Below are 144,179 nucleotides of genomic sequence, written 5' to 3'. Positions count from 1 at the left end.
ACTGAAAGGCAATGTCATGGCACACTTAGACCGCACGGTTGTGTAATATTCCGATTTCAGTCAATAACTGTTTCTGATGTCGACGGTGCAGGGCTGACACTGAAAGGCAATGTCATGGCACACTTAGACCGCACGGTTGTGTAATATTCCGATTTCAGTCAATAACTGTTTCTGATGTCGACGGTGCAGGGCTGACTGAAGCAACGGAAGATCACGCTTTGATTCACGAAAGAGCGTTTATTTTCGGCATCAGCTTTGCTCAGTGGTGTAAAGGGCGCAACGAATGGCCGTAAGCGCTATAGCTGTGGAAGTGCTGGGGTTAGCAATCTTGAATTTCACAAACAGATATATTCGGAGTAAAACAGCCGCTCCGGCCGAAGCAGATGTTATTATCGGGCCATAGGTGTAAATATGGATGCAGTCCTTGAATTCCTTGTTAAGTTAAATCAAACATAGCTGTCCTAGAGCGATATAGGGATATCACGTTTCTTCTGACAACTAATATGCCAAGGTACACTTGGGGCTGCACCATACACCGAAAAAAGCAAAAAACGAGGGTTCCTGAGCACAGCGCATGACGTAGGATTAGCGAAGGTTATAGTGTCCAATTAGCAAACGTATCCTCTCATTATTATCATCCTCCTTTTTCCTTTGGGTCGTTTCCTTCCTTTCTGCTAGGACGAACCGGCACATATCAGCTTTCGCACCATCAAGCAAGGAGAATGTTTAAAGAAAACGTAATTTCCTACTCTCCTAACTTTAATTAACATGCTGAAACTCCTTGTGTAGGCGTCAGTATATGTCTATAACACACGTCTCAAAGTCAAAGGCCACAACGCATTCAGATGGAGTCGGTGCTGTGCTCTTGTTAGAAGGGGGCGCTCGTGTCACACTCCGGAGGTCCCGCGTTTCGAATCCGAGCCAGACGCAGGTTTGTCAATTTTTTTTGTTTAGATCAATTACTTAAGATTGTTTATCCTAGCTTACCCCAGAAGTTCGGCGTCAAGTTCAGGATTATTTGACCTGTTTTTATACTTCGAGCCATCGGCCGTTTGTGTGCGCAGTCTGTGTGCCAGGAGAGCAGAATTTTCGAACTACCGAGTTATCTAATGCCTCTGCATTGAAACTCCTGGTTACCACATAGAAATTAAACGAGTAGAATGAGGCGAGCCATATTTAAACGTGTAGAAATAAGTTAGGTCAACCGCATTTACATAGCGTGAAATTCGTCCCATCAATACGAATGCTTTTATTTAAAGCCTACATAAGAAAAAAAAAAGCAGGCTGTGTTGCCTCAGTGTAAACTCTCCTGCGCCTGCGCGCGTTTACGCGCAGAAAAAGTCAAGACTGGATTTCAGTTATAAAAGAAGGAAGAAAAACGCAGAGTGACGCTAAATTACGCGGATCATTTCGCTCCCGCTGCAATCGGGAAAAGCCGCAGAGATCCGCAAAACTTCGAACCGTTCTGATCACGCGACGCAAGTGCGGTAAAACAGTGCCCGAAAGAAAGCATTGTACCATATATCGACCGGACGACAGGAAGCGGCATTTAACGAAGAAGTGAGATAGAATGTACCTCAGCTGGGCCCGTATACGCTGCCATGTGAGGCAAACATGATGCGATGCGGGGAAACAGCGACCGTAAGCCCAATCCGAGCGAGAACCAACCAGAATGACCCCGGACAAAAGTCTACGCGCATCTAATGCCACGCAGTCAATGGGCTGAGAGCAAAGAGGCTGCAAAAAGAAGAATGCAGCGCTTGATCGTAGAAGCTAAAGCAACGAACGAACGAGAGAGGGAGCAGAGGCGAGCCTAGAAGACCTTCCTCCCGTCCGTTCCAATTCGGCGTCGTGAGAGCGGAAGCTCGTCGTGTCTCGCACCGTAGTAGTACGTGCCACTCCCTCGCTGAAAGTGAAGAAGGCACTGCCTGCACGGTTTATTCCTCACTGCGTGTCCCTCTTCTTTTCCTTCCCAACAGGCAGCGGAAGGAAAGAAACAACTCTTGAGGGCGCGGTCGTCATTTGCTTTAATCTCAACCGGCCCTCTCTTGAAAGTGCAGCGGAAGCTGTTTCTACCAGCTTGCCTTTTCTTTCCCATTCGGCTACCCCAACATTGGGCCTCCTCGATTATCAGTCCCGGATCGTCTGCTGACTGCCCAAGACGCGATCCGGCGCTCGTTTTTCCCATGTAGTCCTATGGGGCTTCCGGTCCGAGGGCAGTCCTCTGACTGCCCGCGGACCGTCCAGGACTGGTAAATCGAGGAGGCCCACTCACTGTTCGAGCGGTTACTGTGGGCCCGAGAGGGGAAAATAATCCCGGACTAGCCAAGTGCCCCGCCGCCTGTGACGAGCCCTTCCCGGCGGATCTTTGTAAACACTAAGGTCGCCCTCAGGCTCGTGCAGCAGCACTGGCCGAAACCCGGACGCTTGAATCCCACACCCCCCCTCTCCTCTCTCCCGGTGACCTCACGCGCCTAATTCCGCCGACACCCGAGGAGTCGGCCAGCACACACGCGCGCGCTCTTTTCGTATGCAGCCCGGCGTGAATAGTGAAAATTTCACCCAATTACTGGAACAAATTCAGGCGAACAGTGGCCGAACATTTCAAGTCCTTGGGAAATCCCTATCACCAGCCTTGCGTCACAAAGGGACTTACAAGATCGGAGACAGCATTGCTGTACCGCATCCGAACGGGCTTAGCGAAGACCACAGCATGGCTATTCAAGGTGGGCCTCGTGCGATCGCCTCTGTGTTCGTCATGTGCAGTGACAGGGGATGTAGTACACCACTACGTAATGTGTCGCCCAGAGCGTGATGTCGAGCGGGCTGCAATGCTCTCGGCGATTCGAAAGCTGGCAGCTCCACGCAGCACTCTGGACGACATCGTCTTTCCAAGGGGACATTGGATGTTGCGCAGAGACGTGTCGCACCTTCTCCTAAGCTTCCTTCAGGACACGGAACTGGCGAACTCATGGTGAAAGGACACTACCATTGGCTAATTAGGAAGAGCTTGGGCGGAGCAATTGCCGGCATATCCAGCCAGGCTATCCCCGCCTGATCCCACACAACAACCACCACCACCACCACCACCACGCCTTGGTCTTGTGCCCCTACTACAGCTTTCATTAGCATCAGTACAGGTGCCGAGGAACTTGTAAGACACTTAAAATGTTGGTGGTGCCCGTGGTACACCTCAAACGAGCTTTAGGCACCACGCAGACTCCCCCGGTGATAGAGCTACGAGAAGAGGATGGCGCCATAACTAGAATAATTAACTTCCCCCAGTGCTTATTAAGAACCTTCCTTTCGAGTTGCCCTCTGGTGCCATACAATCCCCCAAGTTTTTGGAGAGTCCGCGTTTACTCCTACATCCGGGCCCGCTTCTCTTCCTCCTTTAGCTATCACCTAACGATACTTCCCATAATTCTTTCGCGGGCGTCTGTCTCCCTTTCTCTCCCCGGAGCTTGTCTGACCCCTCCCCACCAACGCGCTCCGTGTTGTCAACGTCGTGCTCTCATCTTTCTGCAGACTGGATCAATTTCTTCGGTGCTTTCAAGCGCGCTGCGGCGACGCTGCTGTCCCTTTGTCGTTTCGCGTCCCTCGCTTCTGAGCCGGGCGGGTGGGCGAGCGAATGTGACGCGGGTTTTCTTCCCGTGACCCGAGAGTGCACGAGCCGGTGGCCTCCGCGGCGACGTCTTACGCGCCCGCGCTTCCTGCTCGAGATAGCCTGCCCCGGTACCGGCTCATCGCAGCCCCGTAACAGACTCACAGAGTATAACGGTGATGGCGTTCCCAATTTCCCGAGCGTGTTCTCCTCTTGAGGCTTTTGCTTGCCTCTTGATAAATACGTCCTCCTGAGTCTTTGTGCATTGTGTTTCAGTCGAAACCCTGTTGGGTTTCGATTACTGTTAGAGCTCTGTTTTTTATGCCAGCAACTAAAACTGGTACTGAAATGTGGCCCCGCAACCTTCTGTCGTTGAGAGAGAGAGAGAGAGAAAGCTCTTTATTAGAAGACAGCAGAGAGGTCTGCAGGCATGTATTCGCCTACATGCTACTCTGCGGGGATGGGGTGGAGGAGGTAAGGCCCTAAAGAAAGTAGGGCGAAAGAGAGGGGAAAAAAGAAGAGGTAAAAAAGAAGGCTACATGGAGTGTTCCGTGGGTCACGTAAAAGTCCAGGTGTTCTCACAGGATGACGATGTGGAGTTCTACAGTGTCTCTGCGACGCCGATGTCGTGTAAATAATCAAACAGTGCATCTAACACTTTTCGCTGGGATGATGGAGATGACCATGGTCCAAGAAGAGTCGTTGAATGATTCATGAAAAGGTTTGTGTGGTTGTTTTGTAAACATCGTGAGTGTGCTCAAGAAGAAACAAGCGTAATCACAAACCACCAACTAGACACTCCTGTGTCTTCTGCCCTCACCGTTTAGTTTTGCCCGTATTTCCTTTGATGGTTTTCTTTTCTTTTTTCTCAGATGCGTATGCCTCTTAACCGTTTAGTAACTCGAGCAGACTGGCATTTGTTTAACCCTAACAGGAAGAAAATGCGCCTTCAACCCACAATCAAGTCTCCAACAGAGGCAAATTCCGTGAGGTTTCCTTGCGCGTGGCTGTAAGTGTGATTGATATTAGTATGTCCTTTCACTGTTTCCATTCGCAGCCAAGTTGTCCGGCCCGCCGTACTAAATATATATGAACCCTTATGTAAACCTGAAGTGCGTGAGTACACGCAGAGAATTCTCATCAGCAAAAATGCGTGAACAGGATACTGAAAATATGACCAGTAGACGCAGAATGTTCCCCTGTAGGGATGGTAAAACGAGGTCAAATTTGCCTCTAGGCATTGATCTAGGGTGGTTACTAAGTAGTAAACTAAGGTCAGTGTCTGTTGCCCTCATCGTTCTCTTAAATACGCGCGGTTGTGGCGATCGCTAAAAGCCTAGAGAACAGTCGGAGCTGGGGCGAAGCGGCCAAACGCGTGCATAACTACCACCACAACACAATGGCGTATGCGGTCTCTAGACTACTGTAAGTCCAGCTAGGGCTCTGATTCTCTGCCCGTCAATGCCTAGTTGCTAAGTTGTTGATGGCATGGCAAAGCTGAAAACGTACGTTAGCGGCCGATCCGAAGAAGGGGCACCTTTGTTTTTTGTTTCGGTCGCGCGCGTTTAGGGAGCCGCTTGGGGAAGGGTAACCAGCGCGCGGGAATAATCACATGCTGCGCGCCTCGACGCCCGAGACGCTCAGCGAGCATCCGTCGCTTCGGGGGCTCCCCTACGAGAGAAGTGACCCCGTCCTGGCCCCCGAGGCGACGGGCCTTTCGTTCGATAAGCGCCTAGCGGGTTGATTCCCATGGCTGATTCCCTATTGACTGGTTTATAAACCACGTGGAAGCGGTGGGAACAGAGGCGCTGGTACCAACCCGCGCGAAGGGAGGAACACAAAGCTCCCGAGTCAATTCCCCCTGCCGCTTCATTAACGGAAACGTATGTAAATACGCTCATTATGTGTGGCACTGAACAAATCTCTATGGTTATATACTCTTAAAAAAAATCCGTAATTTGCACATTTGTGAAGAGTTTCCTTGAAAATGTGAACTCGCGCCCCGCCGTGTTTCTAGGAGTAAGCTGCTCATTACGTCTTTTCAGAAAACAGGTTCGCTTTTTTCACAAAATGAAATCAAACAAGCTCGGGCGCAATCCGGGCCCGCTCGGGAGCCTTGCTGTCGTAAAATTGAGATGGACTTCGCCCTAGGCTTCTATTGGCGTAGCGTACATCAATTGAACACTATAAAATCTGGTGAGCAAATGGGCATAGGCGCCGACGCTTGCAGGAGTTACTAATAAGCTGGAGAGCTTCTATGACCCTCGAAGAAGCATTGCGCCCTCCTTCGGCAATTTTTTCTGTCGCATTCATTAACTTCTGACACAGCGAGAAGAGAGAGGGAGAAATAACTTTATTGGGAGAAGCTGGTGATCCTAGGCGTCGTCAAAGAGCCTTTGGGCTATAGCAGCGTCCTCGGCCAGCTGGATAGCCCAGACTGGATTCGATGGTTCGGAGCTGAGAAAGACGGTCTCCCTTTGCTTCGCCTCAGTGATTCAGCGCGCGGCTGTAGCCGTCTCCGGGCAAAGCCATAGCATATATGCATGGTTTGCCCTGTCCTTACGTTTGCGGCATTTGTCAGAATGTTGCCGTGTGTAGCAGTAGGTGTACGTAACCGTGTTTGGATACGAATTCGCCTGAAGAACTTCGTCATGAGACGAATTTCTTCTTATTGAGTTACGGGTCGACAGACAGACAGACAGACAGACAGACAGACAGACAGACAGACAGACAGACAGACAGACAGACAGACAGACAGACAGACAGACAGACAGACAGACAGGCAGGCAGGCAGTTCCCCCGATCACCCGACACAGCGAGAAACGGTGTATTTTTCGAGCACCTGTCCATCCGTCCATCCTTCCGTCCATCCTTCCGTCCATCCTTCCGTCCATCCGTTCACCCATCCATCCGTCCGTCTATCTGTCTGCCTGTCTGTATAGTTTCTGAAGAACGCGGGGCGATTAATACACCTTAATTTAGTGCGCAATATGTACTTCTTCATCTGACATTCCTTGCAATTAGATTTCTCAGAGCAACGTATTGGTTTAATGTAAATTCTCTTAGCATACATTAATCGCCCTTGACAAAGTCTCGCCTTGCACGCTTTTTTATATAAGCGAGGAAAAGTCGGGCACAACAGCTCGACAGTTTCACCATATCCCCAGTACCATTGTAGTTCCATGCCGGTGTATAGTATGGCTCACACACCTTTTTTATCGGAAGAAATGTAAGAGGTGAATCGAGCCTGAATCGAGCGAAAAAAAAAATAGCAGTGGGCTCGGCTAGGCCAGGATATACGTAGCGTGAGCTAAGGTTCAGCTGGTTATTCTTAGCTTTCGTGGTTGTCTAGGATTAGCGTGATTATCATGCTTACTGCTGCTTAAATGACACACACATGGTATACGCGTTATGTGACACATGTATATTTATCAAGCGTCTCCGGCACAGCGTCACCAATCGCCCCAGAGCTAAGCTGGTTACACAGGTGCACGCCGCTGTTGCTGCGACGCACGAGCCACCAGTTCCACACCCGGCCACCCCTCGCATGATCATCATGTGGACAGGGCCGCCACGTGCGCAACGGAGGTCGGCCGAGACGCTGGACGCGTGGGGTGTGTGAGAGACGCTGGGCAGCGAGCAACGTTCTATGCGCCATGTAACGTCACTGCTCCTCACGCATGCGCAGCACGGCTCTGCGGGAGCCACGCGATACAACTGAACCTCGGCCAGTGTAGCTCACGCTACAAAAGAGAAATCGATTTCCAACCCACACCATAGCATGCCAAGTGCCCATAAAGTGCCGCAATGCTCCTCTGTCCTCACACAGATAGCCTGAGCCTAAAGAACATTTTCTAAGGGAAGACAATAATAAAACCATAATGAAATGACAATGGAGTAATAATGAAACGAAACCCCCGCTCATATACCAGCAGTGGGCGAAGTCCCGTCGTCTCATTTGCGGGAAAAAGTAATTTCAAAAATAAAAGCAACTGATCACATCACTTTAAGTAAACTGTCATGTCCCTGTTGCTTCAAGTACTAAACCTACTCTTGAGCCAAACGCAGGCATCAGGCTGACGCTTTACCCCTGCTTAAGGGATTGACCTAGTCATGTATTGGGCGTGATTTTTACGAAATATTGTTTGGACTTCAATGTTTGACGCATCATAAGCAGTAACGCGAAGAAAGTGTTACGAATGCAAGTACTGCCCTCCAACTTTTTTTCTTCCGCACAAACTTCGATCAATGCCGAGACAATCCGGTGAGTGGCTATTGTATAAGACACCATAAAGGACCACTTTAAATCCTGTGGCGAAAAACATGGCTTAATGTTTACCCCCTCACGATCAACTCCACCCACTCAGTGGCTACACGGAGATTCTCGCGCATTACCGGCAAACTCGCCGTCGTCTCCCACCACCACACTGGCGCCTCTCCAGAGAGGACGCTACAACTTGGCGGCGGCTCCAAACGAATACGTATCCACATCCCACCCGCCTCCACCTCATCTTCCCCACCCAACAACCTTCCCTCTGCGCTTACTGTCCCCAGCCTGGCACCCTCTACCACATCATATGGGAGTGCCAACGAACTCCAGACTTGCCCCCCCTTTCCAACCCAACCTTCGAGCAGTGGAGGGCTTCCCTGGCCAGCCCGGACCCGGATATCCAGCTTAAGTTGGTGACCCGAGCACGGACGGCCAGCCGAAGTCAAGGCATCCCGGACTAGGGACGCCTTCCACGGGGCGACGCCCACACATCAGCCTCTGCTGGAGAAATAAAATTTTTTTCTTTCTCTCTCTCTATCCTATTAGCCAACTCTAATGCCGGGCTTAAAAACGAAGTATTGCCGGATGACACTGGATCACTGGCTAACATTCCAATCGCGTTAGCATAGCCCGCTGTGAGAAAAGACTGTCTCAGCTTAAAGTATGATGTAGGGCTGCTTCAAGAACAAACTGTCCCCGCGCGTGCAAAAGTTAGAACGTACGAAAACACGTACATAAACATCGTCAACATAATTATGTGTGATGAGGATTCATGGTGAATGGTGAGAAGTGAAATGATTCTTATATAACAATTCAAAGAGAAGAGTAAAAGGGGGTTTCTTTTCCGCAATAACGAACATGCGTCCCGTTGACTACCCAGGAGAGCGAACAGGTGATTCAGGACGAGTGGGCGTTGGATTGTAGGCATTTGAGTGCGCATGTCCCCTGTGACCCTATTCTAGGTTTTATCCAACTGTCTCAAGACAAAAATTCGAATGCTTTCTAGGTTGATAAAGACGGAGAGTAGTTCTTGATTGGTCTCACAAAACTTCCCCATTGTTTGTGGCAAGTCGAAAGTAGCGAGTGTTTTGGACATTTACGAACGAAATCGAAATCGTTGTACTCCAAAGCGTGAATCTTGTCTGATTCTTAACCCAAGGTTCTTTTACAAATGTGAGCTTTAGAACTGTTACTGTTTCTGACATAGATGTCCCCTTTTTATTTTCACGCATGCCTTATCCAACTTTTATGCACGCAGAGTGTTGCATCATTAATAACCGTATTTTAAAGATACGACCGCCAATAAACTCGCTGTTGTCTTATAATTTGTCCCCTTCGACATCTCGTCTGATCCTGTTTCATTTCCATTTTATTCACTGAAGCGGCAAATTCCGCTCTCTTAATCGTCTGCGTGAGTCCCTGTTTATTTAACTCCTTCGCACTGTTCATTCACTCGTTCTCCACACTAGACAGGTCAGAAAAGGTGTTTAGCCTTCAGCGGATCCTGCAACTTTTCCTTTATTCTAATGGAGGTTTCAACACATCATCATCCACATCTTTGATCTGCTCGACGCGGGTTCCTTGTTGCGGGTCACCCAAAAAATCTTTAGCTTTACCATCCGTGCTGCCCGTTTCGTACAACTTCCCTTTTGCCAATTTCATTGCTTGAACGGGTGTTTAAATTCATCGTTATGTGCGTCAAAGCAGTTTATTTAAAAAAACTTTTTAGATATTGTTCTGGGCACTACATCCTTATAGGTTCTCATGGTGTCCGCAGCTATTTTTTTATAATTTATGCGTATCCTTGGTACTACGAGTTATCGTACGCAGGATCGAGCCATTGAGTGTGGGGTTCATTTGGGCTTTTCGAAACTCCAACTTAACTCGATCTGCTATGTACTCTGTTTTGTGCTTTTCCTCGTCGAAGGCACTCGTCTCCCTATATTGAGAGCCGTAACTTCCAGTCGGAATTGTGGCCCGAAGGACATTAACTGAACGTAACTTCATACTTAACTGCCTTCGTCTAGTTTGCGAAAAGGAACCGACAGACGTGTCTCTCCAAAGGGGGCCTTCGAAGCCGCTTGTTGTCGCGTTTCATTATTTTTACTTTCAAAACTTGGTTATGACTGGCGGAAGGAAGCCTAAGAGTTGTTTGACTGGCAGCAATTTTCCTTGACAAGTCCCTGAAGGACCGAGCCTTCCCAACAACTTTCCAACTTGCCTTTCTTTTTTTTCTGCCTTCAGAATTTCGCGCTCATACACCTCTCCACCCGAACGCCCTTCGCACAGCGACATTTCTAAACTGCCTTTTCGAAAGGCGGTTGCTTTCGTTTGAGTTCGTTCTCAAAAGTTTAAGCAGCGTTCTTTTCTTCGTTCCCTGTTGCTAGCGCACACAGCGGTCGCGTGCAGGCCTTCCGCCTGTCAGTATTGATGCCCAACCACGTGCCTCCGCGTCGAGGGAATGCAGGCTGGGCTGACGCGGAAGGCTCTACTCTGGAACTGCTCAAAAGAGGGCCTTATCTGCGGGCTAAGACGTAATTACAGGCTCTGTGACGGCCCTGCAATGCGGCGCCTCTGCCGGAATATTCGAAGCTTCGAAATTGAAAGTGCATCTTTGGTTCTTCCAGCCTTGTTCTCCGCCGTAGGTGTTGCATTCGAAGCTGTAAAACATGGGAGGGGCTGTGAAATGGCTGTAATTCAGAAATTAAAAAATAATGGATTCTATCTACTTGCTTCGCTGCAACTAAGGCCGGAACACAAAAATGCTGCTGCTATCCTTGCCACGTAACCCCACCTCCTTTCTGACTATCCTTAATGCCCCTCTCCTCTTCTCTCGCCCCATTCCCCTCCTCTCTATCTTTCTTTCATCCTCCCGTCACCACTATTTGTCAATTACACATTTTTCTCCACCTCTTTTCCAGTCCCTCAAAATATACCCCTCTCACACTTCCCCTACTCTTTAACCTCCACTTCTAATTCTCTCCTCTCGCGCTCCAGTCTTTTCCTCCCTCCCTCCAATTCCCTTACCTTTCCAATTCCCTTTCCTACTTCCCCCTTCCCAACTACCCTTTTCATTCCCCTTCTTCCACCTGTATTCTGCCGTTCTCATATTCTCTCCCTTCTTCAATTACCCTCTTCCGTCCCATTTTCGTTGATGCCCTTCTTCGACTCCCCCTCCCCTCATATTTTTATCCCTACTACTCCACTTCCACCCCATCAGTCGTTGTTGCCCAAGACACGCCGCCGTCCTCCTGTAGTCAGTGAGAAGCAGCTTCGAAACGTTCGAATAGTGCACTTAACTGGGCTTATTTTTTCAGCTAGTGGTAACGTTCCTTGAGACGGTAAAGCGTTAACAACGCCTAATTGTCTTCTAATTGTCTGACCACCACAATCACCAAAACGCCGGCGTCTGGGACGGCAAAATGGCTCCTTGAAAAGCGATCCATAGCCCGAGGCGTTCCACAGCGCGACCTCACACTCATGAATAGTGAAAGGTCGCCGTACACGCCAGCGCACCGCAGATGAAGGGAACGAATGAACGTAGCCAATACAGCGAACAGGCAAGCAGCGAAATTTACCCCCGTCGTCAACTCTCTCATCACACAAAGGCAGGAACGAGCACTCGCGCAACGCGTAGGAAGGGACAGATGGAAGCCATTCGCGTGAAGGCGGATCGCGAAGCAAAGCACCTCAAGCGGTAAGATTACGTTTTTTTTAATACGCCAGGTGGAAAGCGTTTCAGGCGTTAAACTGGGCTTCCATGATATGACATGAGCAACTTATAATAAGAAAGTGGCTAGTCGTCCTCCAACTTGTTTTATACATTGCTGCACCATCAGAAGACAAGGAGGGCGGTAGTGGCGATTTGCCTCGCGCACCAGGATCTGCGACCACGACGAAGCTGTGTGGGGCACGTTGCCTGGCCTCCTGGTCAGAGCGGTCGCCTGAGTAATATGGGGACGTTTATGTGGCTGCTGAGATCCGACTCAATTGGACCGTTCCGGGACTCCTCCCTGCTGAACGAGCTGCTCGTTGCTTTCCGTGGTCGGCTGCTCGTCGCCCTCATCGGTGGCCGATGACGTGCCGAAACTAGGCTCCAGCCCTCATCGACCGAGTTCGGGCGGGACTCACCCAACGGCGATGGGTGTGCCACCGCCGAAGAACCATGTGAAGGGACTGTGCCGCCCGAGGATGACGAATAACGAATTCCTCTTCGTAAGGGTTATTGATTCCTAGCAATATTTTGAAGCCAGAACCCAAATTCTCACAGTGAACGTTGGCTAAAACACCACGGCTGTGGGTTCTTATGTGTGGGTTATAGATGCGGGTTATTCCTTGTAAACAGAAAAGGAAACCACCTCGTTTTTCTTGTACAATGCTTCTTAGTAGCCTTATAAATTCACTGGTGGAGAGACACGTTGTAATTACCGCTCCTTCTTCCCGAAAAGGTATTCTCCCTCTTAATCTTTTTCTTCGTAAACATCCAAAATTTCGGTATGATATCATACTTCGAAATAATATTCAAAGCTGGTAGTTATGTTCTATTCGATAGTAGCTCAGTTTAACATATAATTATGGCGGATTTCCTATTTTCAGTGCCCGTAATTGGGAAGTGCAAGCAGTTTACCACATACGTGCCGTAACATGTCGTATAATTTCCGCCTTCTAATTTTGAATAAACAGGAAGAAAAGATAGCTTACTAGCGATATGATTTATGGCTTAGCAGTTGCAGGACGACTTGTCCGTATAACTAATGCGTTAAATGTCACCTGGTGCCGCGAGCCATAAAAAAGACGGCTCATATACGTCGTCATACTTTTCCTGTCCGAACCAGTGATTCAAAATGATTTTGCACGTAAATGCGTTTAAGCCCAAAATGACAGATTACTTTGGATATTACGGAAGGAAAGCACGGCAGATTGAAAAATCATTCGTTCATTTTCCTTTCGGAGCAAGCAGACATCTCCGCTGAGCAACCATACACCACACATTAGAACTTATGTGGGCGCAATAGCAGCTGTCGTGTGCTGTGAAAGAAAGAGGACTCTTTTTTGCACGAAATCAACGGTTTTCATCGCATATCCCGTTCGCCGCAGTTCGCAAACACACAGCATAAAGCTGTGTCAAAGTATTTCAACAAAGCAGCTGGAGCCATAAAAGAAACATATTTTTCACCACCTTTTTTTGACGCGATTTCCAGAGGGCTTTTTGACGACGCTCCAGCTCAGCATTGCAGCCATGGTGAGAGTTGCATTCGACTACATTCGATTGTTTAAGGATAGCCTGGTAGAGGACACAGCGTCTGCCGTAAATGTTCTACCCTAGATTTTTGGAACAAAGTGTGGTGGTTCCGGCCCGGCGCTTGCCTGATAGATTTTCACATTTTTAGTTTCAGTTAAAATTTTTACGGCTTCGGATAGTTTTTGCCGTTTTTAATGATGTGTTTCTGTTCGTTTTCTCAAGTTAGGTTACATAATGCCACGTTAGGAAGAGCGCGGTTGTGCCAAACGCGGCTGTTTTTTTTACGCAACACTGGTGGACGGCGCTTTAGTGGAGTATTTATAGTACCGTTGGACGGAACAGAGACACCATCTTTTATTAATATATGTCGACCTCCACTTCCCAGGACTTTTTGGCATGGCAGCGGCACATTTGTCGTTCTGTTTTTCTTTAAATTTTTCCCTGTACGCAAGTGCTGCAACTCGCTCCAACGAATTGGACAAATGGGGACCACTTCGAACGATTTCTTGATTTGTTGTAATAACGTCATTAAAAATCATGGATATGCGCAAATCTCTTCGCTTAAAAAAGGGGGCTTTTTAGTGCTTAGAATGGAAAATTAGCCTCTTGTTCCGGCGGGTGCATACGTGCGTAAATTTACGACAAAGAGAGAAAGAAAGAGAGCGAGAGAGAGAGAGAGAGAGAGAGAGAGAGAGAGAGAGAGAGAGAGAGAGAGAGAGAGAGAGAGAGAGAGAGAGAGAGAGAGAGAGAGAGAGAGAGAGAGAGAGAGAGAGAGAGAGACCAGCCGGGAAGGAAAGAACGTTGCTGTATCAGGCCATCCGGGAGTGTAGCCTTGTAGCCCTCGTGATGGTCATATCCGCAAGGTATTTTCCAAGGCAGAGCGGCATGGCCTCATGTACGTTCCTTACAAGCGTCGTATAATCAAGAAAAAGTGACGTCAATGGTGGGAGGACGGCCTGAAAGAAGCTCTTCTCTACTTCGAAATTGTTACATTACGATATGGACAAAGAGGAAGGTGCAACGAGATAAGAGTGGGTTGACAAGACGGGGGCCACAAAGCGGGCTCGTCCCTCTGCTAACGAGGCCTCAAGTACGCGTGAACGATCTAGCACCTCCCATGTTTTCGGAAATGTGTTGTAGTCAAGCGCGCACATAGGCATTAACTAGCTGTGTTTAGCTAATAAACTCCACTGAAGTATTTTCTTCCTTCCTAGGTTTTTCCCAGCCGCAGCCGTGTCCGCGTTAAGATGTCGCCTGGTCATTTGCTTCGGCGAATTTACGGCGTCCTTTGGAGTATAGCGAGCAGATATGGGCTGATTTGTCTCTTCAATCAACAATACATACGTCGATACGATAACACATACACACTACTCTGAACTAAAGGATACATACATACATACATACATACATACATACATACATACATACATACATGCATGCATGCATGCATGCATGCATGCATGCATGCATGCATGCATACATACATACATACATACATACATACATACATACATACATACATACATACATACATACATACATACATACATACATACATACATACATACATACATACATACATACATACATACATACATACATACATACATACATACATACATACATACATACATACATACATACATACATACATACATACATACATACATACATACATACATACATACATACATACATACATACATACATACATACATACATACATACATACATACATACATACATACATACATACATACATACATACATACATACATACATACATACATACATACATACATACATACATACATACATACATACATACATACATACATACATACATACATACATACATACATACATACATACATACATACATACATACATACATACATACATACATACATACATACATACATACATACATACATACATACATACATACATACATACATACATACATACATACATACATACATACATACATACATACATACATACATACATACATACATACATACATACATACATACATACATACATACATACATACATACATACATACATACATACATACATACATACATACATACATACATACATACATACATACATACATACATACATACATACATACATACATACATACATACATACATACATACATACATACATACATACATACATACATACATACATACATACATACATACATACATACATACATACATACATACATACATACATACATACATACATACATACATACATACATACATACATACATACATACATACATACATACATACATACATACATACATACATACATACATACATACATACATACATACATACATACATACATACATACATACATACATACATACATACATACATACATACATACATACATACATACATACATACATACATACATACATACATACATACATACATACATACATACATACATACATACATACATACATACATACATACATACATACATACATACATACATACATACATACATACATACATACATACATACATACATACATACATACATACATACATACATACATACATACATACATACATACATACATACATACATACATACATACATACATACATACATACATACATACATACATACATACATACATACATACATACATACATACATACATACATACATACATACATACATACATACATACATACATACATACATACATACATACATACATACATACATACATACATACATACATACATACATACATACATACATACATACATACATACATACATACATACATACATACATACATACATACATACATACATACATACATACATACATACATACATACATACATACATACATACATACATACATACATACATACATACATACATACATACATACATACATACATACATACATACATACATACATACATACATACATACATACATACATACATACATACATACATACATACATACATACATACATACATACATACATACATACATACATACATACATACATACATACATACATACATACATACATACATACATACATACATACATACATACATACATACATACATACATACATACATACATACATACATACATACATACATACATACATACATACATACATACATACATACATACATACATACATACATACATACATACATACATACATACATACATACATACATACATACATACATACATACATACATACATACATACATACATACATACATACATACATACATACATACATACATACATACATACATACATACATACATACATACATACATACATACATACATACATACATACATACATACATACATACATACATACATACATACATACATACATACATACATACATACATACATACATACATACATACATACATACATACATACATACATACATACATACATACATACATACAGTCGGCAAAAGGCTTGTCTATAACACTCGAGCGGCATACTCCGGACTGCGCGGGAGACATCTAGTGATAACGGCTGGTTCGAGACCGGTAGAATGCGAGCATGCGCGACCCGCATCAGCGCGATGGCTGTTTCTTTTGTCGCTGCGCCCATCGCCTTGGCTTCCGTACCTTCTTTCGCCGTGAGAAGCGCTTTCTGCGCTTCCGGGCCGGGAAACAAAAGTGGAGATTAGCGATTGTTAGTACAGCGTTGGCTGCGTTTACGTGCACGGCCGCATAATTTTCGCAGCGCCCTACGGAATTCAGACAAGACGTTTTTTTCCTGTATGCGAGAAAACGAACAACAATTGGCGAAAACGCATCGCTACCGGCGTTCTGGAGTGACTAGATATCGGTCCGTGATCGCTTCCACAGTGCATTAAGTATTGTGGCGTTAGCGCGTCAGCAGTGACGTGCAAAGCCAAGCGCACAAACTGTGTAGTGGTGCACGCGGCATTCATGCAGTGTATTGGCAGAACGATGACGTAATGAACAGCTGTGCGCCAAAGTTAATGCAGCAGCGCGCGCTAGCGCCAGTAATCTCCCCTTTCGTTTCCCGGCCCGGCAGCGCAAGCATGCAGCGCTTATTACGGTCAAAGAAGGTATGGAAGCCAAGGCGACAAGCACAGTGAGGAGGGACACAGCAATCGCGCTGATACGGGCCGCGCACGCTCACATTATACCTATCTCAAACCAGGCGTTATCACTAGGTGTCTCCCGCGCAGTGGGGAGCACGCCGCTCGAGTGCTATAAACAAGCCTTTTGCCGACTACATACATACATACATACATACATACATACATACATACATACATACATACATAGACATACATACACGTATTTATTTTATTCCTTGTACCACTCCGCTTAAAAAGCTCGCTTCAGCCTACGTCGGTTTTCTGGTAGTGGATCAATAATGGCATTCGCTTAATATCGCTTTCAGTTCTAGAATACGTCAAATAAATATTCAAGCGAGCATTATTAACCATTTATTGAGAAGCACACAATGGTGGTGAGTTAAGACGCAAAGGAAACAAATAATGCACGCCAGTCACTGAAGTTTCCGCACAACGCGTGACTCTGGCCAGGGTGCGCATGCACAGTTTTCTGAAAATGCAAGTGGTCGTTGATTTGCCCACCGAAAGATACTTGCAATGCTGTTGTGTGGACGCGTGCAACCGATATACCCAAGGAAGAAACACACGCGGCAAGCATAGGCCCTCCCCGTTCATACTGCTGTCAGGCTTGTAGTAGGAGGTGGCGTCACCAGAAAGTACAGAGACGACTGGGACGCATCGCGTCTCCGTGGCGGCAGTGGAAAGCCCGGTGAAAAGTAGGGTCGTGCGACAGCGCTGCGTCGACGCGCTGCTTGGCGGGGCTCTCCTTGTGCGACAGAAAGTGCCGAAAGTCCTCCTCCTCGTCGTATGCCCGGCACGACGATTCCACGTACGAGACAAAAAACAGCTGCTCCGAAGACCTTTGTGGTGCGGCGGCCAATCGGTAGTCGGGACCGTTGGTCTGCAGCTTCTTCACGCCTTGCCGGAACACGAGGTGCGCCAGGGCCACCGCCGCGTGCTCCAAAACGTCACCTGCAGACGCCGATATGGGCTTCTGCACGGCCACGCCCGTCAGGGGGTCAAGGATGGTCGGAAAGCGCCTCCGGAAGCAGGCCTGCAGACTGCGGTAGTGCCCCTGCGCCGTTGTCTTCCCAGCGGGCAAGTCGTCGCTGATGCGGCCTAGTGCGCGACGAAGCAGTGCCTTCGCGAGCCGCACGCTAAGTCCTGTTTGGCGCATAAGGGCCACATAAGGTGACATTGCCTGTTCACCGAAACTGCGGCTGGCGGAGACGAGTGGAACCCGCAGCAGTCCCTTGGCATCCACTGCAATGTGGCGCGAGAAGATAATACGAGGTTTCCTTGCATCCTTGCCGCCGACGGTAGCCAGTATAGAGGACGTAAACCGGTGTTCCACCATACGCTGGTAGACATCGAGAGCGCTGAAAGACTGTGGAGGCAAGTACCGAATCTTGCCTGGCATTGTGCCACTGGACATAAGCTTGCTAGGGAAGAACAACTCCACTTGAGTAGCGCGAACCTTATCAGCAAGTCTGGTCCTAATTGCTTGGTCCATCCAAGACAGGGAGCGAATGCTTTCAGTTACGCGCTTTTTTATTTCCTTCACCAGAGTCTGCGAGGCCGTAAAGTTCAGGCTCTTCTTATATACCTGGTATCCAATCTCCATTACCTGAGATGGTACCGCCCTTTCTGCCATTTGGAGGCACTGCCTCTCGCGCCACCCGGTTGGAACCATTTCGCCCGCGTTATCTGGCGAAAACGCCCACAAATGCTGCACCGCGTAATAGCCCAAGTAGTTCAGCGTAGTTGACAGTGATCCGTTCGTTACCATCCCGTCCAGTTCGTTGGCACTGTTCGGCGATTCGAACTTTGTCTGAACGTTCCCGCTTGAAATGTTGATGAGGTCGCCGAGTGCAGCGTTCAGGAAGCTTACGAAAGATTCCATCCGCATGACGGCAAGCCCGGTGTTCTTATCAGTGTTCAGGTTCGCTAAGCCCCGCAGGAACTCCAGGACCTCCCTCGCTCTCGCCGCGGTTTCGTTGCTATCCGGTGCAAGGAAACTCATTGTCATCTCAATATTACTTGAGAAAGATGAGATGGTAGTGTTATCCCTGAAGTCACGGAGACCAAGCGGTAAATCTGCGTGCCCAAGCACGATGGTAAGCTTGTGATGGACTCCAGCTTCGGCTCGAACGCTTACCAGTGCGGCAAGGTCAAGAAGTCGCACAAGGTGGCCAGCAGCGCGCCATGGGTGCCGCCCTAAAGGGACAGTTTTGAATGGCCATCCTGTCAAACCAGAGGCGTTGAGAAATCGGAGGAAAGGAGCAGTTCCCATTTGAACAATTGCCTGGGTGTTCATGCAACTTTTCCAGATGGCTACTGCTGCACTCCGCTTGACTTTTGTGTTCGCAATATGCCGCCAGATTCTGTCTTTTATTTCCTGCAGAGCAAGGTCATCAGCATCCCGTGCGGTCATAACTGGACGCCGAGCCTGCCATCGGCGCGAGCAGACGTAGTCGTAGAAGCTGTTGCAGGGTTCCGAACCCAGCACGTGGGTAAGCCGTGTGGCTTCTCTTCTGCAGTCTTCTGCATTGCAGAGCTTGTAACCATGCGCTATCAGTGTCGAAGTATTGTATGAACTGGTGAAAAGCCAAGGTCCTTGCATCATGATCGTTTCTGCTGTGTCCTCGACGGCCTCGCCAGCCGCGTGATGGTGTCCACGGTGGCCAAAGAAAACGATGGCGCATGCTACAATGCCAAAGAGGAGGATAATTGTTAGAGCAGCGTTAAATTCACCCACGTTACTCCGCAGAAAGTTGTACGGTGCCATCCAGGTGCCGCTGTATGACTCGTTGCCGTAGTATCCGGACGAGGACGTCCCATAGGAAGAATCATAACCTGACAGCACGTCGCTGCTACTGCTGCTAGTCAAGGTTACCGTTACCGGTCCACAAGTGGTACTCTGATATGTGCCCAGTTGAGGTGCCGAAGCTGTTTGGGGATGAGGAATCGGAGTTGGCCCCTGGTAGTGCAGACTAAGCGACTGCTGCCTCATCGGAAACGACGACTCGAGGTTCGGCATCATTACGGGTGCTTCAAAGGCCGGTGACTCCATCAACGGAGATGGTGGCATCAAAGGAGGCAGAGATGGTGGCACGACGTTGGTCCTGATCCTTAGAGACAGGGGTGATGTGTCCCTCCGTACCAGTGGTGGCTCTAGGGGCACGTCAGCCGCTAAAGGTGGACCGTTCCCATACTGATAACCCGGAAACATTGGCGGGTATCCCCCTATGGGTGGCGCTATTAAGGACTGGTTGTAGCGCCCAGGCAGCCCCCCGAAGTCGCCGCGTCGGTGGCCCTGCCGTCTGCGTGAGCGTCGCCGTCTTGAACGACGCTCTCTAGGAAAGTCACTGCTCGAATAGTCCCCAGACGTCGACGATCTTGACCGGCGCGAAGAGTGAGACCTCCTGCGATCATTTCGCCTTGAGCGTTTTCGATGCCCTCTGAAATACTCATCGCTGGAGCTGCTTTGCCCTCCAGTTGTAACGGACATTTCAACCATCACAGGACGTCTGCCGGTAGCACTGCACCTTGAACACTCTGATGAAGTCCGCTGTACTCTTTGTGGACCGCGAAGATCAGTTGGAGCGGATAACCTTCTCGGCTCTCCCGCCGGCGGTTCCCAAGCTCTAGGCTCCCGAGCTTCAGTGGTGCCCCGGTCCTCTGTTGACGGGCAGTCTCCTACAAAAACGCGCGTGGTGACGTGGCACCTAGGTGCGTCATAACCATCAAATTCGCTGTCACTGAACGAAGGCTGGCACCCTACATTTTGACTGGGGATGGGAATGCCTGGCTGCATTTCAAAGCTTAAGTCAGTCTGAGCCACGCCAACATCAGCCACGGGCTGACTGACATCAGCTGAGGCTGGGGGTGTGGGCGCAGGCCAAGCGTTTTCGGCCCCCACGTTGTCGCTTGACGAAGAGGTACTCCATGCTGACGGTGTCGCCGCTGTCGAATCAACGGCTTCCGGCTCGGACTGTTCAGTTTTTTTCTTTTTACGTTTCTTCGATTTCTTGGATTTCTTTCCTTTCTTCTTCTTTTTCCCTTTTTTGGATTTTTTTCCAGACTTGCCTTTCTTCGACTTCTTAGATTTCTTCCCTTTTTTCTTTTTCTTCTTTCCGCCTTTCTTTTTCTTCTTCTTTTTCTTTCCACCTTTCTTTTTCTTTTTCTTTTTTTTCTTCGCGTCATCATCTAGAGCATACGCAACAATTATCGTGAAGAACGGATCACCACCGCTAAACATAGCTGCCTTCCCACCAGCCAAATCTTTGGAACCAGTATTTTGAACAAGTCCTTTTTGCGGACCAAGCCGGGAATTCGAATGTAATTTTGCAACGCCTATTCGTTTGGCAGTAGATTCAACACCCGCATTCAAACGTGCTGATGTATGCATCCTGTCAGAATAGATATTTTCAGAGGCACCGGAGTTGACATGATTTACTAATCTATCCGAACGAATAAAATATTCAGAATTTCGAAACTGGGGAGATACTTCAGAATGCCCAAAGCCGAAATTCATGGGACTGTATGACGTTTCCGCCAGAGGCTCATTTGCTATGTTAGTTCTCAGATCTATTTTCGCATGAGAACGGTAGACCTGACTTCGGGTGACGTCGCCCATAACTTGAAAGCAGTCCTCGGCCATCTTTACCACGTTTCTAGCACCAGATCCTCTCGTGTTCTGTGTTGACGTCACTTCTCGTTTCACTGCATCGTTCATAATTTGAAAGCAGTCATCAACCGTATAAGCTACCGCTTCTGCTCCAAGATGTTCTCCGTATTTGGGCAGTTTCGAAGTGTATTTGCCTTCACTCGATTCATCTACGGATACTCGTCGACTGAAAGGATTTTCGGAGTGCGCACAACCTCGTCCGGTCTCATGTTGGTCCCTTTCTTCGTTGATAGTGCGGAAACCGTAAGCTGTTGGAACAAGGACAGTAGACAAGGGAGAACAATAAGAAGCTGGTTGCCTTTGTTGTGCCTGCTCAGGGCATTTAGTTATTTGGGGGCTGATTGGCACCGCTGGGTTTAGGACCACTGTTGCATCCGACATATTACCGTGCCCTAATGTTTTAAACGCATGTCTTTCGCCTTCGTCGACGATTATCACGGCAGATGGCGCCATTGTGTGTCCACGCTTACGTCTCGAGGCTAGCGACATACCATCAGATCTTCCTTGCAAGTCCAGCCCACTGACTTCCTGGACCACGTGACCACTAGGGGACAAGTCCTCCCCCAGAATTATCGTTTTTTCTTTGGTAGTTATTCGCCCTGCAGGGTGAGAAAGTATTGGTATGTCAGGTCTTGCGGTGCTGTTCCGAGTCGGCTGAGCTATACCGGGGTGGCCTACAAATGTTGAAGGCTCCAGCATGGTAGGCGGCTCTTCCAGAAGAAGCTGATCACCCAGGGGTTCACGGGTACCGCTTCCGCGTTGCTTGAAGTTATCTCGAGAGCCCCCCGCAACTACTGCTTGTGGGTTTAAGGTCATCTCTTTCGAATCGCGTTGCTTCTTGCCTTTATTCTGGAGTCTTTCATATACCTTCTGCGCGTACGCGTTTCTACCTTGCTGTACTGCGCTCTCGTATTCAATCTCCAAGGCTGGCTGATACATTTGCCTCTTCCCCAACTCTTCTCTTTTGCAGCGTTCTTTAGGGCGAGTTAGCATCGGTTCGGGTTCATTCCAAAATTTGTCCAGTTGGTGCAGCTCTTCGTCTCCGTGAACACCAGCTTGTTCAACCGCTGTGATGTACGTCTGCTGTCGCACCTGCGTTTCTTTTTCCAATCGTTCACGCTCGCTTTGTAGAGCGGCTTCTCGTTGTTGCAGAGAACTTTTACCAAGTCGCATTTTTTGCTCTACTTCCCGTGCCTTGTGTAATTCTTCAGCTCTCTGGTATTGTTCTCGTTCAATATCTTGTTCTTGCCTGTACGCTTGATCTTTGTGCTGTAAATGTAGTGGCTGCTTTTCTTGTGCCCTCTCCCACAACTGACCTGTGCGTTGATTTCCGTATGCTTGATTATCATCTTGTTTCATACTTCTATATTTTTGACGATACACCTCGTGTTCTGCTACATTTTTTTGCTGTACGCTTTCTTGCGTGACCTCCTCTTCCTCGCACGTGCTCGTTCGCACACCGTGCTGTTCTTTTTCGAATGCCCTCCGATATTCTTGACTTCCTTGGTATCTTTGGTGTTCTCCTTCTGGTTCATGGTAGCACGGGTTTACATCGCGTTCCACTTTATGCTGACTCAGGACAGTTTTCCCTAAGACGTTCATTCTGTGTACCATTTGATGGCCAGCTTCTGACGCCTGCGCTTTCTCCTGCAACACCGTAGTCATTTCCTTTTGCCCTTTGAACTCGTTTCTTTCGCGGATCTGCCGCAACCATGCTGCTTGTTCGATTTCGTATGCCTTCTCCTTAGATAATGGACGGAGACGTTGCCTGCTCCCCCACAGCTCCATTCTTTGCGTGGATTTGGAAATTTCTATCGGAAAAGCACCAGCTCCGATCGTAGCCGCGGCTTCTGAAGCACCGCTGATTTCCGTCCCAGAAGCCGCGATTCCGGGAACTGCTTGCCAGTCGGGAGCAGTTGAATCCGTGTTCCGGTAACCGTATGACGACTGATGTCGTTTTCTGTGGGGTCCGCTCTCGTCGGTGTGCCTAGGGCTCTCCAGCGCAGGCGGCAGAATCTCTGCAGTTGTCAGCTCTGTAGGTTGCATGAGGACCTCCGGTCCAGTGATGATGGCGATGTCCACCGCCCTTTCATTCATTGGTGGGCAGTTCACTTCTTTTTCGGCTATGTCATTTCCCAGGGCTGCGGTGTAAAACGCATTAAGCAATGGATGCTTTGTTGACTCCTGGCTCACGTTTCGTGTCGGTAAACTGCTGAAGTTAGTTGCCTCAGAAGTTGTCAGTAACGCGTTGTCTCGATCTCCGCCACGCTCCTTTGCTTTCTTCTTCTTCCTCCTCTTTTTCTTCCTCCTCCTTTGTGTTTCCTCTGGCATGCTTTTCCTCTTACGCTCATTGTGACTCGTGCGACTCCTGTGCTCAGGCAAGATTATACTGACAAATGGTTCGTGGCCGCGTTCTTTGCTGCCGGCTGAAGGCACCAACCTCTCGCCGTTGCTTGTGTTGAGATCTTGCTTGAACTCTTGTGCTTTGACGTCACCTTCGGAGGAAAGCTTCTTGTCCACGTTGGCACGTCTTTCATCCAAAAGCGTTTCATCGTTCCTGCCACCTGCCAAGAAAAGGGACGCCGCACATGAGCCACTTTGCTCACTGACCCAGGGTTTATCGCGTAAGCGCTGAAGCTTTTCGTGGGCGCCGCACTTGTTTAAGACCACAACTTCAATTGTAATAATCGAACAGCGTCCGTAATAGAAAATTGAATTAGCCTTCTTTCTTTGACACTTAGACTTGCGTAACAAAATGTAGGCTCTTTTTTCAAGGTCACTTCAGATTATTGAAACGAATAAAAGGGGCACTAAGCAGACGAAGACGAAGTAGAAAGACACAATGCGTGGTGTGTGTTTCTACTTCGTCTTCGTCTGCTTAGCGCCTCTTTTATTCTTTTCAATAAGCATGAACCAAGTAGCTGAAGAAGTTTTGTTAAGTCACTTCAGAGCCAAGTTCCTATCTGACACGCTAGCTACCGATATAATCTCGTGGCAATGGCTGCGCTGCTCTTCCATTTTAGAGAAACGTAGCCTAGCTCGACCCGTAACGAAAGGAAGGCTTTATGGCGTTAAACTAAGCAACCCTGTTTGCCCTACTACTCGACGTCCACAGACCGAACCTTCGGTTTAAAGTTCTGAAACTTACGCGGAAATTTGGTTTCTAGGTATTGACGACGCAGTTGATTATAATTATTAGTTACACAGTGATTTACGTCTATTTACGAGTACAAGAATAAATACAAACATCAATCGTACAGACAAGTGTCCTGACTCGTTCATTCATTATCTAAACGCCCAGAGCTTGTTGCTAGACGCTCAAAATTAGGATGATACCAGTGTTCTGTGAAAGAGGTGCTCAATTTTATCGAATTGTTAAAAAATGACATCAGTGATCACGCAAAAAAATCCCCCAAATTTGCCACACCTTTATGCTCTTCAGGTAGTATAGAGTTGCTTTTATATGAAAGTTATAAATAGAAAGATTTTAACAAAATTCAGTGTCCTACTTTAACTAAACCTTCAGTGAGAGTATCCGGACATAATGGTCACGTTTTTCGGTGGTTCGCTAACGTTAAAAACTCCTTACACTATTTTTTGCTTGCGAGTGTTACCCAATAAGCACAATAACAAAATCAGTTCCTCCAATAGCACTTCTCAAAGAATGAAAATGGGTGAAGCATGTTCGCTTAGGCCCTAAACGTTATTGGTAGAATCTAGATTTTGGCCAAAGTTACATTTGCTTCAATGACTGTCCACTCTTCGAGAAGTCAATTTTTTTTTGCCTCATCGGGTACCTGAAAATAAAGCACGTAAAAAATGTCGAAGGTAATTCCTAATGGAGCGAAAACCTTCAGATCTGTGTAATGTATATTGTAATTCCCCGGGTTATACACTTTCGTTTCAGCGAGCACGTTTCATAGCTGTGTAGGGGTCGCACGAGGCAATAATATTACAAATTGCATTCTAAGGGGCGCGAACGGGTGAGAAAAGCATTTTAACAAATTTGTTATTGTCTCTGACTTCTTGGAAGTGTAGAATTATGTTTATGTTATAACATAGCATATGAAATGGCACATAGAGAATATCTAACGTTTTTTTCTTTTGAAAATAATGTAGGCGACTACGGATTTGTGGGTGGGGGGAGGGGTGCCTTATGATCATAGATATGCCGCATTTGCACGATTCTAACTGACCGCCAATTTGCCGCGCAGGCAATGTTGCTTAGGAAAATTAAAAAAAAAAAAACAATTTGACGCTGATTCTACCACGCAAATTTAAAAGACAACACCACGCTCATGTCACAGAACGCTTTATCTGATACACGCAACTGCGGCAGAAAAAAAATTCCTTCTGCGTCAGAAACTTGCTTATCAGCCCGTGCCGGCATTAGAATTTCCGCGGGGAACATTAACGGTCTTTGTCTTTGCTTTATTTTCGTCAGTCGCGCACTCATGTCTCTGGGACGCCCAGTTTACTTGACGCTGACTAATTCCCCTCGCTGTCAACAATCAAAATTGATGGACGCTTCATACTGGTCTCCGTTGGAGCCGTAATGACTGAGACGAGGGGCTGATGGCAGCCGGCTAAGGTACCCACAATCAGGAATGGCTTCGCCAAAATTTATTCACGTGATGTTGTATTAGAACAATTTTGATTTTTGAAGACGCTCGGGTTCATGAAGGGGCTCCTTGTTTCTTTGAACCCGATTGTAACGTGGACGAAAATTTACTGGCTACTATTAGCAAAAAAAAAAAAGGTTTGTGTTATGATAGTACAAATTACGGTCAATCATCAAGCCGTTTCTTTTTTCCAGTAATACTAGCACATTATATTTTCATCATCAGCAAGTAGCAATTGTTTTTCAGAACGAACTTTGCTCAGAACTTTTCTCGTAGCGATGTAACAGAGTGCCACATTTTCTCTTTTTGTACAAGGTTATAATTTGCATAAAATCAGCGCTCGTTCTGAGGCTCCCATGAAAGGCGCGGCGAACACGTTATCCTTAAGCATTTAGGAATGCCTCAAACCAGTTGTTCTCAAGCGTGGATGTTTCTGCAACTCGCAAAAGGTGCAGAAGACACCATATGAGAAGAGAGGGGGAGGGGGGGGGGGAGTGGGGGCCGATGATGTTGCCACTATATTGATACGCACAGCACTTTGTCCTGAACCTCGTTTATCGTTAGTTTTGTGCGAGTTTTTTTGTTTGGTGGACGCTGCATGGCTCTGGTGCAAGCCAACGGTACCACTTAACACCGCTTGCCTCACGAACAGGCATAGTATACACGTTCACGTGGAGACAGTATACACAGCCCGAACGCACATAAAATGCGTTGCAACAAGGCCAATCTTCTGAATCCCAATCAGAGTTTGGGAAAACGAAAAAGTAAACTTCGGTAGAAGGCTTTACTGTACAATGAAGGCTTAGCTGAAATGTCCCATCGAGGAACGCAACCATCAGGCGTGTCAGAGGTGGTTCAAAACGCATTCAATAAGACACACACACACACGCACACACACACGCGCACGCATACACACGCACACATACACACGCACGCGTACGCACACACACACACACACTCACACACACGCACGCACGCACGCGCACACACGCACGCATACGCACACACGCACACACACACGCACGCACGCATACGCACACACGCACGCACACGCACACGCGCACATGCACACGAAAACACACACACCCACACACACACACACCCACAAACACCCCCCCCACACACGCACGCACGCATACGCACACACGCACGCACACGCACACGCGCACATGCACACGCACCCACCCACACACACATGCACGCACCCACACACACACGCATACGCACACACGCAAACGCACACACGCATACGCACACACGCACACGCACGCACACACACACACGCATACGCACACACGCACACGCACGCTCGCACACGCACACACGAATGCACACGCACACACACACACACCCACACACCCACACACGCACGCACGCATGCGCACACACACGCATCATACGCACACACGCACACGCACACAAGCATGCACACGCACACGCACACGCGCACACGGACACACACCCACACGCACACGCACACACACCCACACACACACACGCACACACACACGCGCACGCATACACACACGCACACATACACACGCACGCACACGCACACACACACACAAAACAAGACACTCGGCTAGGCTCAACAACAGCAAGCATTGAACGCGTCGAGAGACGGTTTGTCCAACAGAATGACCTACAAGATACTACTACATGTCATGTATCAAATTAAGAGCACTGAAAACACACAAGATCATGTAAATGAATAACAAAAATTAAAGCCGCTCCACTCGATGGGAAAACTAACGGAAGTTCAGAGAAAGGGATTCGCCATAAGAGGCTGTAGCACCTTTATCCGTTCACTGCTACCACCAAAAGCAATTAAAGTTTTCCACCTCCGTAGTGCTCGCGCGCCCCCTGTCTGAAACAGCGCCAGCGAGAGTTCTGTTCTTTTTGTGCTTGTTTGTGCTTGGGGGGGGGGGGGGGCGAAACAACGGGGCGATGTATGACAAGCGCCAGCACTTCCCGAGTTTCGATCGGTTATGACTATTTAAACCGCTTGGTTCTGACGCCTCTGCGGGATGCCCTACGATGCAACCAGAGTCCTTCAATGCTTCTCTGGTCACGAAACTCCCGGCCAAGTTTCGTACGGGGACAAAGGCTACCGCGAGGGGCGCAACCGCAGATCAGAGCGCATCGGGCGGCCGCTGCTGCTGTGCAGCCAGACCGGCAGGCAGGAACGCAGTAGCAGCATGCCCGTTCGCACCAAATTTTTTCGCCACTCACAAAATGATAAGTCCATTTCAGCGGCCCACGACAGGTAAAGTGAAAGCGCACTGCTGATAAGGCGGCGAGCGTCTCTTATCTTACTCCGTGGTCCGTTCCCTGCCAAACGCGCTCTGACCACGCCCCCGGCTGCCCCCCGATCAACACCAGTGCCGCGGCGCGGCAGCGAACAAAGCTCTCCCATAGCGTGAAGGCGTGAAGGCGAAGTTTCATGACCAGAAAGGCATTGAAGGACTCTAGATGCAACGGCGGGCTCTACTTGAGTCCGTTATCTCGCGGCACCGTGTGATTCCGGCAGTCGTTTGACATCGACGGCTACAGCGAGCTACGACGACAAGGCGAACCCCGTAAGTGCTCTGCACTTAATAGCTTACCGGTGACGACGTCCATACGGCGGTCGCATTCAGTCTTGCTGGGGTCCGGCGATAACGGTGGGCTCTTCTCAGACATCGCTGATGCTGCGCCCTCCTTCTTCATCTTTGTCCGCTCGCGATTGAGCGTGCTCGTGATATCCTCTTTTTCTGCGTATACGCCAATCAAGAACCTAGCGCCCTCATAGGAACTTCGAAATGTGTCCCAGCAGTGTCGTGTAAGTTTTCTTAATTGGGTCAGTTGGCTGAAAAGTGTACTGCTTTGACGGTGGGTGCATTTTGGCTTCTGGAGCTCCTCTAGACAATGAAATTCTGTGTTTAATAGTCATGTTTATTTGAAAGCTCCCGTAGCGCTAACAAGGACTGAACTCGGAAGTTGATTTGGCTCCTTAACCATAACAAAGACAGTGTGAGCCAGTAACCCGATCCTATTATTTCTGGCCTTGTCAAAACTTGAGTCTTCGCGGCACAATGTATGTATATGTATATGTTTTTGATTCGGATATGATGATGATGATGAAGTGGTTGTTGGGGGGGGGGGGGGGAGGGGGGACAGAGGCCGGTAACTGTCTGGCGTTGCGCCGACACCTCAACCGGCCGAACGGAAGCGAGGAGGGTGGGAGAGACGAAAGAGTAGGTAAAGTGGGGGGGGGAAGGAGTGGGGAGAAGGTGAGTGGCAGGTAACATGGGTCGCACACGCAAATTTCGCAGTACAGTGGGGCAGGCGGGGATGACAGGGTGTTACAACAAGGTTGGCGGTTGGTACCGAATACAGAATAAGAGCACAGGGGGTCACACCAGAGTTAGCTGGCGGCATAGGGAACGGGGTAGAAAAACTGGGGGGCACAACAGAATCGGCAGAAGGCATCGGAGACCGAAAACAATAACAGAGGGAAACATCAACATTAGCAGGTGACGCCGGAGTAGGATAGCATGGGGGGACTCTGCAGAGAATAATACTAAAGAGAATACAGTGTAAAGTGTCAGACATTGGATACTGTGTGGGTTAACAGGGGCCCAGTCGGGGGTTGCGAGTGTAATCAGTAACATATGCATGAAACGCGAAAACAACTGGGGGGAGACGTAACAGCAGCAGCTGTACGAGTGGCAGAGAAAGTCGACGACTGTGCGCTTGGTATGACCGGCGCTGCCGGGGGTGAAAACAATAACAACAAATGGTATGGGAAGGAAAAAATATATATATATATATATATATATATATATATATATATATATATATATATAATAGTAATACTAAATAGGACAGTGGGGTGTAAGACATTGGTTACTACGTGGGTTAACGGGGGGCCACATCAGGATTAGCCAGCTGTGCTAGTTACGGCCGACACTGCAGGGGAGGGGAACAGTAGCAACAAATGGTATAAGAATAATAAGAATAAGGAACCTCGTATAGCGGGTTGCAGGGGTACATGATATTGGCAGCAGGATATAGGTGGGGCGGATATAAGTGGGGATAGCTGGTAAGCGGGGAGTAGGGGGCGTAATAGGGGCTTGCGGGGGTAAATACTGGGTTAGTTGGAAAGGGATATATGGTTGTTATGGATAGGTACAGCGCGTGAGCGGGTTGGTATAGTCGCTGGTGATGATGTGTAAAGGTCGAAGAGGCGCGCACCGCAGGTAGAGTGTTCACAGTGTTCAGTTGTCCGTGGCACAGGATAGTTTGTGGCAGGTTGGGTGTGCTGGGAGGCGCGTGGGCACGTTCCTGCCAGACCGCACTGCGACACACATACACACACTCATTCACACGCGTTCCGATGCGGGCACCGGGCCAGGAAAGTTTGGGGGTGTTGTGCCAGAGCGCCTGGCCCAAAGGCGTTGCACGAGGCGACGCGCCGACAGCGAGGCTGAGTCACGCCTCTCCCTTTGTCGCTGCGGCGCGGCCGAATCCTGCATCTCGAAACGCTGCGGCGCGGCCGACTCCTGCATCTCGAAACGCTGCGGCGCGGCCGACTCCTGCATCTCGAAACGCTGCGGCGCGGCCGAATCTCTCAGCGGAGAACGACCCAAACAAGGGCATATCGCTACGCCCGGAGGCGAGGTCACGGAGACGGCGGCCGCATCGCTCTCCCTTTCCCCATTGGCGGCGCAGCTGACTCACCGCTTCGCTACCATTCGTCGGAATTCAAACTTCAGGCAGCGAGAGCCCTAATTGGAGCATTTCGAACTTCTTGGGGCCACAACGAACTTCCCGGGCTATAAAAGAAGCGCGGAGGCTCTCATCGTCGGCTTTCCTCGGCGGCTTCTCTCCGGCACCAGTCTCTTCGGAAGCACCGAGTGAAAGGGTGCTGTCGCCTTTGTGCGAATGATGTAACTTTTGCTTACCCTGTACATACTGTATATAAATGTTACTTTAAGTTTTCGTCGGCTCGAGAACTTCTTCGCTCGGCTCTGCGCCGCGTCGATAGCAGACGGAGCAAGGCAACATCGCTACACTGGTGACTGCGCTCGGGTGGCCAGTCGCAACAGCGGAGACAGCGTCGGGATGGCTGATTCCCAACCTCGGTGACGAGCAGGAAGGCGAGTCACAACCTTGGCGACCGCCCTGGGATGGTCATTTCCCAACAGGGGGAATGTTCTTGGCAGACGGTTGGAGCCCCGCACGCCGTAGGGGGCACGGAGTTCGTGCGGCAGCAGGTCCGAGGGGCCGCACATGGAAGCGCCGGATCGTGCGGTGGCGGCCACGGGGGCCGCGCACGGGAGCGCCGGAACGGGGGCAGGAGGGGAGGGGAGGAGGAGGAAAGAGAAGGGGGAAGGAGAGCGACGGCGGCGGGGCCGTTGGCCTCTACAGCAGCTGGGCCAAGCCGGTGGCGTGCAAATACTGCAGCAGTGCGGTGAGTGCCGCGCCCCGTCCGCGGGAGGCCGAGGGGTATGTATTTTGAGTAACAAGAGGGATTCTCCTCAAACTGGGGCCGAATTCTCTAAAACGACGGGGCGTCGCTTTGAAGCGACGGGTTAGCGCCATTGAAATGCATGTGTTGTGGGGTCGGGGCCGTCGCTTTGCGGTGCTCCTCGTGAGGAGTGACCCTAAAAAAAGCAGTGTGGCAAGGGCGCGAAGCGACACCCACTGCCCCCCGTCGTTTCGCTTGTCACTTCGCGCCCTTGCCACAGTGCTTTTCTCAGGGTCACTCCTCACGAGGAGCACCGCAAAGCGACGGCCCCGACCCCACAACACATGCATTTCAATGGCGCTAACCCGTCGCTTCAAAGCGACGCCCCGTCGTTTTAGAGAATTCGGCCCCTGGTCGTCACTATCAGCATTACTGGCAGTTGCGGTTTACGGGCAGTTCCATTCGCAATTAAAATAACGACATTTACAGCTCCACCGACAAAAGAGGTGTGATAGCAAAATAAACAAACCTGCCTAACATTAGCAATCACGCGCCGTTCTCAGCACAGAATTTCCGCCACGTCTACTTTGTTAGTACGACGGGGGAGAAGCGTGTCTGCTTAGGTGAAGAAAGGGCATTAAAACGCCAGTTATAGTGAGGTTTTATTTCGTGAACAGTAGATAGGCCTTGTCAGGAAATTTATGCCCTCAATTCGCGGACACAGCGACAGAAGAAGAGAAGACACAAGAGCTTCTGTGGACAAGGAAAGTTCAAGCCGAGCTACAACTCGCCGGCGGCGCTGCCATGGCTTCGGTGGCGCCGCGTTCTCCCCGTTTCATCTGCCCAGTGCGCTCGTAATTCCTGTTTAGAGGCGAAGCCCCTTGGGGGCTCGGGCTGTCAGCGGCTCATGTCGTCGCACTATCATGTGGTCACGGTACTAAAACACCGGAGCACTCGTTTTAGATCCGACGCAGAGAGCATCTCTTGTCGGCGGCCCTGTCCTTCCTGCGTGCGTCCGTTGTTGTCCGCAAGGCTGCGTCTATCCTCCACTCTCCCCCTCTCCTCTCCGATAGCGAACACTCTCTCACGAGGGGCATTGGATTGGCTTGGCTTGGCTTGACTTGGATTGGATTAAAGTGGATTGTGTTGCGTCATAGCCGCGGCAGACGCACTGGCGCCGGCGCGTACGTGCCCAGGTGAGAGCGAACACTCTCTCTCAACATCTGCGGGTGTGCGGCCCAGCGCGCTCTCACTCCGCCGGTGGGCGGCGCTGCGCGCGGTGCTGCGCGTGTGCAGTACTCTCTCTCTCTTCGCGGTCTCCTCTCCTTCGGGCGCGCTGCGCATATAATCGGTGTGCCGCTCTCCGGCGGCCTTTCGGTTGATGGTTGCTCTGCGCTTGCGCTTGAACCCCCCTCAGCGTCGCATCACACCAGGGTTCCCGCGAGGGGATGTGGGCGTAATTTTTCAACACCTCACGCCAGAACGTCTCATCTCCACGGGAAAAACACGTACTAAAAGAACATACCGAGACACTCGTTTGTCGACGCTTCGCACTAGAATGCTTCGTGCTTCAAGGACACGAGGCTTGCAGCAAAGCTGTATGCTGTTACAGGAAGCAGAAGGACGCTGGCACATAGCTCCAGGGGCTCCACGCCGACGGCGATGAAGCAGTGTGTGGCGCGGGCTCAGCTCGAGCTGCCACGGCCGCCTGTACATAGTTCATGCACGTAAATACCTCGCCGCTCCATCGTTCAATATTCGGGTCATCTTTATTTTGTCGCCACGTAACAATACCTTTATGCCCAAAGGTTTCATCTCCGGGTACAAAAATTACAAGGAACCAAGAATACGCTCATGGACAGCGTGCTTCGTCCCTCCCCAAGTTTCACGGTAGTAAAGATGACCCGGGATGTTTGGCTACAGTTCTTGGATTAAAAAAAAAATAATGCCCTCGAAAATTCTGCGGAAGCCGCATATGATGTCTTAAATAGTAGGCAGAGGCCTTCGTTTAGTTCTTGAGCCCTCTAACATAATTGGATGTAAAGTGAATGTTGGGCTATCAGTTTCACATGCGTGTTGTACTGATGCGGAAGCTAGGGTGTCACGTGGACACCGCAGTCATGGTTGCCACAATATCGCTGTATGCGCTTCGGGTCTTTCCGGTGGTGTATGGAAATGCCGCGGAGAGCTTTAATTAGCTCCAAAAATCTGCATCACAGACTGCAAGGCGGATTGGTTTAGTTGACAAAAGTAAATTTTACTTTCAACGCGACAAATTTCGTCAACCAGCAAGAGTGGTGTTGGTTATAAAAAGAGAAAACAGAGAAGAAAGCGAAACGGTATATTGGGAGCGACAAACGGCGGAGCGCGATGCTACATTCGTTTAACCTTTCAATTATCTCCATAACCAAAGCCTCGGATAGCAGGACCACTTCGTCTCCTTCCTCGGCTGCTCACCATCGTCGTCACTGTTGGCTGCGCTCGTTCGGGCACCGAATAAACAGGCCTCCCCGCTGCTCCACTCCAATAACCATTCTCTATAGTCTACTCTATGTCTCCCCCGTATAAATGTACAACTTATAATCCGGTAGCATCAGTTACAAAGCTCTACATGTCGACTCAAAGAAAACGTTGTGCACGTATGAGGCAAAACATTAGTGCAAAGTAATGGTTACCACGCGGGACTACCGGAATGAAGCCTTTTTGCGCGCCGCTGCATTTGATTCCCCGAAAGGGCGCCTGCTGTCGATTGGAGCTAATTAACGAACACAGATTTTTTTTTGCGAAAGAAAGAAAGCTAAACAAACTGTTTCGAAAATAAGTTGTCACATGACGGCCATACGAGGCGCGCCGCTGACTTTGTGCCCGACGTTCAGTGGTTCCGTTCGGCTGGGCCCGACCGAGACTACCTGCCGCACGAATCTTATTGGCCTACGCTTAATAATTAGTTTTTTCCTTGAATGCCTAAAGTACCTAGTAGCCATATCATACAGACTCGTTTTCTTCCAAACATACCAAATGGTTACTGAGTGTGAGGGGGGCTATGTTAACGTGATAGAGCTAATAGTATGGGCGTTGCGTTGTTTCAGCAACCTGCGAAAAGATCTTCATCATTCTACAGCGACGGCTTTATCACTCCAGGTACAAACCCAGAAAACCGATTGTTTCTCGCAGCGTCAATCTGACCTTCAAGGTCGTCCAAGGACAATCGAGCACCTTGGGCGATTACGCGTTGAAAATGCCGAATCGGTCATTCGTTCGGAGTAGAAGAGGGATTAGAAGAGGGAAAAAGTAAGGGCACGTGTCACCGGAAAATGACACAGGGAGGCGCTGGCTGCGTTAACATTTTCATCAACTCTCCCGTCACACGGCGCGGCACGTTACACAAATTAAATCCAAAAGCGTGCCTACTGCGGAGGCTGTGCCAAGCAAACTCAATGTTTCGTCTTCATGTGTAATTATGTGCGCTCTCTCTGCGGGACACCGGCCACAAAACTGAGCTGTAGCTAAAAAAACTTCGTTTAACCACGTTCCACCATGCATGATACATTTTTTGTTGTAGCAGTTAAAGCTGTAAAGAAATGCTTAAAAGTAGCACCGAAGGAAATATTTTTGGAAGCATCAGACATCAAGGAAAGAAATGCTGCCTTCCTGTGCATATAGGGGCCAAAAGGGCCCGGCCCCCATTTAGGGGCGGCTGAAGGACCTCGAGGGGAGTAGAGAGGCGGCTGTCGAGTAAAGGGTCTTTGACAGCACGATGTAGGCCGCGTTATGGTGCTCCATTTGGGACACCACAGCAGGCGATTTAAATAAAGTCTTCAGTCGCTCACTCACGCACACACGAGCGCTAGGCATTTCCTTAGTTTTGTTAACTGCCGGGTGGTCCCCGCTAGGCCGGCGCTCATGTGCGTACGCTCACGGGCGGGCGCGCGACAATTTATTGGTATTTTTAACCATGGACACAAAAAATTACGATTTGCTAAACAGTTTCGCTGTTAAAACTAAATCGAGAAGACAAAGAAACAATTTCTCGTTTAAGCCGCCGAGATAACCCTGAGGCGCAAGAAGCAGAGAATGCGGCTACTTATACTAAACAATTGAGCCGTGAATTTTTTTTTTGCAAGGGACAAGTAGAGACGCAGCCTGTCTTGTCATTTGTGGTGCACGAAATAAAATTAATGTTTTACGAACACCGCCAGCTTTTTTTGCAGGTTCTTAGGGGACCTTGAATAACTGAAACCACTGCAAGAATGATTCCTTGAAAAGCGTCATCAATTGACGTCGTCAGGCAGCTACCACTTCATAAGAAATTCGGGCGCGAAATTTGGTGACCCTGCTTTCTCATATGTAGCGCAAGGGCGTTCTGCGTTAGTATAATTTATTAAGAAGTTCATTTAATAAAATTCGAGGGCCACGCCATAATTCCTGTGAAGTAACTTTTACAGGAGATCACACACCGTTCATGCCCTTAACGTGGTGCAGGGATGGCGTTATGAGGGCTATAATATAGTTGACTCTTCCTGGGGATGGAAAATAACGTCGGGGTTGTTCATATTATTGCTAGATGCATTAGTGGGGGGGGGGGGCAGTGGGGGGGGGGGCTGGGTTCAAGGCAACTTGTAGGGATACAGTTCTCCTTCGTTATAACGAAGTCAGCGGGATGGAGAAAAACTTCGTTATAAGCAGTATTTGGATATAAGCGACCACTCGAGAAAACTAAACTCGTTGAGCTTTAATTGCGCCACAACTGCGACGAATCAAAACAAAGCAAAATTCTATTCAGGAGCAAAAAAGGCAGTGACCTTCGGCTGTTTATGTTGTTGCCGAGCGCGAGCTACTCCCTCTCCAAATTGACCAAGCCGTGACTGGCGTCCGAACGCCTCGCAGACAGCATAGCGAATGAGGAGGGGAAGGCAGTGGCCACTTTTAGGGGCGAAGCTCATAAAGCCATAGGTCTGTCCATCCCTTGTGTCTTGTGGTACGTGACCGCCGCATGCTTTTGGAGATGTCGCAAAGTGGGCCGCATTGCACGCGCAAGAACCGGCTGCAACCGGCAGCGCAAACTCGGCACCGGGAGCGCGAGCTTGTCTGTGTTCGCCAACGGAGGCGCGAGCGCACGTGCACTGCGAGGGGGAGATCACGCAAGAGATCACGCCACGAACGCAGGCAGTCGTTCTCGGAGATCTAACGAGACGCAAGGAGAGAGAGAGAGAGAAACACTTTTATTGAGTCCTGTGGTCAGCGGTACGTCGTGGCCGCCGGTTGAAGCCTGGCGGCGACGGTGGCAGCTCTTGTGACCAGGTGTGTTTGCAAGTCCAGGTCCGAGCTGCCCAGCGCACGCTCCCACTGCTCATCACTATTTACATACGGGAAGGGGTCTTGGGGGCATGCCCACATAGAGTGGACAAGTGTTGCGGGGGCGCCACAAAGGAGGCAATTCGGTGAGGGATACTGATCGGGGTACATTCGATGGAGTACTGCCCGGCAAAAGAGTGTATTAGTTTGCAGGAGTCGCCAGAGGCGTTCCTGATAGTTGGTGAGCCCTGGATGAGCGGGGGGATAATGGCGGCGGGCGAGGCGGTAATGCACGACGATGTCGTGATAGGTAATTAGTCGGTCCCTCGCGGATCGGGCACCATGGTAGGGGGTGACGCAAGGACCTTTGCTCGTTTCCTCTCGTCTTGTTCGGGCACAAGTTCGCCCTAAATAAAAGCTATTTCTTTACCGTTGTGTCCCATCCTACGTGACAAATTGTGGTGGAGGTGCGGGGTAGTCCTCGATGGCGCGGGGTCTTTCACCAAGTCTGGGCCTGGGAGCATTGACTCCGAAAATAAAAGTTGATTTGTACAATGTACGCACACAGTCTTACGTCTTTCTTAATGATGTAATGGGCGAACTTTCACCGGAGAGTTACGGTTACCGATGATCTCCCCCTCTCGAGCTTCGCCCCACTTATCATCATTCATTCCGTGGATATGGCGTGATTTTTTATAGGAGGGGTGGTGGCGTCACGCACTGCTACGAGAGTTTCGCGCTGGAAAGCGCCGCAAATTTCACGGCTTGATTCTGAGGTTGTGTTTGTTGAGCTTAAAAAAATAATTAACGGCTAATTGGGGGTAAACAGCGCAATCATGAAAACTGACCAGTTTTGCACTAGGGGCTTTGCATTATCTCTGGGCAATTTTTTCTCGAGGTGTGCAGCCGTGAAGTTTGCAAAACGAGTTTTTCGGTGCCCCGCTTTCGACAACACTTCTAATTCTACACTTGGAGTGTCAGTGTTCGAGCACCGTCGCGTCCACGCCATCGACAAATGTCTAGAAACAAAATTCAATCATCCTACCACATATTTGAAGTGTTTTTCTTAAGTCGGATGGCGCAAATTGAGCATGACTGGCTCGAGAAAATCACCGGGGTAGCACCAGCTTGTAAACCCGCCATATTCACCGCCTGACTCGCCGCTGGGTCGCCGCCACTCGGTGACGCCTCCGCTCGCCACTTCGCTGTAAGCGGGTCCAGCTCTTCATGCGCTTAGAGTAATGCGGCCTAAAATGCATGCGTTTAGGTTGGGACCAGACGATATTTCTAATAAAGCGATATTTCGAGTAAAGCGATTTCGTTATAATGAGATATTACTGTATTTCGTTGCGGTATATACGTTTCGCTTGGTCTGCCGCTTGTTTTTTCGGATAGGGATACTCAGGGAGAACAGATGAAATCATAGCCGACGTAGGACATGTGCGCGTTAACTACTACTTACCACCTTGGGGAATGCGTCCTATTCACACAATTACAAGTGTCTTAACAGAAGCGCAAATACGCCGGTTTTCAAGGCTCTTTTCAGCTCACACGACCTAGCAGCATTATAGAGCACGGCTACTTTGGTTCCAGGAATTGGATTGTTAGAGCACTGTCTAGCTATTTTCAATGACCACTGATAATATAGCAGCGCATTTTTATGCATTGTTGTCCTCAATTTAGGTTAACCGCTTGCTGATTTTGACTTACTATTCACTATAAGAAACGTACCGAAATTTCGTTACTGATTCAAAATAAGTTGGTGTACTTTATGCACTACCTGTAATAGCGTCTGGTAGCTGCGCGCGAGGAGGTAAAAGAAAGGCGAGGAGGGTTTTCGGCGAACGTTGACGGCGCTATTTAGCAATGCAAGCATTGCTTTAAACATGGCTGTCCTTGCTGGAGACTGCAGCCAACATCATTTCACTGGGTCAGAGCTGTGCTCATCGATGGCGTCTCCGTGTTCATCGTCCTGTTTTGGCGCTCTTTGTTGACGATCTCTGATGATACAAACGTAGTTGCTAAAAAAAATCTGCGCTCTATTTCGTCATACTCGGGAATAACCATACAATTTCATGGCTGGTTGATGGTGTTATATATAGCGGCGCATTATTGCAGGCCTCGCATTATTTGTTGCTCTTAAGGGAAGATAAACATACATTTGTCCTGAATATGGCTACAACCTCTTCTCTATTTCAGCCCTCTTTTATTTGCGACACGTTACTAACGCGTGCACGCATCCAGTCCTTGCTGTTGAACACTTTTCCAACTATTTGAACCTCTAGATGGAAAATTTAAAATCCAACTCGTGCGGCGCGAGCATTTTCCAACTTATTTCGGTTAATTTCTTTTTCTGGTTTTTGCGCTAGAAAAGGGCAGAACCACCTAAACCGGTGAACCGAGCATGTTACGTGTGGTCTTTCTTTGGCTTATTCTTTCTATTATACGCTTGGATGACAGCAAGTCGGTGTAGCGTCAGGAGATGGCTGGCAAAAATGCAACAAAAAACGGTAGCAATAAGGCCAGATACACTACAAAACTGCGCGCACACAAACACTTCCCGTTGCAAAACGGTCACCTGTGAAAGAAGCTCAATATATTACAGCCACGGTGCATGGGGGATTTTAGTATTCCGCCGAATTCACTTGAACTGATACGCAAATATTAAACTCCGTTTCGTTGGAGATCCTTAATTTCAGTCCAATCTTGAGTCGATTGTATCATTGCTTGCACAGCAAACAAGTCCCATTTTTTGTTTTTGTTTGGAAAGAACTGCCTCTTTCGTTGCTGCAAATTACATGACGCGCTTTTGTATTTTTCCGGGAGGACGGTGGAGACACAGCCTCATGCAGCAAAAAGTTCTATGCCGTATTGCGTATCGATTCTTCCACCTCCGCGTCTCCTTTTACATCGGCGCACGCTCCTCGCTCGGTAATCGGAGTGAATGTTTAAGCGTTCGTGCATGCGCAGATCGGATGGGAATGCGCATAAATTTGTACACCCTTATTTATCGCGCAAACAGCTCCCGCAAACAGGATATTTGCGCTTGCGTCGTACCGAAGATGGGCACGCACGAACGCCGACATTTGCCAGCTTCTACGCTGTCAATACGGTCAGGGATAGTTCGGGGCAACGGAAAAAATGAAACAAAGCAAAGGGGACGAACAGTTAGTCCGCATTTGTGCATACGGTACATACTCTGCCGCAGATACTCCCCTTGAAGATGAACGGTTGCCCCTGAAGACTAACGGCTGTATTTTAGTCCCTATTTTAGTCCCTATTTTAGTCCTTTTTGCCTATGAGTGTATCGCTGTCAATACGGTCAGGGATAGTTCGGGGCAACGGAAAAAATGAAACAAAGCAAAGGGGACGAACAGTTAGTCCACATTTGTGCACACGGTACATACTCTGCCGCAGATACTCCCCTTGAAGATGAACGGTTGCCCCCGAAGACTAACGGCTGTATTTTAGTCCCTATTTTAGTCCTTTTTGCCTATAAGTGTATCGCTGTCAATACGGTCAAGAATAGTTCGGGGCAACGGAAAAAATGAAACAAAGTAAAGGGGACGAACAGTTAGTCCGCATTTGTGCACACGGTACATACTCTGCCGCAGATACTCCCATTGAAGATGAACGGTTGCCCCTGAAGACTAACGGCTGTATTTTAGTCCTTTTTGCCTATGAGTGTATCGCTGTCAATACGGTCAGGGATAGTTCAGGGCAACGGAAAAAATGAAACAAAGCAAAGGGGACGAACAGTTAGTCCGCATTTGTGCACACGGTACATACTCTGCCGCAGATACTCCCCTTGAAGATGAACGGTTGCCCCTGAAGACTAACGGCTGTATTTTAGTCTCTATTTTTGTTTTTTTTTGCCTATGAGTGTATCGCTGTCAATACGGTCAGGAAGAGTTCGGGGCAACGGAAAAAATGAAACAAAGCAAGCGAATAAATGAAGCGGCTGTGTTCACTTCGGAGTAAGCCGCGCCGTAAAAGGTATAGAAACGTTTTTTTCCTGCCTTACATGTCCTTTCATATCAGATCATTCGCTAAACTTAGACGTACTCTTTTACATTTCTGTCACAAGGTCACGCAGTGATTTCGCTCACTTCGATTCCTTCAGCTTTTCGCAAACTCTGCAACGTATTTTTGAAAATCTGATTGGGTGCTTAGCGGTTCTGGTGCTACCAAGAGCTTTGCCGTGAAGCTGTCGTTGTTGTTGTTTGTCCTATAAAGTTAAGATATTTCAAATGCCAGGCATCGGTAGAGAAATTGTGTTTTTAGTGACGTGTGTCAGAAGTCAGTGTGTTGTTTTCGTAAACACAGAACAATAAACTAGAGCCAATATTTAAAATGCAGAAAGCTTTACCTCATGTAACGGGAACCCAACTATAGGTAAAAGCACAAAAAAGAAGCTCTTGAAATTTTCCAATACCAACAAGACTTTTGTACAACTCATCTGCGTCAGTCTACTACTGGAATCATGTTCAATGTGTGATTATCAACGACGTATGTACGCATGTAGTCTGAGTCGAGGGGGACTAAAAATTTTCTGCACTGTGTGTAGTGATGTTTTTTTCATTTGTCATAAAGAATTCGAAGGACTTCTGGGTTATCATGGAATTAAAGATACTTTATTGAATGAAATAATTCATGCTGGGGCGTTTGCGGTTTTGATGAGTTGCTCAGTTTTAGATTGTGGGCACATTTGATTTGCCAGAGGAATTTAGTTTCAGCCGACAAACCTATTTTGGGTTTATATAAGTTTGTGTTAATTGATTAGTTTGAGGGAAAATCGCTCTTATCCTATATTTAGAAATGAAATGTGAGTGGGAAAAATGGGGCGAGATCGGTTTCGCCACAAAATGAAGCACTGCGCATTTATTAGAAGCGACAGGTTTACTTAGGGAATTTGTGCTAAAGAGTTTCTCTCTCTCTCTCTCTCTCTCTGAATATTCTTCCTCGAAACAAACTGACCAAAAATTCAAACACGCACCAAAGCCTGCAGCGGAGGAAGGGGGAAGGAATAAGAAGACATGTACGATATGGCCTGGAGGAACTGGGAAATTCTCGCTCTCTGCGAGCACTTAGAGTTGTTGATCACCGCATGGTCTCCGAGACCTGGGCGTGACATTGGGGCCTTCCAGTCCTAACAATGCGTTCACAAGAAAAGAAAACATTAATGGTGTGGTTGCCGACCTCTACAGTGAAGACCCATTTTTGTCCAGGAGGCCTAATTTAAAGAACCATACAAAGAGCTATAAGATCTACATATGCTTTGTGCTGATATGGGTAAATCGTGTATGTAACTCTATGCGAAAACTCCCAACATCAGTGACTTTTTGAGAAGCATATACCAACAAAGTATTCCACAATTATTGCGGGGATTTATATCCAGCAGCATCAGTGTGTGCAGGCACGTTCTTTGTCACCTGACCTACACTTGTTTGCCGCTTCTCTCCGTCGACGCGGCCTCGAAGGCGATGCTGCAAAAAGGTCCTGCGTGAATTGCAGGGACTGGGAGTCCCCACAAAAACAGTTCACGCTCATCGAACCGCTGCGTTCGCCACTTCGAAACGAGAGGTGACTTAAGAAACAGCCCGTCCGGATTTTGGATGCCTTCGAAAGACGTCGCCTTAGCCATACGCCGTGTCATTCACGACTTTCTGACGCCTTCTGAAATTCTCATATGGGACGTTGGGGGAACTGCGCGCCATTATTTTATATCTGAGTTGTGTGTATCCGGGCATTTATTCCTTTTTCGTTGGCGGCAGATCAACAGGCGCCAGATTCGCTCTCTTCAATGGAACTAAACCAATTTCAGCAGCCGTATTATTGTGTCGCGTCATTTTTTTGTTTAAAATAAAGTAGTGAATGCATAAAATCATTGCCGGTAAAATAAATACTCCTTGCCCACGACAAAAATTTCTTGTTCACAGGTAGGGCAATACAATTTTGTTAAGATTCAAACCGTCGTTTAAACAATTTTTTATTTTTCCTTTCGGACTAACCAAGTTCAGCTTCAGATCATCAATCCTACTCATGTCTGTGTAAAAGTTCTTTTAGAAGAGAAATCAAAATAAAACTTCGAAGTTGGTTCAATAAAAAAAGAAAACAAGTGCAATTAAAAGAGAAATTCTACAAGGAATAACCTTATATTTCCCCCGTTGCGTTCAAAGATATTTCAAGGAAGTGTCCGCGGTGTCCGCGAGCCAACCGGCTTATTTTATCTGAAGTTGGAGGCAATAGGTATGGCAGGCGGTAATTTCTAAAACTAGCGCGACTCCTTACTAAGCCGCGTGGCTGAAATCAGATTGTCCACCAGAACTATAGAGAATAATTACTGAGCGGGCATTGCCCGATGCGGGCTTCTATGCTCACAAGGCCTCTTTAGTGTTTCGCATAATTCATTCTTCCTTATGTTCTTATCGACAATCTTAAATCACGGCCGTACTTTACGAGAAAGAAATGGCAATAGTGACTTGTAATAATATTTGAAGTATTGAAGTTGTTTTATTATTGCCTTGCACACCAATCGACGACACATACTCACTTGAAAAGCTTCTGCTTGGATATACAGGAATAAACTGCACATAAGATATTTTCGCATTTGACTACTTTTTGCGCCCTCAAAAGACGCGTAGTCACCATGGTTTTCCAAGTTTTTGTTTTAAGTTTGCTTGCTTTGTGCCAGTTTCTCCTGGCGAGAAGTCGCGTTCTAGTACGCTCTAGTCGTGGTGAAGCTGTGTTGTCGCTATCGATTGGTGCGGAACGCATTTGCCTTCCTTACTGCCATTATAGGCTGACCGGCCAGGTCACTGTTCTCATATTCGCTTCGCTTCGTTTTTTCTTCCTACTCGCGGCTTTTGCGTGAATAATAAGTTTGTTCCGGGTTTTCGCGTTGGGTTTTGATTTCAGCGCCCATCATCAAGAGGCACCCGTGCTTGGGTTCTGCACGTATTTTTGCAGAGGAATGTACACTTTACGCTACTTCATTATTATTTTCCTAAACCAGACATGTGTTTGTTTAAGATTCATTTTTAGTGGTCGATTGCTGACAGCAGTCATGATTCTCGGCGTATAGGTGCAAACTATAGCACATTAATCTGATTAGTTTATTTCAGCAAACCTTCATTTTATGAGGCATCACTTATTTGAGGAACTTAACATTCTGAAACTGATACCACTCGTTGGTGACGGCGCGAAGAGTGGAATTTGATTTGTTTTTTCTACGCTGCTATCGTTTCCATGATGGCCATACTGTCGGCGTTTTAACCTCTTGATTGCTTCGGTAGGTGGACTTCACCACACCAAGCGGGTACAAATGGAGGTGCACGCTCTCAAGGGGCAAAGTAGGACTAGCGAGAATGTGCGTTGAAAGCTCGTAATAAGGAACTGAGACCGTACGTAATGAGGCGCGCTACAAGTATGCGCTGTATGGGAGCCGCTCACAAATATTATGGTTAATTCTGGCAGGGCGAATGAACGAAAGCATAGTTAGGCGCTCTTCTGAGCGCTCTATTCATGAATACGACGTTATTCTTAATTTAGGTCATCCGTTCGGAAACCTGTCATATCTCCTCAGCCTTCATTTGAACCAACATTCTGGTTCGAACCGACTGATAGTGAAGCCTAATACGACTCAATGGAGAAAAGCTCAAATAACTCCATTTCTTTGAACAATTTTGTTTCAAGCAGTTCCTTTGAGGAAAATTTACCAGGGTAACTTTTAAAGTCAAGGTGGCAGGCACGAAGGTTTTTAGTAGGCTAAAGAGCCAGTGCCAAGCTTTGCTTTATTCCAATGCTAGCATCGTCACCGGGGCGAAGAATACATTTATAGAATATGACCTGTTGCATGTCGCGTCGTGAATGACTTGTATGTTATCTATGCGTGCACGTGTGATGCATGTCATACGCTTTCTCGAGAACACAAACGTGACTGAACTAATTGAGTGATGTGCGTGTGTCTAAAAGTATTAGATTGTTGATGTTCTTCACGGCCAGGTTGCCCGTGGTGAGCTACTGTAGTGGCACTACAATTTTCTTTCACTATAAGCGTTTTCTATACGCTTTTCCGAAAACATTTGGTAATGATGCTTTCACTGCCACTAGACGGCTTCGGCATAGTTGTGTAAAGATATTAGTGAGGAGCATATATGTCACATCACAGTTATTTATAAGGCGAATAATCATGATCTTGCTCTTCCGGGCGGACATTTACGCCTCATTTCACCCTGCCGTATTCTAATTTGTCATTTCTAACGGGGAGGGGGTCCATTCTGTCACTTCTCGTTCCCCTGCACACGTTTTAAAGGGGCAAACTACTTTTAGTAAGTGAGAAGCCGGTAAGGGTCATGATCACAATATGAGATCTCTGACACACGCTCGTTCGTGCGAACGGAAACCTTTTTTGCTATTATTCGAGCATACATCGCGCTCATTATGAAAAGATGTCCTGTACTAAATCCAGCAGCAACATCGAGTTCTGTATTTTACTTTGGACACATTTAGATAACAACACGAATCCCATTCGGGCCTTTCATATGACGAGTGTTGTCATGCGGCTGTAGCAGTATCCCTGAAACCCATTTCCTAAAAGCAAATGCGCCCATTCACTCCGTACAGGTGACTAATGAGCGGAGCTGAGACGTGCGGCCCGTGTTTTACGTATAACGTATGGCCCGCCCGTTTCGGAGTAACATGCGTCTGGTGTTTCCCACTGCCACGTCGACGCTGCTCCAGTCGCACTGCCCCCGTCCCTGCCTTCCGTTTTCGCATGAGCTGTGCCTCACGCAGTAGCTCGCTGCACACACGCTCTGCTGCAAGAGAGACTCCTTTTCGCTCTCTCCTATGTACCGTTCCCACTTTGCCGCGTCGGTAGATACGAGAGTGGAGCTACGTTATCTATAAATGCAGCCAATCTCTCTCATCTTACTTCTAACTTCCCTACAATCCGTTTTTTTTTTCACGCATGCGCGTAGGTTCGCACTGGAGGAGTTTCCCGGGCACACGGAACCGCCGAATTTGCCTTTCGCGTTTCTATATAAGCTTCTCTTAAAAAATGAGATTTTCATCTGGCGTCGATTACAAACAAACACATATTACAACGCACCCATCCTCCACGCTATCTCCCCTACCCAATACACCCTCACCTACCAATTCTGCCAGTCTCTTAATACTACCTACCACATGGTGTGGGCCTGTCAAAACACCCCATCGCTTACCCCCAATCCCAGACCTTCCCCAGAGCAGTGGGAGGGACTGCTGACCAGCTCCCGTCACGCTGACCAGATCTTTCTGGTCACGCGTGCCAGGCCTGCAGCCAAGGCCCAAGGGTACCTGGACTGAGGTGAACCCACCCCGCCAAGTGACGGCTCAACCACCACCGTCTGCTCTAATAAATGTTTATTCTCTCTGCGTTCAACTGCAGTCTCAGAATTGCACATGGGGTAGTTTTTATTCGTGATAAATTTTGAGGCCTCTGGGGAGATTATGGGGCAGCTAAAGAAAGTAAAGCATCGTCACGGTGCTATAAGAGAATGATTTTGTAATAAAGATTGGCTGCGGAGACTTAACGTCTAGCTTATTGCAAAAAAGCGATTTAGGAAATACACAACTTAGTTCATGAGCACATAAAGACCCACATCCGAAAGGGCCAAAACTTCGCTCTCACAACCTAGTGCGCTTGGCATGCCTTAGTTATTTTTCTGTTGATGTGCGGTGCCCCTGCAAGATTAAAACTCATCGGAAACGATGGTTAAACAGAGAAAATAAATTGTTTGAGTGCTTGACGACCTGAAGTTTCCTAATAAAACTAATAACAGTGAGGGTGCCCAAAAATACTGAGCGAGTGTCGGCTTGACTGTCCTGAAGACAGCCATGGTGAAAAATGGATCATGGTTTAGGCAGATAAATAGAAACGTTGGTGGGGAAAATTGGTGCCGGAGGGTAGTACATTGTAATTTATTGTAGCAAAGATGCAAAGGAAAATTTTAGTTGTGATTTTTTACGCTGTCATTTTATAACGTATCTGTAATCGGAGCCTTGTACGCGCGCAAAAAGCGTAGACCTAAAAAACAAAGTAGAGACTTCCTGGAACGAGGAACATCGTTGTTTGCAAGAGGATAAGAGTGTTTGCAATATAGAACGAAATATGAAGAATACCGAGGTAGCAGGCCCTTGCGGTTGGCCTGGAAGATTTTGTTAATACTCCAAGGAAATGAACCCCAAAACAAAATTGTTGCCCTGTGTTGCGACGGCAAGATTCGAATTCATGTGAAGGCTTTGGTCGGTTGGACGCATTTTATGTTCATTTGTAATTGCACTTTTTCACCGAGTTTCATGAAGGGACGCGTTAACGAAAGAGATTGAAAACAGTAGGCGCTTGGTAAATTTCACCATCTTCTGAAGGCCCTTCGGCCGCTCTCTCGATGGCGTCGTATTTGTTCTTTTGTTTGAATGATTGCTTATGCCTTGCTTGTTGTAGTTTCCCGAAAAATCATTTTTTAGGAAGACGGGCTTCTCGGGTACTGGCATCGTCTCGTAATCCGTTACATCTGAAGGCTCTTCCTGATAAGCAGGTCCCGAGAAAGTTGAACTTCAAGGTTTTTAAGGAAGGGGAAAAAAGGCATATGAATTCGAAAAATGGAGTGAAAATGGTGTGAAGAAATAATGAACGCTATTTTCCCAGATTTAATTTCCCAGATGTTGTTATTATTAAGCGCATTGTAAACCTTTACCCAAGTTGGGGCAAAACGCGTACAGAGGATCTGTTCTCCTAATTGAAAAGATAAGTTAGTTTGGTTTCTACGAAAGAAACTTGAAATCAGCGTATATATCCAGCGGGAAAATGCTTGGAAAAGAAGCGATTAAACGGCAGAAAATAAAAATCCCGGGCCATCTCTGCTAATGTGCAGAGGGGCGAAGCATGCAGTGTATAAGTGTATTTTTGGGGCCTTGGCGTTTTGGCCACCGGGATTGAAACCGTTCGGCAATAGAGGTATACAGATTTGCTGTAAGCCTCGTGTCTTTGAAGCTCGAAATGTTCTAGCGCGAGGCGTTGGAAAACGAGTGTCCCGGTGTGTTCTTTTAGTACGCGTTATGTTCTAGCGCTAGGCGTTTGAATACAAATGTCCCGGTGTTTTTGCACCACGACTACATGATACTGCGACGACATGAGACGACAGCGACGACGTGAAAAAACAGCGATGACATGAGACACCGACAGCCCGAGCCCTTAGGGGGATTCGCCACTAGAAGAGGGCTACCATACGCAGACGGGAGGAGTCGTGTAACTGCTGTGGCCCAGGTGACCTCGCCACATTATCAAAATGAAACAAAAGGAGCAGGAGAAGGAGGAGGAGGAATGAACGTGTCTCAAAAACAGTCAGCCCTGTGGAAGAGTTCTCATTCCAGGACCCCTTGAGTCCGTCCGGCTTCTTGGGCTCGCTGCATCAGCCAAAGCTGGTCGTCAGGGTCCGAGCTGGACAGTGCTCTCTCCCAGTGCTCAGGGGAGGGAAAGGGCAGGATGGGTAGGTGGGTTTTTTTATCACAACTCCACATGATATGGTAGAGGGTGCCCGGAGCCTCGCAGAAGCGGCATTGCGAGGATCACAGGGTGGGGGCCAGAATGTGAACTGGAACTTGGTCGTACTCCTACATAGTTGACGATACTTGGCTTTGAAGTAGCCATGGGATCCAAAGCATGGCACAGCAATGTCTTGTTTTCAACATCATTAGCCGACTAGTCACACTTTGACACGCTGCTTTTTATTCAAGTGGTCAGGTGAGGCAATCTATTTCGAACAACTTCTGCTTCCGTCTCACTGATTGCGAAAAGAACGACCCTGGGCAGAGCTTTTGTTTGAACGTGCACTTTCCGGCGTTCGGTAGCGACTCGTTCCTGGTTGAGTCTAAAACACTCAACACTTTCGCACAACTCAGGAGATAACTTTGGATGCGGAGGAGTAAGTAGGAGGTTGGAAATAGAAAATTGGGACTCTTAAAAAAACATAAAGCACAAAACCCCTTTTTGGGGTTCACCCATCATTTATGCGGGGGTTATAAAAAGTTTCAGCAGCAAGAAAAAAGTGTTAAATGCAAAGGGTGGAGTGTTCTAAGCTATAAATCCAATGCAGTAAACGAAGCCTTGCCTTCTTTTTCATTTTTTTTTTGCTTTTTGGCGTTTCATGCTTTCATTCACTCCCTCTCGCGTAACACCGTGCAACAGGGGAACGGAGGGCGCAGCCTCGCGTCGGCAACGCTCCCGCGCCCTTTCAACGTGTCCGCAGGTTTCCGGAATTAATGACTCATGACGGGGGCCATTAGGGCACGGGGTTCCCATTATACCGAGACGACGGCTACGCACCGTCTTTCTCTGTCCCTCTCTCGCTCTAGCACATACAAGCATGCGACACTCATACAAGAACACCCACACGCCTGCGAAACAAACACACGCACATGTGATTCCATTGTATTTAGTTCGGATCTCTTGGTGCTCCTCACGATATACTGCTTGCGCACGACCCTCTCATCGGCGAACACTGCTTTTGTCGCGATACTCGGGAAGCGCTGGAGCAGACCGCGTGGTGCAAGGTGCTGGCGCTTGCGAAGACACGTCGCGGCCCTGCGAAGGCCTCTACCGAAGTGAGCGCGTTTGTGTGCACAGCGTTTGTCCCCGTAAAAGGACGCGCTGTACGAAAGAGCTGTCAAGGGACAGCCACTGTGAGATGCAACGCGGCAAGAAAGAAATAAAACTAGAAGTGTTAAAAAAAAAGGAACCGAAGGGGTTTCTGGCTCACGCTTTAAGAGAACATCTTTGCTTCACGCCCCGAGGGCTGCTTGTGCTCTGAATACAAGATCGCCGTAATGGCCGAGCGGGGAGAGTAGCTTCCCTGGTTGTTTTGTAGTAGGCCGTGTTTCGCTATCTCCCTATTCCATTGACGGTGTGGCAGTTAGTGCGGCGACTTGCTCCGGGATTGGAGTTAGGCTAGGTTAGGCCTAGAAGATAGGCTATGTAGTCATGTGCATGAAGACTTAATCAGTTCAGAACCACCACCATAACATATCTTTCAAGATATAAAGGAAGCTTATGTCACCATTGACAGAACAAAGTGGCAAGCGCGGCCAATAGGTAGGGTGACAAGTAATCTTTGTTAGTTAGTCCTGTAATTTTTTGACTAGCAACAAAAAGTATTTGCGAGCAAAAAAAGGAAACAAAACGAAGTGGTAATAGAAATATGTATACGTAATTACCACAAATAGAGTATTAAATGTGAAACAATGAACATTTATTTTGGTTGAAGTTCTGAAGAATACAAAGGGCGCGGAATTCCCGTGTAAATAGGAAGAATTGTTTTCTAGGTCTGTGAACTCCACTGATTTGCCAAAACAGGCTCCGCAGCGCATCTGGCCAAAATTTGCTCTCATGGCACTGCCCAGGTGCTGTATTTTTCTTGCCTCAGAGGCACTACAATATGTCGCGAATGTTGTCGTCAGCGTCGTCTTCGCTTATTAGAGCTGCCCAGGGCAGTAACAACCCAGGGATGCCTCGGTGGACGACTACATGTTCACATATTCACCACGCACATCATCTCGCCAGCGTATTTACCCTGGACTGGCCGAAAGCATTCGCATACATCAGATTCGCAAATTGATCCTGCAACATTAAAGATTATTTATAAAAAAGTAATATACCATTTTAGACCACTGACACTGCTTAAATCCTACGGGAAAGCGTACAATGTTTTCTCAAATCGCGGCCAAATTTCGATCGCCGTTTGCATTGCGACCGCGCATAAATATCTATTGCCTAAATTTTCATCACACTACCATCCCCTATCTGGCATGTGTTGCTTAATTTGCGCGATTGATTGCATTCTGGCCAGCGGCAACAAACTGCAGCCGCACCTGCCGGCGTCGTGTATTCGCGGAGGCAGCGCTATGGTGAGGACGCTGGCCACATCGCGCGCAGGCCGGGCCGGTGTGCGGGTGTGGGCACCACCGCGACAGGGGGTAGGCGTGCGCGTGGATCGTTCTCGCTCTCAGAGAGCGTTTCATTTTTTACTGATTTACCAATTTTCTCGCCAACGACGCGCAAAACCTGACAACTCATCGTAGTCTGCGATGTTAGTCGGGAAAAGGCGCACTTAAGGTAGGTCGGGAGTTACCTTAAGTAGCGCTTACTTTTCGGGCCAATAAACTCACGAAACGGCGCTCTTTCCGCATAAGTTTAGTTCTTAAAACGCGTTAAGGCACCGAAAAGTATCGGGAGGCAGAATGGACCCTTAAGTTAGGTTTGTGAATAAGAGAATCAGAGAGATGTGCATCAATTCAGTCTTAAAGGAGCACTGACACCAATTTTTGGCGTTAATATTATTGCACAGTTCGCTTCCTTCACTCAACAGAATACCCTGGCTGAAATATGAGCGGCCTGCGACGCGAAGAACATAGTTCAATTGGATCTCATTTATCGCACCGACGGAGCAGCGCGCGGAGCGGCACTCAGCAAATAGACATCAGCGTGACATCACTCCAGGAGAAGAAAATGAAGTGACGCGACAGCGCTCGTCAAAAACTCGTGACGTCACTTCACGCGCGCGACTGCACGAGCGGCGAGCGGGCGCATCACCCTCTCAAGCGAGCGCCGGAGACGTCCGCACAAAGCGGTGCTCAAGGTCAGCCTCACCGTCTTTCATATGCGCCGTTCGGGATGAAAGCGCGAGAATTTGAAACGAACGATTTTCAGGCCGTTCAATGTAATGATCTATCGCGCGCTGAAGTATTTGAAGTGCTGTTTCAGGTTGGCCAGACCATTAAGCATCGATAAAAGCAATAAAAGTGTAACATAAAATTTTCGTGTCAGTGCTCCTTTAAGAAGAGGGGTTCCTCTGGACAGTGTTTGGGAGCTTCTGTTGTAAACGCGTAAATGAAATATCGAATGTTTTAACACTCAAAATATTCCCTGTGTGCTGAGGACGTTAGCATATTTGTTTCAGCAACAAACTGCACAGATCTAGAGTTTAAACGAAACGTAACAATATCAAGACACTAGCAATGCTCAGTAATGAACCAATCACAAATACTAATAAAATCAAAGCTGTACTCACTCTAGAGCGAGCGAGCAAGCAAGCAAGCAAGTGTCGAGCGAGCGAGAAGCGACAAAATAAGAGAGGAGGCACGCAAGCGGGTAAAGAAATCAAGCTAACGGGTTAGCGAGGCAGCAAGCGAGGAAGTGGGAAAGCAAGCAACCAAATGAGTGAGCGTGCAAATGAGAAAATGAGCAAGCAAGCAAGCAAGCAAGCAAGCAAGCAAGCAAGCAAGCACTTTCTTATTTTCAGCAGCTTTCCGCAAGCTATTTAGTACGTTTATAGCGTAATAAAAAAGACCGGAAAGGACTTGGAATTGTTTTCTCCGGCCGCTAAGATCACTGACGCAATAAGCACTGGACTGTGATGCTGTAACGATAGTTTGCAAATTCCGATTCATTCCTTCCCTGGAATGTGCGAATTCACCGTTAAGTGCGCTTCGAAACAAGCGCTTCACTTAGTTCCGCACCTTCAATGTGACTACGCTAGCACGACGGCCGACTGCAATGCTGAAAACTGACATTCCGGTTTCCCAGGCCCTTCCGACGCACGCGCATCACCTGGACGCATTAGACGGGTGGAAAAAAGACACAAAGGATTGCTTCGAGCGCCGTTATGTTGTCCGAAGCCGCGGCTGTTCCGGCTAAAAGAACGCGTAATTCGAAGCTGAGCGCGTTGCCCACAGTTGAAGCAGCGATGTGGGGGCTTTTTCGCGGCGTTGGGAAGAAACTGGAACACGTGCGTTCTCGTCGCGTAGGTATACCTAGCGGAAGGAAGGGAAGACGGCGCGTCGATGTGGAGGTAAAAAAACAGCGACGGGACCCCGTGGTGTCTGGCTGGGGAAATAGGGTGGAAGGAGATTGAATACGGTGGAAGAAATCATTAGCGCGCGTCTTCACGTCTCGTGCCCACCAGAATCCGGAGGTTTCCAGAGAGCAGAATCAGCGGGATAGAAGCACCGCGAAAAAGTAATTTGATGATGGAAGCCGTTGACGAAGTGTGTCCGTGGCTCGGAGGCGGTTTTTATAAACGAAGAGGGGGCTTGCACGTGCACGTCTGGACATTAGCTGCTGGTAAAGGCAGAGTTTGGCTTATATTCGACCAAAAAAAAAATATTCCACAGAACGTCCTCAATGCGCGAATTGTTCCTTGCTTGTTACGTAGCACAAACTCGGGTTCATCAATTTCAGGAAAAAAAAAACATTTTGTTGAAGAGATGAGATTGTTTGCGCCTTATAATTAGTTTTTTATTCTTCAGCCAGCATCGACACATACGAAATTCACCACTTTCTTGCTAGCGTGAGGTTGTCATTTTCTGTGTGATGGCTTTTCTAAGGGAGACATGTTTAGGGTAACCATCTTTTTTAAAGCAAAGCTTTATACCTATACCCCCCAATGGTTCTTTCGCGACCGTTGGTGTCAACAGAAAACTCTCGCGAACAAATAAAAGAATTTACTAGCACCGCTAGGAATCGAACCTGGCACTAAGAGAGTAACAAAGCCGAGAATCACTTACGTCAACCTCCTGTCTTCTTCTCGGCAAGGAGGACATAAATATGCTTTATATAATAATTAGAACGGCGGTTGAACAGGCCATTGGTCTTTCCTTGAGTGCGTCCACAGAGAGGCTGCTTAGCATGGGGCTTCACAACACGGTGGAAGAGCTGATAGAGGGCCATCTTTCTAACCAGGAGCGCCGAATGAGCAGAACTGCGGTGGGTCGCCGCATCCTTCACCAGATTGGCTGGGCAGCACAGAATGTCACTCCGCTTGATGTACTCTCGCACTCTTGGTGACAAGAACTAAGGATGCTCCCTTTGCTTAGAAAGACGAACCCCTGACACGACGAGGGTCGCCGACAAGCATGGGCTCAAGCGCTCAACACCACCCTTTGTGGAGATCATGCTGTTACCTACACGGACGCCTCCCAAAATCGAGGGCCGTAGTACGCCATCATCGTGGTTACCTCCAGAACCAACCTCCTTGCGTGTGCCTCACTCAAGACCCAAGACATGATGGCAGCAGAAGAGGCAGCCATCGCATTGGCTCTCATTCAACCAGGGGTTCGAAAGGTAGTAACCGATTCCCAACAAGCCTACCGGAATTAACAGCCGGGTTGGATGTCCCGACGTGCGCTGCGTGTGCTAAAACCCACTACCCAAACTGTTTCATTCAGCTCATCTGTACGCCACCCACTCACGCTTCCATGGAGGGCGACGAATGCGCCCACCCAGAAGCCTGCGCTTTTACCCCCGTGTTATAGAGCTGCACAAGGACAGTCACCCGCTTGTCTCGTTCAGGGACATAACCCAGTATTATCGGCTTCAGAGACAAACCCTACCTTTGCCTTACCCTGACATTTCCAGAGAAAAACAAACTACCCTACCGTACATACAATTCGGCTCCTTCCCACACCCGACGCGTGTTCACTTGATGCATTCGAATCGCTACGACGCTGAATGTAAATATTATTCAGTAGTAGGAACACTCCGATGCATAATCGGGGTGTGCGACTTAAGCCCTGAGCACCCTCCTCTCTTTTCGTCAACTACCCAACAAGAGAAATGGGAGATGCTGCTGTCCAGCCCCTGTATACCTACCCAGCTTCGGTTGGTGGACAGAGCACAGGCGGCGCGGACTGCATATGGGCTCCAGTAAAGAAAGAACCACTCTCCTTGGTCGCATTCCGGGCCGTTCAGTAATCTGAATAGAAGTACTTTTTCCTCCTTCTCCTGCTCCTCCGCCTCCTTATTCTCGGCCTCCTCCACCGTCTTGGCCGCCGATCTCGCCGCCTCCGTCCGCGGCGGCAGAGATGAAGGGAGATCGTGTAACACCGGGTTTGAGCTTTCTTGAATTTTATATAAAAAAGTTTCCACTCATATGCTACACCAATACAACTCAACCAACCACCGTTCATGCATCATCATTGATTGAACCTTAGCAAAAATATCTCTTTGAAGTAATAAAGGGTGTGGTTAAGTGCATTGCACTTGTCGCTGGTTTCACTATTTGTAGAGCGACGTGACTGAATTTAAGGGACGTCGCCTGGTTAATCGTTGTGGGTGCCGTTTACAGCTTTGCTTTCCCATTACATCCACAGGGTGGATTGGCGCAATTTGTTTTAGATGCGAAGCGTCTCATGTTCGGGGCTATGCCCCTCCCTTGTCGTTGTCGTCGTTGCGCCGTCCACACCCCCACTGCGCATGCTCGGCTTGCTGAACGCCCGGCCCCTTCTATGGCTCCTGGAGCGACAGTGTTACCGGTGTCTCCCTGGGCCGGCACGAGACGAGCACGCTTCACGCGCCTTCGACGTTTCATCGTCGTCGGCAACGGCGTGCGTCGGCAAGTCTCGGCGGGCCGTGATTACAAGCAGCCCACAACCATCCGGGGAACGTGCATCAACCTCATCTTCAGCAACTTTAGGGTTCATCCACTACAACAGCCCTTGAATACATTGCACAGACCATAAGGCGGTCATAATCAAAGCGGAACGCCAACCACAGCTCGACGTCACCTACGTTGAACATGATGATGATAATGATTAAAGAAAGACAAAGTCATACCACGTACAACGTCTCTCTCTCTCTCTCTCTCTCTCTCTCTCTCTCTCTCTCTCTCTCTCTCTCTCTAATGCCTCTACACTCTAACACCCCCACCCCCCTCCAATAAAATTACACCATCTTCCCGTAGGGGAAACCCTGAGTAGTATGCGAAACAGCCATGGGGTCAACGCAATTTCTCATTTCCTAGTTCCGGTAAGTGAAAAGTGTGGAAGTTACCATGGAAACCAAACGGTAAATATAACGGTAGCTACGTACCTAAACCTCACGGGAATGACGAACTGAAAACTAATGGGCACTTGAATCGACTTCATGCCTGCTTCGCATTCTACTCAGGGTTCCCCTACGGGAAGATGGTGTAATTTTTTAGCTTTCGATCTGGGAAGTTAACAGAATAAGCCACACAACAAGACGCAGAAACCGATCCCCGGTGCAACGACGCACTTCAGCCACTGGCGATTAGGAAGAACAGATTCCACACAGCATTGTAAACACATGGGGGTGTATGTCTTCGCTCCTTAAATTTAGTATAGAAGCGGCCGTAAAGATCATAACTGGTACGCATGCGTGCGAAATGCTGCGTCTGTGTGAACCGTAGAATCTGTAGCTTTTGGGCACGAACTTCCTTTAGCAGTACCAACAATTATTCGACTTTGAGCGTGCGCACATGTAGGCGTCCCATCCAGGGGACATCTGGAAAATTAAACGCTTTTGCCGATTTACAAGTTTCAGGAATAAACCAAGGCTTCACACTTGCTAAAGCGGAAATCAAACCCACTCGGCTACGATTACTCGCCGATTTCAAGTTTTAGCTACGGAGTTTGCTGTAGAAGTTTTACGACCGTTCTAACCCATCGGATCCAGACGGAGAGAAAAAACAGATATTCATACCGATGCTTGCCTACTCTCACGTGATTGTGCGAGACTGGCCGAAATGATAATCCCAAGTATTCCTTTTTAGAGAGATCAGTAAATGCAAGTCCCACAGGGAGCAGCAAGTCCTCGTTTTGACAGATTTAAAGGCAGCGCTACAGCTTTTAAAGTGTTTGAATCCCACGGAAAAGATTTTGCAAAGCTCCTGAAATGCCTCAATAGTAAGGAAGTCATTTTAAGTTTCCAGGAGCTTCCCCTTAAAGGAGTTCTGACACGAAATTTCAAAGCTGAGATAACTATGTAAAACGCTTCATTTTTATCAGGAGATATCTCCCAGCAAGTTTTAACAGCAACCGTTCAGCGAAACATATTTAAAATCCATTGTAATCTTCGCCCGCACGAGAAAGCCCAGAGCGGACGACATGACATCATCTGCTACTTGCCCCAAACTGCCGACGTCGGGGCTCCCGTGACGAAGCCGACGCGCTGGCTGTGGTTGGCGCGCGCAGCTCGGGCGTGTGTACACGTCATGGTTTTGGGACTGACGTCATGCTGCCCGGGCCTGTGGGGACGGCGAAGACCTCGGCCGGTCTGGGCGCGCGCGTGCGCTCGCTCGCGCGCGCTTCCAGAGAGGCAGCGATACGGCAAGAATGGTGACGTCACGTGATACATCCTGTCATGGCGGCCGCTCGGCGTTTTTTTTGTCGAGACCGAAACTGGCACGAACAAACGACGCCGTAAATGAATTTTTACGCTGCGCTCGACCGTCTAATCTGTCATTCTATGATTAGTGGGCTGGTATACATAGCAGCGAAAAAAACGTAACACGAAAATTTCGTGTCAGTACTCCTTTAAGTTAGCGTCTGGAATGACAAGATCGCTGATTGGATGGTACGGAAAGCGGTGTCATTAGCTCCTCAAGTAATGTTTCTCGTTGTCATTGAACAATCTTCGCATACTTGTCTACCATTTCGAGTAACTGTATGATTAGCATCGTCAATACTGTCCCCCTAGGGCTGAGAATATATCCGTCTGTACTATATGCCGGCTGACAGGTTCAGCTGAAACTACCGTTCGGCTATTGAAGGGTGACACTGTGCGATATCGTCTACACTTGTCATGTGCGGTTGTACAAGGTGTGAAACGCTAGGTTATGGGCTGCCTAGAGGCCGCAAAAAGCGGACGACTTTGTTATCGTCGATGCAAAACCTACCAGCCCAACACACCTCACACATCGCCTGTAAAAAGAGACACAGGTTACAGCGGCGAGGGGATGGCGCATCGTTGTTGACTTTCTTGGGGGGCACAGAACTCGATGACACTTGAAGAAGCAGCCACATTTATAACGCTACAGGTGCCGGTAAAGCAGAGCCATGGCATATTTAGTAAGCCTAGGCCTACCGGACTCAATACCACCAAGAACGGCTACTACAACAATAACAACAACGGATCCACCTGCCGTGGCTTTATACTGCCAGCTGCACAGAAGACTTATGTCCACGCTTGGGGTTGAGCAAGATGGATAAAATCACAATGAAAATTACCGCCGACTAATTTGCTTCCTTCCTCGCTTTTAAACGTGCGTTTTAAGGGTGCGTTTAAAAACAGTCATCATAGTAGAATACTGCCAATAATTTTTTTCACACAGAACGAGTCTTATTCCTGGGACAGCGGCCGTGGTCCACGTAAGGTAGCATTTTTCTATTAATCGGTAACAGCGACCACGCTAACCCCGAGTCCGTCCTGGTAGTTGGTATGCCAAGGAAATATTAAAGCAGCACTCATGCGTTCATGCTGAAAAACTTGACGGCGTGTTCAGAGATCAGGAAAGCTTAGTAGGGTCGTTAAAGGTGTCTTGAGCACACTCAATCAACAAGCCCAATCGTTAGCTTGGGTGGTCAACGTCATCTGTGCCAAGTATAACATTTTTACTTGTAGAGGAAAGCTCACACTTTCGTTGCAACGTTTGTTGCCACGTTCCCGCCCTTTCCTGCGTGTTTTTGGGCTTCGCCACCTTCCCCCATGTATGTCACCGTCTCTTCTGTGTGCGTCTCGAAGCAGAAATCTTGCACTCGGGCGGCCTTTTCTCTCACTTCCGGCGTAGAGAAGGGCCGTATGCTCAGCGTCGTAGGGTCGCCACGGCACCTTTGGTTAATTAGCGCTTCCTGCAGCACTCTTAACGCTATCGCGTTTGTTCATATTTATATTTTATACTCTATTATCACGCTTCTCGTTAAGGCTCTTTGGCTAGGCAGACACGACGATGACACGAAGGCCACGCTGACTGGAGTCCAAGTGCTTGGTGCACGGAGTGCGCGGTCATTGATTTAACTATTGTCTTGCTTATCGGAAAAGAATTCCTTCAGCCTCATTCTGCGGGAAAATTCGGTGAGATCCTTGTGTAACTCGTATTCATTCACGTGGTTGTTGGTAGGGCAGAAAGTGAGGCCTCGTTCTAGGATAATTTTTTCGGTTCCCGATAATGTTTTTGAAATATCTATAACGTTGCTGTTACACGTGACGGGGGAGGCGGACACAACATTCTGTTCGGGAACATATGTCAGGTTGCTGTTACTCCTACTGTGGGAGCTAGATTCTAGATTTTGATTATTAGCGGGAGGGAAAAATTCCACCGTAGCAGATTCTGATGTGTCTGCGGGGGACGTCAGATGATTTAGTGCCACGTCTTCAGGCTTAGCGAGGACTGGAGGTTCATTGGTGCAATGTGTGTCAGGCAAAAGGAGCTGGTCACGTTCAAATTTATTTCTTTGTTTCTTGCACAGATAGTGTTCCTTACGGTCTCTAAAGGCATCAACGTCAATTTTCTCTTGCTCAGTGAGTGGAATGATTTCAATCTGCTCATTTAAAACACTAAGTTGTTTGTCACAGTGCTCTCTGAGAATTTCTAGAAGGGAAAGCAATGCATGCGTCAGTGTCCTGCCATTTAGCTTCAAGTTGAGGGGGAGAACTCCAAGGGAACAAATAGCTTTAAGGCGGAGGCCTTTGGGGATTTTTCTGGTTTGGAGGTGGGAGGAATAGATGTTGAAGTGAAATCTGTAATGTGTTTGTTTGCCGGCGAGTTTTCGAACCCTAAGAAAAGCGCGTATGTATGTATGTATGTATGTATGTATGTATGTATGTATGTATGTATGTATGTATGTATGTATGTATGTATGTATGTATGTATGTATGTATGTACGTACGTACGTACGTATGTATGTATGTATGTATGTATGTATGTATGTATGTATGTATGTATGTATGTATGTATGTATGTATGTATGTATGTATGTATGCATGCATGCATGTATGTATGTATGTATGTATGTATGTATGTATGTATGTATGTATGTATGTATGTATGTATGTATGCACGTGCGTATGTGCATACGATGCACGCATGCACACAAGCACAGGGAAGCCTGAAGAAATGTTTGTACAATGTTTACAAATGGGCCTCCACGTGAGTACATTAACTGTAAATAATTTGTAGTTGCAGGCTTCGCACGTACGACCACCAATACGCGAATACGAGATCTAAGAGTGCTGGGAATTGTGCTGGGGGGAGACATATTCTTTCCAGCAGTCTGCGAAACTTCGTTCTCCAGCCCATCTTACGGCTAATGTACACATTGTTCCTTCGTACTGCCTTTTCTCTAGTAAATTTGAGTACATTTGTTTGCTTTTTATTGTGTGTATTGTCATTAAGATGATGAAGGGTCCACTTATCGTGCTGAGCGAGGCCTGTCTTCTGAAATACCGACACAATACAAGAGGCTTCCGTCTTGCGTTGCCCGCACTTACACAGTTTTCCTGACAGCCTATGGTAGAAGCTCTGCGCCCTGGCAGGGAGAACTCGATGCGTAGGCACGTTCAGGCAGCATGCAAATTGGGTCTTCGTTCGGGGGGAACGAATAATAAGTATCTGTTCCACTTAACGTAAAGCGAAAGCATTTGCATACGTTTCCGCCAGCGGGAATCAGGAAAGAAAGACAGAAGCTTGGTCTATCGGCGCTACGTATTGAATTAACTTCTCTGGTGTTGGCGGCTGCCTCCCAACTTTGTTTCCAGACTATGTTGCGTGCAAGATAGCACCTCTTAGCGCCATGCGATAATTTTTTGTGGCCGGTGTGCAAAATTGTTGAATTCGCTGCCTGAGAATGTCGCAGTTCTTTTTTTATTTTCTTGTGTAGGCGTAAAAGTGGGAACATTATTCGTATGTTATTTCCTTTGTTATCGTGTCACATATGGGTGCTTGAAATGATTTCGAAATGTTGCTCAAGTTGTTTTATGTGGCAAAAATTTTGTGCTCGCATTCTAAGCGTTCCATTTTGATGACGACACTTTCGAGTGTTTGATTAGTTTATACTGTTACAATGGCTTTGGTAAAGTTGGCTACATTTTTGACGGTAAAATTTGTTCCATTAGCTAGTATTTGATTAGTTTATCCAGGTCGAAAGCTTTGAGAAAGTCGGCTGATGCAAATCCCCATGTTTTAGTGGGTATATTTCCCCGTAAAAACAACAAATCCTCAACTTGCTCCATGTTTCAGTGATATTATGTGGCTACTTCATTGCTCTTCATATATTTCTATACGTTGAAAATGTTCATGGGCTACCCTCTTTTTAAAAAAAACTTGAGGCCGCGATTATAATCTATTGAAATGGTTCAATACTACGTTCTGTTTTCTACCTAAAACATTGAGAGAGAAGGGATCTCTGAAGTATTTCTCTGGCACGCCGAAGAGAAAGAAATAGTTGTTCGGCTATATGGCTCGGCAATGGGAGAAATGTCCGGGGACCCATTGGTACTAAACACTTCTAGTGCACTAAATTCTGCTTACGCGGCTTGATTACAAAATCCCTGTTTTCGATGTTTGTGTGCTGCTACATAGGGTATGAGTACGGGAGTTTGGAGACAACCGAACCATTGGAGTATGACCAAGTTCCTGGCTGCGCCTACTACGCCTACATTGTACACCTACTACGTTTCGGCCTTGCTGGTGTACTTGAATGGTAGACCACACTTAGGCGACGCAGAAACTGGCGGTATACACCCTACGTTGAGGCACTTTCCATCATGAGAAGATGCACGAGTTACTTCAAAAGCTTCGAATCACACCAGGCCGGCTGACAGATTCCCTTGACACGCAATGGTCACCGAGTCCAAAGTGCTGAAGGGCGTCAAGCACAGCTTGGTAAAACCCATTGTTATAGGCCTCCTTGACGTCAATTTAGAGATCCTATTAGTGCAGTGCACGGGCCCGTGCCGGCCCTAAAGCTCGAGCCCGGCCCGGCCCGCGGGCCAGGCCAGGCTCAAGCCTGGCCCAAGGCAGGGTAGCACGCATTTTCTCGAACCCGGGCCGGGCTCGGGCTTGAACCAAAATTTTGTCGGGCCGTGCCGGTTCGATCTGGCCCGGACAGTTCGCGAGGCTCGGCTATCCTGTGCCGCAAATTCTAAATTGTTGGAAAGAGCAAGTTTTCTTGTTAATATTTCAGGTGAAGTGAAAACAAAAAAGGAAGTGCTAATTCACTACCGCGCCGTTAAAAGATATGATAAAAAGACGATTGCACTTAGAAAGCCTTCACATCAACAAAAGAAACGTCTGGGACTCATCAGCTTAGTGGGAGAGAGCGGGCCAGAAAACGAGGGCACTCCAGCCACAAACTACAACATGATTGTATTTTCTCTCTCCTTTTCAAACTAAAACAAACAGAACAAACGTGGCCTAGATTTCTCTGTGTGTGCAGAGTTTGAAGAACCAATTTTCTAAGCAGATCCCATGATTTTTTCGCGGAAGACTGTTGTTAGAGCCGTTAGTAAATGCAAGAAAGAGCACAAGCGCAGATAAAATCACGCTGCCAACGTAATTAGAGGGAAAGACAAAAATCAAATGGTGAAACCTGGAGCATCGTCTGATCAAATTTCAGCAAGGAATGGAAGAACGAAAGGTGCAATATCTGTTGAAGAATTGCAATAATAAAAAAAGTCCACTGACTCGGAATCATTTAAGGTATCCTCGGGTGTGCCTTGATTTCGAAGACTGCAAATGAAGTGGCAAATGAAGTTACACGACTACCGAAAATACAGCTTCAAAGTGAGGATAAGTTGTACAAAGTTCGGTCCAAGTTTAAAGGGAAATTAAATATAAAGTAGTTGTATTCACTTTGTGCTCACGCTTTTTAGGTGAACAGCAAACTTCTTCAAGTTCATTTTAATATTCTGCCGGACTAGGGATGATATTTAACAACACTCTGGCGGACTCGGGCCGGGCTCTGACTCATATTTTAGAAGTTTTTCGGGCTCGGGCCGAGCTCTGGCTCATATTTTAAAAATTCGTCGGGCTCGGGCCTGGCTCGGGCTCAATTTTTATAAATTTCTCTGGCCCGGGCCGGGCCTGGGCCGTGTCTCTATCGGGCCGGATCGGGCCGGGCCTAGAAATTGCGGCCCGTGTACAGCTCTAGATCCTATTGCCCTGGCAAGCTGCCTTGGCAAGGTCTAAGAAAGGATGATCCTCATGTGGCTGCAGTTGCACCTCGAATACCCCCATGCATAACCGGAGGCTATGGCCGGTTTTCGACGAGAGCGTTCTCCTAACGACTGTGTGGTAGATCCAGTAACGTTTGTACAGCACGAAAAAAGCCAGCAATCGAGAGCACCAAGGAAGGTAAAGGGGTAGAAAAGATCCTTTTTTTATAAAGTACGTTTATTACTTCTTAGATAAAAGAAAAAAAGTGGACAAAAACATGCCTTTAGGCCGGGATCAGAATCTAGGACTGTCTTTCCTGGTCAGGACTAAAAGGACTGAAAAGACCAGTCATCTCTTACATGCCCGTTGCCTTTGAGTCATTATTACAGCCGCATGTACGATAGCTGCCTGGGTGCGAAGCCGCCAGCGCAACGTCGCCTCTTTCCTCCATGGCTGGGCGGTTCGTAATATGTTCTGGATATTGCTACTTACACTCTGTAATCTGTAAGAGGCTCACCATGTCAAGCCAGTGTGAGTCACAAGGGGGAGACGTAGAACAGGGGGAATTTCTGGCGGCAAGCTGTCGCCAGAAGACACTCATACTGGGCGTAAGCGCAGAAAGAAGATATGCAGAATGAAAAAAAAATAATACAAACGGAAGCCGGACAAGTGTTTCATTCCCCGGATGACTGTACCTTGTTTACTTTTGCTCGGCGAAGAGACATCTTAGCTGAGACAAGTCAGCGTTGTAAAACCTTGTTTAGGGGTTTCTCTGCCTATTTTGTGTTGACCTCGTAAAAACTGAAGTTTATTTCATCGACGGGGCAGAAAAAGAGAAGCAGAAGAAAAGGTTGGTAGGTTGGAAATAAAAAGAAATTCTCAGGGACCTTGCAGAAAAAAACAGCCGTTTTCTTCCCCCTACCCCCCTCATGTTTTTTTCTTCCTTGTCGGAACAAGCGCTTTGGGCGTGTGTGTTTTCTATTTACCACAAGCACAAGGAAATAAGGAAAAGGGCTTCAACTTTTCTCAGTGTTCGCTTTGGCCGTGTTCTTTACGAACAGTTGTAGCGTGGTCGGTGCGCAGTTCTTGGTACGACATACAGAGGTACGACATAGAGAGGGTACGACATACAAGAGGGTACGACATACATTACCATATTGGGGATATCTTGCATGGTGAGCTTTCTCGTTTTTGAAAGTGCTTTTAGGTGCCAGTATGAGCAATGATTTTATTGAAAGCTACACAGGGTTGTACAATTGCGCTCGAGTTTGTACGTCTGTTTTCGTGTCATTTTGCAACTGTAAAGCAACAGTGCGCCTGCACCGCCACAATTTCGGGTGCCGTTGCATATACGTTATTGTTGCCTTTTATAAAGCGTAAAATGCAAGCATAGGGAAAAAATCAGATAACGGAAATATCCTCTTTGAATGTACAGTGTCTGGTCGCGCGCCCTGTAAAAATATATTGCTCAAAGAAATAAACTCCTTACACCTGCTTCTTGCTGCAATATGAACTTTATAGTAAATTAAAAAAAAAAAAAAACTGGCGAAGATTGCACTAAGTCCCTCAAGGCTTGAACCTTAGCGAAGCAGAAGGATCTATTTCTACGTGAGCACTGTAGGACACATCCCCACGCATTTGTACGAGTTTGAAATCATTTCTTTGCACATTTCGTCTTTATTCCGTGTTTATTTCCACAAAGACTAGCGAACGAGAGACGTTTCAGAAGCCTTCTTGATGAAAAGGACTTCTTATGCATGCATTGTTCACCCTTGTTGTCCTGTCCTTGCTGGAAAGTGAAGTTGCTTATCCTGACACCATTTGAGCTTCAGTTTTCTGTGTGCGAGTGCGTATATCGGGGGCGTGCTCTACGTCACAGCTGTGGCAAGTGCGCAGGCTCTTTACATGTTTTTTTTTCCACTTCGAATAAATCTTCAGCGTCTTCAGTTGTTTGTCAGGGCTTGTCTTGCGTCCTTCTTTCTTCCCTACGTTTGCGCTGTTCAATCATAATGAGCTTTCTTTAGTATGTATTAGCGTGAATTTTATCGTTTATTTTCTATCCTTGTAACCGTTATATTATCCTTTAGGCTTACCTGTTCCTGTTGGCTGAGAACGCACGAACAGCGGACTGTTCGTTCTTATAAGCTGAAGTGAAGTTGACCGATATTCTTTAGTTAGGACGACATTCGGCTTACGCGTGCTATACTAATGTCTAAGGACACCTCGTGTAATTATATACCCGATCGTATGTGCAAACAATGGCCTGAAAAATCTTGTGAATAATTCATTTCTTGTCCTCAGATTTTTTAACTCAGTACAGCTAATGGGTTTTAATGGAAAGAATGCACTATTCGAGGATGCCTTTACATCCCGCGTGTTCATTCTACAATTATTTTTTGCTTTTGATACGCTGAACTCACATCATGGGTCTCTTCGTTATGTAGGGCAGCCAAAAACCCATGATTTCCTCTGTTTACTTTTGTTTTCAAACAAACTACCCATAGGAGTAAGCAATCATAAACAAAGAACACTTCACTCCGGTACACCGGTACAGGTGCGTACCGGCTAAAAGCGCGCCTCCCTGTAAAAGCGCTCGCCCAGCCAAATAAACAGGTTTTTCTGCACCTCAATAGCTTCCAATAGCGGCGCACTCACTGTTCGTATTCGAAAGGAAGAAAACAGCTGCAGAGGTAACTGCCGGTATCAACAGGGGACTGAGGTAACGGTATCCGGAAGAGCCATGGTTGGACATGGAGCCGCCGCCGGGAACACGTATACTCAAGAGCAGGGGAGAAGACCCTTTTCACGCTCGTCACCAAAATGCTGAACACGGGCAAAGCGGATTTGTTAACGAAAACTGGGAAAGCGATCAAAACGGGCAAGGAATTGCTAGAACAAAACAAACGATGTAACTAAAGATATCAAGCATTGTGGCAACCCACCGTAGTGGCAGCGCTTGCAAAGTTACCTTTGTCCAGTGCTGCTAGAGTGGACATCCTGCACCCCTGCATCGCATGACCACCCCGAAATGCAATTAAAAGGTGCCATAAAAAGAGCGTCATCCCCACTCCAGCCTACCTGCCATGCTATTAGGTGATCCCACTCTACAAGCACGTGATTTGAATGGGATTAGCCGGGACGGATAACGAAGCCCAGGCTCTCCTGCACATCTTGTTGCTAACAATCGTGGGTCAAAGGACAGCTTGCTTGAATGGCGCTGATGGAACGCTTTCAGCAGTGGTGAGCCAGTTCGCCAGCAATTTAGTGAAAGCCTCGCCGATACTTCGTACGAACGGGGAAAAAAAAAGAAAGGTTTGTTTGTTCACGTCAAGGTGATTCCGCAAGCAAGGCAATTTTAATAATGCCGTAAGCCCGTATTACCGTAGCACAGTATTAGGCGAAAGCTAGCACATTTAACCTATTTTACCAACATCTTTTCAAGGGAAGAGGGGTTAAACTATACCTAGATGATATTTAGGAATCTGTCAATTAACTAAAACATTACGAGAGCTCCAACGATGATCCTTTATGAAGCATTACAGTGGCCTCCTCTGCCTGTCTGTGCTGGCACAGTTTCTTCTGCTTTGAAAAGCGTTGTTCTGTTTCTGCGCCCCTTGCCAGAGTCCTGCGGCTGGGGTATTTTCTTTGATTGAACCCTGGTTGTTGCCCGTCACAGATATGGCATCAGCCCATTCAATTGCAAGCATTCAACTTGTCGAGTTAAAAAAATTCAAGGCATCGTTGGTACTCCGCATAGAAGGCAGCACAATTCTCTGAGTTGACACCATCGACGTACGTATACAGGCAACGAAAAACGACGATACAGCTTGAATATCGAACGGTGTAATTGGCTTGCGTAGTAAGACAGGACGGAAACGAGCCATAAGCCACGACACCGAAGGGGGCGGCCGCAGAAGTAGCATTTAGGCGAGAGATGTCGTAAGCCCAACGTGGCGGTGCTGGCGCGCTGTCATCGATTCCGGGCACCTCTGGTGGTTTGGAACCTGTCGTCCGGGCACGCCTTCTGCCCGCTTGCCTGGACCGGGTGCAGCCTCCCAGAAGTAAAGCGCTGCATCTCATAGGACGCGTACACCCCTTGTTCCCGACCTCCCTCTGTCTCGTCCTTGTGCTGGCTGTCGCCTGTGTGCCTCAGGCGACGTCCCATCTTCCATGTTCGCCAGATCGAGAACCTCCTCTACGCATCCCTTTTTGTCAGGGCTCAAAGAGGAATCAATGCAGACATGCACCTGTGCACGCGGAGCTCAAAACTGTGCTATACGCTTTCTAATCATGGGTTGTGTTTGAATGAAGGAACGTTTGAAAATAAGACCGAAATAAGGGCTGGCAATCAAGAAAACCTCCGAAAGCAACGGGGAGAATGTGGTAGGTCATTGAAACAGATAAAAAATTTGGAAAGACAGAAAGAAAGCGGAGAAAAAATGCCCGCCGCGTGGGATCCGAACCCACGACCTCCAGAATACGCGTCTGGTGCGATGACCACGGCGCTACGGACGGGGCTATTTTCCCCTCCATTTTCTGGTGTATTTATGTTTAGGTATTTTGTTTCTTGCGCTTGGGGGTGGTAGCCAGCGCCACTCGGACTGCTCTGGGTGACGGGGACCTTCTTTCTAACCCCCGGACCGTGACTAGAGTGCCTACGACATGTCGAGAGTGGTCGACCAGCCGTCAAACACAAGTTTAAGCCGAATACCGTCAAAAACAAGGCCAAGGCAGAAAACGGCTTTTTAGGTATGGTGGCGCCATCTAGGTTAACTTAGGGTAAAGGCGGCTCCACAATCGGCTGCAGAGCAGTTCCTGTGATGTCATTGCAGACATCCTGAAAACACATGTATTTGCGAGAGAATCCAAATTTTATTTTAAAGTGACTAATATCTCAGTGACTAAAGCATCGTTTCCTTCAGAACGAGCGCTGGGGGCACTACAAAAACAGGAAAACTTGTATTTTGGGTGCATGGCCCCTTTAAAGAGTATCTTTTCGTGTGGGTGCGTGTGCGTTTGGTTGCACGTGCGAAAGAATCAGCATGAAACAACGTCGTGAGAAAGAGACAAAGAAATAAACGTTTATTGATAGCAAGAGATGGCCTTGTATTGAATCTTCGAGGAGGCGTCCTCACTACACGATTCTTTGATCGAGGGTGGCATCGACAGTGCTTTGGGCCAGCCAAAGCTATTGAACCACGTCCCGAAATACGTCTGTAACTGAGGGGACGAAAGTTATTTTATTTTACAACCACCGTTTGCCCTTGCTGTGGAAGACCCGCTGGACACCAGAGGCTGTAGAAGGCGTTGCGTTAAGCAATGCAAGCGACAGAGCAACAAGCCGCAGACCAGGCGACATGTTCCACCCTTATGCCTGGCAAGTGGACAACACAGGTTTGATGCCCTCTCCGCGACGTGATCAAAATACTGCAGCCTGCCAGTCCTGCCAAAGCCACTTACATCTGCATCTCTGCGTTCCGATAAATCAAACGCTGAAGCACTACTGTTACAGCTGCCTGCCTGAAGCGGTATTGCTCTCGAGGGAGCATTTGTGCGATTCGTGCGGTGGTATTTGAAATCCGCGGGCTTTTGTTTTTGTTCAGTAGGTTTTCCTCGCCTTGTGCGTAGGTCACGTCGCTACACTGTATACTCAGACTTCTTCTGCAGTGCCCATTTGCTTTGTCCCCTGTTACGTGGACTGGTTGTAAACATTTTGCGCGTGTTGAGTGTTGTATATGTTGTTGTTGTATATGTCGGCGTACTCGCACTGACGCGATAACCAATGTGCGCGGAAACCACGCTATTGGTATTGTCTGGTAAATTGAGAAACTGCTCCGCGTGTTCCAGGTTGTTCGGCTGTGCTTCAGGCCAAACCTTAACCTTTTTTTGGCATTTGTGGATCACTTTGTGCAATAGAACCAGTGTGTTCGTAACAAGTTATTCACCGCGTCAACGAACTCGAGGATCTTTATTCGAGACAAGTATACTTATCAAGTCTCGGTAGGTTAGATGAATTAACACGCGTCAGTAGCTTCCATAGTGCCCTCAAGAATTAATAGCGCGCAAAAGAATAAGTTATACAATGGAGAACCCTCTACGAAAAAATTGTGCAATGTATGTTTTCTGCGCATCAAATGCCTTGCTCCGCAATGCAAACATTTTCTACGCATAACTTAGCTATGAGCCCATAGCGTCATCGCTGAAGCGATAACAAAACTCCCCGTCACTTTCGTCTATATTTTTAACTTTGTCGCTTAGGCGGAACACAGAAAGCACGTCACACGAGGATTTGAAAACGAACCTTTATTCTCGCACAACAAAACTTCCCCCAAAATGCCTTTTCATGAGGCATCGAGTAAAATTCATTAGGCCCCACATAAAGACGTCGTAAGTGAGAAATACTCGCAGTTTCCGCAATGTAACATACGGATTTGTCATCTGCTGCTGGCAATCAATTTATTCGCCCTGTATATACACCTATACATCTGTTTGCACCTATATACATCTATATACATATACATCTATATACACCTTACATATCCGTATTTGTACGGAAATGTCTGTCGTATTGTTTGCTTATATAAACCGCAACACTGTCGTAATAACTGTCTGGCTGGTTCGTGGCTTGATGCCGTAATGACAGTTGGTCGAAGATAGGCTTCACCAGAAACTGCAATAACGACTTGGCACCATAGCGTGCCCACGGCGGCAGCGGAAAGCCCGGTGGAAGGTAGCGTCATACAACAGCACCACATTGACGCGTTGCCTCGAGGGGCTTTCTCCTCGTGACAAAAAAAACCGAAAATCACGTTCGTCATCGTACGCCTGGCAGGCCGAATCTGCGTACGAGATAAAGAACAGCTGTTCCGTCGACAATTTTTCCGCTCCGGCCAGTCTGTAGTCGGAAAAATTAGCCTGCAACCGTTGCACGGCTCCGCGGAATTCGATGTGCGCCAGGGCGACGGCGACGTGCTCAAGGACATCGCCTTCCGCCGCAGATGTCGGCTTTCGCACCACCGCGCCCGTCAATGGATCGCGTAGGGTAGGGAAACGTTTCAAGAAGCACGCTTGCACTCGGAGGTAGTGGGCGTGTGCAGACGGGGTCGACGCAGCTTTGTAGTTATTAATACGGCCAAAGATCGCCTGTAAAAGCGCTTTAGCGAAGCGCACCATGAAGCCCGTCTCGCGCATCAGGGCTACGTATGGTGACATGCCACGCTGACGCAAGACGCCGGCTGCTGCAGCAAGTGGAACGTACAAATTTCCATCGGCGTCCACTTCAAGTTGGCTCGAAAAGACGCTGCGAGGCTGCTCTGCGTCACCCCCACGGGCAATCCTCAGAATGGAAGATGCGAAACGTTCTTGTATGGCACGCTGGTAGACAGTGACAGCGCTTGAAGGCTGTAGATGTGGAGGAGAGTCTTCACTCGGTGTCGAGCAATTTGAATGAACCTGCTTTGGGATTATAAACTCCACTCGAATTCTGTTCACGTTTTCTATTAGGACCGCCTTCAATTCATGGTCCATCCAAGGCAAGAACGTAATACAGTGGATTAGGCGCCGCTTCATTTCATCCGCTAGTGCGCTGAAGTGCGTGAAATTTAGCTGCTTCTTATAGACGCGCAACCCGATCTCTAATACTTGAGATGGCACCGCCCTATCGGCCATGCGGAGACACTTGCGTTCGCGCCAGCCATTCGGGAGAGTTTCGGCCGCGTTATGAGGAGAGAAGGTCCACAAGTGTTGTACCAAGTAAAAGCCCAAATAGTTCAGAACAGTTCGTGGCGCTATAACAATTACCATTTGCTCCACTTCTTTTGCGTACCTTGGCGATTCGAATGTGATGCGAATGCTTTCCTTTGATAAATTCATAATGTCCTTAAACGCAGCCTGGAGAAAATGTTTGATTGATATAGCGACCTTGAACGTAGGAGTGGCGTTATTGGAAACTTGGAGTTTTACAAGATGTAGAGCAACATTTAACACCTCGGCTGCAAGAATGGAAGCCTTGTTCACTTCTGGTGTCAAAAAATTTACAGCTCGTTCAACTCTTCTTAAAAAAGCAGTTGTGGTCACGTTGTTCCCGAAATCTCGCAGGCTTAGTAGTGTATATCCGTTTCCGAGCCTGATGAGAAGCGTTTGACTGACGCTGTGCTCTACACTGATCCTGAACAGTGCGGCCAGGTCGAACAATCTAATTAAGTTTCCTGCCACGCACCATGGGTCTACCTCTAGCGGAGCAATGAAGAATGGCCAACCTGCCAAACCTGACGCTTTCAGGACATCGCGGAAAGGCGCCGCACCTTCGCTGCTAATCCCGCGGGTGTTCATGCAAGCCTCCCAGATTGCGACTGCCACGCAGCTGTTGTGTTCTGATTTTTCGATCTGTTTCCAGATGACGTCTTGAATTCCTTGAATCGCAGCTTCTTCAGCGTTGCGTGCGTTGGCGGGAAATCGGTGGGACGCCCAGCGGCGCGAGCACACGAAATCATAGAAGTTGTTACACGGCCCCGAGGCCAGTACACGCATCAGTCGGTTGGCCTCTTTCTTGCAGTCTGGTCTGCGGCACAGCTTGTAAGCATGCACGAGAAGGGGCGAGGTAATGCTGGAGCTATTAAACAACCATGGACCTTGCATAATGGTCTCCTGCTCTTCTGCCGTTATTAGCTTGCGAGGTGAAGAGTGAGAGTGGTCACGGTAGCCAAATAGGATGATCGCACAAATAACAATGCCAAACACCAAGAAAACGGTCAGACCAATGTTACTGTGGCCAAATTGACGTGTCAAGACAGTATAGGGTGCGATAAATGGGTTTCTGCTGAGCATGTCATCAAAATACACAGGTGTTGTTCCGCTGTTGGTTGAAGGAACAAGGGAGGATGAAATACTGCTTTGATCTTGGCTGCCGCTGCTCATAGTGGTTGTCCCTGCTGGGTTAGCATTGCTTTGGTAATTGCCCAGTTGTGGCGCCGAACCAGTGTATAAAGCGGCAGTCGTACTCGTCCTTTGGGTTTGAATAGTTGGTTGTGTATAGCTCAACGAGGTGGAGGGAGGCAATTGCCTCCGACTGTCTGTTCGTGCGCGGACTCCAGGTCGTTCATCGGAGCTGTCCAGCCAATGGTTTTGTTTATGCGGTTTCTCCATTGTTATGGAGGTTTCAACTATCACGGGGTACTTGGAGATCCCTTGGCAAATGGAGCAAGATGATGCAGTGCGTGTAGGTGCGCTGCATTTTGAACAGGAAGCGTCCGGGGCGCTAGAATACGACCACTGCCTACCTGGTTCTCCAAATGTTTTGCCGTTTAGTTCTTCGCTTGACGTGTACGGGCTAGGAATCGAGGCTGGTGTAAAAGTAGACCTTTTCGTCGTACTCTCGGTAGCGGTCTTCTTTTCCCGCTCCCCGTCATTCTTAGATTTATTTTGGTTTTTTAACTTCTTCTTCTTCCCTTTAGACTTCTTCATTTCCCACTCCGTTTCGCCTGATTGTGACGTCCATGTCTTTCTCTTCAGGTGTTTTTCTTTTTCCTTCGTGTATTTCTTTTCCTTTCTATTTTCCTTTTCACCGCCCTCAACATCTGATAGCAGCGGGTCTCCTGTGCAAAATGCAAAGGCTTGCAAATTACTCAAATGTCTGTTCACGACGTTTCCAACACACTGTTTTATTGATTCTATCAGCTGGCATGCTGAGTTTAATCCTTCACCGTACGTTCTGTCCGTCGGATTTTCAACCCCTATGTTTCGATCTTCAATGGCTCGCAGGCTTCTCAGATAGGCCGTTTCATTATCCGTTGAGCTTGCCACAGTCCTCACTACGCCTTCCATGGCTTGAAGGCAGTCTTGTACGGCTTCCACCACAGCTTCAGGCCCCGGCGTTTCTGAGTATCGCGATGGTGGTATTTCTGGTAGGATATCTTCGGAAAGCTCGCCTTCAAATTCGCTTGAGCTATGGTCTTTGTTATAATCGTTGTCATTCATATAGAAGGTGTCGATCTGATTTTCGAGCGCAGTTGCAAGTAGATAGACGACATCTTCAGGTGGCGTTTCTAAAATGGGAGTCTTCTCGGCGCCGAGTGACTTTCCACGGTTCATTGTGAGCGCTGTATGGAACAAAAAACGTCCGCTTCGGGTGTTGGCGTCTTGGCTCCCACTACTGTTCAGTACGGTTACGATGGGCGGCGCCTTAGCAAGGCCCCGCTCCGGTTGCGGGTATATCGCTTTGTCGACAGATGTCTCTTGTATAACAGCGTCTTTGCCAGATCCTATCCTGTCATGCCGGAGATTGTTGTCATCGCCAAGAATGACTGTCCTTTCAATAGATGTATTCCTCGAAGGAAGCGACGCGATTTCTGCGTCACGGGCTGTTTCGAATCCAGGTGGGGCAAATAAAGTTGCAACGGGCTTCCGTCGGACAAGAACCGGATTCGCGAGTTGTCGACTTTGATTCCATTGTCCTCCCATTCGGCGAAGTTCTTCCGGTGGTCGTTGAAGTTCAGTTTCTATACCCATTTGATGATCCTCCATTTGAAATTGTTTGTAGGTATCGGTATGCTCTTTAATGCACTTCAACAATTCCTCACGTTCCAGTTGCACTTCGTCTAACTGGTGTTGTAGGTGCGCTTCACTATCTTGTGCTTGTTTGAAAGCGTCGGTGAGGCTCTTCTTTTCTATTTGCGGTTCATTGTCAACTTTTTTGTCGTGCTGCAGTAGTAAGTTCTGCTTCCCCTGGGACATGCTACTTTGCGGTGCATTTTGACCCATGCCGTTTGCCTTGGGCAATTCTTCGAGTCTTGGGGACGCCTGGCCCTTAGCGTCCTGCTCTGGTTGTAGCGACAGTTGCTGGTCTTCAAGTTTCGTGGCCTGGCGCTCTAGCCTTACCTTTCGTAACGTCTCCTTTTGCTCCTTTTCGTAAACCTTTTCCATCTCTTCTGCTCTTTGGTACCTTTGTCGCTCATCCGCCTGTTCTAATAAGTATTGCTGCAACTGAGCTTTCCGCAACTGTTCCGCCTTTCCCTCTCCTGTTGGTGGACTTGGAGACAATGAATGGCGTCGTTTCTTGCGCCTTTTGCCTTTTTTATTTTTCCTCTTTCTCGTCCAGATTTCCGGTGACCAACTGCCAGCTTCCACGGGCAGTGTGGTACCAGCTCCGCTCACGGGCGGTGAGCCCGCGGCTGCAGTATCTGTTTGCGCTTGTCCGCTTGGAGAAGTTGGAGACGTGTTGTTGTAATATGCGGACAAGGATCGATGCTTGTTTTTGCCCTTCTTGTGTTTCTTTTTCTTGCCTTGTTTTCCGATTGGCGGGGACAAACTACCTGTGCCCACGGGCCATGTGGCATCAGCTCCGCTTATGGACGTTGGGTCCGTAGCCGCAGTATCTTCTTGCGGTTGTCCGGTGGGAGACGTTGGAGACGTGTTGCCGTTGTGATGTTCGGACCCCAATCGAGGCTTCTTTTTGCGCTTCTGGCGTTTCTTTGACCGCCCTCTCTTGCTTGTTGCGAGTTGCGGCGACCCATTTGTTTTGTCGGTGTTCATGGCCATATCACTCACGCGTTGGCCGGGTGGTGGCCCTTCTGCACTGACGTCGCGTACCAAAGGCTCGGGACGAGAATTCCGCACATCAAAAGCGGGAGGCGCCGTCCTCGCCTTTGCAGTTGCGGCACTTTTAGATTCCCCCGGTGAGCTCGACGCTACAGTAATAGTCCGAATGCGCTCAGCTTCGGTAAGGTTTCTGTTTTTTGCCGTAGATGTCTTTTTATTTTTCTTCTTGCTATTAATAGACCTGCTCTTTGACTTTACAGTTGCGGTACTTGTAGGTTTACCCGGAGATCTCGACGCAACCGTAATATTACCAGTGCGTTCAGCTTTGCTAAGGTTTCTGTTTTTCGGCTTAGATTTATTGTTATTTTTCTTCTTGCTCCTAGTAGACCCGCTCTTTGACTTTACAGTTGCGGCACTTGTAGGTTCAACCGGAGGTCTCGACGCTACCGCAATATTCCCAATGCGTCCAGATTCGCTAAGGTTTCTGTTTTTCTTCTTAGACTTCTTTTCCTGTTTCTTCTTCCTCTTAATGGACTTGCTCTTTTTCTTGCGCCTTGGATGACTCTTGCGCGGTTTGTGTTCCAGAACTCGCGACGAATCTTTGCCGTCAAGCGGTGTGTCGGGGGCTTGTTCTTTGTAGTTAGTCGACTGCACGATCTTTGGCACTTCGCTCGAGTTGCGGTCCTTCCCGAACTCCTGCATTCTGTTGTTTCGCTCAACCGAAAGCTTCTTGCTCGGCTTGATTAACTCCGCGCCGCGGAAACGGTCGCCTCCTTTGTCACCTGCGAATGCACGTAGCGTGTCATATAAGCCGTCCTGTGATACTTGTCCACTGGTAAAAGGAATCTAAAAGTGGGCGAGTTCGTGAACTACGTCGCTGACCTCAGCGAAAGAACAGTTGAGCTTTTTAGAAAATGGATGACTTTAACTCTTGTTTGCGTTCGACTTGCCTGCAACCATGACTACCTTCGTTGGCGCAAGTGCGGTGAAATCTCTTAAAGGTGCACTTGCAGGGTGCCTACAAGGCAAATAGCAGGCCCTTAAAGGCACAGTGAAGGCAACCAGCAAGTTAGTCTCAAACGAAAGTCTGAATTTCCTATAGCCATTTTAGCGTTGATTTGCTTCTGAAAGATGCCTTAATAGTGTAAAATCGATAAGCAAACGTTGATCAAACCTTACGTAAACAGCGATTTCATCCGGTGAACGCGTCCGACAAACCGGAAGCAAGCGAGGCAGCGGTGAGGTATAACGGTGCAGAAGCAACCGAATTCAACGCTGGCACGTACCGAGCGGTTGGCTCAGTTGCGGTCAAATCATTCGTTCTTTCCCGAACGCCCACGTCCTTTGCATCTCCGGACCATTACATAAAATGTACCTCCTGGGGCTCCTGATCAGTATTGAGGCTTTATCGAAGCAAAACATGTTGTCCTTTTCGGGCCCCGTGAATGTTGGCGTCAAACCAACTGCTTGTGCGTAGCTCGCGCGCTTGCTCCAAAAGCGGCACCGTCGCCCCTCGGCTGGACGAGTAGCGCCACCCAGCGGCCGCCAAAACAGACGTTTTACGTGCCAGATGCTTTAACCACTTCTGGTGCACGTTGCACAACACTGACAGTGGCGGCTGCACCGGTCTTCACGTTCTCGCTATTTTCTACCTTATTTTTGTAAAAGCTACAGGTAAGAGTGGTGTATGCGTTTGGTCGGTGAGCTAATCAATCAATATAGAGCAACGTTTATCTTGACTTCAGGTCGAACAAGTATAATTTGCATTTTGTTTTAACTTCATAAAAATTCAAAAAATCTTCACGATTCAGATGTAACGTCATTAGTTGCGCCATCGTCAGAACCGGTGTATTCTCTTATCACATTTATCTCGGTTACAAGGACGTTGCTAGGCGTTTCATCACGACTGACGTCACTGGAAATCAGGGAAGCAGCAGTTGATTTAAAATAGGGATTCTGAGGCCAAGAGATGCTCAGCAGTTGAAGAGCGTTCTTCAGCTCCGCGCCGCAGAAACATCAACGGTAAAGGTGCAGTACGTGATAACTGATAAGGCGGTCATTTTAGGGGGGTGCCACCTTGCTTCACCTAATACACAAACGCAAATTAAATGCCTGTGCAACGACAAGTAAGGTGTCAAATATTTGAGCTCATCATAACCACTAAAACAAAAATACATGCGGCACTTTCAATTTTAAATTGAAGAAAAATAGCTTTGTTGGCCCAATCAGTTTACCTTTAGCAAAGAGGTAGCACTACGCAGCTCAGCGTATTTACACCATATCGAACCATTTTTATGAACTCTGCATGCCTGATGTCCTAATGGCGTGTGACAGTGCTTTTGTCGTGCGCGTTCAACCAGGATTTTTATGTTTGAACCCACTGAATAAAACCAGCTCCCACTTTTGATTTGTTTATATTTGTAAATTGCTGTTTAGTTAAGGAGTTATAGATAGCCCGCAAAAGAGCGCGCGTGATTCCTTCACGTAATAAATGTTAAGGTGATGTCAAAATAGCCACCTCGTTATAGCGGAAGGGCGTGTGGAGCGCGATAAAGTTGTTGTGGGGGTCATCGTGACGTATGTACTCGGAGAGTATTTTTTTCTGAATTGCGTACGTAGCGTTCTGCGACACGAAATGGGGCTGAACTCTTGTAAGGAAAACAATAATCCCAGTCTTTAGTTTGATACACAAGTGCAATTTGACGACATCGGGCGAAGTAATGACACATGAAGTAAATTGCTAGTGTCTATTATCACGCCAACCGTGATAATTACCGTCAGAAATTTCTCGCGGCCGTCACCTCTCATTGGCTAAGGACGCCACCCGGAAAGCCTATGGAACAAATATTCCCTAAAAAAGCCGTGTTTTGCACTTGCCCCTGTAGCGCTGTTTTTTTTCTCTTTATTGCCGGGTTTGGACATCAACAAAAACAAAAAGGCATGAACAACAAGGCTAAAACCGCTAACGCTATGGTCACTAGCGTAGCTCAATTAAAAACGCGGCATGTTCAATACTTTCTCCACCTCTAACAGCCAGTCCGGTACACACGGCTGGACCTTCCACACTTCTACGATCCTTCTGACGTTCTCGCAGAAGTACTGCCTCGCTGGCCTGGCGTCGATATCACTGTTGCGGAAAGCCATGCGAGACCTCCATATCCCGTGCAAGACCAAAAGCATTAACAAATTGTAAAGTACACCATTAGCGTCTTCTACACACAGGAACCGTGTACCGCGACAATCAAGAGGCAAATCCCTTTTCAGGGTACGCTGTAGCACACCCCACAGAAAGACTTCGTCCCAATAGTATTCGGTTTTAAACGAGATGACTCAGGTTCGAGTCCGACATTTCGATGTTTTTTTTTTAACTTCGTAATTTTTTGGTCATCGTGATTTTGTTAATGCTTTTTTTTCTCTGGTTTTTACTATACCAAGAGATCGACAACAGGACTTCTAGAATGAGTTCAATTACGCATATGTTGTGTTTCGTGTCGTTGGGCTGGGCTGGGTTAGATTAGGTTTGTTGCAGGTTGGCTGGATATGGGTAGGTTACGACGCGTTCGGTTAGCTTATATTTGGTTCGGTGAAATTATGTTACGTTAGGTTACGTTAGGACGTAATATTATTCAGCAAATTTTAGGTCAGCCAGCTTTTATGGAAAGTTAATTCTCACGGCTGCCCTGGGAATTTCCCGGGGGTAATTCTCACGGCTGCCCTGAGATTAGACGCCACCAAGTAAATTCTCTGCGAGGGGAGGGGTCCACATGCCTAATACGGCAGTTTTTCGATACCGATCGAAAGTTCGACAATCTTTCTATGGTAAAGTGCTGAAATGTTCAAACAATTATTCAAGTCGTGAGCATGGGCACTTTGTTTGTCCTATCTAAAAAAAAAGCAGCCATCCTTTTGCGACCAGCAGCTTTAAAATTCCAAGTTTCTCGAATAAATATGGATGTAGGGGGTTTTGAACAAAATTGGGCAGTTCTTATTCAAAGTGGTTTAGCTGAGGTTGTTCTTTGTTATCTCTTTGTAGGTATCCAAAAACAGCAGTTCCATCGGCTCATGTATAAATAATGATCTAAGATGCAAAAACTTTTGTCGCCAATATGATACTGTGCAGGCGGATTTTGAGCAATAAAAAAATGGGCTCCAATCTACGCTGTGAGGGTGGTTTGAAAGCAACGCTTTATACGACAACCACAACAAGTGCCCATGCGACGTCACTTGACACGCGTGGCTGTACCAAGTATGAACGCAGAGATTCCACCAGCCGTCACCTGGAATTCGCGGGGGTGGCTTCCCGAACGCAGCAGCAGCGTCACCCACGGTCAAGCTGGAGCGGCGGGCGCCGCTGCTGTAGCCCGGTGGTGAGTCGGGAGAAAGAAAACGGACTCAGAGTAGCGTCTTTCCAAGGGTGAGACAGCAGAACCTAGCCATCCTGATGTGCTAGCTTGGGGCTACACCCCCACGCGACACAAGCGCAGTCACTGGAACAATTCGGCATGTGAGCTTAGTGATTCCCATTTATAGCGGTTTAAACTAGTTCGTTTAGTAACTTTGATAATTGCGAGAAAGCTGAGGGAACTTTTATAATCGATATTTATCAGAACCAGTTGCTACTTTCGCCTTTTGTAGTACGTATTAAAATGCAACCGAACAGGTATTCAATTCAGAAAACGGAGTCCCATTACTGGCAAGCAGTGCGCAAAATGTCGCGTTTCTCTAGTGGCCAGATGTCTATATGTGGTTTGTACATTTTGCTTTCCCGCCCTGCAAACCGATCCTTAACGTATGTTTGCCGTACGACCACTTCATTCAGTCGGGTGCGCGTTACCCTGGAGGTGCTGTCGAACAAGTTAATCAAGCCGCGCGAAAGCAGCGCGCAATAGAAGTGGAGCTGCGCCGAGAGAGAGAGAGAGAGAGAGAGAGAGAGAGAGGGAGAGAGGAGAGAGAGAGAGAGAGAGAGAGAGAGGGAGAGAGGAGAGAGAGAGAGAGAGAGAGAGAGAGAGAGAGAGAGAGAGAGAGAGAGAGAGAGAGAGAGAGAGAGAGAGAGAGAGAGAGAGAGAGAGAGAGAGATTAAACCTGTTTAAGACAGGCCCAAAACAACCGTCGCTAAAGCAGGCGACAAAGCCGTACCGCCGCCGCCGCCGGCGAGCAGGCACTTCCGCGCGGGGAACGCTGGGTAAATTCGCCGCGCCATCTACAGTGTGCTCCGGGAGTAAAACCCTCCGACCCCCCCCCCCCCTCCCCCTCGCTGCTTCCTCCGCCGTGTTGGAAGTTTCTTATGCCATGAAAGAACCGTTGGCTGGTAGAACTAGAAAGCTTTACTTTAAAAACTGGTCAGAGATTCAGATGATTAAAGCATATTTCACGGAATTTAAAGTGGTAACAAACTACCGCGAGTGGGCATTTCGACCCATGACGCTGTATCTTTCCCTAACGAGCAAACGTACCGAGCGGCCTGTAGTTCACATAAAAGCTGTAATTCAAAGCCAACTCACCCTGGGAAACGGCTAGGCGGTAGTCGTATCCGCCTTCTTCGGGGTTGGGTGGGAGCGGAGGGCTCTGTTTGGACACGGCTGCTCCTCCGCTGGGCTCTTGTTCTTCTTCTTTTTTCTTCTCTTTCTGGTTCTCTTTCTTCCTGTTACGCATTTCGCACAGCAGCTGCTTTGAACTTTTTAGGCCGCAGAAGAAATCCCGAAAGTGCAGTGTGTAATTATTTCGTCATTCGAGGATGAATATCGGTGCTTAGTAGTATTGAGCACTAACAACAATTTTACGCCACTTGGCCTTTTTTTTTTTCAGAAGATAAAACCAGTTAAATTCCTACGCATGCGCTCTTCATTTAGCCCAATGTACAAGAAAAATGTACCAAAATTTTGCTATTTTCCTACGGCGCTTGCCCATTTCAGTTTCCTCTTTACGCAGCCGAAACTGGAAGAAGAGTCACAGACTGCTCTTTAAAAGTCTCTCGCGGCCTTCTCGGGACATCGAGTCAGCTCGGCCAAGAGGAATCCTAGACCAGGGACGCTTAACCACCACCCTCCTCGCTTGTCCTTTTGCTCCAATAAACATTTACTAGTACTACTACTTTCTGTGAACGGCGTGCAACACCGAAATTTGATGACAGTGGTAGCTTAGTGGTTACAGTGATGCACGCTCATTGCCGGATAGGCTTTAGGCTCTCTATCGAGTCGGTTGTGGCTTTGACGAAGGGAAGGGAAGATCCTGACGCCTTTTCTAATAGGCCCGAAATGATTGTGACCTTCCCCAATCCCCCCTCTCAGACCACCCTTACCCCGCCCAGGGCCTCATGGTGTTTTTTTATTAACAAAGTGTTTCCCTCACCCCCGATGCCCACGAGACCTGTTTCGCCTGCCTTAAGTTAAAAAAGAAGAAGACTCGTTTTAAATATTATTACCTGCCGATATGCTTGTGTACGCGGCGAACCGCTTCCACCGTTCCTTCCGCAGGCGAGACCAAACATTTGAACTATATGTTTGCTCAACTAACTACTTTCGTAAGTGTTCAACCTAACTGCGCTGCAAAATTCTTCAAATTCAATCGGAACTGAGAATCGCTCATCCGGCTCGTTGGAAGCGAGAAAAGAATTTAAACATACAAGCCCACTGGCAAACTCAAGCCCCAACCCAGGATACGGTGCTGCACAAATGTTCTTAACCTGTTGTTTTACGTACGGTACCTTGTGCTTTTCGTTTTCTACTGTTCTGGGGCACTCTGGCGCCCTCGTGCGGAAATTAAAAAAAGACTGCCCCCAAAGAAAGGGCATACCGCCTAGTCTCGAAATACACGCTCACTTGCATTCACTTTTGCCGAGCCCGAAGTATCCGGCCCCTAAGAGCCTAAGAAAAAAAGCAGCAGTGGAACCTCCGGTACTTTTATTTCGATGCTAGCATCGCGAATACCCCGTCCCCGGTCGTGTTCTTTCCCAGACTATTTGCAGAGGTCTCCTGTTCTCCTCCCAGCTTGCTACGGTCCAAGGAACGGCCCCGATCGTAACCTTGCGCCTTTGTTTGCTCTAAGCTAGTTCCAAGAGAGGCGAATCTGCTCTTGGTTGCTCCCTAAGAGGGTGAGGAACATTTCCCCCATGGCGTTAAGAAAAATCCGCTCTGAGGGAAGGAATTTGACCGAGTAGGGAAACCCTTGTTTGCAAATTTCCAAGTACGAAGCAAACAAACCGAGGACTTTTGTCTTGTTTTGTTTTTGGAGTTCAGGTTCCGGTGGCTGCCATCATGGAAAGCCGTGTGCAGATGGCGCTGAAGCCTTAATTAATGCTGCGATTGGAGCGGCCCCGCGCACTCACCACAATACTCCAGGGCTGGTATAATTAGCGACAAAGTTTCCGTAACTCGTTTGCCCTCCATGTTACACAGTTTTAAATGCTTCAGGACACTTACTTCTTCGAGAAATAAAAACAAACAAGAGCAGTTGCAGTTAAGGCAGAAAGTTGGGCTAGTTGGTCATCTGACTGCATTTTACTAGCGAAAAACAGACGCGGACGAAGAAGTACACAGGACACGCGCTATAGACATAGCGAGTGTCCTGTGTACTTCTTTGTCCGCGTCTGTTTTTCGCTAGTAAAATGCAGAAGAGCAGTGACTTTTGGTGGGTAATCAGATGTCTCCTTATCGGATTGATAATCACCATGCCCTTTCAGGGCAGGGGGGCGAACGAAGACAAAACTAAGAAAACTTGACCGAGTCTCGAAAAATGGCCACACAGAGCGAGTCCCCAAGGATAACCACGCATTAAGTTAGCCTAACCAATAATAAGCTAGGTGCGGCCGCCAGCTCTGCAGTTTCTCTAGCTTTGCACCCCTAGTGCAGGCTGCAGCATTTTTTTGGTTTCATCTTAAGGATTCTCTTCAGCCTAGATGTTAATGAACGTTTCAGCACATGGTAGAAATTTCACGAAATATATACGAATAGCGGATACGCGGAAACAATCAATCAGTCGCGGCCTACATTTAGTATCAATTCGATGATGGGACCACTAAATTGTTCTTCGCGCGTTTCCTAGACTCCCTCCCAGAAAGTTACATTATTCAGTCTTCAAGGTGTTCGAAGTTGAACCGTCTTGTCCACTAAACGTTCAATGTTCACAGCAAAAAAATTCAAATGCTTGTAAAAGACGCGAATTTTGAAAAAAAAAAAAAACATTTTTTTTTCTCGCAGCACGGGCAACATTTACCTAGACACCAAACTCTAGGCTAATGTTCGCCAGTGTTTTAGATTTCTTCCTCTAATAAGTCGCCAGCCTATTGTTTGGCAAAACTAAGAGGTCTCTAAACAGAGGCAAGAAAAAATGCAGATGCTCTCATTAAAACTTTCCTAACTAGTTCCGCTTGCAGCATCCCGAGGTTTTGTAGCTTTATAACGTGCTTTTCTATTTATTTTTCTTTATCGTCGTTTTTCGCGAAACGTATGCGCCCGGAGTGTACCGTGATGCATCACTTCCGTGCGAAACTCTGACTTTGCGATGAGCAAACTCTGGAGAAGCTTTCCACATAGGAATAAACAGCATGCATTCAAAAACGAACAAGTTGAGTTTCCTAACGCAGAAACATCTTTTAAGATTTTACACGCCCTAATACGTAAGCGCATTGATGCTATTAAAGTGGGTAGTCCGAACACACTGAAGCGAACAAGTTCATACAAAGCAACAGTGTTGGCGCAAAAAGCGCGGCGCTTGCCGGCAAGGTGGGAAACAAGACACCGCACTCAAATGGAATACCCGCTTCGAAAAACCTCCCCTCACCAAAAAAAAAAAAACTGAATATCTAGGAAACACGATTTTTATGTTATTGAAAGTCATTTGTCACCCCCTCTGCAATACCGAGAATGAACGATTTTGTCGTGGCTGAATACCTGTTGTAGCACCATGCGTATTGGTGTATTGGCGTTCAATGCAGGTAGGCTAAGCGAATGTTTATTTATTTATTTATTTATTTATCTATTTCACTTACTCTCAATCGCCGAAGCATTGCAGAGAAGAGTGGTTTACAGAGTACACAAAAAAGAACAGATGCAGCAAAATACACAAAATCTCTTATAAATTGGCTAACTGTATTTGGTCGCGACATAAATACATTATAAAAAACAATTTAACATAGCAGTGAGTTCAAATATGTGGGCGGTTAGCTTGTTGTTAAATGTACCGTTTATTCATTTCAGTAATCTTATTCATACGAGAGCAGTAAGCTTGCCCCCAAACTATACCCTACCAGACACGTCCACCAAATCGTGTGTTTTGTGACGTCTGCCAGGAAGTCACATGGTCGGGTCTTCAAGCGAACTTCAAGTGCGCTTTTCAGTCTGCAGCAGACTGCGGAGCCTTATTTAACGTCAGTCCTCCTAGATGGCACCACCATAATACTCCGCAGCGCTATTCGCATTTGGTTTGCTTCTGACCAAATATGCGCCCGGATTGATTCGTTACGGTAGGTAGTAATCATTTCGTGAAAGATAAGGTTTGTTCGACAAGTAGGGTAATGTATAAGACAATGTCGCTTAGGCAAACCACCGGCCAGTGTCGTCTCAGATAACCCCAAAGCCCCACACTGCTGTACAGCTGCGCAGTACCAACAGCACGCACCGGTACTTGTATGTTAGCGTGTGCTTTCGTAACTTCCATTGTTTCACCCACCATTCTTGCTGCTAAAAAATCAGTATGCATTACAATGAAGCGAAAATGGCTCGTTGTGCCAGCTTATAAGCCCTTTCTAACTTGCGTTGCTTTGGCTGGCCTCAGCCAATCGTATGGCTGTGCATATGACGTCATAGGTTTTGGGAAATGAGCTAGTGAGTCGCATGGCCAGTCCTTTTTTCCTAATTATGTAGCTATTTGAGCGAAGTTTACGTTAAAGGTGCCGTCAGTATGATTCTAATGAGGCAATCTTTCGAATGAACGGTTTGCATGCATGGCCACTTCAAGCTAGGTAATACAGGCATCTCGTAAATACCATCCAAGAAATGAATGGGGCGCCAACCAGTAATGCCAGAAGTCGCCTTTAACGTTCACTTCAAGCGGTGCTGGAGTGGCTTCCCAATCGATGTTTGCCTTGGTGCACTTTCGTTCTTGCGTATACTGAACACTCTATTGTAACCTGTGAGCACGAAAAATAATTATTCTGACGCCATCTGACGGTCATAAACTGCTCACAAAGCTTCGGTTTTGGTGACTCTCAGTGTTTGAAAAGAGGGACAATTAAAGATGGTAACATATACTTGAAAGCACTAACATTATTATGCCCTCATTAGCCTTATGGGGCGTTCTTCTGTATGCCCTGCCTTCTCTTACCACCCCGGCTTGCTTGATGCCAACCAGACGGGACCTGCTACTCATATTTTTCGTGTTTTATGTTTTCTTGGCAACGTAATATAGCCCCCTTGTGCACCAGAAACGCGCAATAAATCTGCATGAAATGATCCACCCACGAAGTCCCGAGCCTTCTTACTAAAGAAAATTGCAATTCTAATGAGCTTTTCCTGCTTGCCAGTGAATTTTTAAAAGCGACGACCATCTAAAAGCAAATCAAACTAGCTGATTCAATCGTTTTTAGACGCGGAGGACATTCTCGGATAGTTGCCGAGAAATGACGTCCGTGTTTTTCTTTCTCTTTTGTTTTGTTTCAGCCGTCTATTTTTTTCGCGTATCCCATTCTTCCTGGAAGGCTGCTCCTGCGAGCGCAAGAAAAATCAAAACACAATAGTCAATGGCACTGGCTGCGCATGCGCAATGCGTAATTCAACCTCACATCACTGCTCCTGACCACAGCTCCGCTGGCACTTAGGGCAATGACGACAGGACGACTTCAGCAAAAGCACCGCTTTACATTTACTGTGATGTTTGCTGTACTAGAAGTTTTCGCTAGAGTTTTCGGGGCATATTCTGCTCAAATTAGTCTCTGGTTATCACTATCTGGACGGGAATTTCTACACTACTTTCATTTGTGGCTTCTCTTGCTGAAGCGGCATCTTGATGGTTATAAGCTTTTCTTTGTGACAACTTGATGATATACTGCCTCCGCGAAATATTTGAGTTATTCTACTGTTTGAGGACTTTATTTATTTAGTGTTGTAGAAATCTACACCTGGTAGCTTCTGCCTTGAAAGCAACTATTGTCGAAGTACTTCCCTTTTTTCCTGTTACGAGAATAAATGGCAGGGCAAATGTCAACTTAAACCATGATTTTGGAGTACAGAAAATATCCTCAAGAAAAAAAATCATTTTGTCTGCGGAAGACTTTCGTTCTGATCGGCAAATCACTTCCCACTGATTGCATTAAGTTACCTAGATGGAAGTTGGCAACTTCTGAATGCATATGTACGTACCAAGATGCAAAAAAAGAATGCCTGAAAATACGCAACCGTCCATCCCAAAATTCGATTCCGCACAACGTAGTGCACACTGTCATTTCACTCTCAGTTAACTGCGACTGCTGCGTGCGAATGACAAATTATTCAAATGGGGCTGTCAGGCAAACGCGGACACTCAGCTAAAGCTCTTTACCTGCACGCTTTTTCTGTATTCCATGCCCCAGGGATTTTCGCATGTTCAAATACACGGTTCACGTGTACGTTCAAATTGGAAATTCAATATGCGCTACAATGCATGTTAAAATACAAAATTTTCCTCATTCCGGTTGCTTGAACTTCCCACCAACTTGCGCTATCACGGGAAAGGAATTTTTCACACTAGAGGTAGCGTTCATGTCCTTTGTTTTTTATAATGGTGGGGTCATCCTTTTGAATGCAGATGGAATATATGCGCAGGGATCAGCGTATATATTTCGTGTTCGTGCAACGCAGTGCCTACTCGTGTGCGCCTATATGTGTTTTAAACTGCGCATGTGCTGAAGTGGTGTCACACCTTTTTGTTTCAACGGTTACCGTTGATTGTGAGGTTTAATGCGCTCACGCTACACAGGCGATGAGGCGTGCGGTGGTGCAGGGCTCCGGATTAATTTTGACCACATGGGGATCTTTAGGGCGCCGAAATCTCGGATACACGGGCGTTTTCGGTTTTCGCGTCCACCAGAAAAGCGGCGGCCGTGGCCGGGTATGGAACCCGCGCCCTTGGGCTCAGCGCAAAACGCTTTAGCCACTGGGCCACCGTGGCGGGTCCAACAATTACCGTTTTGAATTACCGTTTCAACAATTAAGTGACATCACCTTGGGTGATTTATTGAAAAATTGGACTACTGGCAAATACTGATTCCTGTTGCATCTGAATTATGATCTGCACCAGTCATTCTAACTCAGAAGTGTGGTGCATGAGACAATAACCCCTTGGCGGAATAACAAAACCTGTGACGTAACACGCGTTAGTGTCCTTAGACATTCCCGTACAAATAATTATGTTCGTCAAGGTAGTGATCCGACCTTATTGCTAGTCTCGGCATTTTTAGAGCTTACAAAACGTAGCTTTCGTTTGAAGCAAGAAAATATCGTTTAATCGCCCCTATACGCGGAGCCAGATGGTTTGTTGTGTTGTCAGGATGGGCGGGAGCGTGTGCTCGATCTTAAAGAGCGAGCGTAGTTGGCAACTGATGTTATAGCAGTCGCTGTGAATGCACATATAGACTAGTCTGAGCACTCAAAGCAGCCGAATGAACTGCCTGCAGCGCGAATTAGTTTGAACATGCTATTGGCATCAGATAGTACAGTTGGAGGTTAAAGCACGAGAAAAAAAGTAATAGCAGCTGTGGGTAAAAAGCAAAAAACGCGAAGGCTATAAACACACGCATTCAAAATATTTCTCGTCCACAAGTGCTTGAAATGCCGCAGATTTATCTGATCTCTGTGGTTACAAGCATAGAGGTTTCGTCGCATATGTTGCCGTCTTTTATGATTCGTACCTTAAATGCACAAAAGATGACTGGGCTTATTTGTTTAAGGAAATCAAGGAATTCCAAAAGCGCACACACCCGCGTGCGTGAAAAGGAAAGCGATAATGCTTAGACGGCTAAAATGAAAACTCTTGAAAAATTCGCTGTGTACTCGGTACTCCCGCCGCCTGGACCGGATTACCCAAATGCAGCAGATTGGTTTATCACACTTGCTCTCACTGTACGCTAAAACAGCGCTGAGTGTGTTCGTTCTCGTGTCAGCTGCCTGCAATGAATGGCTCATCGTTCGCGGACAGTGCAGTTTGTTTATTTAACATGAATGTACAATTAATTTCTTTTTTATTTGGGATACAGCGAAACGAAGCACATAATCTCGTTACGTAAATTTACACGATTATTACGAACCTCGTTTATATTTCGGTATGCAGAACACAAAAAGCAATTTTGTGTTCTGAAAAGCTGTTGATGAGTGTCTATGCTATCGTTCAAAATTACCATGGAAAATGTAAGCAACTTTTCTAAGGCAGAAAACGGCGGTTGGGCTCCAATTTTTAAGGTTTGCTACTTTTTTCTTTTGTGTTGGAAAGCAAGAGAGAGAAAACTGTCACAAACAGTGCTTTCTCAAGTGTTTTGTTTTTTCTAGTGCGTTGAATACCTCTTACATGTCCTACGACCACGTAATACGTAATCTCCACAGCCCACGGAAAGTCACCTCGAGCATTTCGCATGCTACTAGGGCGTTACCTAATATTAACTCTCTTACGCTCTCCACGGAACCAAGAGCCCTTCTTACACCTACTCAGCACACACCTGTAGGGTCTGCCTTTTGCCTTCTCGCATGAAACTTTCGCTTTTGAGTTATGCATTTCAGTACGCACATACGCATCCGGCGCTCCGTTCCCCCCCCCCCCCCCCCCCCTCAAAGCAGTCGCCTGACAAGCTTCCTGGGAACGTCTCTTGCAATTGTACTGAAAGCCTGTACTGGCACGCTTGGCTTACCTGCGCGAAAACATCCGTCGCTCGTCCGTAAACCGATTATTCGCTTTGCGCCGGCAAATTTGTACCCACCTCAGCCGTTTTCGCGGACTTAGTCCTTACGTAAACAAGTTGTTCCGCCGCACATATGCATGTACCCGGGTTTCTCGTGACCTGGTAAACGATGTTTCACTTGCCTGAAGGAGACAGATGGGACTCTGGCGCCATGCACAATTTCTGTTACGGAGTGAAACCCGTACGGAACTAGGGTCTGCTTCAAACCCCTCTGCGACGCATTCTCTCCGCGACGTTAAACCCCTCGGTCTCCATCTTCGCTTATTTCTCGGTCCTTTTGCTCGTGCCTCTGCTATGCGTAAAGAATAAGTTGTGCACGTTCTTTTTTGACGTGTGAGGCTTCTGAAGAAACGTACTAAAGTGCTGGCACACAAAAAGACCTCAGCGTTGCTCCAGAGATGTTGCGTACCACTATTCGCTCCCGAGTGTGTGTGCAAATAGTGGTGACCAACTGCTTATGACTAGAATGGACGCACACTTCGTGCTCAACAGGCAGTCGCTGGCTGTGGAAGCAGATTATGAGCGTTCTCTGACGCTTTACTGCTCCAACAGCTTGTGCAAAATGAGTGTGGCAAGCTGCTCATGTCTTTATTGGGCAAAAAATGTCGACAATTAACGAAATGTTACTACCATGACCACATATGCTATGAAAAATCCCGCCTGGTTTTTGGGGATACGCACCTTGTTGTGGCATAGTGGCTAAAGCGTTACTTTTGTGCGATTCAATTGACCGATTCATTTACCGGCGAGAGAGGTATTATAGACAAAGGTAGAATAAAGGCCCTTACGTTAGCGTATCGAGTCAGCGCAAGTTACCAAAGCGGAACTCGCCTGAATATATCCATAGCCCGCCACCACAATGAGTCTCAGTCCATGGCCTTGGCGCATCAAACAATATTCATGTGGTAGCTTTCAACGTGCTTCGGTCAGCCTCTTTCCTATTTTTCGGGCTGGTTGAGCACTGCGTCGGCTGGTTTTCATTTTCAGGTCACCAGTTATTCAAAAAGGTGAATGTCTGGACACCGACAGACGTTCATCAACTTCTTGGTTTTCAAAAGCCCTTCGGAACAACGCGGTTCAGTTAACATTGCCTGCAATTACTACTAGGTATACGCGTTTCTCGAGAATCCTTTCTCTAGCGCCTAACAAAGTATTCTCGATTACCGTGAGCGGCAAACTAAAACGTTGGCTAGCGATAACATGACCGTAGATAGTATGTATCAATTTGGAAGCAGGTATACTCTCAGAAAGTTAGAGTTTTATACGTAATCCACAGTTTATTCTTTAATAATCAATTCCTGTAGGTCCATCGGCTTGGGCTAAGAGTACAGTGTGTTGGGGGATGATTGGAAGCTACCGGCTTCTGTGTCGAGGATCTGTGCAGAGCTCTGGCGACTTCTGCGAGCAAACCAGTAAGCACGTACCGTGCACCTCATCAGTGCCCCCAGCATTTTCACTTGCGGCAATTGACGAGCTGCCCCTATCAGCATCACACAAGAAAGATTGCAGACGGACACGCAGAGACAGAGGGAGTAAATTTTATTTGGTTTTAATTTCTTTAAAGCCATGTTGGCGGTTAGATCATGCTTAGGCCTGTCGGCGTGAACTCAGTTGCGACATCGGAAGGGCGTGGCGACCACATTGGTTTTTTGGACAAGCCCACATATGTGATCATGTGGCATGAACGCCACGAAATTGACCGGGAGAAGAGAAATTAGAGTTGGGTGGATAGCTTCTGACACAAGGATGAACACCTAAATCCAAGTAGCAGAATTTCTGCCCAACGGCAGCATACATTTGTGCAGAAATACTATTTGTAAGGCCAGTTTGATCATAAATTACCAGCAGAGCTGGTATAACAATTGCTGCAATTGCAAATGGCTGATCTGGCCGTTGTACAGAGACAATGTTTAAAATACTACACGCTCGACAACTTAACGTTGTTGCGTTAACGTGTAACACAGTACAAAATTACTGACGCAACATCCTCGTACAAAATACCCCTATAAAAACACGGGGCCCGCTCCGAATTCACTTGTTTTCTTTACCCAACGAGAACGACTAAACTTCGTTTCGATGCTCTACAAGGTTCCATCTCAAATCAGCTCAGGGTCGCAACTATATCGACAGCGGTAAATATACAAAGAACGTTAAATGCTCATTATCGTCAAGATAACGCAACTGTTATATTCTAAACGTATCGTCAGAACTCATGACGCAAAGTGACTAGAAAGATGTTCACAACTTCATAGTAGGGATAGAATTCATTGTAACTAATTTGAGAGCCTTCAGGAGGCTACCCATCATATATCTTTCAGAGCGCAGCCTGTGGACTCCCAAGTATATAGTCGCCGGATCAGGATTACAAGTGCGAGCCATTGTTGCGAACAGTTTTCAGTCGCGGGTACGGTGGAGAACGAAATTGTTCACAATAAATCCCGCATACAGAAGGCTTTTTCGCGCATACGCGGGCGGTCACGACGGCACGCATTCGTGCAGCGACGCCGGCAGCTCGTGCATCATGTGGGCGACTGCGCGGACTAGGTAGGTCATGGTGCCGAAGCAGCCGCTGGGTGCCGAGTCGTAGAAGTGCTCGCAGATGCCGACCATGGTGTTGCACGGGCGCACTGGTGGCGACACGCAGCAGCACAGCGTCGAGTTGCCGACGTACTGGCGCTGGTCCTCGAGGAAGATTCCGTGCGCCCGCTGCACGATTCCCTCGACGTCCAGGGGGTCGCGGAACGTGTACACCGCGTCGTTCTCCACGGTCAGGCTGATCACCATCAGGGCCTCTACGAGTAGCTGCCGGTACTCAGGCTCGGGAATCTGCGCACCGTAACAGATCGTACGGAATTGTTGCACAAAGCCGTCCCCGTCTTCATAGTGTCGGCAGGACGCACGTCGCGTGGTATCTTGGCAGGTGCGTTTGCCTGTGCCCTTAATAAAGGGGGGAAGCACAGCCATGAACTCAGTTTTGTAAATGGCCAGTCGGTGCGTAGAGGGCAAGAGTAACTAAAGCGTCAATCAATCAATCAATCAATCAATCAATCAATCAATCAATCAATCAATCAATCAATCAATCAATCAATCAATCAATCAATCAATCAAGCAATCAATCAATCAATCGATCAATCAATCAATGAACAAATGAATGAATGAATGAATGAATCAATCAATCAATGAATCAATTAATCAATCAATCAATCAAGCAGTTAATACACAAGACACAGGGTAGGAGACTGCGTGATTGGCCTTGCAGACTAATCAATCAATCAATCAATCAATCAATCAATCAAGCAGTTAATACACAAGACACAGGGTAGGAGACTGCGTGATTGGCCTTGCAGACTAATCAATCAATCAATCAATCAATCAATCAATCAATCAATCAATCAATCAATCAATCAATCAATCAATCAATCAATCAATCAATCAATCAATCAATCAATCAATCAATCAAACAAACAAACATTAAACCAATCAATCAATCAATCAATCAATCAATCAATCAATCAATCAATCGATAGATCAACCAATCAATCAGTCAATCAATCAATCAATACACAAGACACAGGGTAGGATACAACGCGATTGGGCTTGCCGACTAATCAATCAATCAATCAATCAATCAATCAATACACAAGACACTGGGTAGGAGAGAGCGCGATTGGTCTCGCCGACTAAACTACTGCAGCTCATTTCCTGTGTCTGTTGGGACGCGCTGATACAGAATGCCGATAGGTCGGCGGCACGGGGTTACGAAGGCACCGGCGTTCGAGTTACAATCATCGAGTGACGCGGCTCCAAGTGCTACTGCTGCATCACACTGGCGGAAAAAAGAACTGACCCTTTCGGCGAATGCTTGCAGAAAAGGTCAATTCATCGCACGTCATCGTTACCACGCTTCGTTGCTTCGATATGCCCCTACTTCCCTAAACATCACGTGGTTGATCAGGGTGCTTAGTGAAACATGCTTTCATATTAGGTATGACACGTTGCTTATCCCAAGGGTCATCTCTGCTTTGTCCCGAGATTAAGCATCTGGAATCACTCCGTCTACTTACAGGCTAGTCCAGCTGCATTATCGAACTGATCGCCGTACCTTGTTGAGCATCTCTTCAACGCGGAGAGCGAACTTGAACTCCCCCGCCGTCATCTCTCTGGTGAGGCCCCGTGGCAGGCACTTTCCGCGGATCCAGATGCCCGGGCAGCGTTCGAGGACGCCCCAAACGCGGGAGTAGAAGCCCACGGGGACGCGGTTAAGCGCGCCGTCCAGCTGCCGCCGTCGAGCCCACTGGCCCCGCTCCGGGTGCTCGCTGGGCTCGGACCCCTCGCCTGCTGAATCGGGTTTCACAGTCATACAGTGGTCACGTACTACACTCCCAAACTACAAGGTCAAGTAGTACGCGTGGCTCTATGCGCGAAATATTGTGGTGCTTAAAAAGAATAGGCACATAAATGATGCCGCTAAAACGGGATCAAAGCGCTAGCCTAAATGTTTGAACTACATCCTAACGTACATTAATGCGACATTGAGCCCCAAATGTTATAACGTAAAATATTCTCTGAGTGTCTGAGCGTAAGTAAACTCCACAACTTGGGAAGCTGCCAGACTGACTACCCCAGCCCACACCTCAGTAACTGCCCTGCTTGATGGCTTGCTTGCTTGTTTTTTGTATGTACTTACGTGTATGTATGTATGTATGTATGTATGTATGTATGTATGTATGTATGTATGTATGTATGTATGTATGTATGTATGCATGTATGTATGTATGTATGTATGTATGTATGTATGTATGTATGTATGTATGTATGTATGTATGTCGACCACTCTCGACATGTCGCAGACACTCGAGTCACGGCCCGGGGGCTAAAAAGACGGTCTTCTTCCCCCCGAGATGTCTGAGTGACGCTGACTACCACCCGCAAACGCAGGAAACAAAAATACCTTAACTTGAACACTCCAGAAAGTGCAGGGGAAAATAGCCCCGCCTGTAGCGTAGTGGTCATCGAGCCAGATGCGTATTCAGGAGGTCGTGGGTTCGGATCCCACTCGGCGGGCATTTTTTCTCCACTTTCTTTCTGTCTTTCCAAATTCTTTATCTGTTTCAATGACCTACCACATTCTCACCTTTGCTTTCCGAGGTTTTCTTGACTGCCAACCTTTATTATTTCTGTCTTCATTCAACAAGCCCGGATTTCTCGCTACAAGTATGTATGTATGTATGTATGTATGTATGTATGTATGTATGTATGTATGTATGTATGTATGTATGTATGTATGTATGTATGTATGTATGTATGTATGTATGTATGTTGTTGATTGTATGGTTTACCGCGCCGACGCAACGCAGGCGATGAGGCGCGCCGTAGTGGAGGGCTCCGGATTAATTTTGACCACCTGGGGATCTTCAACGTGCGCCGAAATCTCGTACACACGGGCGTTTTTGCTTTTCGCCTCCATCAGAAAAGCGGCCGCCGCGGCCGGGAATCGAACACGCGACCTCGTGCTCAGCAGCGCAACGCCTTAGCCACCGAGCCACCGCGGCGGGTCAATATGTATGTATGTATGTATGTATGTATGTATGTATGTATGTATGTATGTATGTATGTATGTATGTATGTATGTATGCATGCATGTATGTATGCATGTATGTATGCATGTATGCATATATGTATGCATGCATATATGTACGTATGCATGCATGTATGCATGCATGTATGTATGTATTCATGTATGCATGTATGCATGTCTGCATGTATGTATGCATGTATGTATGCATGTATGTATGTATGTATGTATGTATGTATGTATGTATGTATGTATGTATGTATGTATGTATGTATGTATGTATGTATGTATGTATGTATGTATGTGTGCATGTATGTGTGCATGCATGTATGTATGTATGTATGTATGTATGTATGTATGTATGTATGTACGCATGTATGCATGAATGTAATTTAAGTGTTCCATTTATTGATGTAACATCCTGTATGTCCTGGCGCTGAGTCTATGCTGCTGAGGGCATCGCCAAATTTCAAGTGTTGCGGACAGATGAGGAAAGGGATTAGGTGAAAAGACGGTTTTTGAAAAGTTTCCAGATTTGAAAACTGACTACAATGATCATTTTAAGGCTTGAAGTTTCTTAAGTGTTCCGTTTATTGATGTAACATCCTGTATGTCCTGGCGCTGAGTCTATGCTGCTGAGGGCATCGCCAAATTTCAAGTGTTGCGGACAGATGAGGAAAGGGATTCGGTGAAAAGACGGTTTTTGAAAAGTTTACAGATTTGAAAACTGACTACAATGATCATTTTAAGGCTTGAAGTTTCTTAAGTGTTCCGTTTATTGATGTAACATCCTGTATGTCCTGGCGCTGAGTCTATGCTGCTGAGGGCATCGCCAAATTTCAAGTGTTGCGGACAGATGAGGAAAGGGATTCGGTGAAAAGACGGTTTTTGAAAAGTTTACAGATTTGAAAACTGACTACAATGATCATTTTAAGGCTTGAAGTTTCTTAAGTGTTCCGTTTATTGATGTAACATCCTGTATGTCCTGGCGCTGAGTCTATGCTGCTGAGGGCATCGCCAAATTTCAAGTGTTGCGGACAGATGAGGAAAGGGATTCGGTGAAAAGACGTTTTTTGAAAAGTTACAGATTTGAAAACTGACTACAATGATCATTTTAAGGCTTGAAGTTTCTTAAGTGTTCCGTTTATTGATGTAACATCCTGTATGTCCTGGCGCTGAGTCTATGCTGCTGAGGGCATCGCCAAATTTCAAGTGTTGCGGACAGATGAGGAAAGGGATTCGGTGAAAAGACGGTTTTTGAAAAGTTTACAGATTTGAAAACTGACTACAATGATCATTTTAAGGCTTGAAGTTTCTTAAGTGTTCCGTTTATTGATGTAACATCCTGTATGTCCTGGCGCTGAGTCTATGCTGCTGAGGGCATCGCCAAATTTCAAGTGTTGCGGACAGATGAGGAAAGGGATTCGGTGAAAAGACGGTTTTTGAAAAGTTTACAGATTTGAAAACTGACTACAATGATCATTTTAAGGCTTGAAGTTTCTTAAGTGTTCCGTTTATTGATGTAACATCCTGTATGTCCTGGCGCTGAGTCTATGCTGCTGAGGGCATCGCCAAATTTCAAGTGTTGCGGACAGATGAGGAAAGGGATTCGGTGAAAAGACGGTTTTTGAAAAGTTTACAGATTTGAAAACTGACTACAATGATCATTTTAAGGCTTGAAGTTTCTTAAGTGTTCCGTTTATTGATGTAACATCCTGTATGTCCTGGCGCTGAGTCTATGCTGCTGAGGGCATCGCCAAATTTCAAGTGTTGCGGACAGATGAGGAAAGGGATTCGGTGAAAAGACGGTTTTTGAAAAGTTTACAGATTTGAAAACTGACTACAATGATCATTTTAAGGCTTGAAGTTTCTTAAGTGTTCCGTTTATTGATGTAACATCCTGTATGTCCTGGCGCTGAGTCTATGCTGCTGAGGGCATCGCCAAATTTCAAGTGTTGCGGACAGATGAGGAAAGGGATTCGGTGAAAAGACGGTTTTTGAAAAGTTTACATATTTGAAAACTGACTACAATGATCATTTTAAGGCTTGAAGTTTCTTAAGTGTTCCGTTTATTGATGTAACATCCTGTATGTCCTGGCGCTGAGTCTATGCTGCTGAGGGCATCGCCAAATTTCAAGTGTTGCGGACAGATGAGGAAAGGGATTCGGTGAAAAGACGGTTTTTGAAAAGTTTACAGATTTGAAAACTGACTACAATGATCATTTTAAGGCTTGAAGTTTCTTAAGTGTTCCGTTTATTGATGTAACATCCTGTATGTCCTGGCGCTGAGTCTATGCTGCTGAGGGCATCGCCAAATTTCAAGTGTTGCGGACAGATGAGGAAAGGGATTCGGTGAAAAGACGGTTTTTGAAAAGTTTACAGATTTGAAAACTGACTACAATGATCATTTTAAGGCTTGAAGTTTCTTAAGTGTTCCGTTTATTGATGTAACATCCTGTATGTCCTGGCGCTGAGTCTATGCTGCTGAGGGCATCGCCAAATTTCAAGTGTTGCGGACAGATGAGGAAAGGGATTCGGTGAAAAGACGGTTTTTGAAAAGTTTACAGATTTGAAAACTGACTACAATGATCATTTTAAGGCTTGAAGTTTCTTAAGTGTTCCGTTTATTGATGTAACATCCTGTATGTCCTGGCGCTGAGTCTATGCTGCTGAGGGCATCGCCAAATTTCAAGTGTTGCGGACAGATGAGGAAAGGGATTCGGTGAAAAGACGGTTTTTGAAAAGTTCACAGATTTGAAAACTGACTACAATGATCATTTTAAGGCTTGAAGTTTCTTAAGTGTTCCGTTTATTGAGGTAACATCCTGTATGTCCTGGCGCTGAGTCTATGCTGCTGAGGGCATCGCCAAACTTCAAGTGTTGCGGACAGATGAGGAAAGGGATTCGGTGAAAAGACGGTTTTTGAAAAGTTTACAGATTTGAAAACTGACTACAATGATCATTTTAAGGCTTGAAGTTTCTTAAGTGTTCCGTTTATTGATGTAACATCCTGTATGTCCTGGCGCTGAGTCTATGCTGCTGAGGGCATCGCCGAATTTCAAGTGTTGCGGACAGATGAGGAAAGGGATTAGGTGAAAAGACGGTTTTTGAAAAGTTTCCAGATTTGAAAACTGACTACAATGATCATTTTAAGGCTTGAAGTTTCTTAAGTGTTCCGTTTATTGATGTAACATCCTGTATGTCCTGGCGCTGAGTCTATGCTGCTGAGGGCATCGCCAAATTTCAAGTGTTGCGGACAGATGAGGAAAGGGATTCGGTGAAAAGACGGTTTTTGAAAAGTTTACAGATTTGAAAACTGAATACTATGATCATTTTAAGGCTTGAAGTTTCTTAAGCGTTCCGTTTATTGATGTAACATCCTGTATGTCCTGGCGCTGAGTCTATGCTGCTGAGGGCATCGCCAAATTTCAAGTGTTGCGGACAGATGAGGAAAGGGATTAGGTGAAAAGACGGTTTTTGAAAAGTTTACAGATTTGAAAACTGACTACTATGATCATTTTAAGGCTTGAAGTTTCTTAAGTGTTCCATTTATTGATGTAACATCCTGTATGTGCTGGTGCTGAGTCTATGCTGCTGAGGGCATCGCCAAATTTCTAGTGTTGTGGACAGATGAGGAAAGGGATTGGATGAAAAGAAGACGGTTTTTGAAAAGTTTACAGATTTGAAAACTGACTACTATGATCATTTTAAGGCTTGAAGTTTCTTAAGTGTTCCATTTATTGATGTAACATCCTGTATGTGCTGGTGCTGAGTCTATGCTGCTGAGGGCATCGCCAAATTTCCAGTGTTGTGGACAGATGAGGAAAGGGATTGGATGAAAAGAAGACGGTTTTTGAAAAGTTTCCAGATTTGAAAACTGAATACTATGATCATTTTAAGGCTTGAAGTTTCTTAAGCGTTCCGTTTATTGATGTAACATCCTGTATGTCCTGGCGCTGAGTCTATGCTGCTGAGGGCATCGCCAAATTTCAAGTGTTGCGGACAGATGAGGAAAGGGATTAGGTGAAAAGACGGTTTTTGAAAAGTTTCCAGATTTGAAAACTGACTACAATGATCATTTTAAGGCTTGAAGTTTCTTAAGTGTTCCGTTTATTGATGTAACAACCTGTATGTCCTGGCGCTGAGTCTATGCTGCTGAGGGCATCGCCAAATTTCAAGTGTTGCGGACAGATGAGGAAAGGGATTCGGTGAAAAGACGGTTTTTGAAAAGTTTACAGATTTGAAAACTGAATACTATGATCATTTTAAGGCTTGAAGTTTCTTAAGCGTTCCGTTTATTGATGTAACATCCTGTATGTCCTGGCGCTGAGTCTATGCTGCTGAGGGCATCGCCAAATTTCAAGTGTTGCGGACAGATGAGGAAAGGGATTAGGTGAAAAGACGGTTTTTGAAAAGTTTACAGATTTGAAAACTGACTACTATGATCATTTTAAGGCTTGAAGTTTCTTAAGTGTTCCATTTATTGATGTAACATCCTGTATGTGCTGGTGCTGAGTCTATGCTGCTGAGGGCATCGCCAAATTTCTAGTGTTGTGGACAGATGAGGAAAGGGATTGGATGAAAAGAAGACGGTTTTTGAAAAGTTTACAGATTTGAAAACTGACTACTATGATCATTTTAAGGCTTGAAGTTTCTTAAGTGTTCCATTTATTGATGTAACATCCTGTATGTGCTGGTGCTGAGTCTATGCTGCTGAGGGCATCGCCAAATTTTTAGTGTTGTGGACAGATGAGGAAAGGGATTGGATGAAAAGAAGACGGTTTTTGAAAAGTTTCCAGATTCGAAAACTGAATACTATGATCATTCCAAGGCTTGAAGTTTCTTTTTGGGCTTGCTCTTGTGATAGCGTGAATGTGTATGTACGCGCGTACGAGCGTACGCGTGCCTGCCTGCGTGCGTGCATGCATGCGTGTGTTCGCGTGCACGTGCGTGAGCGTGATATAGGTCTTCTTGCACGAACCCGCCGTAATGAATATGGCCCGATATGATCTGGTAACCGACTAAGAAACTGGTTTAATACATTAGAGAGCTGCACTAGCCCCGGGTGACCCGAAAGCCCGAGCCCGGTTCGGACCGTCTAAGGTCGATCATCGGTGGGCCCGGGCAGGGCCTGGGTTCAATGCCGCAGAGACGGGCCGGGCTTGGGCTCGACGCCGCGGGCAGGGGCCAGGCTCGGGTTTGAATTCACGGGCCCTACCGTTAATTAATGGGCCCGGACGAGTTTCAATTCATGGGTAAGAGCATTCAAAGCTATGTCCTGAATTTACTTTCACGCGTTTCTTGGTGTTTAGTTGTATGCATGCATTCTTTTAAAAACGTGTTTTGTGAAGTCTGTTAGGTCTGAGAGGAACACCGCCGTTGAGTAACCCCTGCAGGTAAAACATTTGAATGCTCATACATACTCGTGCATTGAAACGCGGAACGAAAAATTTCAGCAATGCCAACTTGTGACCATGAAAACCGCGTGAAGTTGCCAAAGAAAGTGGTCATCAATGGTGACGGTGTCTCTTATGTAAGAATACGGGCTATTGTTACGCCGATCTGAAGTGAACTGAATGTGCGTGCACTTCTTAACCCCAACGTTTTGCTTTTGATTGATTGCAGGGTTTAACGCACCGACGCAACGCAGGCGATGAGACGCGCCGTAGTGGAGGGCTCCGGATTAATTTTGACCACCTGGGGATCTTTAACGTGCACCGAAATCTCGTACACACGGGCGTTTTCACGTGTCGCCTCCATCAGAAAAGCGGCCTCCGCGGCCGGGAATCGAACCCACGACCTCGTTCTCAGCAGCGCAACGCCTTAGCCACTTAGCCACCCCTAATTCTTTGCATTTCAGTTCATGACGTGCTGTACACACTGTACGCTCCGTCTGGCTGCATGCTACGAAGACACTTAACTAAATATCAAACAAATTTTCTTCAGCGCCTAAGCCCGGTCCTGGTTACTAACACGAAGGACCTCCCTAAGCTTAAAGATAAATGACCGGGCCTGGGACGGGCCGGGAATTCAGACGACGGGCCAGGGGCGGGTTCGGATCCGGCTCACTTATGAAAGTCCGGGCCGGGCCGGGGCCCAGGCTAGGTGTTAAGGGCCCAGGTCGGGCTCGGGCTTCATAAATCGGGCTCGGGCCGTTCCCGGGTCTCAAAATCAGGCCCGTTCAGTGCTATTATTTTTGACTGAATTTATAAATTGTTTATGTCTTTAAATATTTAAACAATCCTCCTGAAATGTACTAATTACGCACCATCGTATGACAAATCGCCTTTATGTTTTCAGCCACTCACTGATATGCAGTAGACTCGAAATAATTCAAACTCGAACGGTCCACAGGATTTTTTTCTTTGAATTATCAGAAGTTTGAATGATCAGAAGTTCTTATATATATATATGACTCTGAACAAGGTAACCACACGCATTATGATTAGGCCTTGATTATAATCCCCCGAATTACTCTTTTCAAAAATGTATTTCACAGCGAGAAACTACGTGAGTTGCGACTGATGCTTTCGCACTAGCTTGGGCACTACTTGGCTCTCCAAAGTGGCAAGGTCACGTACCACCGTATTCGTAAACGTAACTTAAGTATCACTATTGCTAATGACACTTTTCAGTGCTTAACGCACTTCAAGAATCAAACGCGTACTGAAAGGGCGCGTTTTCGCGTAATTGATGCTCTTTTCCGCACACAAAATTGTTAAGAGGGTGCTGGCCCAAAGCTTTGTTGTATGGCACTAAACCCAACATCGATCAACCTATACCACATATAGTGGAGGCACGCGACTACAAGCCGACAGGGAGGCGTACGTGGCATCTGAAAACGTAAGCCTCGAACCGATACCGCACTCACACGTGGAAACGCACCGTAGTTTGTGATTCTGGCGAAAAAAAAAACCAAGTGTAGTTACTGTTTTTACCTGGTGTGGTGTCACGCTACAGAAGCAAAATCAGAAGTGGATGCCATAGCTTTGCCACGAGATGGTGCTTTCTGCTCCGTTCATCATCATCATCATGACGAATTTCGTTTTTAGGCAGTTCTAGACGTTTTCGTAGGTGCTGGCTCCTTATAAAAGGGCTAGTATTTGCTAAATTACTGCATTTCTGCGGCCTATTTTTCTCCAAAAGTGCAAAAAACTGACTGATCAGCTTAGCGACTTCGTTGCATCCAGGTTAACTGCCGCAACGCCTTCGGTACATCGAGGTCGCAAACACAAGAGTTTCAAAAGGGCTTAAAACGGGTAATTGAAAAACTTCGTTAAATCCAGGAATTCGTTGCACCGGGGTTAGTTACATCCAGGTTTAACTGTAGTTGATTATTTCAGCCTGGGTAAACCGCAGTGCTGCTAAGCACAAAGACGCGGTTTAGATGCCGGCTTCGGTGGCCGCTTTTCAGTTGAATGCAAAAGAAAAAACGCCCATGTGACAGAGACTTCGTCGCATGGCAGAGATCCCCAGGCGGTAAAAATTTACCCCAAGCCCTACACTACGCCGCGCCTCGAAGCCTAATTGTAGCTTCGCCGCGTAAAACCTGAAAATTTGAATCAAGTTTCAGTCACGCGATCTTGCGCCTTCCCTCTCGAATTACCTAATGTAAGTGCGCTAATTCAGTAACGTAATTGACTGGCCTAGTTGGGATTCCATTATGTAGAGTTCAGCGCAAAAAGAGACAGGGTCTAATAAGTGTATTGCGTTAACGTTTAGTGTTTGGGAGCTTCTTGACGTAGTTTGAATGAGTCAAGGATATAAGGCGCGTTCGCAGCCTCCCATTCTGTGTCGGCTTTGTGGCGCAGTGGGTAGAGCACCATGTACATTGCGTTCCGCCCGCAGGGCCGAGGGCTCGAAACCAGGCGCCGGATAGTATTTTTTTTATATAGTGTAGGGGGACGGGTGCGGACAACGAGGGTGCGGACTACGACGGACGTCAACGCGGGTGACATCGTCAGTTACTGAAATGCTCTGCATTTAAAAGACAACACAATAGTGCTCATTCATTAACAGCGTCGAAGAGCTGGGGGATCAACTTGCGTTCGTCGAGATCCACTGAGCCGTGCACGAAGCCCTGTGCAAGGCTCATCTTTCGGCGGCTGGTGCTCGCGCTCTCCGGCTGCGAGTCCGGCGCCGAGATGGCATCCAGGGCGTGGATCTCGTGGCCGCTGAAGGTGGCGAGCAGCAGGGACTGCATCTCGTACGGGCTCAGGTTCATCAGGATTTCGACGGCGTCCTGTTCGTCGCACCTTGATGCGCGCGCCACCTCGGAGGCCATCACCTGCGGCCGAACCATTCGCGGGTTCTTTATTCACAGCAAACTGCTTCAGCCTAGTCGCCTTCATCCGCTCGTACCCCGTTGTCTCTGCGCGCATTAGTTCGCGAGGGGAGCTGACATGGGTATTGCTCGAAAGTTGGTTGTCCCCTTGTGTCGTGAGAGTGCGTACACATTACCGACCAGAATGTCACGTCAAGGCAAGTTGGATGCAAAATATCGAAACTAAGCTTTGATTGATTGATTGATTGAATGATTGTAGGGTATAACGCGCCGACGAAACTCAGGCGATGAGGCGCGCCGTAGTGGTGGGCTCCGGATTAATTTCAACCACCTGGGGATCTTTTACGTGCGCTGTAATCTCCCACACACGGGCTTTTTTGCTTTTCGCCTCCATCAGAAAAGTGGCCGCCGCGGCCGGGAATCGAACCCACGACCTCGTGCTCAGCAGCAGAACGCCACAGAGCCACCGCGGCGGGTGAAACTAAGCTTTGCTTGCACGGCCGAAGAAAGATTACTTCGGTGTCTAACAGACCCCACCTCATCCCCGCCTTCCGCGTTTTTATGCTTTATGAACGGTAAACAGGCATTGAAATTATTTTAACAGCAGACATCCTGAGACGGGCTTAATTTGACCCTTCCCTTCCCTCCCCACCTTCGTTCTAGGCCTCTGAGCCAGCCCCTTCCTAATAAAGGGTCATCAATCTAACAGCACAGCTGTTTAAGCTAGAGCTTCGTCAATTGAAAAAAAAAACTGGAACGAGGCGCCCGACACCACCTTCGCGTAGTGCCTTCAGCCAAAAAAAAATAATTATAAGCGGGCGCACGTGAGCGTGCGCCTAGAGCGCCTCGCGTCGTCCAGGTTTGCGCATCGGCTTGCGCCACGTGAGGAGCCACCGCCTTCGTCATCGTCGTCCTGCAACGACCGCAGCGTCACGGGTCCGCCATGCCGAAGGCGACGATGACGACGAATCTGTGAAGGACGCGGGTTCGATTTCCGGCAGCGGTGGCCGCTTAACTGATGGAGGCGAAAAGCAAAAACTCCTTTGTGTACGATATTTCGGCACACGTTAAAGATCCCCAGGTGGTCAAATTTAATCCGGAGCCCTACACTCAAATCCGGAGCCCCCCACTTAGTTATGTACAATGATAATGATACTCGTGCCCTCGAGCCAGGAGCCACATTTTCTTCCTCTTCTTCGCAACTCCCAACACGGCCCCTGCCCGGGGTGCGGTCAGAACACTTGCTCTCATTCGCGATCGGGCAGAGTTAGATAACGTCCCATTCGGAAGCCCCGGAGCTGCTATGACCACTCGGTTTGCAGAGCTCATTCTGTTCCTATTCAAACACGGACCAGAAAGGCCCAAGAAAAATGTAAGACGCACAAAACCTTTCCTTAGAATACGTGAGCTTGAAGGAAGCATAAACTGAACAAGACTGCTTGCCGGGAGGTTTAAAAAGGAGTTTTCCCCGAACGACTAATGGCCGACTTTGGAATTTGGGATGCAGGGATCTTGTGCAAATTTTGGATCGTCGGTTTCACTATAAGCGCGACCACATATTCCTAGCAGAATTTTTCAACACACCATCAGCCCCTTTCTCGCATGTGTAACTTTCTTTTTACATGCGGGCGGGCGATAATAAGCTCTAGGGCATAACTTTGACTTTTAACCGAATATATGATTCATGTGACTAGCTCATGACTATAACCAGAAATCAATTTCTAATTTGGCCCACGTGATTCCCCTCATCGAGACTTTTAATTTTATGCCTCACAAGCCCTAACCGAATCCATGACTCACGTGACTATCTCATGACTATAAGCAGGAAGCAAATTTTCATTTGTACCACGGGATTCCTCTCATCGAGAGGTTTAATTTGATACCTTACAAGCCCTAGTGGTATCACGTTTACTTTTAACCCAATCTATGACTCACATGACTATCATATTACAATAACGAGTAATCAATTTTTAATTTGTCCTACGTAATTCCCCTCACTGAGAGCTTCAATTTGATACCACAGAAGCCCTAGTGGCATCAACTTGAATTAACCCAATTTGTGACTCGCGTGTCTATCTCATACCTATTACCAGGAAGCAATTTCTAATTTGGCCCACGTGATTACCCTCATCGAGACTTTTAATTTGATGCCTCACACACCCTAGTTGCATCACTTTGACTTTTAACCGAATGCATGACTCACTTGACTATCTCATGACTATAACCCGGAATAAATTTTTAATTTGGCCCACGTGATTCCCCTTATCGATACCTTTAATTTGATACCTCACAAGCCCTAGTGGCATCAGTTTGACTTTTAACCGAATCCATGACTCACCTGACTATCTCATGACTATAACGAGGAAGCAAATTTTAATTTGTCCCACGGGATTCCTCTCATCGAAACCTTTAATTTGATACCCCAGAAACCCTAGTGGCATCACGTTTACTTTAAACCCAATATTTGACTCACATGACTATCATATGACAATAACTATGAAGCAGTTTTAAATTTGTCCTACGCGATTCCCTTCATTGAGATCTTTAATTTGATACCTCACAAGCCTCAGGGGCATCACTTTGACTTTTGACCCAATCTAACTCACGTGACTATGTCACCATTATAACCAGGATGCAATTTTTAATTTGTCCCATGTGATTACCCGTCATCGAGACCTTTAATTTGATACCTCACAAGCCCCACTGGCATCACTTTGACTTTTAACCCAATCTATAACTCACGTGACTATCTCATGACTATAACCAGGATACAATTTTTGATTTGTCCCATGGGATTCCCGTCATCGAGAGCTTTAAGTTGATACCTCACAAGCCCTAGTGGCATCACCTTGACTTGTAACCCAATATATGTCACGTGACTATCCAGGAAGCAATTTTTAATTTGTCCCACGTGATTCCTCTCATCGAGACCTGCAATTTGATACCGCACAAGCACTTGTGGCAACAATTTGACTTTTAACCCAATGTATGCCTCACGTGACTATCTCATGACTATAACTAGTAAGCGATTTTTAATTTGTCCCACGTGATTCCCCTAATCGAGACCTTTAATTTGATACCTCCCAAGCCCTACTGGCGTCACGTTGACTTCTAACCCAGTCTATGACTAATCAATAAGTTAATTAACATAAATTAGGTAATTAACGTTCGAGCCCTACTGCCGCAGGGGAAAAATACGGGCGAGCAAAGACCGCGCTCACGCAAAAAAAGAAAAAGCGCCTCCAGTGTGGGCGAGACGAGTTCCGTCCACAACTTGCGTTTTCCGCCGTTACGGCAAAAAAGTGGCGCTAGCGTCGCGCAGGAAACTCCGGGTTCCAGTCTCTTACGCACACACGCACAGACACACAATATTGCGATGTATCACAGTCCCATACCTAGCCTTTTCATATTCGAAGATTACCCTGGCCACCACGTGTCTTGGTGCTCTCCCCAGTAAATCAGTTTTAGTTGTTATTTATTGTCCATGAGGCTAAAAACATGTGTTGCGTGAGAGCCAGAAACAATATAGAATTAAAGTGCACAAGCACAGAATATGTGACGGTATTAGTGAAGATAGTCATTAGATTACCTTAAACTTAGTGCGCAGATGAAATACGAATAACAACACAGTAGCAACCACTTGTACTTCTTAATATGTTGCGCTATATTGAATTAATCCGGATATATAAATCAAACCAAACTACAAATTGATAGTTTAAGAAATGTACTTCTCTTGCCCTCTAACAAAATATACTACTATCTACCGATTCAAAAACAAGCTAGGTGTAAAATGGTCAAAAACAAAGCAACGGCAGCCAACGCTCCATGGCTGAGTATGGTAGCGCCATCTGGGAGGACTGACTGCTAGCAAAACTGCAGAGCCGAATGACGCTGTGAAAGCTTGTTTTAATATGCGCTGTTATGACTTCATTTCTGACGTCAGAAAACCCCACGATTTGGCGGGATTATCACTATTTTAACCTAAATTGATTAATTTATTAACGTTGCGGCATCATTTGCTGCCGGGCAGGCGCTGGCGGAACTATAAAACACCAAATCTTTCGAATAGAACAAACTTGTATTTTGCCTGCATGGCTCCCAGTTTTAGGATATAAACGACTAACTTCCACTGCATAGACGATACAATGATGGCAAAGCGCCAAGCACTGCATAATTTAGCTTTTGGCCAATACTTTTAGGCTACATTGGTTAACGTACTACAACGCAAGACTGCTGATCGCGAGCCCATATTTTTGTTACTTCTGCCCCGTCCCAGTTTCACATTAAATAATTAATCTAGCCCACTGTGTTGCCTAAGTGCTATGAAGCAGCCCAAAAGGAGTACTTTTTCCGCAATCGTAGCCGTACCTGTATGATGAGCCCAACTCGCAGGCGTACCACCTGACGGAACAGGTGCGGGTCCGTTTGGATAAACACTGCCAGATATGTCAACAGTTCCTGCACGCGTGAAAGCACATGAACAAAATTGCACATGCCTACATTAGCACATTTTCAACCCATGTCTGCCTGAGCTAAACGCTACAGCAGGCTAAAAGACGGCGCTGACTATCACAAAGTAAATGATGAAGCGCTAGTGAAGGCATGACCCTGCAACACACCCTGAGCATTGCGCTGGTAATGCTTAATGAGTCATTGGAGCCAGTATACATGACAAACTCCTCTGCTATTTCGGGCATTTCTTTGTCACTAGCGTTGAAAAGAGTGACTCTTCATCTGTAGCAGACAAGTACGGGATGTGATGATAGTGGGACTAAAAGTTACTCGGGCCAGCCTAAGCTAAACACACAGTTCCCCCCTTTCACACCGACATCGTGCAACGTTGTCTTAAGTGGGATAACTATGTCCACGTCACCGTGCGCGCGTAAGTCAGGTTAAGCAGGAACATGGGAAATAGATCCCTGTGATCATAGCACAAAAATGTAATCTTGAACGCAAACCAAAAAGAAACCTTCATTTATGAACCCTTTTTCGACGGAGTGCATATTTTGCTGGGGCGACGTTTACGAACAGGTTATTATAGCATTTTTATTGTTGGTTAATTCCCACAAACCACTTTCACATATACGGCATTTCTTTCTTGTGACAAATCATGCGATTTGTATAGTTATCAGCTTAATTGTACCTTAAGAACAAGCTAAGAAAGGTGTACGTCGCTAGTAGTGAAAATACGCAGGTCATAGCTATGCCTCATGACGTGAGTGTATATGCAAATGGTTAGAGTTTTATTGTTAATGTCGAACTGACCACAAAGCAAGCCTATATCTTCAGTGCGTGCTGTGCAAAAAAACTTTGCGTAATACCCATGCAAACTATTTGTTCCAACAGGCTGAGCTTGGTCACGTTTTAATTCTGGTCTTTTTACTGCGAAGCAGTGTAACTCTAGCCACCCAGTCCTCATTCCGGTGAAGTCGCTTTACTCGGCGCTGCTCCTGTGCTCCTCCCCACCACCGCCAACCAATCTTTCACAACTGTCATTCCCCTCGCCACCACCGAGGCCTGTTTTCACAAGTTGCGCAATGGGCTGATAACGGCAGTACAACCATCACCAGATTATTGCGGAGGATGACCAGAGGCACCAATGGGCGTAAACACGAAGGAAAGCCGCTACCGCTGAACATGTAGCTGTCGCTGTTGCCACCTCAAATTCTATTTCGTCGAGAAGTACTCCCAGATTAAGCGCAACTTGCCCGCTTGGAAAGCCGACGTAAGCCCGTAATTCTTCAGCTTAAAAGGCTTCCCGAGCGCCATTTTCGTCGGAGTATTTCACGCCTATGTACACGCCAATCATCGGTTGCCCTTTTTTGCGTGCATGGGTTGGGAGTGAACACCCAGTTAAGCTTCACGTCCCTACCGATGACATGTCCGTTGTGGTGGTGGGAGTTTTAAACGCGGGAGTCTGATGGATCAATAATACCTGTCGGCTGTCCTCCGTACTCTAGCGGTTTGAATTTGGGTTGGTGTGTTACACACACAGCAAGATTCCCACGACACGGGAGTGAAACGGACGGACAGCCGCATGCTTGTCCACTAAAATAAAGGCCGTGTCCTTCCACGTTTTAACTCGCTATCGGACAGACGCACTTTGTTCGCTCGAAGGAAGAAGAACAGGAACTGAAGCATCGTCGGCCCTAAAAAAAGCGCGAATCCCTGTGAAAAGAGCTGAAAGCCCCTGCCGCCGCTGTTGCAGCTGCAAGTTCCAGCTCGTCGAGTAGCTGCGAATTCCTCCCGGATAAACAGCAACTTGCCCGCCTATATTTTTTTTCAGCTTGAAGGGCTTTCAGAGTGACATTTTAGACGGCGTCTATCACTTCTAAGCGCGCGAACATAACTGGTTGCTGGTTTATGCATGCACAGGTTGGTAGTGGAAGGGGGGTGGGGGGGCGTGTTAGCGCAGCTATAGGTTTTATGCCTTCATAAATGGCATGTCCGTTGTGCTGGCAGTAGGTTTAGACGTGGATGTCATATGGCCCAATGCGCCTGTCCGGAGTCCTCAGTGGACGAGCGGATTGGGTTGGCGCGTTACACAGACAGTAAGGTGTCTACGATGCGGAAGGGAAACAGGTAGCTCTATGTTTGTCGGCTAGAATTGAAGCTCAAGTCCTTCCAATCTTCATTCAGATGATTGTTTAGGAAGTATGCTCAATCACAAATTTCAGACAAATGCTTGGTTGTTTCGGGCACTCCATGGACTGTGTCAAGCTTCGAGGGTCATCCTTCTTCACAAAGTGTAAGGGCAATCAATTTTTCTCTTTCTGATCTTGATTACATTTTAACACTCAACAGGACGACTAGTAGGCGCTCAAAAGCTGTTACGTTAACAGCGGAAGACACCTTTGAGCAGCCCGCAGTAATAATGCACTGATCGGTTGTATTAAAGTGAACCTTTAGTGTCCTCAATAATGGCACTGTACGACAACGTGCCCTGCAGGAAAGCCAACTTTCTCTGACAATGATGATGAATTATCGTGGTTGAAGTGAAATAAAATACAATTCCCTGGCAGGAATCGCACCTGGGTCCCTTACGTCATGAAGCCGGGGTATATCCGATTGCTCGATTTCGACATGGTCGAAGCGAACGCTAAGCAGCAGGTACCGATTCGTGCCGACACCCCAAACCCAAATATTAGGCTTACGGAGTGCAAACCCGAGAGTTGCTGTGGGCATTATAGAAACGTGGTGCGTAACCTGCGAGCAGCACATACTCGCAGCTTGGGATTGGCTAACCAAACGATCCATCACGAGAGAGCTTCGCGTTCAGCCATTGTCGTTATTAGACGGAGGGGTGCATGATTTTTTTGTTTATGACATCAAACGTCTGCGAGGTCTCTTACTCGTCAAAAGGTATTCATGGGGTGCGATTAGCTACATCTTCCAAAACTTGGCAAAAACCATTGAAGTGGTGTCTAATTAGGTAGTGATGCACGACGGCTCATCACAGACGTGGTCCCCCGCTCTCTCTCCCTTTATTCCGCGCCGCGCTCCGTCCGAAGCGCAGCGTCCCGCACAGAGAACCACGAGTGTTTGAACCCCTCCCTTTGTCTTTCCAACTTTTTTCATCCCGCCAAAGACAGTTTAGCTTATTTAAAACTCACGTTTAATGTGATAATGACGGTGACCATACGAGTACAGTCCGGTGCAGCGGACTGTGCTTGTGTCCGGTGCACAAGCACAGTCCGATGCAGCGCCTACCTGCGTAAGCATGGCCATGCTTTGGTCTCCCGGGTACGCATCGCTGATTATCTTGCGTAATTCCTTGGCGGGTAGCGGTCGCATGATCACGTGCTCATGCATCGGAGGCCGGCCCACGGTCACCTGCACGGACAGTTTTATCAAGTACTGGCAAGGCACAATACTTACCCCCGCCCTGTTTAGTAATGGTTCTAATTCGCGTTCTAAGAGAAGAAAACGCGAAATACGCGGAGCCTCAGTCTTGAACAAGCATAAATATACGTGCGGTGTTTTTAAGTCTAACCACTCTGTTAGTTTTGCCTATTGAGAGATCCAAAAGGGTGGTTTAACGACGTTGTTTGAAGACATTCTGTATAGGATACTTCGGGACAACATAGCGGATTGCTTCAAGACAGTTCTACCGGGACCAAGGTCTTATGGGCTTTTGCATGCATTTTTACACTATAAAATGTAACACAAATATTTTGCCCAATACTAATACCGGCTTAAAGGTACCCTTTTCTGCTTAAAAGTGGTATAGTCAATGTCCGATTTGTCATAGCATATAGAAAAGATGCTTGTTGTAAACGTTGTGAGGACACATCAATGAAATGTAAGTGGTTACACTGGTTGCACACAACTAATATGACCCGTTACCAAGGTTTGACAAAATTATTCCACTGCTCTACCCTATAGCGCACCTCGTAGCAAGATTGTAGCTTGAGCGCGTGACCACCTTGAAAGGCAAAAGGCGTGACACTTCTGAAAGGCAAAAATGAGATTACTGAGTTTTAAAGGTGCCTTCGGTCAGACAGTAGTTCCATCCCGGCCATAATTCGCCTTCATAACCAAGTCCCATTGATGTCAATGCTATTGGCACCCCAACTTTGCCCACTCCTTATACCCCCAACCACCCTTCACTCCCTCCACCTCCTTTCTTTCAGTTTCCAACTGTGCAGCACCTTTGGGAAAACTGTTATACAGATACCGAGAGACCAACAAATGGGCAAAATCGATCATATCAACGCTGAAACAAAGTTGGCCTAAACTCCCGGTTGGATACAATGTCATATATGAAGAAGGGAGTTTAGGAAACGACCTATTTTAGATGCGACGCTGAGAGCATCTCTTGTCGGCGGCCCTGTCCTTCCTGCGTGCGTCCATCGTCGTCGTCGTCAGCGTCCGCACTCTCCTCCGCTCACCCCTCTCCTCTCCGATAGCGAACACTCTCTCGCGAGGGGCACTGGATTGGATTGGCTTGGCTTGGATTGAATTTGGATTGGATTGGATTAAAGTGGATTGTGTTGGATTGTGTTGCGTCATAGCCGCGGCAGACGCACTGGCGCCGGCGCGTGCCCAGGGGCCCTATTCTCGACTGCACAAATTGCCGGCATTTCGCCCATGTTTTTTTGCGTAAGCACGACGTAAGCAATCAGTGACGTGCTGCACCTATAGCTATGACGACATGCAGTGTAATTTGACGAGTCACTCATAAAGATCGCTACCAAGGTATCAAATACTGTGCAAGAAAGATATAAAAACACTTCGCATGTACTATGAAAATTAAGACGGTAGCTGAGGCTGACAAGAAACACACATTTCTGGAGGTCAAATTTGACGCCAACACCACAAAGCGATCGAGTAACGTTGATCCAAAAGCGAGCGAACGGCGGATGTCGAGCTAAAGAACATCACACAATTTTTTTACAGTATCTATTTATTTCTTTCAATCGCTTTTATTAACATAGCTGGGCTCTCTGCTTCAATGCAAGCTTTGTTGCGTTATCACCTTCCCTGCCGCCACCGCCGCCACGCCATCGTCTGCTGCTATGTTACAAGTTTATGGCGTGATCACAGAAAAAGACGGCCGCGACCATCGCTTCTATGACACATAAGAGCAGCGAAGCGCTACGCCTGATAACCGCGGAGCGCACCGATATCGCCGATTCACTCATTCGTCAAGCTCGACTGCAATCAGCGCTGTAATGAACTAAATAGTCACTTTTCATTGTTATTTTTCTCTTTAGTTCGGTCATGTGACCCAACAGCTTACTAGGACAAGTATGGACAAATGCCATGCATTGGGTTCTCTTTGTCATGGAGAGGCTTGTACTGCCCTCTTATGTTGCGGTTACGCCAAACAAATAATTTTTATTTCATTGCCAAACATAAAAGCAAAATACTGCACGTTATTTGCATGTTTCATGATCGCTTACTTGGAAGCAGTTGAAACTATGATTTGTTTCGGTAGGAAACATGTTTTAAACAGCGCGCATGCGAAACTGCGCCTGCTGCAAATTGCCGCACATTTCGCGGCGCCGTAAGACGGGGCAATATTGTGCCCTATTTTGCTTGTATTTTGCGACAAAAACAGCCGCCATTTTCAAGCTGCTACGTAGCGTTACGTCACTTTTACGCAGGCTGAAGTTGCCAATGCATGACGTAATCGTTCCCGCCAACTGTTTAAATTAAGTCACGCCTTCTCAGCCAATCACAGAGGGGGTGTGCATTACAAGCAGTATTGTTGTTGAATAGCAAAGGCAAGCTTATGTTGTCATGTCCGCTGCATTTAGTCTGGTTTTTCACTGCTGGCCAAGAATTATGCGCCTTTAGTAACGAGAAATAAGGCAAACTTTAGAACTGGTGTCCGTAGACGACATGAAACGTCAAAATGACGACAGCACACACAACCGCTTTGTCAACCGGAAGCACGTGACAAAATTGAAAGCCAATCAGAAAAGACTTCCGGAAAATTGCCTGAATTGCCGGCAATTTGTGCAGTCGAGAATAGGGCCCCAGGTGAGAGCGAACACCCTCTCTCAACTTCTGCGGGTGTGTGGCCCAGCGCGCTCTCACTCCGCCGGTGGTCGGTGCTGCGCGCGGTGCTGCGCATGTGCAGTACTCTTTCTCTCCGCGGTCTCCTCTCCTTCGGGCGTGCTGCCCATATAACCAGCGTGCCGCTCTCCGGCGGCCTTTGGGTCGACGGTTGCTCTCCGCTTGCGCTTGAATCCCCCTCAGCGTCGCATCACACCAGGGTTCCCGGGAGGGGAGGTGGGCGTAATTTTGTTCCTTGCGCTCGATTCTTTAACCTCATTTTGATATACGAGCATGAATTATAGGTTCAGAAGGACTTTTATGGTGTTTTTATTGTGACTATAAATGCCTATTTTGGCATTTGGGCCTAAACATCTATAAATGCCCAATTTCAAAACCTGCGCCTGCATGAGCACTGTTTACCCTCAAGTATTGTTTTCGAGTGCACTTTGAGATCGTGATCATTGTTCATGCTAACGGGCAACATCCACTACTTTGAACTCTAAGGGGTTCAACCCACTCCTCTAGTTCAACCGACTCCAGGAAAAAAATTGCCATCCTCTCAAAAAAAAATTACAGAAAACTGCGTCAAAGTTTGTCAAAACCATCGTCAAAAGTGCGCCCAATATAAGCTGTGCAGCCAACCTTCGCTGAAAATGCGTCCTATCGATCGTCAAATCTTCACATACCCAATCGGAAGCCAAAAACGGACACACGCGACGATTTTTCCCGCATTAAGTAAACGCATCTGCGAACGATCGATACGCATACTGCTGATACGTGGTTTATGACATAAGTTCATACTATTGCACTCCTTCATGATCGATTCGTGTATTGCCTTAACTAGAACCGCTCCTTTTTCTGCATTTTCAAGCAACCGTTTGACAGGATGGAAGCTCGGTTTGACGGACAGGCCGTGGGTCCAGAGATCTTAACAGAGCAATTAGGTCGACCATCGCTCTACGGGGAAATGCGTTAGTTCACTGACAGGACGCAGTCTGTCCCACGAAGAAAGCTTACGCTTTAAAAACTGCTACCAGAAGTGAGAGAACTAGAGATGACATGAGAATACACATGGAAGTCCTTGCCGCCATGGATGATCATGATTGGCCTGGTGAGCACCGGCCCCGGAACAGCAGTTCCCGCCGACGTCGCGAGGAAGCGTCCAAAGCCCTCAGACACGTGCCGAAGGTCTGGTCGGGAGAACGGCGTCGGCTTGACGTCCGGTCGCGGCTGGCTCTTCATGAGCGGAGACGAGTTGAAGCTCGGAGGCGGGACGGGGATAAAACCAGCACCCTCCTCCAAAACGTTACGTGGCGGCAGGACAGATATGAGACGAACCATGGCAGATGAGGAGCGATCTATTTACATCATGTACATGGTGGCCGTGCAGGCTGCTCGCCTCACAGATCTTCGTGGTCATCGGAGACTGTGTCCCAGTACGTGCCAGTGCCCTCTTCATCGTCGTCTCGTGACAATACCATTGTACATGAGAAAGTTGGCAATTGTTGAACCCAACAGTTCTCATGTAGTCTTTGTTGGGCTACTTAAACGCAGAAATTGTGGCCTGTCTGTCTGACTCGATTCAGCCACCCGGCCAAAGTGAAACTGAAGCTGCGCAATAGTCTTATATACTCACAGCCAAATGTAAACGTCTAAGTCCAGTGTTAATCTTCATACTTGTCAACATTGTAGAACAAGAACAAAAGAAATCCCGCAAATAAGACAAAATGAATACATGAGTGATATTTGCACTGTTCTTTATTAAAAATTCACGGATGTTTTGCGACATAAGAAAAATACTACATAAACTACAGAAAACCATCGCCTGCTGTTGTCCGCACTACCTGGCGGCATTTAAAATAAAACGGCGACAGCAACGAAAGGTTCCACTAGATAGGTTGAACATTCCGCTTGGAACGCTCGTGAAGCACGGCAACGTGGTTCTATAAACGTTGTAGTAGGGTGCCTCAATTCACGCGCGTCTCCGCCGTATGGCAGCGCTGGCGTCAAAGCACCCGACTTGGAGCAATGTAAAGCGGTAAATTTAAATTGAGTTGAGCAAACCTCTAGCGTGTTATCTTGGGAGGAACGAGACGGGAAAGGTACAGCATGAGATGTGAGCGGGAAATAGAAGACAGGCATTTACTTGCCAGGGGCGGGCGCGAGTCTACTATCGTCTTTTGTTGACATGTGCATCTAAAGGAGCAGACACGGGGCCATTTTTGTGTCTGTTTTTGCAGTGCTTATTTTAATTGCGTGAGGCAGACATAAGGTAGCGCTTTTTTAATCACTATACCCAGCTTTCAAATATAATTTTCATGCCTGTTTCAGTATTTGGACGCTCGAGGAAGTGACATCGAACATGAATGGGAACTGTGCGATGGTTGGATTAAGTCCATTTATCCTCGTTGGTCCAGCATCTTTCAACAACTATTGAACGGCTATTTTCCACTGTTAGCGCATCTGTGCCATTATAAACATTAACATTATTGGTTTCGGTATCGAGGTAGAGATCGCGCACGTTTTTGTTTCCAATTGTTCGTATGTATTTAAGAATGTATGGTACCGACATTTACATTAGAGGCCTTAAACGTTATTTTGCCTGCGCATTTTTGGCTCCAAAAGCGAGTTTACTAATGCCTAAAAATGCGGCCTCTAGTCATATAGTGCGCGGCATTCATATCTGAATCGTCGTCGTTGTTGTTTACTTTTAGGCGACAGGTGGATTTTAATGAATGTATGCCCTTTCAACCATCCGAACACAGTGGTTCGGGCTGGTTCGCCGATATACGGTGTTTTGACGTTCGGGGCACACCTCACGACAGCGAAGGACAAACTTTTCATCTTCCTCCCGTTCTTGTTGTTCTAGCTCAGCTTTTTTAGATGTAATTCTGAAATTGGTTGTTTTTCGTTTTGTTTTTCGTGTGTTCCGCGCGCGTAACTCCTGGGAGCGTGAGGCGAAGGGTTTTTCTTCACCGCTTGTTTTTGTCCTGCCTTTATCTCGCCTCTTTGCGACAGCTTTTAACGCGGCATAACATTTATTTCAACAAAAACCAGAACGACGTTCATTTTTGCAAACGTACGCGCAAATATTTGTCTATGTACTAGTGCTTTGCCTTCAGTCTGCTCACGACTGCCTGTGTGCTAAGACATGCCGACATAATTGAACCACACCACTAGTGGTGACACTTTAGAAATGTTTTCCTGTTGTTCAACATCTTCAGACTTGCTATTACGGAAGGCACATAAAGTTTACTAAAGACGTATCGCTCAAAAAAAAAATTTCATCCTAATTTTGTCAGACTCTCCCAATACATCGAGGAAGCATTAAAACCGAACGTTTGTGACTAACACATGTGTCTGCCAAGGCCAATACATGCTATAACGTTTGTTCGCTGCGCTAAAACAGCACTTCGTGGTGTGCATCTGGCGACAGGAACTAGTTCTGTGCTATGTTCTTCACCAGTAGGTGTGTATTCAGAAACCATTCCGGCAGTTTAGCACGCATGCGAGACAACATACCTCGTGCCATTCACAAAACAGTTGATTCTGTTTGCCTCTGAAATATAGAAATTATAGAAAACTTATAGGATATAGCCGCTCACCTGCTTCTGTCGAACAAGCAGATCAGTGACGGACATCGCGAGGTCGCCGACTCGCTTGCCCACGGGGCCTGCAAAGTGACGCACGAGGCCCCACCTCTGCTCTTGGCAGGCGCGCTCGTAGAAGTCCTGGAAGAGGTTCCACACGGTCACCACCGTGGTGGGGAAGCCCAGGCCGGTGTCCCAGTTGAGGCCCTTGTGGATGGACAGGTAGAACAAAATGTCCCCCTGCTCTTCCATCATGGTCGTCTCGCGGAGCGTCGTCAACAACTCGAACTCGGCCACCTGACGCCATCGTGCGCAGGAGACAAAAACATCGTCAGCACTTCATTCGATTTTTAGTGTGTACGTATAAGCAAAGACGATCCGAAATTTCAACGGAGCATGAAAGCGGGTACCAAACTGGGCAAAACTAGAAGTTCTGTATGCTTCGCCAGAGTTGCGCGTCCTCTTTCCAAGAGCCGCCGCATCGCCGTCTCCACTATGATAGGAAAGCCCACTTTCAGTGCTGCGAAGCGAACTCCTCCAGTTGACAGCAAGCACGCGCGATTGTGATATAGCGCTAGCTGGTTTGTGCTATGTGTGATATAGCGCAAGGTGATGAAGTCTATAGCCGAAGCGCTTTGAGGGGAATTCGGTGGACACGCATCAAAGGCTGCATCTGCCATTCGAGGCCCTTATAAACGCACCTGTTCGAACTGCAGTTCCGATATTGCGCAGAAGGGCACTTCTTCCTCGCCGTAGGATGAGCCCCTACGGGACATGACCGGCGAGGACAGGTTGGAGACGAGGGCGGGAGGCTGCAAGTGGTAGTCGCGGTACGTCTCCTGGCTGGCCGGGCTGTACTGGGTCAGCGAGCGCGAACGGCGTATCATTCCCGTGGCCATGGACTTGCGCCGGCTTACTGCTATTCGGTCGGCGCTGCTAGCACGATGACTGCGAGGGGTTTCCTCTCCGGGACTAGAGCCACGGGAAGAACTCGGCCGTAGCCTGAACGCCGACTTCTCACGTGTGGGACGCAGGAAAGTGCTGGACATCTCGCGCTCCAGGTAGTCCCGGATCTGCATGCCGACCACGGAAAACAAGGCGCACAGAGTGCGAGAAAAAAATGTGAACGGAGCTGGCGGGAACTGCTATTGTTTCGCTGTATATAGGGAAACAGATGGCTCTTCGGAGACACGGAGAGGCGGTGAATTAGCGTCAATGGCATTGTTGCTTTTTACAATTTGTGGCTGTCGCAAAAATGGAATTCCATATGATGATCAAAGAGTTAAGGGTGTACCAAATAGATGTATTTTTAGCTTCAGAAGGAGCGCCAAAAATAATATGCAATAAATTGTTGCTTTTTCCGTTCTCATATACTGAAATTTAGCGAGTTTAAGTGGTCAAAAATATAACCTTTCTCATAGATTCACTATGTTTTATTCCCGGTTGGAAGGGGGAACATTAGACGATTTTAATGAGATTTTTTCAGTTCCTTGCTGACCCTCCTTCAGCCCCTTTAGAGGATTTATTTCGTCTGTCAGGCGTGAAGATATTTTGGTAAAAATTGTCTCAACCATAATGAATTGCCAAGTTAAGATGTGCTTGCTTTTTTATTGCCACAGCCGTAAAGAGCAACAAAAATTCCATGACTCTTTCCGTCCCATGTCTGTTCATGCCATGTACCTAACCAAAGACCAGTTTCGGTACGCGCCGGGCATGCGCCAGCCTTAGTGTAAGCCAGGCGTCCATCAGAATTTATACTTGTAAGGCGGCTCTGCACCTGAACTAAAGAATATTTACGAAAGGGTAACTGAATTTTGTCAGCAAGGCTGTTTAGGTTTTTTAAGGGATGAAAATAACAGCGCTATAGACGGGACACGAGAATGAATAAATACGCACTTGTGTGGTCCGCGAGCGTGTGTCTCCAATCAGTTGCGCTTTTTTTATCCCTGGGATTACGGACCAACACGCCCATGTTTCAACCCTTCCGATGTTCTTGCAACGACTTCCGCGAAGTGGGGCACAGGGAGGAAGAACGGCAGGAACAAAAGGGCGCGTACCATTTTGGGCAGCCGATCCGGGTAGCCGTTCTCGTAGTCGCCGAGGAAGTCGAGGCTGGTCACGCCCGAGGTGTTAAAGAGCTCGTCGATGTGGTTGAGAGATACGCGGGTGCCGTGCACGTAGCCGCTCACCAGCTTCTTGATTGTCTGGCGCAGACTGACGGGCACGCGGTCCCCGCTCATCTGGCGCGCCTGCAGGGTCACCACCATGGTGGGCCTTCCGGAAGCGCGCCAGTGGGCGCGAAGCATGGCAACGTTTGCGCGGAGCGTGCTCGAGAACAGGTCGACGTCGTTCAGCAGGTGAAACTCCTCGCTGTCCAGGTTCTGCGGGGTGAACACGCACGGCCGGTCCTGGGCCGAGAAAAACAAAACACGTAGCCATGAAGGGGATTTATTGTAGGGTTTAAAGCGCCGAAGCAACGCCTGGGCTATGAGGCCCGCCGTAGTGGAAATCTCCGGATTAATTTAGACGACCTGGGGATCTTTAACGTGAGCCGAAATATCGACATACGGGCGTTCTCGCGCTTCGCCTCCAACAGAAGAGCAGCCACTGGAGCCAAAATCAAACCCGCCTCCTTGGGCTCAGCAGCACACCACTTAATCACCCGAGCCACCATGGCAGGTCCGCCATGAAGGAGGGAACATGTAAATGTCTGGCAACCTCAGCTTCCCGTATCAGCAAATTTCATCCCCGTATCATCATGTTAGTGACGAAAACAAGTGAAGGTATTTTCAGATGTAACATGGTATCGTGCACAATCAGGTGGGGATTTTCCTGGAGCAGTGTCCGCCTTGCCTCTGGTCCTGCCCTTACCTCATTTGTGCGCGCGAACACCTGGGTAACTCCAAATGATCGCTGCACGTTCTTTTGCCAAGTAGGTTTTTCTCCCGCTCAGGAAAAAAGCAGAAATACTGCAGTAATTGAATTATTCCTGTCACTTAAAAAAGTTAGATGTCTTGCCGTGAAAAGCCAGAAAAAAAAAGATACTTGAATTCATGCGCTAAGCGGACGCCTGCCTTGTGGGATAGGCCAAAGTTAAGGGTTACTGAAAAAGCAGTTTTTCCCCTTGCAATGACTTCTGTCGGGCATCCCCATGCTCTTATTTTTTGCCTTTCTGGCAAATACAGCAACCGCGACCTAAAACTGTAATCGTGATCAGGTTCTTAGAAGCAGCATGCGGTAAAAGCTTGCAGTGATTGATGGTATCGATTCCAAAATTACTTTTTCTAGGCTCTTTCGCTCTTTTGGAAGCGTTAATTAAACTACATAACCTTTTGGGGAACCTTCAAAAATGGGAGAACAATGTTTCGTGTTTTGTTTATTACAAGCGCTTCCCATTAGGCGCCTTCTCACATTTTTGCGGAAAGTCTAAAAATGCCATGTCAGTGGGATTTGAAAACTAAGCATCCCTAAAATTTGTTCCCTGTGGTTGTAAAAAACAAGTGCCTACGTCCAATATGAAGAAAAAACGGATGAAACCTAACCATTTCTGAGATGCAGATGCGAGAGCATTACTGTCCAATTGAAGGTCGCAGGAAGTTCGGCACCACAAGAGCTCCCTCCTCACTGAAACTGGTGCACCGCTAAGTGATAGGAGCAGCAGGCCCCATAGTGCGTTGCGAGCACGGAAAGATTGCGAGCACGGAAGCGGAATACTGCACGTCTTCGTGCAGTATCTTCGTGATGCGTTTATCGGGTAGGTAATAATGCGGTGCTTAAAGCTGCCCAGTCAAGTATAAAACGTTGATTACATTAAGTGGGCCACTTGGGCCAATATAACCTTACCTGCAGAATGTATATTTTGCTTGTGGCCAGCAATCCAACGTCTCTGGACAGTCGTCCGGACAGGCCAAGTTTGCGGTCCTGTCCCAGGTAAGCCCAGAGATCACCCAGCACGCGCGCCGGATACACCTCGATGGGCCCGGCTTCCATGACCGTCTGAATGTCGGGATAGATGCTCGAAACCTTCTCCTTCACCGTCCAGTCCTCTGCCAGCAGCGCCACCTGTTTCGGAAGGCAGCGTCTCCTCTCAAACCCGTCAGCACTACCACGCCCCCATTCACTGAAATTCGTTGGTTAGCGCTATTTCTAGTTGATTCCTGCCTCAGAAAAAAAACAAAAACGATGAGCATGTAAAACTCCCCAACCACTTTTAAAGGCAATAATATTTTCTAGGCTACATTCAGGTCGAGTCGCCATAATTATGCTCACGCCATCTTCACTTAATTTACTACGTGCTTTGAAGCGAAAGCCCAGCGAACTCTTATGCATGGTACCTTTTATGAACACGCACACCTTTTCACGCAGGACCCACGCTATTTACTCATCTTATTAGGTCAATCTACCTAAATGCACATTATTCGACCTACATCGCCCTTAACACATTGTAATTAGTCTACCTTGCCTTGTGGCACGTTATTCTACGTGAATTTATCTTCATTTGCCCTAGTCACCTATTCCACCCTAATCTCAACTTAATAATGACTACTAACAATCAATAATCCATCTCAGTTAATATTTAACAGGACTAATTGATGCATTTGGTTTTATTCGAGCTAGGTGCCCCTTCCCGCAACCTATCAATCAATAAATCATTAATAGTCTCTCATACATGGCTGGCAAGCTTAGGTTCACATTTGGCCTCCCCTGGGTCATGGGGGTTGTTGTACAGTTCGTGTAGATGCCGGGGTTATTCCAGGTAAGCTTACGATGAGGAATTTAGGAATTTAGCATTAATAAGGCCTTTTACTGCCTTCCTTTGGTTTAATATCGGCCAGGAGTGGTGGACTGTACCGCATATTCACACTTTCAATTTCTCATAATCCTTTCAAAGCAGAAGGCGGATCTGGCTCGGAAACATCGTTCGCAAGCTTGGAATCGTCAACGCTTAGCATGCAGCATGCCCCCTCTCTCTGGCACGCACCTGTACGACGAGCTCGGGCTTCTTGAGAGAGGTGAGACGCCGGTTGAGCGGGTCGAGCTCCCCGGGCGAGAGAAAGTGTTCCTCGAGCAGCCTTCCTACGATGTACAGCGACTGCGCCCACATGAACGGTATCTCTCCGATGGGCACTCGAGTCTGGCTGTGGGGGTCGTTGTACTCGGAGACCGCAGCGTCTGCCGGGACGGCGTACATCTGCGGCACCAGCTTAAGACCTGCAACATGAATTGCAAGAAAGGTTGCTGCTGCTCTATACTGCGTAATTACGGTCTTGAAAAGAAAACTTCTGATGATGACACATAGATTCAAGAGACTCATGTTCAAACTTCTACAAAGAAAACTGCTCCTTCGTAGTACAAAAAAAATTTGCACCACTTTGCAGTCGAATAAAGCCCCAAACACCGTGGCAAATAGCGAAGGCTGCTTATATGAATGGACCCTTTCTTGCCATTCCTCCCCAAAGAAGGAGAAAAAAATGTATTCATATTCCCAATGAAACAACAAACATTGCAGCTTCGTGAAAGGAGCGCAATGACGCTTGTATCGAATTACGTATCTTTGATCATTTGGGGTTCCTTTATTGCCAATATCGCAGCGTAGAAAAAAAAAATACGTTTTTAAGCAATAACAATGGCGCGTACTTCATCTATTTTTGGCACAGATTTTCTGATACGACGGAAAAAATCAATGCATTTTTATAGTCATTTAATGCCAACTTATGGTTAAAAAAACGGCACATCTTGCAAAATTTCCTTAGTAATTCTTTTACAACACGCAGAATCTTCGGTTTACACCAACGGGCGGAACGCCGAACGGCTATAGCTGGCAAGAGGCCGCTGTAACAAGTTTAGTGAGCACAATTATTGCAACAAATTTGGCCTCTATTAATTGCTCAGTCATCAAATGTGCTGCGCCCACGTCTCATAATTGTTTAGTGACAATAATGTACGCGTAATGAGGCTGAAATGGGTGAGCGGTAGCAGCCGTTCCGGGTAGTCGCAAAAAAATTATGTGTGTTCTGATCCTGTTCACCAGATTGCTAAGTTCGATTCCCAGTCGTGGTGAAGAGTTGGGCAGAGGTCAAAACTGACAAATAAACATGCACGAGCAAGGATGACGCCGAGCTCAGTGTGCGAAAAGTGGAGCGCAAGTCTCATCATCGTAGTCGTCATCGTTGCCACCGTCATCATCCTATTTATATAACTGCACGACGGATGCTTCCCCCTATATGACAGGTTACCGGGGGTAATCTGCGTAATCTGCAGTCAATGCGTTTGGAACACAGGTAATAATATCTCCTTGTTTGCAACAGCCTTCAATTGTTTGAAATGCTAGACCCTCAGAACCAATGCCTTGAGTTCGGTCGCTTTCATTTCGGTTTGGTCACCATGTTTTATACAGCGCCGGGAAAAGTGTACGTGGTCAACCAGCCGTTAAACATTCTATAAAAGCTGATTAGTTTACCCCAGGGACAATGGGCGATGCTGGAATACTCGCTAACCTGTTGTGGATCCTATCAACAACGTTCTATTAGCGGAATATCCATTACCATCGTCCGTCTTCACGAGCAGTTTGTCCAGCATATCCACGTACATGTCGGCCATTTCTCGATCGTCGCGGAAGTTGGCGTCAATGATCAGGAAGCAGAAGAATAGGGGCCATTCACACTCAATCCGCTCAAACGCCTCCAGCTCCCACGGCTCATAGTAAGGCCTGCACAGAACGTGCGAACGCGCGAACCAAAACACTGAGTCACACCTTCCTTAGGCGAGCTCCGCCTCCAAACAACGTGGGGCCTTTGAACGACGATCGTGTTTCTTGGCCTTCTTAAATACAAAAAGTTTTTCTAGCCCGTCTGCCCTTTACTCGAATCAGCAAGAAATATTACCAGTCAACCTGCTCAATGATGGGGTACTCATACACTGAGAAATTGATGGCAAGGGATTGTTAAAGAAAGGAGTGCAGAGAGAAGAGGAATATATATATATATATATATATATATATATATATATATATATATATATATATATATATATATATATATATATAGTAAAAAATGGGTATAGCTTCTAACAAAACTGTTTATTGGTCGACGTTTCGATCGGATGCCGATCTTTCTCAAGACAACATTTCGTATTTCTGTGCACGTATTTATAAGCTCGTCGTCCAACGGCGCCGAAAAAAAGAGAGAGGGGGGATTTGGGCAGAGAGGTAGCAACAAACACGCTCTCAGCGAGGTGAGGTGAAGGTTTGCAAAAAAGAGAGAGAAAAAAAGAAAAAAAAAAAAAAAAAAAAAAAAGAGAAAACGCAAAACCAAAAACAAACCTAAACATGCAGAAAAGGGAGAGAAGTACACAACTCTTTCAAAAACACTGTCCTCCATCGTTCGTCAGCTTGTAGAACGAGTGACAGGTAGCGCCCACTTCAGAGGGGGGCCGCTCTGCTTAAGAAACGAAAGCGCAAAGCAGTAACAGGGACGCTCTCACACCATCACTGGGAGGCACAGAATTCTAATGGTCACTGACCTTACGGGAAGAGTTTACAGGAAGCGGTCGCAGCCGCACACATATCTCAGTGACGCCAACCCCACAAAACAAACAGGCAGGCTCGTTAAGAGTGTAGGTACGATCTCCGCACTGTGGCTCAAAGCATGCACGATTCTGCCTACCGGCAGGACAGGCGAGTGCCATTCATCATTCTTAGCTCTATTCTTCTGCCCTGCCCGGGCAGCCGACAGGGTCGTCCCTGACCATGAACCAGGGAGAAGGAGCTTAACTAATCCTCTAACCGCACGCGGGAGTCGCGCGGGTCCTTTGTTGGAGTAAACGGCGGCGGGCGCCTCGATGTTGTTTGTGGCATATGCCGCCTGTGCGGACACCCCAGGAAGGGAATAAATAAAATAAGAATAGCTTGATTACTTGTTTAAACAACACAGAGACTTAATTTAGATAGGGGATTATTCTGCAGCCAGATTATCAACAGCATGTATAGACGACATAATGCCCGGGCTAACATTCATTCCTGCCTTTACGGTGTTGAATTTGTAAATAATGTAAGATTCACGTTGTTCGCGTTCTCTTGTAGTAGAAAATCCACTCTGTAAAAGTGTGACCCTGATGGAGTCGAACGGGTGGTTTTCGGAGTTAATATGTCGTGATAAGGGTAGATCCGGGAGTGAACGAACATGTGCGCGATGGTTGTTGAAGCGCATGCGGAATGCCGTGTCCGTCTGGCCAATGTATTGGATGCCACAAACACCGCACTCCAGAAGGTACACCACATTAGAAGAGTCGCAGTCGAGTGTCGCGTGAATTAGATGCTTGAAATTTGAGTTGGTGCTTTCTGCCACCGTGGTTGTCTGCATGTGTTTACATACGCGGCACCGTGCCTTTCCGCATGGTCGACACCCACCCTTGGGTGCCCTCTCAGTTTTGGCGTGTACGAGGTAATCTTTAATATTTTTGGGGCGCCTGTATACGACCCGAGGAGGGGTGGGGAAGATTTTCGAAAGCCGTTCACTCTGTTGTAGCATGTTGAAGTGCTTTTTCAAGATTTTGTTTATGTTTGGGGAGTTGCCCCCGAACGTCAAAACTAGGTTGCCTCTCCCCTTCTGATTTAGTTCCCTTTCATGGTGCAGCAACTCTTGGCGATCAAGGTTGACCGCTTTGCAAATAGCGTCGTTGACTATGGGTGGTGGGTATTGTTGCTTCGCGAGTACATTGCGCAAGTTTTCTGCGTTTGCTTCGAAGTCCTCGGTGCGGGAACAAATTCTCCTAAATCGGTGGGCCTGCGAGTATGGGATACTCGTTTTGCAGTGGCGCGGATGACAACTGTCGAAGTGCAGATACTGCTGCCTATCGGTAGGTTTTTTGTACACGGTAGTGATCAGTTCTCCTTTGTCTGTATTTATATGCACGTCAAGGAAATTGATTTCCGTGGTTGAATACGTATAAGTGAATGCGATGCTTGGATGGGCCTTGTTGAAACACTCGATGAAGTCGATTAAGTCATCCTCCGTACCGGTCCAAATAAGGAATACATCGTCCAGAAAGCGTTTGTAAAAGAATGGCTTAATTTCGCGGGTTGATAGAAATTTTGTTTCGAGATCATTCATGAATATATTAGCGTAGTTGGGTGCCATTCGAGTACCCATCGCAGTGCCATTTATTTGTAGGTAATACTGATTGTGGAATTCAAAGCTATTTAATTCCAGCACTAGCTTGGTCAAAGTTTCAATGACTTGTGGGCTTGGCGACTCATGGTCCCGATGTATGCTATAGGATTCAACCAGGGCTTCAATCCCATCTCGGTGAGGTATATTTGTGTACAGAGAAGTTACATCTAGAGTTACAAGGAAGGCGCCATCAGGGATTTTTATGTTGTCGATTTCCCGTAGGAAGTGGTTAGTATCACGAAGATACGACGAATGGGTAGCGGGTATTTGCTTAATCAGGGAGTCTATGTAGCTTGATATTGGTTCGGTGAGAGTGCCTCTTCCCGAAATTATTGGCCTACCAGGGTTCCCTTCTTTATGAACTTTAGGCAGCATGTAAAACCTTCCTGGCGTTGCGTGTGCTGCTGTGAGTGCTTTACAGAGGCGTGGCTCTATTTCCCCAATTTTGACAAGATTATTTAGTGTAGTTGTTATTATTTCCTGATGTTCAACAGTTGGATCCGCGTCAAGTTTTTGGTAGAAAAATTCGTTATTTAACTGACGGTGGCCTTCTTGAATGTAGTCTGGTTTACTAAGTATTACAATACCTCCACCCTTATCGGCCGGTTTTATGACAATGTCTGTTCGATCACCCAGTGCCTTAAGTGCCTCGCGCTCCTCTTTAGAAAGGTTCTGGGCCCCTGGTTTGCGAGCGTTATAAGCCCGCAGGACGTCTCTTTGAACGGCCTCAATGTACGAGTCCAAGTGTTTTTCCCGCTCTGATTTCGGTGTCCACTGCCGCCCTACATTGACGGAGGTTGGGGCAGTGCGCTCCTTGTCCGGCTTATCGAAAAAATATTCTTCTAGGCGTAAATTTCGTGAAAAATTGTCCAGATCTTTCAGCAAGCTAAACTCATTGTATCGGCCGGTACTTGGGCAAAATGTCAAACCGCGCGAGATTAACGACCGCTCATGAATAGTAAGCTGTACCCCGGAGAGGTTAATTATGTTTTCATCTATGTTCTTTTGAGTTTTTGATATTTCTTTCGACTTGCAGGGTGGAATTGGGGGTGTAATTTTGGAATTTCCAATGTCTGTGTGGTGCGGAGCTGAATTGATTTGAGAAAACTCGTTTGAGTATGGAACAGAAAACTCGTTTGAGTATGGAACTTTATCCCTTGACAATTTTTTAATTTTGATTCTCATTATTTCATCTGTCTTCTTTTTCTCGAACAGTTCCAGTTCGCTGGCCTCCAGCGCAGAAAGGACAATATTATTCCTAGCACGAAGCTCCTCCGCCCTCAGAGACGCGAGTGTATTATCACAATGATCCACTACGATTTTAGTTAGCTGAAGTGATGCGGATTTAAGTGTTTCGTTCCAATTTTGTGTTTCACGTTTGTTAAACGTATGCATCGATGGTGTTAATGATAGAAGAAGGCCCCGGGGGGCGATCCCAGCCTTTAGGTATATTTTGAGTGTACGCACATGTAGATCATGGCGCACCCGCTTGTCAATTGTTTTCCTTATCTTAAAAAAATTAGGCGTCAGCAGCTGATCACGCGTGTCATCTGAGGGAGAGGAGGTCGGAACATTTGCGCGGCCAGTATGTCAATTCATGCAAATGCGACGTGCAGAGCCACAGTGTTTTCGGAGATCGTACCTTTTGACGGCGGGGGTGGCAGGGCTTTTCTCGTTTTCTGGACTGGATTCCAGAATCTCGCAGTCTCTCGCGCTCGGCTGGGGGTCAGAAGGTTGTGGGCTCGTTGAAGTCCGTGAGTTGAGTTCTGATTTCCCGGGCTTGGGCTCGATCGTCTGCAGGTTTTCCGACGGAGATGCGCTTGTGGCTGAGAGCCCTTGGTCCGGGCCTTGGGGTTGTTCAGGTGGTGCGCTGTTTGATCTGGCGATGGGTTTGGCTGGTTGCGGTGCTTTACGAGGCTTTTTGGGTTTTTTGTTGATAGTCCCAGAAAGAATATATATATATATATATATATATATATATATATATATATATATATATATATATATATATATATATATATATATATATTTGGTAATAAGGGGCTCGTTAGAAAATACAGAAAGAAACGCCGGCAGTCCACAACGCCAAAGAAGGCATAGGGGAATGGTGAGACTATTTTTTACCGTTAGTGACGTTACATTATTACTTTTTTATTAACTACGTGAGAAAGAAAGAAAGAAAAACACGCGCCCAGAGTGGGGACCGAACCCATGCCTTTCGATTAGATCTCGAATGCCTTACCAATTCGGCTATCTGGGCGACTGTGTTCTTCACTTTCTGGGGTATTTATATTTACTACAACTGTATCTGACGCTTGAGGGTCATTCGAGATCTAATCGAAAGGCGTGGGTTTGGTCCCCACTCTGGGCGCGTGTTTTTCTTTCTTTCTTTCTCACGTAGTTAATAAAAAAGTAATAACGTAACGTCACTAACGGTAAAAAATAGTCTCACCATTCCCCTATGCCTTCTTTGGCGTTGTAGACTGCCGGCGTTTCTGTATTTTCTAACGAGCCCCTTATTTCCAAACCATATATATATATATATATATATATATATATATATATATATATATATATATATATATATATATATATATATATATATATATATATATATATATATATATATATATATATATATATATATATATATATATATATATATATATATAGAGAGAGAGAGAGAGAGAGAGAGAGAGAGAGAGAGAAAGAATGGAAAAGACAGGACGAGGGAGAATTAGACAGTAAAATGACTGCAAGATGGAGGGGCCCCGGAAGGGACGATCCAAAGGGAACGTTGGAGGTTACGATTGCTATTCTAATGGGTGAATAGGAGGGAAACGGAAGGGGGAGATAGGAAAAGCCGAATTATTGGTGGTACGAGAGAAAGAGGAGGGAGTGCAGCCGGAAAAAGCGGGTTGGCAACGGAGAGAGAAGAAAGAGGAGAGGTGAGAGAAATCAAAAGTGTAGCTGAAGAGGGCACGATCGGGAGACAGAAAGGATACGGAAAATATGGTAACTGGATGGAACGCAGAAAAGAGTTCTTAGGTGTGAACCTAGAAGTCATTAGCAAGGCAGTTCAAGCTAAAGCCACTGTGTGAGGCCGGTCGTCGCCAGGTAGTGGAGGAGCTGGGCGAAGACGTATCACTGGATGGCCACAGGCCCCTTTGGAAAAAGCTACGTCCTCCGGTCCTTCCCCTCGGTATTTTTTCCAAAGGGGCCTGTGGCCATCCAACGGTAAGTCTTCGCCCAGCTTCTCCACTACCTGGCGACGACCGGCCTCACACAGCGGCTAGAGCTTGAACTGTCTTGCTAAGACTGATGTGCACGAACTGACTCAGCCCTATATCTTATTCTTTCTTCTCTCTCTCTCTCTGTCGTTTGAACACTCTGCTATATCCTTTCAATCTCCATCTAATTTCACCTTCCCCGCACTGGTTTTTAAGATGTATGCGGGTCAGCTCCTGCCGAGCCCAACATTGTCTTTAGGGGCACTTCATTTCGTCTTTCTTTTTCTCAAGACACAAACAAAAAGAACATTCGTATTTCCTCGTCAGGAATCAGATGGAAGCCATAGTAGTGTGTCGTGACATTCAAAGTGAATTTCGAACACGCGAAATTGTGGACAAATCAGTAGACTGCAATGGTGGGCAGCGTCTGTACCTGCGGGAGTCCTCGCGTGGAGTCTTGTACCCGTCACGCAGGAACCGCTTGCAGCCGTACCGGCCCTGAAGCTTTTCGATGATGGTGTTGCGGGTTAGCTCAATTAGGTCGGGGTCATCGATGGCAAACGCCGGAAAGCCCGCCACGGCGATCAACGCCCCATCCACCTCCTGCGCATCATTTACCCATTTTGCTGCCACTCAAGTTTATGCAAGATACTAGCAGATAGCAGTTAGCAGAGAACGTAGGGCCACAAACGAAAAATTTCTCTGATGATAGTTGGGTTTTATTGGCGCAAGGCCGACTATGGGCAAAGAGCGCCAAGAAAAATTTCTTTCAAACTGAAGTATGATTCAGTACGTTGAAGGCGAAAGTGTATCAAATATTAGATTGTCTACTGATACTTCTCGTTTGCGTCTCTTTCTTTGTTTTAGTTTCTTCGTCTTTTGTCGCGTATTACTCTAGACAGGCAGGCTGGATGCACTTCACGGTGCAGATTCACCGCTGACGCGAAGCCACGTGCACCTGCCAGGGCACATACAAAAGGCTAATTCTAGTTCCACTCTTGCAGGGCGCCAGGTTGTCGCTGTGGCTGACGCACCTGGCTGCTGCCTTGGCGAATGAGGCTTACATCCCACACGAACCCAATCTATTTTCCCTTTATAGCGGCGACCATTCTGGGCCCATTTGTGTTAATGCCGACGCTGCCGACGACGAATACATTCGCTTTTCGCAATTGGTAAAACAACTGAGCTTTCCAACTTAAAATATATAGGCTCACACCCGCAGGAAGACAAAAGCAAGGTTACCGTGCTTGTTTGAATGTTATCGTCCATAGTTTCAACTCCCCCCACTTGTTTTACATATATCCGTTCGACTGTAGGCCACCCGTACACGCGTGCTTACCCTCTATTCCCTATTACTTATTACCGCAAAGCAGTATGTCTCACACCCCCAGTTCTCATTCCGGGGAAGCAGACTTGTCGCTGCTCCGGGGCTCCTCCTCGCCACCGCGGACCCCTCTTTTACAAGTGTTATCAACGATTATTCCCCTCGCCACCACTGATGCCTCTTTCACAATTTGCGTCGGCTGACATCACCGTACCGAAGTTCAGCTTAGCTTATCACTCAGCTCAGCTTATCACTCGTTCAGCTTAGAGGGCTTTCAGAGCGACATGTTCGACAGTATCTCACTTCTACGCACCCGCTCATGACTGGGTTCCAGTTTATGCGCGCATGGGAAGGAAGAGGGTGGCGGACGGGGGAGGGGGGGGGGGGGGGCACGCGCAGATATAGGTTACATGCCCTTACTGATGATATCTGCGTTGTGTGAGCGTGAGGTTCCTAATGCGACCGGCCCAGTGTCATCTGTGGTAGAGTGGATTGGGCTGGCGTGTTACACCAACGGCAAGATGCCTACCACGCGGGAGGGAGAGACAGCTCTACGCTTGTCCGCTCATCGGGTCTTTTCCAAATTTCATTCACGTAATTGGCTAGCGAGTCTGCTCAGTCGTAAATTACAAACAAACGTGTTTTATTAACACGAAAATGTTTTATGCCCGGCTACACAAAGATTTCGGTGAAGTGATATCCGTCACGGAAGTGACGTCGCCAGAAAAAGTGCCATTGACGCGGCGGCGCCCGGTTTCGATCCCACGACTCTCTGGCCACAACGCGAGGTACGTGGCGCTCTTCCAACTGCGCTACGAACCGAGACGTGAGCATATGCTACGAATGCGCCTTATGTCCTTCCCTATGACTCATTCAGATGGTGCGCGCAGTTTAGCAGTGGCGAAGCGAAGTGGCTCATCATGACGCTAATTAGCGTCGAAGTTGGCGCCTCGATGCCGACGCCTTCGTGTACGAGGGACGCATGTGAATTGAGGCACCCTCCCCTGTTTTTTGTTTTTTGTGTGTCGATGTTCTTCGCCTGGCGGGGTCAGGCTCGCGAACCCTTCGCACAAGAAGGAAATTCCTTTAACATTCAACTGCTCCTGCGAAGGCCCATTTCACTTTCGTGTTTTTTTTTATTCCTATGAAAGAGGGATAAACCACATTTTTCGTGCACTCCGTGGCGGGCGTGCTGCTGTGCAGGTCATCCTTCTTCACAGATTGGAAGGGCACTAAATGTTTGGTCAGTTTGAGTGGAGGACAGCATAAATTTGTCTCTGCCCAGAGTCTTCATATCTATAGTAACAGCTACGGGCTTTATGCCATGTAAGTAAGAATGATTGCGGAATCACAGCTACTATAAGATTCTCGATCAGTGAATGGATGCGATCGATGCGAAGTTCGGCAAGGGTAATTGCATTGTTATATATTCCAACTCTTGTAGTTGCGCTGGGCATAGAGAAAAACGGAGTTTTTACTCAACTTTGCCACTTTAAGCAGTCTACGGGAAATCTACTGTCCGCCTCGTAGACATTGGACTAGTGAAGTTAGTGTCTCAATACTTCCGGGTAAATCCGTAGTGAATTGCTCATCACTTCTAAAGACGCAACAAAACTCGTGTCAGACGGTGTTCGTTCGACGTAATCATCAACCCCAACTGATGAAAATGAAGTTAGTAATATTTATTTGCAAGCAAGCGCAAATTGCCACAAAATGATGGGAATATTACGCGACAATAGGTTTGTACCAAATGTCCACAAAATGACGCTTTGCCCTGCCATAAAAAATTTAGTGCTGTCCTGCTCTGGGAAGAAGCTTGGCGCTGTCCAAGCACTGCACAAAACAAAACACGTTTATTTGTAGTTTCAGGTGGCGCGTTTTCCCTGATCAGTTATCTGAATAACACACTGAAGAACTGGATCTTATTCTAGCAGAGAAACGTGGGGTTGCGCGTTTCACCTTTCCGTAGTAGGCGTCGTACTATCTGTGCAACACACGAACCCAAACCGTTCGACGGATGATTGCAGAAAGGTCGCTTTGGGCTACAATACATGCACACTTAAATCTTCAACCAGCACAACGGAAGTGTCATGGGTGAGCTCATGAAGCCTAGCTGCGCGTGCACGTTCTCCCTCTCCCTTCAGTCCCACTCGTGCACGCATAAACCGGCAACCGATGATCTGCGCGTGCTTAGACAGGAAAGACACCGGCAAAAATGTCGCTCTGAAAGCCCTACAATCTTAGCGATAATTATTGGCGCATCTACTCGACGAGATGAAACTTGAGGTGGCAACGGCAGCGGCGGCATGATCTGCAGCCGCGGCGCTCCGTGCGTTGTTTTCGTGTGAGACTTTCGCCTCTTTCCTCACCTCCCAATTACTATGCAGGACCTCATGCATATATCTAAACAAAGTCGTTTATTAATTTCCCACCCATTCGCTATTCTCTGCTACGCGATGGCCCTTCAATTGCCGCTGTCATTCCTCCGAGCGAACGACATTCTACCGTTCTATAGCTAATTAAAAGTGCAACTGGTGTTAACTGCTCTAGCAAGGTTATCAACCGATTGCATAACTTGTGAAATAGGCATCGGCGGTGACAAAAAGGAGCGGAGCACCAGTGCCTTGTAAAGCGGCTTCACCTGAATGAAAACAGTGAGGATGAGTCATATACAGCTTCGCTGTAAAACTGTCCCGGACGGATGGCGCCTGCCCGACAGATGAGCTACACTTCAATGTTCTCCCACTTTCCAACAGCCTGACAAAGCTCACCCGGTCCTCTTCCCATCAGTAAACGTGGGCTCAGATGCCCGGATGAGGCGCACCCGTACCTTGGAGTTGGACTCCCTGGGCAGCATGGAGGTGAGCACGGCGTCGCACTTCTGCCTCTCGTCTGACAGGACGTGTATGGTGGAGGCCGGTCCCCCGCGGCCCCCGAACAAATCCAGCTGGCAGAGGGCCTGCATGGCCGCCTTGGCCATGCCCACCGAGCTGGCGTTAAGCTCGCGGATGCCACGGTTCGTCTTCTCACCGCGCTCCCACATGCCGAAGTCGGGAATGCAGTACGCGCTCTCGATGTAGAACACCAAGTTCTGCACGAAGGCCACTTCGTCCAGGTTGTAGATCACCTGTTGTGCGCACGCAGCAAGAAACAGACATGAGGGGAAACTTCGCTTCCTGGGGTGGCCAGGCAATGTCACAAGCACTTGGCCCAGGTCAAGCTACCGCCATCTGGCACGGGAGGAAACTGTGAAAACCGCCGCCATCAGTATCCCACCGCATAGACGAAACGCGGCCTAGCCCCGGAGTGAGTCCGTTATCAAGGGGTTCATTAGGTTCCGCTATTATTTCCTTTACCGTCACACCTGCGAATCATGGTAGTCGGGTTACACCTGGTCGCTCGCCCGCATCCCCCGGAATGTGTATTTTGCCTCCTATATGTTCTTGCTCTGTGCCTCCGCTGACGTTCAGAGGAAAATACATGCTCACACTGAGCTCCCTTAATTAAACCCTTTTGGGCCAAACGGGAGTAGCATAAGGTGGAAAAGGGTGCTAGGAGCAGATTGCACTCTTTTTCTTAAATCTCAACACCTTTTCCCTAGCTCTACACTTTTTTGTGGTGAAAAAAAGGTGTTGATCAACTTCAACACCCTTGGTTTTTCTTAGGGTGGTAAAGGGTGTGGGAAAGGTGTTGAGCTCTTCATTGAATAGGGTCATGCATGTATGTATAACTGCCCTGTAAGGAGCGAGACATCGCCTGATACCCTCATCTACTCGCAAGAGGTTTTCGAAAGCAAAGAAACAATTGTTCGTCTGCAATGACCGCTCGTTTCCATATACGGTGAGCCCCATGCCGCAAGTTCAGCCTTGGCACGTGAAATATCAATTTGAACCTTAAAAAAACTATAGTCATGTGGCGAAAAAGGGTGCTGATCGACTGAAAGACGCTTGGCTTTCTGTAAGGTGTTGAAACGATGTGAAATAGGTGTTCAGTTGCAAAAAAAGAACAGCACAGGTGGGGGTCCACCTATTTTCTTCCGGTGTAGCTAAGTTTTGCCACCTTTCTAGGCTTTGCGATGTTCTTGCTGAGCTAGGATAAGTGCTGAGGGGTGAGGCCAAGATTTACCGGATTTTACAAGGCTGTATCAGTGTGTACCCCACACTGACAGCGGATCCAAGGGGGAAACAAGCTAGGTCGACCACCGGCTATGCTGTTTCTCATGACTTTCACCACCATTGCAAGCTGCCCCATTTTTTTTTCGTTTTAGAATCCCAAAGAACCTAGTACCCTTGAAATGATACCGAAAGAAGTGCGTATACGCTTGCGCCTTCTGTGATCACACTCTAACAGGTTAGAAATACGGCTTCACTGTTACAATACTTTATCTGCGGTGGTGCGTCCTTTACAGAAGAGGCAGTCCTGTCTTTTTTTGGTAGTGCCACCTTACCTAGTTCAAGCTTAAACAACTTCACATGAAATACATCATGCCAATCTGTATTGTGTGAAACATCATGAGGTAGAAAACATAGTCCGCTTATAGAAAATGTTGTCTACCCGTGTTAACGGGTATGAAATACCTCCAAATTTGGAGGTCTCTTACACCCTTTTTCTCAGTTGCCGGCCTTTTCTTACAACTTTTTTCTTACACCCTTTTTTACACCCTTTTTCTTAGCTTCCAGCACCATAATTTGTAGCCTTACATCCTTTCGGGAAAATGGTGTTGAAATAACAAACTCCCTTCTTGAAGGGGGCTGAGGAGGCGGGGAATATTTGCATTGAAGAAAATTTTGACTTATTGAACATAATTGCTACCTCGCGATTAAAACGTTTTTGGAAATCCGCATACTGAATGTTATATTCTTACATTAAAATGCATAATTTTGAAATTACCGCTAAAATATATTATTTTTTGCGACAAGTACACCGACACTATTGAGGACTTTCCTCTGCTGGCTATAAAAGCAAGAAGAGCAGATGTATTTCCAAATGCACTCGCTGTTCCTATGCATCCCGTTGGATTTCTCGCTCAATTCATTTGATGGTCAAGTGTTACGTGTTTAATGTGTCTGTCCTGCTATTCTCTCGGCCCATCCCCATCAACACGCGTAGCTCCGCTGCCTACATCTTTATTTCAGGGTGATGACAAAACTTACACCCTTTTTTAACGTGTTCACAAGAACACCCATTTTCATCCTTACACCATTTTTTTAGTCAAAACACCTTTTAAAGGTGTTCGCCATGGAACAAGATTCTTACACCCTCTTCTGCCAAAAAGAGTGTTAGAAAGCTTAGTGCGTAGGCCTAACAGCTCGGCTCGTTCGGATATGTCATAGTTACAGTCAAGCATTATGTACACTGAAATACACCTAGCTGTAAGTATGTTGTCCTTCGAAATCCTGTGTGGGGGCAGTTTGCAATGGGGATACGCAGAAACAAAACGGAGGTTTTTAGCTCGTGGGGTGCTTCTAATCAAACTATCCCTATTGCGAGCCATTTTAAAAACCGTGAACAGGGGGATGTGTGAGTATGCGCTCAGTATGAGTAGCAGGGAGCCGAAAAGGTGGGTATGATCACGGTGAATTTTGTAGCATGCGTACATTTACCAGCATTACATTCTTAATCTTTTGGTACTTTCAGACAAAATTTCACCCGCCCATCATGTCCAGCGGAATATTAGAACCCTGCTTGAGCTGTTTACTGCACTATACTCTTTATATGCAGCCTGGTTATATATACGAACTCATTAGGATATTTGCAGCGGAGCAAACCGACACGCCACACATTTTTTGTTTGGGGTCAAGATGGTGCACATCCATAGTTTACATAAAAACAGAATAAAAGGGCATAATCGCCATCCTCGCTCTGCGCAGTCAATATAGCTGTAATATTCTTATTACACGCCATATGCGCCCCTTCATATCAAGCATAAGAAAGTAGCGGTTAACAAGCTGACTGCCTACAGAGGGGAGCACGAGCCTCCGTCGCTCACCTGTACTCCCCCAGCGGTGAGCTGGGCCAAGACGAGCAGAAAAACGGAGGTGGCGTCGATCTGCAAGTGGCCATAGTCGTTGTCTCCAACGCAGGTCTGCCCCGTGGAAACGTCGTACTTGGCGTGAAGGCTGTCGGTGCCAGACTGGCTCTCCTGCGACGAGGCGCAATAGGCGATATGTGGCAACGGCTTCGCACGCAGCGCGCTGTCTCCTCAGAGGGCATCTAACGTATGCCCGCTTGATTTATGAATATTCACGTTGAAATGCCAGCTATATGAGCGGACGGTATGTTAGCTGTAATTGTCTTGCGGATAAAGTTTTATGAAAATGGTACAATGTTGTTCCCGCAAGGCTCACAAAACAATCGAATAAATCATTCACGTTTCAGCATTATAGGCGACCGGAATGGGTTACGAATTAGCGTAGCAGTTCTGGGGTGGCTAAAATAGCTACTCCCTAGCATACTTCGACAACTGTGGTCAAAATGATTTTACAATCCAAAAATATTACTGTTGCGCCGTGTTTAGAACCTGTCAGGACTGTTGGTATCAATGTGGTGTTGACTCAGGCAAGCAAATCTATTTTTGGAGACAGTTTTGCGTCTGTTTTATTGCGATTGGATCCCCTATACTGAGCCCGAACAAAACACCCTCGAGGGCACTGCAACAAAATTAACATAGTGTCGACATTTAGAACAAATACCCATGCTTTGCAAAACATGATATAGTATTTCTGCACTCACAGTGAAAATATGCAATTCGTAAAAATGTGTCTAGAGTATCTTTATACTCCAAAAGCAATGCCATTCACCTTTCAGAGCCTCTGAACCTGCAGGGAACAGGATACGATGCCCAAGGTGGTCAACCCTATGCCACGCAGGTTATCTGATATAACAGAGTTAATCTACATACTATACCCCTGTTGTCGATACAACCAGCGGCCACGAGAATTTTGACAAGCGAGTCTACCAATCTCACAAAAAACTGACCTGCTGCGCAGCTCCCTCCTGATTATATAAACGGAAGCTAACCTCCTCGACCTAAACGAGAGCTCAAATCATGAAAGCGTTGTTGCTTAGACTAAACCTCTTATGGACACAAAAACACTGCTTGCGAACCCAAGTATACCTGAAATTGGTTACGATTCATCGCAGCGTCAGTGTTGGTGTGTGTGCATGTGGGCATGCAACAAAATAAATGAAGGAAATTGCTTAAACAAGTCGTACACATTGTGGTATCCTATATTATGGCTTTTTATAACCGCATTGTTTACAAGTTTTATGTATAAGTAAGGAACCTTCGCAGCAGCGCACGACTGAACAGGGACGTTCAGACTAGGAGCTCAGAATTTTTGCTTCACTTAGGCATTGTGTTGAGATAAAAAATCTGTATCTTTAATTTTTTAAGGTAGGCGCATTTATTGCGGACTCAATAAAAAACAAAACCGAAATGGGATCATACTTAGTAACTCAGCTTAGCAAGTATTGCGCTGCATCATGCCAAAGTGCCTGCGGTGTTTTTTAGCTGGCTGATGCGTCTGACTATAGCCAATAATTTTTTCTCATTAGCACATATTTCTCTATAATCTTAGATGTGCTGCTCCAAGATCCACACTGCACTGAATTCGCATGAATACCCCCTAGGCTGAGCCTAAGGGTGCTTCTACGGTTTGACCATGGAGGTCGTCACACTGCGGGCACTCCCCAAGAGGCAGACGTGGAGACGTCGGCCGTCCACCTCCGGAGGGGCCACTGACAATTAAGGTATGTGCACACTAGCGTCGCCGTGCCGTGCCGTGCGCCACTTGTGGGATGACGCGCTAGTCACGTGCGCGCCAACCCGTTCCCGCTGCCCCGCCGGAGAGCTCTCGCTCGAAAGTTCTCCCGCGGAATTGCTGTAACACGTGACCACCGCGGCGGCGAGTTGACGCGGTCTTCACCGACCGCGCGGCGCCACGCCGCTGACGGCCGTCGGTAGGGCGGCACGGCAAGTTTGACGCTAGTGTGCACGTAGCTTTAGGCCGGCTCGACGTGCGGCACTTACGGACACGAGCAGGTCAGTGTCCGGCCTGAGACAAAAATGAGCGACTTTCTTCGACTGGTGGGTGGAGGTCACATGTAGGCACGTTCTCCGAACGCCCCTTGCTCGGTCGGTGAGTATTGTACCCGGCATCTTCCCTCACCGACGGGATTTATGCAGCGCCCTTTAAGTGGAAGGGGGTCTTTTGCTTTCGAACTCACTGCAGGTCTCGGGTAGGAACCAACGGCGCCGGCTAGACCCCGGCAAGCTTCTAAGCCCCACTGCGGGCTACTTCTATTGTCTTGTACACGCCCTGTAAATATTCCTGTACATAAACTGTACGCGGTTTGGACACTGGAGTCTGCCTCGTGTCAAACGGCTACACGTGACACAGCGGCGTAATCCTGGAGAAGGAGAAGTCATGACCTTGGCTGCGTCTAATCTCACGGCACCCGTGAGAATTACCTCTGGGACATTCTCACGCCAGTTTCCGTAAAAGCTGGCTGGCCTAAAATTTCAGCAATAATATTACGTCCCACCATAACCTAACGTAACATAACCTCACCGAACCTAACGCAACCTAAAAGAATGTGTCATAACATACTCAAATCCGGCAAAGCTGCCACAAACATAACCTAACCCATCCCAACGACACGGAACACAACCTATAAAACTCAATTCAACCTATTCTAGAAGTCCTGCGCGTCTATCTCTTGATATAGTAAACACCAGAGTAAGAAAAAGCTTTCAAAAATCACGATGACCGAAGGATTCCGAAAGCTAAAAAAACATTGCAATATCGGACTCGAACCTGAGCCTTGTTTAAAACCAAGTACTATACCAGAGCGCTACAGGGGCAGCTGCAAAGACGGCTTTTTAGGGAATATTTATCCCATAGAGCTTCGTGGTAGCGTCCTTAGCGAATGAGAGGCAACTGCTGTGAGAAATTTCTGACGGTAGTTCTCAGGGTTGCCGTGATAATAGACACTACCCCTGAAATTTGCTGTGCTGTTTGGATCTCGCCTGCGGCGGTGGTATTTCTGATAGAAGTGAAATATTGAAATGCTCGTGTGTCTGAGACATCGGAGGACGTTAAAGATCCTTAGGGGTTCTAAATTACTCTGCAGCCCTCCACTACTGGGAACTTCACAGACTAGGTGAATCGTCCATGGCGATAAACTATCCATATTTGAATTTAGTCCACACTATCCTAACACAAGAATGCGGTAGATAACGCGCCTTACTCGCCACCCCCGCCAAAAATAAATATAAAAGAAAAACGCCGGAGGGACTTGGGAAGATATTTGTCTTAGTAAAGGGCTACGCTGTAAAGTTGGCTGCCTTGCCTGACGGCTACACGCTATCACGGGCCGCTAAACAATAAATTGGACCCTAACTTTTCCAGGTGGCACTAAGTAAATTATATGGAAGCAGCATTCAAAAGCATTCTGTTCTAAAAAAAAGTCTGAATACCAGCAAATATCGCAATCACCCTGGTTAGGCCCAGAAAAGGCTTGGGATGAGTAAAATTTGTTTGCGAAAGTGGCAGGGGCCACCCATTTTGTTGGCAGTCCGTCGAGAGCTTTAATGTTACCAGCATAAATGACACTATCTTATTTCAAAAGCCGGGAAACTAAGCACTGCATTGTGCAGATAGGCTTCCAATAACGGCAAAATTACTCGAAATGTGGAAACCATGCTTTCAAGAGTTGCGGGGTCCATCGCTAACCTTGAATCGCTCCAGCTTGTCTTTTTGCAGCATCATGGCTTTGAGCAGACCGCGCATGAGCTTGACAGCGCGGTGCTCGAGCTCGTATGCCTTGGCCCGGTCCTCGTCGATGTCGGCGTGCTTCTTGTACGCCATGGACAGACCCCACATGGCGTACACGCAGTACACGTTGTCTCGGACCCAGGCGTGGTGGCCGCCGCACCTGAACCCCGGTATCAGGCCGCTCACGGGGTCCTGGGAGTCCACCACGGTGGCGTACAGCAGCTGCTCGTAGTGGTCCAGGCGGTCTGTAGAAACGCGCTTGAGGCGGCGGGCCATGTCGGTTTGCGAACTATGGCGTTCTCAAGATAAAAATTCGCCGGAGGAGGCTTCGCGCAAGTCCGCTCGAAGGAAGAGACGGTGAAGCGAATCTTTTCCTGCAGGAGGTCAGCCGAATATCTGGTGCTCGTGCTCAGCTGGAACGCCCTGCGCGAGGTGATGACGAGGTATGAAGACGACGATCGGGATGATGAGGATGGCGGTGACGTCCATGTGCTCTGTGAATTTAAAACGCAGTAAAGATGGTGGCAATATCAAAAGCTGAGAAGTCGTTCTTACTGCCGGTTTAGCGGGTAAGCAACAATTAACGCACAGAAAAAGGGAATGTAGGTGCTCTTAAGTAGCTTATTTGAGCTCTGTTGTTTCGATTATTTGATTTCGAACTATGATGAGTCAAAGGATTTGTGAGAGTGATGCATTTACGTACTGTTAAAAAAAGCGTAGCGAGAAAGGTTTTTCAGGGGGTGCAATACCCCGCCGGTGGAAAAATTTAAGATAGATAGTCTGTGCCCAAACAATATCTCATTCTCATTTCTACATCTAAATTTTTAAATGATGTGCGTCAAAAACATGGGCGTTAAAAAAAGGCCGAAAGGAGGCAGGGATGCGCCGTTTATAAAACTTCGGGGGTATGCGGACACCAAACCCCCCCCCCCCCCTCCCAACCCCCTTCCGCTGGCTACGCCCTTGACTGTTTTAGACCTCTCCGGCGTCATGGTTAAGCTAAGGCGGATAGACGTCCACTATCGAATCACTGTGTTTCTAACTGAAGTATCGGTGGACACGTCTCTCCTCCAAAAAATCGTGCACCCCTCCGTCTAACGACGACGATTGTTGAACGTGGATCTTTCTTGGTTGGCCGATCGGTTGGATCATCGGTTGGCCAATCCCACACTGCGAGTATGTGGTAGTCTAGAGGTATGCCTTGTTTTTCTAGAATAACCGCATTATCTTTCGGGTATGCACTACGTAGGCCAGAAATGCCATCAGAAGGCAGACCTCTTCCACACTATATGGAACTGCCCGACCATATGGCAACAGAACAACTACAAGACATCAATAGAGTCCTGGGAAGCGGCACTGTCCAGCTCGGACCTCTCCAGTCAGCGAGAACTGCTGGAAAGAGCCAAGCTAGGGGCTTTCGCCACTGGAGTCCTGGAAATAGGATTCCACCCTTGACTCCACCCCCTCCTCTTCTACCTTTGTGAATAAAGTTTACCACCACCACCACCACCGGGTTTGAGGCATGGAGGAAGAAAATTTTAGGAGGGAGCATGACGTCAGGCGGCCAAGATTTGGCAAGCCAACCTCCTCTGACGTCGAATTCTCCTCTTCTCGGGCTCCTCCCGGAAGATGCACCATCATGGAAGATGCACCACTCTTAGGCCCGCGGTAGCATTTAGTGGCTCCGGCTGGCTGCCGGTGGAGGTGGAGGCGAGTGGCGTTGTCGAAGGCGCAGTACGAGATTTTTCGCCAGCGTTGCGCTCCCACCCTCGTATTGTGGAAGTACTGTCGCTGTTCAAAGCGACACGAGACGTAGATCCCATGCTCAGGAAGCACCTTCACGAGCTGCGAGACGAATTTGACGCTTACCGCTGGAACCAGGACCGGCTTTGCTCGAACGCACCGCTGTAAACATTCACAAGCACGGAGCGGCCTACGGGTGCGTGGTGTTTGCCAGGTGTGCTTCGACGATTGCGTTTGGACTTCTGCTGGGAGTTATCGCGCCATCTTCCTTTTACGTCATAGCGCTGTAACGAATGTCCCATCTGCTGAGAGGTGATGCGAAAAGCTTTGGTTTCGCTCGCGTGCGCATTTGCATACGTTCGCCTTATCGGTGCTCAGGCGTGGTGGCACGTTGTACGTGCCACAATTGTCGTGACGGCGTCTGTGTTGCGTTGCTGTATGCTTCAGTGCATCACAAAACAAAAGGTGCAGAACCACTGATGTTGGGTGCGGGCGCGGGAAGAACGGATCATTTTCCGCCTCGCGTCGCCGGCAGAACGCGGGCTGGTTGTCCGAGGACTGCTCTATCCGTGCGATAGGTGTATGGGTAACGAACGCTAAATAACGCCTGGGAGGTGAAAAGATAAAATGACCAGAACCAAGAAAGCGAGGCGTGTTTTGTGAAATAAAATGTAAGGCACGGATGTCGTACTCTGTCATTCACACTTACGCACGGCGGCGGAACAGAACACTTCGACTGCGGCGTCAACTTCGACGGATCCGAAGGCTCAATAAATAAAGATGTTTTCCGTCTCTCTCGTTCGACCACTTTGCCTGCACGATCAGCCGGCTGCGCGTTTAGGGTTGCAGGAAGCGCTGCGCGCAACGCCCGGCCAGGGAGTCGTCGCCGAAACCCGAATACCCGGACGGCCCGGCAACCGAACGGACCGACAACATTTTCTTCCTCCATGGGACCGACGCACGCAGCGCAGACGGCCGGCCGCGTGAGGCGCAAAGAACTACCGCTTGCCTGTCACGTGAGAGGGGCAGCTCCTATGAGTTTTTACGTTTTATTTTTTATGACTAGGCTTCAAGATTGTCACGTGACGCTCCCTCCTAAACTTTTCTTTCCTCCATGGTTTGAGGTCTACGGCGCGAACCGCTATACCTGCTGCTTGGCATACATTGAGTACTTTTTCGTGTGGGTGCCGGTTTCGGGTATTAAACATCAAGATGTGACGTTGGGTGTAACATCCTCCACTCGAAATGCAACGTTCGGCCTCACGTCCTGCGGCCAACGGCCTTACCCCGTGCGGACCAACGTCATTCTCTTCGTACGTCGACCTCTGTGCACCGTTTCGACAATGTCGAAAAGGGGCAGTGGGACAGACGCCGGCTTCATGACGCGAAGGATAGAGGTTCGATTCTGCCACTGTGAGTGCTTTTAGCAACGAAAATGTTGAGCAAATCGTGTGAGTATGGTGTTTGCAGTTAAAAATACCACGCTCGTCAAGCTACGCATAGCCTCTTAGGGAGGTTGGCAAATATTGACCAAAAAAGTGTGATTGATCCTTCTTAAATAGGAAAAGGTAAAACACGAAAGTGAAATGTGCCTTCACAGAACCATTTGAATGTTTATTCTGCATCGATATGAACTTGCACATCGGTATTTATATTTCGTCAGTATGCCACCGTTAGACGCATCAACAAGACACTTGATTACACACCCCGCAGCATTGCGTAAATCCGATTGAAACCCCAGGTGCTTGCAAACCGTGCGAACGAAACCAAACGGGTTGTCAGCGAATCGTTTGGTCAAGTCACGGTCCGCTACAGCGAAAGGAGCATGATTTGCGGGCAGGCAGCAGTTTTGTGGGTGTGCTTGGCGAGCGACGTCCTGATGGCGAGCGATGCCCTGCTGGCGGGACGCTTCCGCAAAGTGCGACCACATTGGTCCTCCTCCGTGGCATGTACGCCAGACGCTTGCGCTTACGCCAGACGGTTACAAGCTCAGCTTGTGGAACGCAGCGGCGCCGTTCCACAAGCTGAGCGGCATTCTACATAGACGGCGGACGGATAAACACAGCAGCTTCTGCTGCTATCCACTGCCCTATCGAAGCGCCAACTATCGGCGCTCATTAACGTCATGACGCCCTACTTCGCTTAACATCTCCTAGACGGCAGCACCATCTGAATGGAGGAGTTAGAGGGAATGACATAAGGGGC

General features: G+C 47.2%; 1 protein-coding gene across 1 annotated transcript; it reads right to left on the bottom strand.

Annotated features, from left to right (window-relative positions):
- Positions 1–90,313: 90,313 nt before the first annotated feature.
- LOC144175219 (putative phosphorylase b kinase regulatory subunit alpha) lies at positions 90,314–140,648 on the bottom strand. Its single transcript, XM_077704321.1, has 16 exons — positions 140,190–140,648; positions 136,442–136,594; positions 133,283–133,579; positions 129,562–129,731; positions 123,274–123,437; positions 121,710–121,939; positions 120,572–120,790; positions 118,786–119,136; positions 117,430–117,801; positions 116,744–117,025; positions 110,343–110,465; positions 107,001–107,090; positions 102,366–102,635; positions 101,177–101,183; positions 92,876–93,111; positions 90,314–91,599 (listed from the first exon to the last, which is right to left on the bottom strand). The coding sequence occupies exons 1-16, from the start codon at positions 140,505–140,507 to the stop codon at positions 91,249–91,251; spliced, it is 3,633 nt and encodes a 1,210-aa protein (XP_077560447.1). The 5' UTR covers positions 140,508–140,648; the 3' UTR covers positions 90,314–91,248.
- Between the last annotated feature and the right edge of the window lie 3,531 nt (positions 140,649–144,179).

Source organism: Haemaphysalis longicornis, unplaced genomic scaffold (genome assembly GCF_048455015.1).
Source record: "Haemaphysalis longicornis isolate Haplotype H1 unplaced genomic scaffold, Haemaphysalis longicornis Haplotype H1 scaffold_3, whole genome shotgun sequence".
Taxonomy (NCBI): Eukaryota; Metazoa; Arthropoda; class Arachnida; order Ixodida; family Ixodidae; genus Haemaphysalis; species Haemaphysalis longicornis.
This window is presented reverse-complemented; position numbering and strand designations above follow the sequence as displayed.

Bases quoted from the DNA above. Each gene is read 5' to 3' on its own strand.
- LOC144175219 (XM_077704321.1), bottom strand. From the start codon at position 140,507: ATGGCCCGCCGCCTCAAGCGCGTTTCTACAGACCGCCTGGACCACTAC. The intron at 129,732-133,282 runs GTACGGGTGCGC...AATGATGCGCAG, and splicing joins CCAGGGAGTCCAACTCCAAG to GAGGTGGATGGGGCGTTGAT. The intron at 117,026-117,429 runs GTGCGTTTATAA...CGATGGCGTCAG, and splicing joins CGGAACTGCAGTTCGAACAG to GTGGCCGAGTTCGAGTTGTT.